General features: G+C 35.3%; 5 protein-coding genes across 8 annotated transcripts in view; all 5 read left to right on the top strand.

Moving 5' to 3' along the window:
- The first annotated feature begins 9,655 nt into the window (after positions 1–9,655).
- LOC142339212 (DNA topoisomerase I, mitochondrial-like) lies at positions 9,656–52,241 on the top strand. 2 transcript variants are annotated; one of them, XM_075389059.1, is made up of 13 exons: positions 9,656–9,919; positions 9,997–10,068; positions 10,289–10,621; positions 10,691–10,813; positions 13,375–13,562; positions 13,884–14,025; positions 21,001–21,144; positions 21,454–21,639; positions 30,661–30,844; positions 31,789–32,011; positions 38,747–38,896; positions 39,226–39,442; positions 50,357–52,241. In XM_075389059.1, the coding sequence occupies exons 1-13, from the start codon at positions 9,689–9,691 to the stop codon at positions 50,396–50,398; spliced, it is 2,235 nt and encodes a 744-aa protein (XP_075245174.1). In that variant the 5' UTR covers positions 9,656–9,688; the 3' UTR covers positions 50,399–52,241. The 2 variants fall into 2 exon arrangements, with proteins under 2 accessions (XP_075245174.1, XP_075245175.1); XM_075389060.1 differs by lacking the exon at positions 50,357–52,241 and adding an exon at positions 45,487–45,819.
- Positions 52,029–59,194, top strand: LOC142339213 (uncharacterized). The gene is made up of 2 exons (XM_075389061.1): positions 52,029–52,139; positions 57,839–59,194. Exon 2 carries the CDS (start codon positions 57,839–57,841, stop codon positions 59,192–59,194), a length of 1,356 nt encoding a protein of 451 aa, XP_075245176.1. The 5' UTR covers positions 52,029–52,139.
- Positions 59,195–59,469: 275 nt separating this feature from the next.
- On the top strand, positions 59,470–78,668 carry LOC142340307 (beta-mannosidase-like). The gene is made up of 5 exons (XM_075390881.1): positions 59,470–60,078; positions 68,506–69,164; positions 69,624–69,784; positions 74,844–75,413; positions 78,364–78,668. Exons 1-5 carry the CDS (start codon positions 59,470–59,472, stop codon positions 78,666–78,668), a joined length of 2,304 nt encoding a protein of 767 aa, XP_075246996.1.
- A 3,457-nt stretch (positions 78,669–82,125) lies between these two features.
- On the top strand, positions 82,126–97,198 carry LOC142339866 (beta-mannosidase-like). The gene is made up of 3 exons (XM_075390185.1): positions 82,126–82,541; positions 84,196–84,366; positions 96,744–97,198. Exons 1-3 carry the CDS (start codon positions 82,296–82,298, stop codon positions 97,071–97,073), a joined length of 747 nt encoding a protein of 248 aa, XP_075246300.1. The 5' UTR covers positions 82,126–82,295; the 3' UTR covers positions 97,074–97,198.
- Positions 97,199–111,490: 14,292 nt separating this feature from the next.
- LOC142339214 (tripeptidyl-peptidase 2-like) overlaps positions 111,491–144,179 on the top strand; it is a 62,900-nt gene continuing 30,211 nt past the window's right edge. For 2 of the 3 annotated variants that reach the window (XM_075389062.1, XM_075389063.1), the window contains exons 1-9: positions 111,491–111,778; positions 120,192–120,366; positions 123,252–123,704; positions 124,123–124,357; positions 131,074–131,176; positions 131,637–133,004; positions 133,374–133,767; positions 136,312–136,536; positions 139,318–139,623. In XM_075389062.1, the coding sequence (XP_075245177.1) occupies positions 111,602–111,778; positions 120,192–120,366; positions 123,252–123,704; positions 124,123–124,357; positions 131,074–131,176; positions 131,637–133,004; positions 133,374–133,767; positions 136,312–136,536; positions 139,318–139,623 (3,436 nt within the window). In that variant the 5' untranslated portion in view covers positions 111,491–111,601. Of the gene's footprint in view, positions 111,779–120,191; positions 120,367–123,251; positions 123,705–124,114; positions 124,358–131,073; positions 131,177–131,636; positions 133,005–133,373; positions 133,768–136,311; positions 136,537–139,317; positions 139,624–144,179 lie in introns of those variants that run through there. The other variant, XM_075389064.1, reaches the window with a different exon arrangement.

Genomic DNA, 144,179 nt, shown 5'->3' on the forward strand with positions numbered 1-144,179 from the left:
CTTCAATACAGAAACCATCTGTTGGGTTGAAGACTGAATGATACTTTTCAAGATTAGAACATCAGTCAGGAGGACTGTCGAATCTCGGACTTCCTTGCTAAGATCAAAAATTTTTCATTTTAATGGCAAGATTTTTCCGGCTCTGAATGCTTGAATGCTACCTTTATGCATTTTTCTATCGCCTGCTCCCTTTTTTTTCTTCAAAATATTTTTTTGTCGACTGCATTTCAGAATGGAAAACTTCTGCACTTCCGTCGATTGCATGGATTTTTAGATCTTCCACAAAAATAAAGGTCTTCGAGGAGAAGCACGTTTGGAAAACAAACAAACATGCAAAACAAAAGAGGACCGCGGAGCAATACTTGTGGTAAACCGCATGTGACTTCTAATTCCACAGATCTGATATTATCTACTATCACAAATTATCTCCAGTTAGTCAAATATCAGATTCGAACCTCTAAAAGGCATTAAAATACGCCATTTTGAATTTATTCACTTTCTTCAAGAGGTCCAATGGAGGAAACCGGTTGAATGTTTTGAAGGAATCCGATTAAAATGTCACGACCTCATTGGCACTGTTTTTGTCTAACGCCTCATAAATTGTTTTTTAGAAATCTAAAATTTTTTGTTCTTGCCGAGCATTTACGAACAAATCCGCGCTGACTTGCAACAAGATGTCGGTAAAAATGGTTAAAAAAGGGCCTCTATAATTATTTCGTTTAGACCTTGCTGTCTAAATTCTATAAGACCTTGATCAGAGGTCAGCTGTAAGTAAGCTGCATAGAAATTTCACACATACATACATCTTTGATTATTTTATTTCTTACGACAACGTATTATTTTTCTTTGCACTAATCAGAAGATAATCATTAATCACTACTTATATCTTAACTGGAATCAGCTATTTGGCCTTCTTATCTGGGAAGTCTTTTAGTTTTCTTCATCTGTTGAAGCCAATCATATATTTTCCAAACTAACAATTGTTTCACTTTCAGGTCTTTTTTCGGTCAAATTTTTTAGTTGTTTTTTCTCACAGTTTTGTTTCACCCGAATGAGTCACTAGTGAATTATAGCCACGCTCATTGTATCCGGCAACAAAATTGAAGGGGCCGATCATATATTTTCCAAATTAACAATTGCTTCACTTTCAGGTTTTTTTTAGATCAAAGTTGTGAGTTGTTTTTTCTCACAGTTTGGTTTTCCCCAAATGAGTCCCTAGTGCATTATAGCCACGCTCAGTGTATCCGGCAACAAAATGGAGGCGGTTTATTTCAGCTTAAATGAATAAAGATAGTGTCATTCAAGAAATTTTAAAACTAAGACTGAACAAATGATCATCTATCGATATTATTAACTTGCAACAGAATGAATTAACAGAACTAAAAAAGGACATAAAAAAGAAGCAAAATAATAGAGAACTCCAAACAGCTCTAAACAACAAAAAATCCCTAATGATCAAGCAATGTCAGACAATAATGTTTTGAGAGGACCAAATAAGAAAATGTTGACAAAAATGATTGATTGCAAAAAAGACAGAGAAACCAAACGAAGCTATGTCAACAACAGAGACTTTTTTCCGAAGATTGTTCCACGATTTATTGATTTACGATTTTTGTCTAATCATCCAGCACGTATAAATTTGTCAAACCGGTTCATATAAGTAGTGAACTGCAGTGCAGTCATACCCTTCAGCAACCATAAGCGATGATAATAACATTATGGACTCTTACACAGCTGGAACAAATCCTGAAAGCCTTGTTTTTCATTTGAGACACTCTGCTATTGAACAAAGTACTGATGGAGAAAAGGCAGCTAAATAAATGGGTGATTTAGTTGGTAAGTGTTTATCTAAATCTAAGCCCCATAAGTTTGCTATATGCCGAATTTATTGAAACGGATTATACGGATACTACTCGATAATTGTGTCTACCACCAATAATTAAACAGCATTGCTGATCAAATTAGAGACAAATTCCAGTGGTCCAATGTGTGCCTTCTACATAATGGTCTTCAGACAAACGATATCAGACAAGTTGTTGTGCATCCAAACATGCATAGAATTCAAAAAATATTTACAACTTTGCCGAAACATATTTGGCTGCAAAAATTGGCTACAATCGTTCGTCAAACAACATTTTGTTAAAACAAGTGCGTCCTAAACAGCCAAATGCAAATTTCTTGGCATTCGAAAAAGGTTGGAATAACTACAATAGTCTCAATGAACTCTGATACATTTGGGTAACTCAAATCTTATTTCCTTAATAGAAACGTTAAATGTAGATAGAATGTTAACAGATAAGTGAGCCCCTGAATAGATAAATGTTAATAATTGTGACGTATTGTTCAAACGTTAACCTTTTGAAATTCTTCCTTGAAGAAATGACATCAAAAATCTCTATTTTTTAAGTCTAGCACTGACAATCCAATCTTGTTTGGTGATCAAAACATTAATATATTTAAATAAACTGGATAACATTTACAAAACAACTTCATTGCAAGCAACGTGCTTCAATACGTGAAAACAGAAAAAATCATCATGGACAATGGAGCATCATGGACAAAAAGCATCAGGCAGATTAATTACTTTTAATCGACCACTGCTGTGAAATAAGGTTAATTGAAAGTTACGTAAAACATCTGACGATTATACAAAACAATTTTGCGAGAATCTCTCAACTTCAAAAGAACAATGGAAATAATTTTAAAAAAATTAACTCGAATAAAGTGAAAGAAAAAATTGCAAAGCTGAAAGAGGCAATAACGTAATATCAGATGGAAAAAGCATTACTAGCTGTTTCAATAATCGTTTTGCTTGTCTTGGATTTTACAAGGGCAATATAATTGCTCCAAATTTGCCTTCTCTTATTTTTGAGGAAAATGAATTCAATTTCTTGCCAAAAACCAGGACAAAAATTTACAAATTTAGTGCCAAACTACCGACAAAAAGTCAGTTGGACCAAGGTATATACCATGCTTGGCTTTGAAAGATTGTAAGTTGTCCTCTGGAACCCGTTTTCAGTTTGCTCTTGAGGAGTGGATAAACGCAAACACATTCCCTGATAATTTTAAGGAAGGTTATGTCACCCCCATCTATAAGAAAACCAAAAAGCATAAACCTGAAATTTATCAATCAATTTTGGTCACTTCAACTTTAGCAGATTTCTTTGAAAGTTTTCTCTTGGAGCAAATGTCGGAAAATTTAGATATGAATAAATTGTTAAAAAAATATTCAATTTGGTTTCCAAAAACAAAAGTCTTGTCTTAATACAATAACTGTTCTGAGAGAGAGAATAAATCATTAAGTTGAAGAGAAAGATATGATGTTAACAATTTTTTGGGGTTCGGCGAAAGCTTTTAACTCATTATCAACTAAAAAAGGACATAAAAAAGAAGCAAAATAATAGAGAACTCCAAACAGCTCTAAACAACAAAAAATCCCTAATGATCAAGCAATATCAGACAATAATGTTTTGAGAGGACCAAATAAGAAAATGTTGACAAAAATGATTGATTGCAAAAAAGACAGAGAAACCAAACGAAGCTATGTCAACAACAGAGACTTTTTTCCGAAGATTGTTCCACGATTTATTGATTTACGATTTTTGTCTAATCATCCAGCACGTATAAATTTGTCAAACCGGTTCATATAAGTAGTGAACTGCAGTGCAGTCATACCCTTCAGCAACCATAAGCGATGATAATAACATTATGGACTCTTACACAGCTGGAACAAATCCTGAAAGCCTTGTTTTTCATTTGAGACACTCTGCTATTGAACAAAGTACTGATGGAGAAAAGGCAGCTAAATAAATGGGTGATTTAGTTGGTAAGTGTTTATCTAAATCTAAGCCCCATAAGGTTGCTATATGCCGAATTTATTGAAACGGATTATACGGATACTACTCGATAATTGTGTCTACCACCAATAATTAAACAGCATTGCTGATCAAATTAGAGACAAATTCCAGTGGTCCAATGTGTGCCTTCTACATAATGGTCTTCAGACAAACGATATCAGACAAGTTGTTGTGCATCCAAACATGCATAGAATTCAAAAAATATTTACAACTTTGCCGAAACATATTTGGCTGCAAAAATTGGCTACAATCGTTCGTCAAACAACATTTTGTTAAAACAAGTGCGTCCTAAACAGCCAAATGCAAATTTCTTGGCATTCGAAAAAGGTTGGAATAACTACAATAGTCTCAATGAACTCTGATACATTTGGGTAACTCAAATCTTATTTCCTTAATAGAAACGTTAAATGTAGATAGAATGTTAACAGATAAGTGAGCCCCTGAAAAGATAAATGTTAATAATTGTGACGTATTGTTCAAACGTTAACCTTTTGAAATTCTTCCTTGAAGAAATGACATCAAAAATCTCTATTTTTTAAGTCTAGCACTGACAATCCAATCTTGTTTGGTGATCAAAACATTAATATATTTAAATAAACTGGATAACATTTACAAAACAACTTCATTGCAAGCAACGTGCTTCAATACGTGAAAACAGAAAAAATCATCATGGACAATGGAGCATCATGGACAAAAAGCATCAGGCAGATTAATTACTTTTAATCGACCACTGCTGTGAAATAAGGTTAATTGAAAGTTACGTAAAACATCTGACGATTATACAAAACAATTTTGCGAGAATCTCTCAACTTCAAAAGAACAATGGAAATAATTTTAAAAAAATTAACTCGAATAAAGTGAAAGAAAAAATTGCAAAGCTGAAAGAGGCAATAACGTAATATCAGATGGAAAAAGCATTACTAGCTGTTTCAATAATCGTTTTGCTTGTCTTGGATTTTACAAGGGCAATATAATTGCTCCAAATTTGCCTTCTCTTATTTTTGAGGAAAATGAATTCAATTTCTTGCCAAAAACCAGGACAAAAATTTACAAATTTAGTGCCAAACTACCGACAAAAAGTCAGTTGGACCAAGGTATATACCATGCTTGGCTTTGAAAGATTGTAAGTTGTCCTCTGGAACCCGTTTTCAGTTTGCTCTTGAGGAGTGGATAAACGCAAACACATTCCCTGATAATTTTAAGGAAGGTTATGTCACCCCCATCTATAAAAAAACCAAAAAGCATAAACCTGAAATTTATCAATCAATTTTGGTCACTTCAACTTTAGCAGATTTCTTTGAAAGTTTTCTCTTGGAGCAAATGTCGGAAAATTTAGATATGAATAAATTGTTAAAAAAATATTCAATTTGGTTTCCAAAAACAAAAGTCTTGTCTTAATACAATAACTGTTCTGAGAGAGAGAATAAATCATTAAGTTGAAGAGAAAGATATGATGTTAACAATTTTTTGGGGTTCGGCGAAAGCTTTTAACTCATTATCTTTGGACATTTTTGTTCAAAAAATTGGTAAATATGGTTTAGAAAGATTCTTATTGATTTCGTTCCTAATTAGCAGGAAAGTTGAAGAGAAAGATATGATGTTAACAATTTTTTGGGGTTCGGCGAAAGCTCTTAACTCATTATCTTTGGACATTTTTGTTCAAAAAATTGGTAAATATGGTTTAGAAAGATTCTTATTGATTTCGTTCCTAATTAGCAGGAAACAGTGTGTTAGAACGGAATAGTTGAATCCGACTGGACAATTATAGATCACGATGTTCCACAAGGTACTGTTCTAGGACGACTAGTATTCATACTTTAAGTAAACGACTTCGTTGAGGAAATAGGGAAAAGTTCGAATGTTTTATATTTTGCAGATGACAGTGCAATTTTATGTCATGAAAAAAGTAAACAGTGTTTGAAAGCAAAGGCTAAAAAACTATTGATGGAAACTGAACAATGTATGAATTGAAACAAGTTAACTCTATTTGAGGGAAAACAGAAGTAATTATTTTCGAAAATGAAAAATCGCCAACTGTCAATTACATTGAATTTTGAAAATCATTTATTCAATCTACTAGATCAATACAGATACTTAGGTGTTATTTTTGACCAAAAGTTGACATGCCAAAAACAAATAAATGATCGGTAAAATGTCTTTAGCTATCAGATCAATCTATTTGGTACGCAATCAAATACCTTTTAAGGCTCAAAATAATCTCTTTGTTTTGCCTACTTCAGTGCAATGTTTTTTCAAAGTTTGCAATCCTACTCAATTGATTGAATAAACAAACAAATCAGATGGGGCGTAAAAGTTTACTTTTTTCGAACCAAACATGACAGTGCTCATAAATTACTTTTGAAATAATAATACTTCCCGCAGAACTTCAAATAGTAAAAACTGCATAAAATAGACTTTTCGATGGAGTTTTCGATATTGTTGTTCAACGAACAAATATACAAAATCGAAAAGAAATTCAGAATAATCGGAATAATTCAGAATGTCTCACAAAAAAAAGTAAATCAAAATGGAGTGAAAATTCAGTTATCAGAAACGTCGTTCGGAAATGGAATAAACTTCCAAGAGCTCTAAGAACGGAAAAATTAAAAAAATTTTTTTTTAAAAAGAATTAAAGGAAGAGATGCAAAAGGACACGAACGAGTTCCAATGGACAAAAAAATCGAAAACTTAAAGTATTTAAAGAAATTTAGAAACTGAACCTTAGTATTTTTTAATATTATTTAGTTATTCAAAGGGAAAACGTAGTATGTTTGATTGATAATATTACAACATGTAACTTTAACCTGGGAGTTATTCGAATTTACATGTTTGAGATTTTGAAAAAAAATCAGGAAGGACACAGGCCTATAGTTTTCTACCCGTTTCCTATCTCCTTTCTTGTAGATTGGCAATACAGGGGCAAACTTTGGCTGATCTGATTTTTCCTCAGTCTCTTAATGTTTTATGTAGAACTTAATGCTTTATGTAGAATGTGAGCAGTTTATGTAGAACTTCATTGGTTTGCCAAGCTGTTTTTTGAAGGAATTTTGGGGAGACCAGTTGGCTCCCTGGTTTTCGTTGCGTCTAATGGAAGTCGAATGGTTGCGTCGAATTTCGTGGCGTCGAATGGTTTTCGTTGCGTCTAAGGAATGACTGTTTCAAGCTACTCAGGACTCTCAAAGAGACTAGCGCTTTTCCGCCTGTGATGAATTACGACGGTGTCAGTTTTTCAACTGACGATAAAAAGGCAAATGCATTCAATCATTTTTTCAGCTCTGTCTATAGTTTTAAAATTCACGAAAATGTTCCAATAGCTTTAGATTCGAGTATTAAATTACAAGATGTTACGTTTGGAATTCTGGAAATTGAAAAAATATTGAGCAAATGTGATGACAGTTCTTCCATGGGCTCAGATCAAGTACCATCTTTCTTGCTTCGTGATGGCTGTCAAGTTTTAGCCCCAGCAGTTATGGCATTATTTCAAGTTATTCAAAAGTCCTCGCATTGGCCTAAGGAATGGAAAACCTCATATATCACACCACTACACAAAAATGGTTCAACAAGTGACGTTAAAAACTATCGTCCGATCAGCTTGCTTCCAAAACTTTCTATTGTTTTTGAAAAAAATGTTGTTCAATTTTTTGTATCCACTAGTTAGGCCGCTAGTCACAAACGCTCAGCACGGTTTTATGAAGAGAAGCAGCACAACTACTCAACTTATTTCATATTTTGATGTTCTTTACAACAATCTTGACAAAAACTTTCCTTGTGCTAGCGTCTATTTTGATATCAAAAAGGCTTTTGATTCCGTTCCGCATTATAATTTACTGAGAAAACTGGCAGCATTTGGGTTTGACGACGCTTTTCTTCATCTTTTTTCGGATTATCTCGAAGATCGACACCAAATTGTCCGTATAGGATCTTGTTTTTCTAGGCCCTCCGTTGTAACATCTGGTGTCCCACAAGGAAGTGTCCTTGGACCACTTCTGTTTATCTTGTACATGAACGATCTTGTTGACCATGTGCAAAACTCCCATGTTTACTTATATGCCGACGACCTAAAGCTGCTATGCGTTGATTGTTTCGAAGGTCTGCAATGTGACATCAATGGTATTTATGAATGGTCACGCAAAAATCAACTTGAATTTCATCCAGAAAAGTGTAAAGCGATGAACTTTAAATGCAGCCAGTCTCCCTTATTTCTAGGAGAAGCGGAAATTCTTTTCACTAGAGAGATTATGGATTTGGGAATGCTAGTTACTGAAGATCTCTGTTGGACAACACATGTTAAGACGAAACTTGCGAAATGTAATAAAATTTTTAATTTTTTGAAAAGAAGCATACCGTTTCAAGTTTCTATTCTCCGCAAGAAAACGTTGTACCAAACGATGATTCTATCTGTGCTACTTTACTGCTCCCAAGCTTGGTGTATTACAACTGGTATTTTGAAAGTGTTAGAAAAGTTTCAGCGCAAAGTGTTGCGCTGGGTTATTAGGTCTGAGGATTACAACGAGACACTTTCAAAACTAAATTTGTATCCAATTTGCTATCAAATTGCGCGAGCTGACCTTATTTTACTATGGAAAACTTGGCATGGAACAATGGAGAGTGACTTAAAGCTGCATGTCAATAGTACGACACTCAGCTCCCGAGGATCAGTCAAAACCTTTTTTGAACAACCGTTGAACAAAAAATTCAAAACTGACAACTGTTTTCTTAGTCGAACTATCCACTCCGCCAATTACTTAATTTCTATCAACGTCATTGACTTTAGGTCATCTTTCAATATTTTTTGTAAGAATTTAGATAATTTTCTCATAGCCAAAACACTTTCTTTTAATTACTTTCGGCCATGTACATATTTTCTTAAATGTCGCTGTGTGGACTGCAGATCTTAATTTGCTACTGTGCTTTGTTAATTTGTACTGTCATGTCTTTCTTTTACTATGTATTCCTGTTGTTGGAATTTAAGTCTTTTACTACTACTACTACTAATGATGATATAATCTCACGAAGTATGCTTTTTGAGACATTGAAGTTCGTTAAGGTCGGGTTTTCATTTTGAAATCTTCGATACACAAACCATCGGCTGGGGTGAAGTCTGAATGAGACGCATTCAGAATGTCTGCTTTATCGCTACCCGATCCAATGGTCCTACTGTCAAAGGTCATTACCTTCGGCAACCATTTCGCCTTGGTCAGGCTCTTCAGGTGTTTGAATATACACGATCCGTGTTTCCAGTGGAAGGTTGGTGAGATATAACCCAAACAAACTGAGAAAGCTAGAGTCCATTTCTTCTACAGAACTTGAAGATGAGCAAATCGACTCGATAAATATATTGACATCACAAGTTTGTGTCGATTAAGGAGTAGTTGCTCAACTTGTGGAAATGCGTTAATACCGATTTTTCTGCACGTGGTCAGCTATTCTGTGACTGGACCCTGTGCAGAAACAAATGGTTACTATTTTAGATCGAAGGGAGTGGACCGAATGCGCCCTTCAGCTGTGTGCTGAGAGAAAGCACAACAACATGAAGACGCATGGTTCTGACAACAGAAGCTTTCGATGCTTGATTCTGACTTCCGTCGGGGAGCTAACACAGATTAACCTTGGGTACAAGTTCGGGGTTGCTTTCCGTCTGTGATCCCCTTTTTAGATGTTGCATTATTACATCGCCCAGTAGTTATTGCAACGCCATGGGGTACGTGATTCACCATCATTTAATCACAGCTAATTTTTATCTGGGATAGCATAACGTACTGAGGGGGTCAAAAACAAAAGAGTCACATTTCAGGATAAAAATGTGCCCTTCTGTGTTCTTCAGATTTTGAATGGTTGAAGTGGAACCAAAAGTTGAGCCCGACTCGCCCCAGGCCAACGGGCAAGAGTTCCATAATGGTCATTCCAACGGGAGCGTGAAAGAAGAAGTCAAAGAAGAACCTGAGACAGAGGAAAGAGAAAAGAAGAAGAAACATAAGGATAAAGACAAAAAGAAAAAGAAAGATAAAAACAAGGAGAAAAAAGACAAACATAGGAGCAAAGACGAAAAGAAGTTGAAAAAGGTAATGCAATACTTAACTGCGCACATTGAAAGTTTCCATTAAAGTTGAAGCATATTCTTCAGATTGATACTTTTTAGCATAAGGACAAGAAGCGGAAAGCATCTGCAGGGGATAGCGATGAAGATGTGAAACCCAAAAAAGTGAAAACAGTTAGTTATGCTTTGTGTATTTCTTGTGTTTTTGATATTTCTCTGATTGGAGTTTTCTTTTTGTGATGACTTCTGCCAATGCGGTAATAGCAGTATTCGAGGATTTCCCCTGTATTCATTAGATCCGCAATTTGCTTTCCGTATAAATTTGAGTGAATCGATCTTTTATGTTGTACGGATGGATAGTAGCTTTTTATGTGAAATGAAAGCTTGATTTGAGGAACCTGGAACGCCTGCCAAAAAGCGTGCCTCCCAAGGAGGTCAACAGACTCCCGTTAAAAGAGTGAAAAAGGAGGAACAGCCAGTTTGGAAGTGGTGGGAAGAGGAACCTCTTCCCGAGGGCCAGCGATGGAGAACTCTCGAGCACAAGGGTGTTGTGTTCGCAGCACCTTATGTACCACTCCCTAAAGATGTTAATTTTTACTACGATGGCAAGCCAGTTAGACTGTCAGAGGCGGCCGAGGAAGTCGCTACATTTTATGCCAAAATGCTTGAGCACGACTACACGAGTAAAGAAGTGTTTAACAGAAACTTTTTTCACGACTGGAGAGGAGTAAGTTTTAGAGTAGTTCTTATGTTTTTGATGTACGTTTTGCTTATGTTTTTAATTATGCATTTTTAGGAGATGAATAAAGAAGAAAAAGAATTAATTACCGATTTGAGACGGTGCAATTTCAAAGAAATTCACGAGTATTATAAAGCCCAGACAGAGATACGGAAAAACAGGTCAAAAGAGGAGAAATTGGTAAGAACATTCTTAGTTTTTTATCAGACTCAATTACTTTTATTAATAGCCGTGAAGCGATTGTGGCTATTATTGGGGACATCGTGGTTTTTTACAATCCAAGAATTGGATTGTATTGGTGCTGTGTCTTTTTACAATTCAAAGAATTTGAATTATATTGGGGGACTGTCTTTTTTACAATTCAAAGAATTTGAATTGTATTGGGGCGCTGTCTTTTTTTAAGATCTGTTCTCACATTTTCATGATTTTTGAAGTCAAATTGGAGTAGTGATTTTGGTCACGCCGAAAGAGGAAGTGGAGTGAAAAGGCGAGTAGTTTTGCGGCGTGAAATTTTCTTACTCTAAGTTTAAATAAGAGGGAGAAAACGGTGTTTGAACAAAAATTCGCTTTCTCGCTAGTGGTCTTTTGTTCACATGCGGCAATTTCACTTTGATTTTTACTGTTTTTTGAGTGGTGAAGCTGTTGGAAAGGCCGTATTTCAAGGTTAAACGATAATTTATAGTTTATAGCCCAAAATGTTGCAATCTTTTGCGTTTTTTCATATTTTTGGACTGTTTTTGGACCAGTCTAAATTCGAGGCTTTGTTAAAGTTCATTAAAATCTTTTATATGAAATAATTAATTTTTTTTCAACATTTTAAGTGCTGTATTTTTTGGTGCTCGAAACAAACACGCAAGTTTATAATAGTTTTTAAAGAATTTTTCATGTTTTTTGAGAGTTTGTCAATTTTTGAGTTTTTCCAGCCCTTTGTGTCAAAGAACCTCTCCAGAGTTTGATATTAGATTACTGCATAGGTTCTAGTGGTAATGGAATGGTTTTCATTTTAGAATCACAAATTTTAGCGATTCTTTGATAAAACTTGCGATTTATAAATCTTTTTAAACTTTTTGTCATTATCGAAGTTTTTTCAGCCCCAGGAAATCTGCTATAGGGTTTGATAATAGGTTACTGAAAATTTTTCGCTGCTACGGAATGGGTTTTAGCATATTAATATCACAAATTTTGGCAATTTTTTTTATATAAAATTTGGAATTTTTGAAAATTTAGGTTTCTCCAACTTCAAGGGCCAAGAAACCTCCTCTAGGGCATAGTTTCTAATGGCAATGAATTGGTTTTCATTTTTTTTCACGATTTTTAGTCGTTTTTTTTTACAAAACTTGCCATTCAAGATTTTTGAAAGTTTTTCCGGCACCATCGGCGCAGGAATCTCCTATAGGGTTTGATAATAACTTACTGCATAGTTGCTAAAGGTAATGGATTGGTTATCAATATTTTGATAACAAAAGTTTTAGCATTTTTTCTGATTAAAAATTTTAATATTTCTGATAGTTAGTATCATTTTCGAATTTTTTTGATCTTTATGAGCCAGTGAAAATATATGTGGTTTGAAATAGAGATGCTGGTTAGTCCCTGGAAACAATAAATGATTTCAAGGATGTTAACATTACGAATTTTTGCAAGATTGTGTTAAAATTTACAGTTTTTGGTTCTTGAAAATCGTTCGTCATTTTCTGAGTTTAATGATCTTTACAAGCAATCAAAACTTTTTACGGTTTCGCAGATGGGTTACATGACAGAAATCCAGAGACAAAATACTGTTTGTGGACGTTTTCTTGCAATATTTAGCAACGTTGTTTAAATTTTATACTTGTCAGTTTTTTTGAAATTTTTGTCGTACTTGTCGAGTTAATTTATCCTTAGTGGATAATAAATCTCTTTCAATTCTTGTGCGTGAAGGAATGAGTATTATGAATTGTAACATATTTGGCCTTCAGAGTAAAAGCTTCATGAGTTCTAGCAATGATTTTTTTGTTTAGTTTGATTATTTTAGTTTCTCAAGTTTTGAGATTGTCTTTTTGGCCTGGATTTTAATTTTTCTACTTGCCAGGTACATTAGTTCTCAGCTTTTCTTTCAGTTCTGTGAATTGTACGTCAAGACTTGTCTTGCTATGTTTTTTTAAATTCGTCTTCTCAATCGATGATTTTTACGACCTGATTTCTTGGAATTGACTTTTTCAATGACTTTAGTGACTTCTACTGCGTTGCAGTTAAAATTTGTGTGTGACGTCATTTGTTTTGCTTTGAGATCAATTGCGTGACTTACTTCACTCAAAAAATGACCTCTGAACTCACTTATGGGACTTTAATTTTTATGAGTGTTTACTAGTTAAAGATCAATAGTGTGCATCTAAGTAGTGCCAGTCGTGTATTCCCTAATTCTTGTGTATTACAGTCTGGAGTTTTTGATTTCGAACATTAATTTTGAAAAAGCTCCATTAGGGCTTTTTTCCATATAGAGCGTATGTCTCAGAAATATCACACTCCGAATCTAAACAAAAAGTCTAGTGGTCTATTAAGAGACTGGTGGTCGATCTGTCAATCTTAGTTCTTAGTTGTTTCAATTCATGGAAGGTCCCAAGCGTCTATCGTGGCTTTTTTCCGGCAATCTGCCGGCTATGTGTTAGTTAAAAAAACATGGTACGAAATGTTTTATTTTGAGTCTGACAACTTGGACCCATTCAATTTTACTCATTGAGTGACGGAAAAGGTTTTGGTTTCAGGAAGAAAAGAAGAAGAACGAGGCGCTTGTTGAAGAATACGGTTACGCGATTGTAGATGGACACAAACAGAGGGTGGGCAACTTCCGAATAGAACCCCCCAGTCTGTTCAGAGGAAGAGGAGAACACCCAAAGATGGGAAAATTAAAACGACGAGTTTTTCCAGAAGACATCGTCATCAATTGTTCTAAGTTCGTTGAACCAGCGTCATGTGTAATTAAGTTGACCGTCAATTTGTAACACTATAAACTCGATTGCAAGAATTAAAGACAGCAGCATATGTACGATGATTGATTGAATGAATGAATGGACGTTTGAATGATCTATACCGTCCCTGCTCCTTATGAAACTCCTAGCTTCTGTCAGCAGGCGTCCATTATCGAGCTACATGTATGTCATTGCCGAAGATGATAGAAATTAGAGGACCTATTCTTGGAACAAGTCCTATTCACAAAACGAGATGGGCCCTAGAAGTCTTTAATCAGTATTGATGACCGTTTTGTTGTTTTCAGAGGTGTACGGATACCATGTCCAGAGGGACATAAGTGGAAAGAAATCAGACATGACAACACAGTCACATGGCTGGCCAATTGGGTAGAAAATGTGCAGAATCAGGGCAAATATGTCATGCTGGGTGCCACATCGAGGCTCAAGGTACGCGTCTTTTCTGTGTTCTTAGAAGTCTGATAATGATTCTGTTCAGAATGCTCTGCTCAGCTATTTAGCCATAGCTGAGTGGAGCTCTTATTGGTGTTCCATTGATTGTTTACCAGGCCTTGGAATTTTGCGACAAATGTTTTGTACACTTATTGAAATGAGATTTTCGATAGCCACTAACTTTTAGCGAGGCTATTATTAGTCTCATCGCGGCTTTGCAATTCAAAGAATTTGAACTGTATTTGGGGTGTCTTTTTCTTATTGTAAGAACTGTTCCTACAGTTTTCGGCTTTGTGCTGTCAATAAGTCTAATTGGAGCAATATATTTTTTGGTTACACCAAGTAATAAATGGAGCAAAAAAGCGAGTAGTTTTAAAACGTGAATTCTTAACACTGGTTTTAAAGTTCAGTGAAAAATGGCGTTTGAACAAAATTTTGGTTTCGAACGAAGGTTTTTGTCCTTGTGAGCCAATTTGACTTGTGTTTTCACTGTTTTTTCCATTGACCGGGTTTTTTTAGAAGATTGTCAAAATGAATTCTTAGGCAAAACAATGTCTAGGTTTTCAGTTTTCTTTGTCAAATAATTTGAATTGTAATTCATAACTTATTGCCCCTTGTTTGCTATTTTTAATTGCCACGAAGCGATAGCGGCTGTTATTGGAGACATCAGGGTTTTTTTTACAATTCAAAGAATGTGAATTGTATTGGGTGCACTGTCTTTTTTTAAAGATCTGTTCACACATTTTTAAATGCTCTCAAACAAAGTTCGTAGCAATTATATTAGTCCTGTCGGTCTTTTTTTAATTCAAAGAATTTGAATTGTATTGGGGCGCTGTGTTTTTTTTAAGGTGTGTTCACACATTTTTCAATGACTTTGATCTTTCAAAACGGGATAAACAGGTTAAGTCCAGCGGGAATTAGGTTTCATTAGAGGCCCAAAGTGAGCTTCAGTAGTCTTTCAAGTGCTTATAGTGGTGCGGCTGCTGGGATGGCCTTAATTAAAGGTTAACATGTCATTTTTAGGAGTTTTTGGGCTCAAAATGGTGCAATTTTTCATTTTTTTGTGATTTTTTTAATTTTTTTTGTTTTAGTCTTACGTTGAAGTTTTTGAAAAATGACGAAGGCCTTTTGCGAGACAAAATAACTTGTTATGACCATTAACTTTTTTGACCATTACTACGTTATGACCATTACTAATTTTTGCAATTTTTTTCAGGTTTTTTGAGTTTTTTAGCCCTAGGTGTCAAAAAACCTCCTCTAAGTTTTGATAAAGGGTTTGATGATAGATTACTGCATAGTTTCTAGTAGTAATGGAATGATTTTCATGTTTTTGCCAGCATGTATTTTAGCAATTTTTGACAAAACTTGCAATTTTTTTGATCTTTTTTGACATTTATTGTCATTATTCAAGTTGTTTGAGTCCCCGGGGCCAAAAAACCTCATCAGGAATTGGATAGTAAGTTATTGAAAAATTTTTAGTTGCCATGGATTAATTTTCAACTTTTGAATATCACAAATTTTAGCAATTTTTTTTTGACAAATTTTGAATTTTTTTCAGGCTTTTGAAAATTTTCCTCAGTTTTTCAGTTTTTCCGGCTTCAGGGACCAGGCAATCTCCTTTGAGGTTTTCTAATAGGGCGCTGCATAGTTTTTAGCAACAATGGAATGGTTTTAACGTTTTTATGTCTTGAATTTTAGCATTTTTTTGATAAAATCTGCAATTTTTTTAAGGCTTCCTAAAGTTTGTCAGTTGTTGATATTCGTCCATTCTCAAGTGCGAAAAAACTTAATCCACGTTCTGATAAGAAGTTATTGCATGGTTTTTAGTTTCAATGGATTTGTTTTCAACAATTTAACTATTCGACTTCTAGAAGTTTTTGATAAATTTGCATTTTCAAGTTTTTTTTAAAAAAGATTTGTATTCTATTTATTTTTTTTTCTTGCCTCAGTAGCCAGGTAACCACATCCGGGGTTTGATAGTATGTTATTAAATAGTCTCTAGGGGACAGTTGAATGGTGTTCAGAATATTAATAGAACGAATTTCTTTTTTGGAGTTTGAATTTTTTTCTAAAAATTATTGCCTATCGATCTATGAGCCAATGAGTTTTTTAAAGCTTGGAATTGGGTTACTGAATAGCCACTGTTATGATTCTGAAATGATTCTGAAATTTATATTTAAATTTTCAGTAACGTTTCCTAATAATTTGCTATTGTTTTCTTTTTCTAAATTTTAGTTCATTTTCGTGTTAATTGATCTTCAAGGGCCAATGAATATTTTTCAGGTCTTGCAGATATAATACTGGACCAAAACAAAAATTGGTTGTGAACATATTTTTGATTCACAGAAACTGTTTTGGAGACTTATACTTATGGTGTAAAGTAAAAAGGTCTTAGGTAAATTTAGTTTTCGGAGGTTCGCTCAATCAATTTTGCCGCTTAATCAATTGTGCCGGTACTAATAATTTTCCGTATCCAAATAGGGGTTACTCTAAGCATTAGTGATTATGCTCTAGGAGGATAATTTTTAAAATGTGCAGTTCAAAGCTGATGGCAGTTTTGTTATCTTTATTTGTTGAGTGCTTAAGCTTAATAGTAACAGAGAATTTTACAAAATTCTCTGGGTTTAAAATTTTCTCCGGTTTAACTTCAATTTCTGTAAGTATATGGTATCGCGTTAAAAATAATTTATAGTTATTGAGGTGTGACATATTTTTGTTCAATCTTGCTGATAAATCTCGCTGTTGTTAAAAATCTCATCCTAGACCACTGTGAAGCATATCGCGTTAGAAATAATTCATAGTTTTTCAGGTGTGACATATTTTTGTTCAATCTCGCTGTTAAATCTCGCTGTTGTTAAAAATCTCATCCTTGGCCGTTGTGAAGCAACCAAAGTCTTTCGACCACAACAAAGTGCATACAGAGCAAACATATGCAGAACTGATAAGCTCATTGTTTTGACTCAGCATATAAGTGAAGCATACCAATGGTCAGAAATGGTGGGACTTGTTTGCCTCGATATAAATAAAGCTTTTGATGCAGTCTGGAGAAAAGGGTTGATTGAGAAACTTAACGAAATTAGTATACGGAAGAAAATCATCATATGGGTAAATTCTTTCCTCTAACAAAGAAACGTATACGTAAAAATCAAGAATGCAAGAAGCGAGAATTTCTAGCCAACAGCTGGTGTCTCCAGGGAGCGTTCTGGCGCCTACGTTGTTCTTAATTTATATCGCAAACATACCAGAAACTTCAGCTGAAATTTCTCAGTTCGCAGATGAGTTCGCATTATATTACAGCTCAAAGTCCAGTCAGGTAATGCAAAGAAAACTCCAAGCATGACTTAACAAACTCATAAATTGGTGTAATAGTCTAAAAATCAAAATAAATCACGCCAAAGCCAAGTTAATGCTATTCAGAAACCCTTCGAAAAGACAAACAAGCTTTATCCTAAATATCAACGGAATACAAATTGAAAAAGCGAAAGCCATCAAATTCTTAGGAATAACAATGATGCCACACCTGAATTGGAATGAACATTGTAAAGTCATAAAAACCAGAGCAAACAAGCGAATCCTCCACTTGTGGCGCATAGGCAACCTCAATATTGAACAGGAAAGTTGGAAAGTTTACTACTGTAGAGGTCCTGGATCTGGCCTTTTTTCTATATGCAAACGCTTGCTTGCTCAAACAATCGCAAATGGTCATCTCTAAAATGCAAAAAGCGCAGCACAGAGCATTGAGAATTTGTTTAAGGAAGATTCGATAGTGTAACGTGCAAAAATTACCCGAAAATCTAACTCACCTAGTATAAGAAAACTTCAGATAAGACTGTCAAAAGACTATATCAAGCGCGCACAAAAGAAGAAAATTGAATCAATTTTACGTCTTATAGAAAAGAAAAGGCAATGTCCAGAAACAACTTCAAAAGCACATTTTACCTTCTGATTGGGTAGGCTACCTGAAAATCAAACCTTCTGCTTTCTTCTGCTTACTGATTTAAGCCACAAAAAATGTATGGCAATTCTCCAGTCAAAACGTGTTTGTATTGGCGCAACACGTCATTATACGAAATGAAAAACGCAGCGGGAGTTTGATCCCCCACGCGGCACAGCTGTCTCGAAGTGAAGACATAACAGATTGCTTCTCAACCCTTCTAGTTTTTGCCTAATTCTCTTCCTGTTTTCTCTTACTTATTCTTTCTCTCTCTACCTTCCAGCGTGCATAAAGTTCTCTTATATACCTATAGTGTGAAATATAAGAGTATTAGATGTAAATTTAGTTTTCGGAGGTTCGCTCAATCAATTTTACCTCTTAATCAATGGTGCCGGTACTACTAATTTTCCGCATCCAAATAGGGGTTACTGTCAAGCATTAGTGAGTATGCTCTAGGAGGATAATTTTTAAAATGTGCAATTCAAAGCTGATGGCAGTTTTGTTATCTTTATTTGTTGAGTGCTTAAGCTTAATAGTAACGGAGAATTTTAAAGTCTCTGGGTTTGGAAATTTTCTCAAGATTACCTTCAATTTCTGTAAGCTTATGGTGTCGCGTTAACGATAATTTATAGTTATTGAGGTGTGAAATTTTTTGATCAATCTGGTTGATAATTCTCGCTGTTGTTAAAAATCTCATCCTAGGCCACTGTGAAGCAACCAAAGTCTTTGGACCACAACAAAGTGCATACAGAGCAAACAGATGCACAACTGATAGTCTCATTGTATTGGCTCAACATATAAGTGAAGCATATCAATGGTCAGAATTAGTGGGAATTGTTTGCGTCGATATAGAAAAAGCTTTTGTTGCAGTCTGAAGATTAGGGTTGATGGAGAAACGTAACGAAATTAGTATACGGTAGAAAATCATCAAATGGGTAAATTCCTCTAACAAAGAAACGTTTACGTAAAAATCGAGAATACAAGAAGCGAGAAATTCTAACCAACAGCTGGTGTCTCCAGGGAGCGTTCTGGCGCCTACGTTGTTCTTAATTTATATCGCGAACATACCAGAAACTTCAGCTGAAATTTCTCAGTTCGCAGATGAGTTCGCATTATATTACAGGTCAAAGTCCAGTCAGTTAATGCAAAGCAAACTCCAAGCATGACTTAACAAACTCATAAATTGGTGTAATAGGCTGAAAATCAAAATAAATCACGCCAACGCCATGTTAATGCTATTCAGAAACCCTTCGAAAAGACAAACAAGCCTTAGCCTAAATATCAACGGAAAACAAATTGAAGAAGCGAAAGCCATCAAATTCTTAGGAATAACAATGATGCCACACCTCAATTAGAATGAACATTGCAAAGACGTAACAACCAGTGCAAGCAAGTGAATTTTCCAGCTGTGGCGCCTAATTAACCGCAATGTTGAACAAGAAAGTTTACTACTGCTGTAGAAGTCCTGGATCTGGCCTTTATTTCTATATGCAAACGCCTGCTTGCGCAAACAATCGCAAACGGTCATCTCTAAAATGCAAAAAGCACAGAATTTGTTTTAGGAAACCTCAATGGTATACCGTGCAAAACTTGCACGAAAAATCTAACTCACCTAGCATAAGAAAACTTCAGATGCGACTGGCAAAGGACTGTATCAAGCGTGCACAAAAGAACAAAATTGAATCAAATTTACGTCCTATAGAAAAGAAAAAGGCAATGTCCATAGAACAATTGCAAAAGCACATTGGACCTTCTGATTGGGTAGGCTACCTGAAAATCAAACCTTCTACTTTGTTCTTCTTACTGATTTAAGCCACAAAAAATGAACGAAAATTGTATTGTGATGGCAATTCTCCAGTCAAAACGTGTGTATTTTGGCGTAACACGTCAGTATACGAAATGAAAGACACAGCTGGAGTTCGACCCCTCCACGCGGAACAGCTATCTCGGAGTAAAGAGACATAGCAGATCTCTGCTCAACCCTTCTTTTAGTTTTGTTACCTTACTTTTTTTCTCTTACTGATTCTTTCTTTCTCTCCCCTCCCGGACAAAACAGTTTTATTTACCTTCCTGCCAAACAATGACCACTAACAACTGCAAACGCGGCTAGCCAGAGGTACACAATGAGAAGGAATCGCAATCAAGAAAAGCCAGTAAAAACCCTCCACGGTGTTTAAAGTGGCTCCGTAGCGCGTTAACAGTGCACAGTTTAGAGCCAATGACCCAAATTGAAATTCAAACTCTTGAAACTGCTATTGCATTAAACCATTGTTGATGATTGTACATGAATTTCTTCCTTTGGTCATTCCCGCTGATAAATGTTTTTTTTTGCACATAATCGATAGTGATTTCCAGATCAAATGCAACAATTCGACTTAAGTTTCACTGTTTTCCGACTTTTATAGTTTTAGTTTTTTATGTTTCTCAAAGTCTAGGTTTTTGTCCAGAAGTATTTCCTGTTATCCATGGGAAATCTTTGTGAATGACAATTGGCAATTTACTCAAATCGCCATCTCAGGCGAAAACAATCAACAATTTGAGTTATTCTAAAGCTGCGTTTTTGATAAAATGGAAACGATTAGAAATCTTCACATATTTTGTGGTAAAACTACCTGACCAAGTATATTTCTTGAAGTTGTAACTGTAGGTGTTCTATTTTCCTTGTCTTGATGGTATAGTCGGCATGAGCAGAATAAACCCGAGCTTTTTTTGACGATTTCTAATCTACAGTACAAATAAACAAAGGTTATGTTCAAATAAGATGGAGAAGGCCGGAAAAAGGGGACCTAGTCGTGTCAGCGAAGCTCGAGATAACGAGCAATAATTAACAACGAAAATAGTAGTGTTGATAAGAATTCTGTTATTGGCTAGAAGACATTCAATTATAGACATCAATCATCTTACCAGCTTCAATTTCTTGAATTTAAAGTCGCCGGGATTCAGCGTTTAAAACTTTTAATTAAAGATTCTTGCTATAGGAGACAATGGGAAAATGTATCAGTTTTAAAACGTGAATCGGCCGTGTACATGTTTTTTAGGGAGAGAAAGATTGGTTGAAGTACGAGAAGGCGCGACATTTGCACACGTACATTGATCAGATCAGAGAGGACTATGTGGCCCAGTTCAAGGCGAAGGAGATGGTTGTAAGGCAAAGAGCTGTGGCTCTATATTTCATCGACAAAGTGAGTCAGTATTTCCAATCATCCAATTAAAAGAAAGGCGAGTCTGAGCAGCGTTGCCTTTCTCGGGTGTGCTTCAGCAATGGATTTCCTTAACCGATGTGAGCAAGCTATTAAGTGCTCTAAAGTGTTGTAATGGCTCGTATAGCGTAACAGGGGGGATGTGGGGCCGGCAAAGTGCCAAAATATCAGTGGATTGTTTTATTCTTGGAAGTTCATTTGTAATCTTTTTGCGTATTGTGTGGCTGAATCAAACATGGCAAATTTTCGCAGAGGTGTTCATAAAGTGGGGAATTATCTGTTGTATTTCAGTTGGCTTTGAGGGCGGGTAACGAGAAAGACTCAGACGAACAGGCAGACACAGTTGGCTGTTGTTCTCTACGAGTTGAACACGTGAAATTGCACGACCAGATTGAGGACAAAGAGAATGTGGTTGAGTTTGACTTCCTCGGAAAGGACTCCATTCGATATCACAACTTTGTACCTGTTGACAAGCGGGTGAGTGAAATTGAAAAGTGTTTAGCCAGAAACCTTGTTTTGGTGTCTTGCAAGACTGTTAGCAATTCTATATGCTCTTTCAGTGACTTGAATTTCTACTTTTGTTCATGATTCAGATCATGATGGATAAGAATTCTCAGCAGCTGATCACAAAAGTTCACACAGTTCGGCGTCTGTTCACTCCATGAAATCAAATCGAATGTGTGATGAACGTAGTTTTATTATTATAGCTGCGAAGCTGTAAGCTGAGCGTAGCTATATTGCGGTGCTCGTGGTTTTTTTACAATTCAAATAATTTGAATTGTATTGGGGCGCTGTCTTTAAGATGTGTTCACACATTTTCATAATTTTTGAAGTCAAATTGGAGTGGTGTTTTTCGTCACGCCGAAACAGGAAGGGGAGCGAAAAAGCGAGTGGTTTTGCGGCGTGAATTTTTTTCGCTCTAATTTTAAAGTAGACTGCGAAAACGGTGTCTGAACAAGAATTCGCTTTCTCGCTAGTGGTTTTTTTTAATCTGCAAACGTGTAAATTAAACTAACCACTTGGTTAATGTTACATGTTAGAAATTTATTAATCAAACATTATTTTTTTCTAATTTATAACAAACTAAGGTTCGGTTTTCTTAAAATAATTTAATAAAAAATATGTTTAAATCCTGCAACCCTTCTGTCTATTGGAACTCTTTCGTGTCGTTTAAGCATTTCCGCTGTAACTTTTTGTTTAAATTTGGTCTTCGACGTTTCTTTTCTAATTGTAATTGGAAGTGTGTTCCATTTTCGAATAAAGTTACGAACAATTGAACCATTACTCCATTTTGACTTACATTTTTGTTCTAAGAAGAGGTTATGGGTTCGTTTGTTTACAATAATAGGCACGTTTTCTAAAAATCTGAAATGTTTATTAGAGCGATTTCTTGTTTGTTGGAGAATATTGAAAAACCTATTTAAAGACACCCGTGTTATTTGGAGCTCTGCTGGAAGAATTTTAGTCTCCAGAAGTAGATCTCTGGCAGTATCGTATTTGGTTTTCATAAAGCAAACTTTTATTCCCCAGTTTATCTGTTTTTTAATTCTGTCAATAGAGTAAGATGGTAAATTTTGAAAAAAAAATTGCGCTAAAATCTAAATGAGACAAAACTAGTGATTTAAAAAGATTTATTCTTGTTTTTAGCGGTACCTGATAACGAACCAAATATAAGGATCTGATTGCTGAAGCCATTTTACTGATAACCTTATTTAGTTGATTTTGGTATGTCAGTTCCCTATCAATTATTACACCTAAATATCTACATTTTTCAGATGCTTCCAATCGGTGTCCCTTGAAATCGACAGTTTCAATGATCGGCAATTTTTCATTCCTGAACACCATTAATTCCGTTTTTTTCTCATTCAAAGTTAACCTGTTTTGTTTCATATATTGATCTGTCTTGTTTAATGTATCTTCAGCTATTAGCTGCAAATTTACTTCATTCTTTGCATGACATAGAATTGCTGTATCATCGGCAAACTGTAATACATCACAATTCGTTGATACAGCTTCACTGAAATCGTTGACATAAAGTATAAAAATTAGAGGCCCTAAGACAGTCCCCTGAGGAACACCGTGATTTATGACAACCCAATCTGATTTTGCTATCCCATTTTTTACACACTGCTTTCTATCACAAAGGAAAGAGTTTAATAAGATTCTTGCATTTTCTCCAATTCCATACCTTTTTATTTTGTTCATAAAAACATCTATAGATATTGAGTTGAAAGCCTTTGCTAAGTTTAAAAAGAGTGTGACAACAATTTCGTTTTCGTCAACGCATTGGTTAATCTTTTCAGTTAATGAAATGATTGTATCGAGACAGGACTTTTGCTTTTGAGAGCCGAATTGATTCTTTTTAATCAGACCATTAAGAGTTAGGTGGTGAGTTAGTTGTTCAAGTAGTAATCGCTCAAAAATTTTTGCTAGAGTTGGTGTGACTGATATGGGTCGATAGTTTTCTGGTTCTAGTCGGTCTCCCTTCTTATAGACAGGTGTAACATGCGCTGTTTTCAAAATATTAGGAAACGTGTTTTTGTTTATACATTCATTGACAACAAATTGTAAAAGAGTTCCAATAGACAGTTTACTATCTTTTAGCGCCCATGCTGGTATATAGCCCGGTCCGGGAGATTTATGCTTAGGTAGATTATCAATAACATTATACAATTCTTTTCTGGTGACTGGTCGGAAGCTAAATTCCGGTCCATCAAATGTTAGGGAAGAACAATTTGGAGCAACGTCTTTGCCTTTGTATAATCCTAGTCTCGCAAAACAATTATTAAGAACATTGGCAATCTCTCTGTCATCCTCAACAAAATGACTATCTTCCCTTAATTTGTCAATTTTTTCTATTTGGCTGTTGGAATTGATCCTGTTTTTGATGAATTTCCATTGTTCTCTTGAAGTTGGTAGCTGCTGGAAAAAACTCTTTGTGTAATCATCTGCAGCTTTTTTTAGTTTTCTATTCACTGAATTGCGTAAAGATTTGTAAATGTTATAAATCTCTGATTTTGGGTTTTTCTTCCACGCATTAAAGAGACGGTGTTTTTCATTTATGAGACCACGTAATTCTTTTGTCAACCATTGCTTTTGTTGTTTTTTGGTACTACTTTCTACCAACTTCAAGGGTGCATGACAACTCAGTATATTTTCAAAAATTTCGATAAATTTTAAAAACATTTCGTTCGGCTCATTTATCTGGTACATAGGCGACCAATCTTGCAGCGCAATGTCACGATTGAAATTTGATCTTGAATATTTCTGGGTATTACGTATCAAAAACTGCCTTTTCTTATCACTGTGATCTATTTTTAATGATGACTGATATACTATTGTGAAATGATCAACTCCAAGAGTCGACTCTAGAACACTGGCTTCAAAAATTTGGTTCTTCGAGATAAAGCAGTGATCAATTAACGAATATTTTTCACCATTTGTCCATGTTGCCTCTGTTTCATTAACGTAACATAGCCCATTGTTTGCTGTGAAAATATCAAGTGACTGTCTACCTTTTGTGCCTAACAAGTTTATATTGTAATCTCCTAATAAAATTAGATTATCTGTATACGAATACACATTTGAGATTTCCACAGTCATTTCATCCAGAAAAAAGTTAGAAAGATTTACATTGGGGCAGTATGCTACATTAATGAGTAGTTTTTGTGTTAAAGGCTTACCAATTTCAATCCACATTGACTCAAAAAAACTTCTATTGATTGTGTTCAAATCATTTCTCATTTTTACTTCAAACTGTTTGGGAACCCAAATACCTACCCCTCCACCTCTCTGTACATTAGTTAATGATGATCTTGGTTGGTGAATGAAGTGATGACTATTGCACAGATAAAACTCGGGAATGTCAGTTTTTTCGTTTATCCATGTTTCGGTAACAACTAGGAATGAGGTTTCATTAAGATTTTTCAAAAAACGAGACAATTGCTCATGTTTATTATTGAGGCTTCTACAATTCATATACCAAAACTTGGGGAACTCCGATTTTCTCGCACACTCACCATTGTATTTTTCAATTGTTGTTATTCTATCCAAATTTGATGGACCTGGGTTTCTTTCAATGTCACCACATTTTTGTAGAATAACTTTTCCGATTTTTACCTACGGGTGTAAAAATGATCTAAAATTTTGAAAACAATAGTACATTTAGGTGTATTTAAATCTCATTTTGCTGTTAAGACAACGTAAAGGGATACGATAGTACTTTTTAGCGTCAAACTGATTTTGGGGTAATGTCGAAGTGTTTTAATTGGTTTCCGCCTAATTTCGTCATAAGGTTAGTTAAATATTTTTGCCTTATGGTGACTAAATTTAGCAGGACTTGTCCTGCTATGTTTTTTTGTTTCGTCGTCTGACGATCTTTTTTCGTTTTAAATTTGTTCACACAGCAAAGCTGAAAAAGTCAAGTTTTCTGAATGACTTCTTCCTCTCACTAACGGCATTTGCGCGCGTGACGTCATTTCTCACTCGCTTTAGCGAAAGTTTTTAGGTTATTTGCGTGATTAGATTTTGATCATACGTGACTTACCTCACTCAATAAAATGACTTTTGAACTTTAAAACTTAAGTTTAATTTGAATTTGTTTAAGGCCAAAGGAACTCATATGTGCAGTAAAGGTCCCTATAAGAGGCTTCTGTGGAATGAATTTAAACAAGCTTTGTTAAGTTATCGCTGAATGTTTTCTAGCCTAGTTTTTTGAGCCGCGTCGATTTTTTTTCAATTTAGATCTGTTTCTATATCTGTTTCTATCTCTATTATACGGCACGCGGGTCTATCCTTTCGCAGCTATTCCGGCAATCTGCCGGCTATGTTTTATTTAATGTACTTCAAAATTCAATGGGATTGTTAATGAAATATAATACCTTAATTGATATCTTTGCACCCCCCTTGATTTCAATAAGTGTAGCATAGCAATTTTTGACTAAGCGTGTCGGTTCTCACAAAATTGATGTTTTATGACAAATTTAAATTTCAACCGCGACAATTATTGCAGCAGTTACTTACACCATGTCGATCTGTTTTACGACTGATAGTTAGTATTGAGTGTTTGCTAGAATTTAATTGCCTTTTTAGTGCCCATAGAACATCTCTAATCAACGCCCCCTCTAAATTAAAATGCCCCCGCCTGTTGGGAACAATTCATCCGACGTTAGTTGGTTTTTGTTTAAGATTAAAAAACTGTGTTCTCGACTTTTTTAAAACTTTTTAAGAGGACACTAGACAATTGTCAAATTGTACAGATGGAACTTTAGAAGCCATTTGATGCTACAAAATAGTAAAATTGTACCAAACAATTGTCATATCATGACAATGAGTTGATAAAGTACATATGGAATATACTATTTTTTTAAAGTTTTTTGCGCCCTGTAGCTCTAACTAGTTTAGAAATTCATCACTCATCTGTATATTGCCAAAACCAGCTTTTCCGATTTTTACCTACGGGTGTAAAAATGATCTAAAATTTTGAAAACAATAGTACATTTACGTGTATTTAAATCTCATTTTGCTGTTAAGACAACGTAAAGGGATACGATAGTACTTTTTAGCTTCAAACTGATTTTGGGGTAATGTCGAAGTGTTTTAATTGGTTTCCGCCTAATTTCGTCATAAGGTTACTTAAAAATTTTTGCCTTATGGTGACTAAATTTAGGTCTAGTAATCCAGTTCTTGTCAATATTATGAGCCTTAAAAAATCAAATGAAAAGTGCGTCGAAACTGTTTCATCGTTACAGCCACCGTCAGCCTCTAAATGGCTATTATTTAGACGCTCTCCTTTTTTGCAATTCAAAGAATTTGAATTGCAATGTGGCGCTGTCTTTTTTTAAGATCGGTTAACCTATTTTCATGATTTTCGTGAAATTGCAGAAATGATTTTGGTCACGCGGAAACAAAGTGGAACGAAAAAGCGAGTCGTTCGTGATTTTCTGGCGCTATTTTTCACTCAAATTTCAAAGTAGAGTGAGATAAAGGTGTTTGAACAAAAATTCACCTTCTGGGTTGTTATTTGCTCGCATGCGGCAATTTCACTTTATTTTTTGTTTTAGTTTTTTTAATCTATTTTTTGCAAGTTGTTCTTCCAATGCATTTGAGGTCTAATTTCTTCTTTAGTCAATAAAAGTTTTGAATTGTGTGAGCACTTGTCTTGTTATGTTTTTTTGTTTCGCTTTAGCTTTTGGTCGCGTTTTTATTTTACATAAGGCACGTTTTCTTGTTTGACTTCTGACTTACTTCACTCACTGTTTCTACTGAATTGATTTTAAATTCTTCCACGCATGGAACAGACAAACCAACAAAAGGCAGGTCATTAAGTCATAGTGCATTAGGTTATCAAAGTCCGTTAGATAGATTGATAGCTGACATTACTATTAAATGTATATTGGGGTTAATAGCTTTAACTGTTTCAACTGTATGGATTTAATTTTTTTACGCAATGTAGTGAATACGGTCAATGTCAATTGTTGCAAAATCAAAAGAAACGGGATAAACCGATAAAGCGTGGTCATAAGTCATAGTTCATTAGAGTGATTAGAGCGGTTGCTAGCTGACAGTAATAGCAATTTTCATTAGAGGGATTGCTAGCTGACAGTAGGATTAAGCTGAATAAATTTCAGTTCAGAAGCTGAAAAATCTAACTAAAACTGAACACCGAATTTGAACACTTTTTCAATTTTAGCAAAAAAATTCTGTCAATTTCGTTCGCTTCTTTCTGTTTCAATCCCCATGTGCGTCAACGAGGGCTTTTCCCCGGTTGTCTTTGGTTTCTTTGACGATGAGACCTTCATTGGAGTATTTTTTTTTTAAAAGTAAGTTTGATTTTTTTCGAAACAAGTGAATTGGATTATGATCAAAATATTAAAGATACTGGTCAGAAAAAAATTATCTATAAATCATACTAACGTTCATTAAGATTAAAAGTATAAACTCAAATAAAAAAAATTAATTAAATAATTAAATTTGTTTTTCTCTTCCCATTAATAACTAGCTTTTGAATGCTCATTGGCTGCAATTTATTTAAAGTGATGCGCTTATGTTCAGAAGCAAAGCAATCATTAAATTTTATTTTATACTCTTTCACTCTCTGCTGACCGAATAAATTTGGGCAATTTGTTTCGTTTATGCGCACATTGACGGATAACTGAATTTTTACCATATCTTATTATCCATATCATAAGTTTTGACTGATTTTAAGCTGTTTTGTTCATATAATAACAAAACAGCTTAACTTCAGTTTTGTTTGTTTTTCGATTCATATAAAAACGAAATTTTATTAATGACTCTTTGGCTATCTGCAGTTCGGCTAGTCTTATTCAATTGTGCATTGAATATCATTATGTAAAATAATGACACGTGTATCGGGATTGGGGGAGAGATTGCAAATAATATTCAACCATTCGGCTAGAATGGCACAAATAGAAAAGATCAACGCTTCTTATCAATTAAATATTCATATACCGACAGTTTGCCCGGAGTTGAGTTGTTCTCTTAAAAACGGATCGGCTATTTCTTGTTTTTGAGAAAAGTACTTCAGGTCAATTTTATTCGCATTTAAGGTCATTTTGTTTTTCTGCAAATAGTTTGTTGTTTCAATGAGATTATTCCAGTGGAAGTTATTGTTTCAAATCGCACTAAATATGTCTGTTTCATCTGCATTTTTACTTAATTCTATTGTCGTGACTTATTGAGAAAAATCTTTATCTGAGGGGTGCAAATAATATGCGCCCACTAAGCTGAGGGAGCACAAACGGAAAAAATCCTAGTTTTGAAAAGCCCTATTAGGGTTTTCTCCTTATAGAGATTATGTGTCTCATAAAAATGACAGTCCAAAGCTAACCCAAAAAGTCTAGTGGTCTACTAAAGGACTGGTGGTCGATCTGTCTATCTAATCTCTTTCGTTGTTTCAATTCATGGAAGGCCCCAAGCGTCTATGGCGGCTATTTTCCGGCAATCTGCAGGCTATTTTTGAAAATTGGGAAAAGATGCGTCTATTTCTGAGGAAAATTATATTCCTCGGTACGTTTTTTAAACTCCAAAATCGAAATTCACACTTCTGTCAATTTGCACGATTTCATCAAGAAAACAGTCATTTCTTCATGTCCCTTGAATCCATTAAATGGATAGCCGTGTAAAGTTCCTTTTTAGATGTTGCCCTGAACGTGAATTGTATTTTGCTGAGTCAATCGTGTCAAAAATTTATAACATATGGATATTTGTAAATTCTAGCGTTGCAAACTTTCGATTCACGCTTTCGTTCTTCATTTTTGAGTGATCTCTATTGTTGTCATTAAAGCTTTGGTAATATAAAATCGATTGCAGCAAAGCAAAAAGAAGGGCCCGATAGCCGAGCGGGCAGTGCTTCTGGTGAGGTATCGGGAGGTCCATGTTTCGAAACCTGTCGTAGTTAACTTTTCTTGCACCCATAAAGAAAAATTTATAAAGGCTACAGCCCCTATGTAGACTGGCCTCGTCTGTCGTTCGAGAGCAATTCTTCCGACATCAATCGGTTTATGTTTAATGACTTCAAATCAAGAAAAAGTTTTGGGTCAGCAAGGGACGAAGAAACCATAGTTGTTGCGTCTCCAGAAAATATCAATTGTCTACTTTTCCCCCAAAACATTCTAAGGGAAGTTGTATTGAAAGCTGGGCAAGATAAAGAAAAATAGCTACAGTATTCCTATGCGCAAAAATAAGATTTTTAAAAATAACTCTAGACCAGCATCTGTAGCAGACTCTCGTTTTGAAATTCAGACTTAATTGTTATTTTTTTTTTTTAATATTTTCTGTCATTTGTTACCTGTTAAGACGCTCTGATAATCTGGCAATTGTCGGAGCAACGTTAGTTGCACGACAGTTAGTGCTTTCAAATCTGTCCACTTTTTGAAACTTGGGGAAAATGAGCCAATTTCAATTTCTTATTCAAATAATTTTTTCCTCGGTCGTTCTTTAAACGCCAAAATCTGAATTCACACTTGTGTCGATTTGCACGATTTCATCAAGAAAGCAGTTATTTCTCCAAGTCCCTTTGATCAAGCAAATCGATAGCCGCGAAAAGTTGTTTTTCAGTTGTCGCCGAACGTGAAATGTATACGGTGAATCAATCGTGTCAAAAAAATTACTTGAAACATATGGATCTTTAGATGCACATGTTTTTTCAAACCTTCTGTTGCTAAAAAAATGTGAATTAATCAGGAAAAAAATTTTTTTTTGTACTATAATTTGCGTTCAGCCAAGTTTCGTTCACGCTAACTAATGATTTTTAGGTGAACAATATAAAAATCTCGATAACTGATAAGAGTGGTAGAATGGGAATGGCAAGAAAATAAGGAAAACAAAAATGTACTAATCAACTTCAAATTAAAGCGCTTTATTGCCCGTCGAATTTAAATTAGTGCGCTTTTTATTAGATCAACGTATTTGACCCCGGAGTTCGGCATTCAAAATCTTTAACTTCGCTCTTTAATTGACTGGAGATTGATTTTGCAGGTGTACAAAAACCTCAAGTTATTCTTGGAGAATAAAGACCCAGGAGATGACCTGTTTGACAGACTGAACACTGCTTCCCTTAACAAGTATCTTCAAGATCTAATGGAGGGCCTCACGGCCAAAGTGTTCAGGACTTACAACGCATCCAAGACACTGCAGGAGCAGCTTGACAAAATGACCAGCGGTTCGTTACTTTTCACTCATAACCAAAAATTTCCAGCTTCTGTTAGTAGTCATAAAAGCTGTCTATAAGCTCAAATGGGGGGGGGGGGGTAAACGCTTCTGACCGTACAAGCGTGTATTGTAACCTAATAAGTGCATTGCGGTAATTTAACTCAATAAATAAAGCTTTCGTAATATAGACAGCGAGAATTATTCATTAAAACTCAAATTTCACGACTATAAAAGCAAAGGTTAAGCACTTAATGTCATTCAATATGAATCAACTCACATGGTATTATTTGAAAATTTAATTTAGTAATAATTCATCATTTGGCTAATTAGTATGTTTTCTACTGTCATTTTTAGATATTTTGGATGGTAAACGTCATTCTGATTCCTTTCCATGTTAGGTGTAACCCTTCTATACAGTTTTGATACTAAATGTTACTAAATCTTTATGTATCAGACTCAGTTGATTTTATGAGCTTTGAGCGATAAGACTACGATTTTGTTTGAATGTCTGCTATTGAAAGTTTATGGCGTTATTGGCCGTTATTTTGCTGTTTGCGCCTGTTAAGATGTGAAAATTTTAATTGAATGATTTAGTCGGTGGTTTTTTGATGTTCGATATGGTGGACTGCTCACTATAAAAGCAGTTTTTCTTTTATTTCGCTCCTGTAATCTGGTACAAAAATGTTCTCAAAAGCAGCTCATTCAAATCATGGTACGTTATACACTAAATATGCACGAGGTATAAGAGGACTATAAATAAAATAAATCAAAATCTTATGATTAGGCTGGTCGACTTTTCATGTTACCAGATTAGAGGATTTTAAGTTACTAGATCGGCGGATTACAGGTTATTAGATCGAGGGAATCATTGGATTGTTACTTCATGCTACTAGCTGTGAGATTTTGGATCTCTCTACTAGATTTGTGGTTCTCTATATTATTGGTCTACTTTAGGTGAGCATTCCATAGCGGAGCATGTGTTGACATATAATCGTGCTAACAGAGAAGTGGCCATTCTGTGTAACCATCAGCGATCAGTCCCCAAATCACACGAGAAGAGTATGGAGAATCTGAGCAACAAGATCAAGGACAAACAGCAGACCTACATAGACGCCAGGAAAGAGTATAAACAGGCCAAGGACAACTTCAAACGATCTAAAACTAAAAAGGACAAAGAGTAAGGACAAAACGTGATTCTATTGGTGTCGGGGCAAATACCGTGGCAGTCATAGTAACACATTTGCAAACCAGTTTCTTATAGCCGCCGTCATCTCAGCAGGATATTGGGGTCCTATTTTTATTTGGTCTCGAAGAGAAGCAATTTTTGTAAACGTGTTTTTATGAAAAATTTTCGCTTGACCGCTTTTTTTTTACTTTTCGGATGACCTTTACGCACTTGAAATTTATGCGTTTTGCGTGATCTAAAGTTCTCTCGCATTCACAATTTCAAGCAGCTGAACTCAATTGGCGGCAACTAAAACTAAAAGTCATGGCGCCGAAATGATAAAGGCACCAAAACTGGTGCCATTTTTTCACTTTGAATCTTAAAAGTGGTATATATCAACCTCTAATGAGGTTATTTGAAGCCCCCTAGTGAATTTCTTAATAACATTCAGCCCCCCCCCCCGCCCCCGACTGAAGCAGGCTGCAATTGATCAGAGCTCCCACAAGTCGTTCGAGAGCAATTCTTCCGACATTAGTTAGTTGTTTAATAGCCGCCCTCATCTTCTCAGCCGGCTATTATAGCGCTCCTTTTTTTTACTTCGTCGAATAAAAAAATGTTTCGCTTTACCTCATTTTGCCGCTTTTTCAACATTTTGCGTGATATCTTTTTGACTTCTCTAGGCTAGTTTCTCTCTTCTCTCATTCTGCTAAAAGTGATTTTGAACATCAGTTGCTGAGCAAAGGAACTCAAAATGAACAGAGTTAGTATAAAAAATCAAAGTCAGAAGTAGAAACGGGATAAACCCATAAAGCCCAATTTTAGATGCCCGCTATTTGAACGTCGTTCGTATAAGTCTTAGTTACCATCTCTAATGCTTATTGGTATTGATAGTAGCCCTTGTAGCCTCTCCATAAGAAACAGAAGTACGTTATTTTTAACTACGAAATGCCATCAAAATAAATCGGACTTAAAAAATTTTTTTGTACAAAAATCTTTTTTTTTTCAATATCATCTATTCTTTCAATCCCAATCATGCTTATTGGAATCAACGGCGGCTGTTTTCCGGCAATCTGCCGGGTATGTTTATGATTCGAAGAGTCATGGGGACGTATTTTTTATTATGACTCGAAGAGGTTAGATACGACTCGATACGAAGTGTCTTTTATAAGGAATAATTCTTTTGAGTGAAACTGATACAGGAAGTGAAACGCGTGAAAATCTTCAGTTGATAAATTGTGAAAAACGGAGCGAAAAGATAGTACTTTTTTTGTTCATGACGCTAATTTTCAGAGAGCGAGAAACAGATGTGAAAAAAATTTCTAACCGCAATTTTTTTTAGTCACTTGCAAATCTGCCGCTTTTTGATTTTTGAAGGCAGTCTTTTTAGTCTAAACAATTATTTTCCGCTTTAAGAGTTTGATTAGGCTATAATAATATTATTAGGGTTGTTCTAACTGTGATTTGATGTTTTTGGTATGATAAGTGAGTTTTAAGCAATCAGGAAGTTTTACTGTTATTTTTAATAGACGTCACTTTAAATTTCAAAATTTTGTTCTGCTTCACCGTATTCACAGCTGGTTATTTATTTGTTTTGTTCTTATTTTTCTTATTTGTTCTTATTAATAGCCGCCGTCAGGCTCTCAAACGGCTATTGTTTAGGCGCTCGCCTTTTTTTTTAATTCGCGTTCCCTTTGGATCACATTTTTCGTTTTACATAAATCACGATTTTCACGCTTGACTTCTGACGTACCTCACTCAACTGTTTTAACTGAATGGGTTTTATATTCTTTCACACATTCAATTACGCAATGTAGTGAATACGCAATGTAGTGTGTAACCATCAGCGATCAGTCCCCAAATCACACGAGAAGAGTATGGAGAATCTGAGCAACAAGATCAAGGACAAACAGCAGACCTACATAGACGCCAGGAAAGAGTATAAACAGGGCAAGGACAACTTCAAACGATCTAAAACTAAAAAGGACAAAGAGTAAGGACAAAACGTGATTCTATTGGTGTCGGGGCCAAATACCGTGGCAGTCATAGTAACACATTTGCAAACCAGTTTCTTATAGCCGCCGTCATCTCAGCAGGATATTGGGGTCCTATTTTTATTTGGTCTCGAAGAGAAGCAATTTTTGTAAACGTGGTTTTATGAAAAATTTTCGCTTGACCGCTTTTTTTTACTTTTCGGATGACCTTTACGCACTTGAAATTTATGCGTTTTGCGTGATCTAAAGTTCTCTCGCATTCACAATTTCAAGCAGCTGAACTCAATTGGCGGCAACTAAAACTCAAAGTCATGGCGCCGAAATGATAAAGGCACCAAAACTGGTGCCATTTTTTCACTTTGAATCTTAAAAGTGGTATATATCAACCTCTAATGAGGTTATTTGAAGCCCCCTAGTGAATTTCTTAATAACATTCAGCCCCCCCCCCGCCCCCGACTGAAGCAGGCTGCAATTGATCAGAGCTCCCACAAGTCGTTCGAGAGCAATTCTTCCGACATTAGTTAGTTGTTTAATAGCCGCCCTCATCTTCTCAGCCGGCTATTATAGCGCTCCTTTTTTTTACTTCGTCGAATAAAAAAATGTTTCGCTTTACCTCATTTTGCCGCTTTTTCAACATTTTGCGTGATATCTTTTTGACTTCTCTAGGCTAGTTTCTCTCTTCTCTCATTCTGCTAAAAGTGATTTTGAACATCAGTTGCTGAGCAAAGGAATTCAAATTGAACAGAGTTAGTATAAAAAAATCAAAATCAGAAGTAGAAACGGGATAAACCCATAAAGCCCAATTTTAGATGGCCGCTATTTGAACGTCGTTCGTATAAGTCTTAGTTACCATCTCTAATGCTTATTGGTATTGATAGTAGCCCTTGTAGCCTCTCCCTAAGAAACAGAAGTACGTTATGTTCAACTACGAAATGCCATCAAAATAAATCGGACTTAAAAAATTTTTTTGTACAAAAATCTTTTTTTTTCAATATCTTCTATTCTTTCAATCCCAATCATGCTTATTGGAATCAACGGCGGCTATTTTCCGGCAATCTGCCGGGTATGTTTATGATTCGAAGAGTCATGGGGACGTATTTTTTATTATGACTCGAAGAGGTTAGATACGACTCGATACGAAGTGTCTTTTATAAGGAATAATTCTTTTGAGTGAAACGGATACAGGAAGTGAAACGCGTGAAAATCTTCAGTTGATAAATTGTGAAAAACGGAGCGAAAAGATAGTACTTTTTTTGTTCATGACGCTAATTTTCAGAGAGCGAGAAACAGATGTGAAAAAAATTTCTAACCGCAATTTTTTTTAGTCACTTGCAAATCTGCCGCTTTTTGATTTTTGAAGGCAGTCTTTTTAGTCTAAACAATTATTTTCCGCTTTAAGAGTTTGATTAGGCTATAATAATATTATTAGGGTTGTTCTAACTGTGATTTGATGTTTTTGGTATGATAAGTGAGTTTTAAGCAATCAGGAAGTTTTACTGTTATTTTTAATAGACGTCACTTTAAATTTCAAAATTTTGTTCTGCTTCACCGTATTCACAGCTGGTTATTTATTTGTTTTGTTCTTATTTTTCTTATTTGTTCTTATTAATAGCCGCCGTCAGGCTCTCAAACGGCTATTGTTTAGGCGCTCGCCTTTTTTTTTAATTCGCGTTCCCTTTGGATCACATTTTTCGTTTTACATAAATCACGATTTTCACGCTTGACTTCTGACGTACCTCACTCAACTGTTTTAACTGAATGGGTTTTAAATTCTTTCACACATTCAATTACGCAATGTAGTGAATACGGTCAAAATCAAAGGAGCAAAATCGAAAGAAACGGAATAAACCGATAAAGCCTGTTCATTAAGTCATAGTGCGTTAGGTTATCAAAGTTCATTAGAGCGATTGTTAGCTGATATTAGTATTAAGCTTAATACCTTTCAGTTTAGAAGTTGAAGTGATTATAGGTTTGGACTATAACTGCAAGCAAACTGAATTAGAACAATTTTTAAAAATAAGGAAATTTTGGAAAACTTAGTAAAGTTTTGTCAGTATTAATTTCTTCTTTTTCTGTTTCAATCCCGATGTGCTTCTAGCGCGTCAACGGCGGCTTTTTTCCGACAATCTGCCGGCTATGTTTAATAGCCGCAATGCGATAGCTGGGGCTCTTATGGGCCTTATCTTGTTTTTTTTTAATTCGTCAAGATTTTTTACGACCATATGACGTCAGAATTTGCTTTTTTGTTCACTTTTTCATGCAATTTTAACTGAACTGCGTGCGTGACATCATTTTCTCTGCTTTGTGAAGTATTCTGTTCATTTGAGTGGTTAAAATTTTGGCTATACGTGACTTACCTCAATCTCAAAAATGACTTCCTTTCTTAGAAATTGATTGTTCTGTACCTTGTTCATTGAGATAATGTCAAGTGAGTGTAAGTCAATCAAATTAACTGCTATTTGAGAGCAGCTCATTGAAGCTGATGTTAGGAATCATAGGAATAAGTTTGACAGATTATTAATTAAAATCTTACATCGCAACATTTAGTGAAAAAGTATTTTGATCTTTCTTTTACTATACAAAGACTGTAGATCTACGAAGCTATTTTATTTTAATTTTGCTTTATCAGCTTTGTTTTTATTCTTTTTCTAAGGTAATTTTTAGGTAAAGTCTTTTTGACTTCTCTAAAGCTAGTTTCACTCTTTCGTTCTGCTAAGTGATTTCGAAAAATGAATTCAAAAATGAAAAGGGATGAAACCATCAAATGAAATTTTCAATTTTAGATGCCCCTACATTTTTTCTTAGTTCAAGTCTAAGTTACCGTAACTGATGCTTATTGGTATTGATAATAGCCCATGTATGCTCTCATTTAGAACGGAAAAGGTCCAACTACAAAATGACATCAATTTGTTTTGCTTTTTAAATGTTTTTGCACAAAAACCGTTTTTCATTTTGTTCTTTGGATCTAAATTGGGGTTATGGGAGCCAGTAGTGGCTATTTTCGGGCATTGTGCTAGTATTTAAGCAACACTTGAAGTTTATACGTTTTGCGTGATCTAAAGTTCTCTCGCATGCACAATTTTACCTGTCATAGTTTTAGTGTTATGAAGCAGCGTTTAAGACAAAAAAATTAAGAGAAAAATTAGAAAAATTAGAAATTAGAAACGACTTATCGAGTCGTTTCCAGAATTCTTCCGGCTAGGTTTATGGAGCTTTTCCAGCTGTGTTTTCAAAAAATTTGTTTTTGTGAAGACATTCGAAGAGCAGAGGAAAGAGGGTGTGATTATTTCGTACATGCCTTTTAAAACAGCGGGAAATGTATAAGTAATTGTTTTTCGCTAAGCTGTTGAAAGCTATTTCTTATTTTAATGTGTTTGTCTGAAAGATTATTGTAGAATCAAGTGTTTTTTTTCAGACGCTTTTTCATGCGTTTTGGTGACCAATCGGAGTTTCACACGAAGGTTATTCAATTATTTTCCAGATTTTCAGGTTATTTTGCAACTTTGGCCCATTGTATTTTTCATTGGCTTTAATGGTAACGGAATTAAAGGCTCCTGCTTGTACACTTTTCTCTTCTGAATTGACTAATGTTCGTTTGTCACAAAGCAGGTTTTATCCCTAATTTTTTTCAAAAATAGCTTTTCAATTTAGTTATTTTCTCCGGTTTTCTCTGCTGAGAAATTTTGTGGTTATTATGCGTGGACTTGAACTGGTTGTGTTTAGTAGCCGCGAAGCGATAGCGGGTGTTATTGGGGACTTCGTTGATTTTTGCGACCTTTGACTTGTTTAGTTTCAGTGACTTCTACTGCTTTGCAGTTAAAGTTTGTGTGCATGACGTCATTTGTTCTGCGTTGCCTGATATTTGAGCTTTCTAGTCAGTCTTAGCTACCAGGTCTAATGATTATAGCTGATTATACTATTCCCTGTATTCGCCCAATAAGAAACAAGTTTGCCAAACTAGGAAATCCCATTGAAATAGCGAGCTCTTTTGTCGCTTGATGATGAACATTTTTTTCTTGCTGCACTCACATCAGGGATCACGATATGCAATCTGTCGGGTATTTTGAATATTGTCAATTCTGCACCTTATAATGAAGGTTATTTGAGCCCAATGGGTGCTGTAGCATGAACAATGAGCGAGCACATATTTTACCCAAAGCCAAAGCACCCAATGGGGTAGTTGAACGTAGAGATCCGAACGAGTAGAGATCCGAAGTTTGTAGCAATTATGTTAGACCTGTAGGTCTTTCTTTTTATGCGATCTTTCGTGCTACCGAATTTTTGTCTGATGGTATATTCGTCTGGCCATTTGACTTTTTCCTTAGAGCTTTTCTAGTCTCTAAGTGTACAAATCACCGAAGCTGCTGGGAAGACATAGAATCATCGTGTGAGGGACAGTTTTCGCTGTTTACATCCCCTGACTCACCTAATTTATTCCACCCCTAACCTAACATGCTCGACTCTTCCCCCTCTCCTATTGCACATTCTTTTTTCTGCTTTTCCTCTCTCCCAGTTAAACTTAAGCTATCGCTTTAGGCCGCACCAAGCTAGAGATGAAGTCAGATATCGTGTGAAAGCAATTCGCCCGACATTAGTTGGTTATGTTAATTGTATATAAAGAACGTATTGGCTAGCCCTGCCTCTTATCAAACCATCATCGTAAACCCCTTTTTAAGTCTTTTTATGAAGTTTTTACTACAAAAATTTTGAAAGAGTGAACTGATAAACTTCAATTGCTGAGTGTGAATGGTTTTAGAATCATGGACAAGAAGAAAATAGCTCTGACCAGAATTGAAGAGCAAATCTCAAAGTTGCAGATTCAGATGACAGATAAAGACGAGAACAAAGAGATTGCACTCGGCACCTCCAAGCTCAACTATCTTGACCCTAGAATCACTGTCGCTTGGTAACATACAATATATCTTTGCTCTTATTATCTCCCAAACTCAGTAAATTGAACTGTAGCTTGCTCGCAAACGTAAAAGCACTCGAGAGATGATGTGATAAACTCAAAAAGGTATCACTTCAGGAAAGTATATTTCAATGATAGAATTATGCCCTGATAGGGAGTGGATACGTTGATAGCATTTTCGTTGGCGCCTTGTTACGATTAAACATATATTTCAGTCGGAACCAGAGTTGGGTTTAAATTTCATAAATTCACTGAGTAGATTGAACAAAAGGAATTTCCTTGCTATTTCCTATGTCCAAAAGGAACTGTCCCTGCTATTTTAGGTGCAAGAAGAACAGTGTCCCAATAGACAAATGTTTCAACAAGACCCAAAGGGAGAAGTTTGCCTGGGCGATTGCAATGGCTGGTGAGGACTACTCCTTCACAGACATCTCTGGCATTCAGAGTCTGTCTCAGGTGAACAAGAGGAGTGACGAAGCAGACAAGGCTGATAAACAGAGCAGCAAACAGGGCTCCAGCAGTAATCATAACACCTCACAGGTTGGAGTCCAAATTAATTAGGTGCTTCCAAAGAAAATTTACAGCTGTTTTGAGTGATGGTGATTTTTTATGCGTTTTTTTTTCCGGAAAGCTTTTAACTCCTCAGAGTCCTTTTTTTTTCAACTCACCGATTGCTGAAATTGAATTTAAATGCTTCCATTTGCTGTTTTAGTCATCTTTGTAAAGGGTTTCAGATTTTTATGCTCACATGGATTTTGTTCTGCCGAAAATGCTCGAAATTTATTTTGATTTAAAGTAATGGTGGCGTTGAAAATTATTGACGAACTGTGGAACGGTTAGATGGATTGTCAGAAAGACTTAATAAGACGAGTTATTCACCGCGCACGTTTTCACGATATCGCAAATTCAATCAATATTGTAAACGATTGTTCTACAAATTGAATACTGACAGTTTGATTTAAATTTTTTAAAGCCGCAGCCTCAGCTTCTCAGCCGGCTATTATAGCGCTCCTATTTTTTTTACAATTCAAAGAATTTGAATTGCATTGAGGCGCTGTCTTCTTTTAAGATCTGTTCACACATTTTCATGATTTTTGAAGTCAAATTGGAGTAGTAATTTTGGTCACGCCGAAACGAAGTGGAGCGAAAAAGCGAGTGGTTTTGCGGCGTTAGTTTTTTTCACTCTAATCTTAAAGTAAAGTGAGAAAACGTTTTTGTTTACATGCGGCAATTTCACTTTGATTTTTAATAGCCGCACAGCGATAGCTGGGGCTATTATTGGCCTTCTCTTGGTTTTTTTTATTTCGTCGTCATGATTTTTGTTACGACCATATGACGTCACAGTCACTTTTTGTTCATTCGTTCATGCAATTTCAACTGAATTGCATGTGTGACGTCATTTTTCGCTCTTAGTGGAGCAAGTTTTATTGTTCATGCGCGTGATTAAATTTTTGGTCACACTTGACTTACCTCACTCTCAAAAATGACTTCCTCACTTTAAAATTGACTTTTTTTTACTTTAATTCAAAGAGATAAGGTCAAATGGGCGTGTGTCACTCTAAGTGAAGGTTATTTGAGATCAGCTAATAGAGGCAGCAATAACTTATACAGATTTTTAATCAAAATGTAACAGATCAGCCTTCAATGAAAAGACGAATTTTTTTGGTCTGTCTTTTAACTGTTTTTTTAGGCTGCCGATATACGAATCTATTGCGGCTATTTTCTGGCAATCTGTCAGCTATGTTTATTGTTTTTTAATAGCCGCCCTCATCTTCTCAGCCGGCTATTATTGCGCTCCTATTTTTTTTACTTCGTCGAACTTTTTTTCGCTTTACCATTTTGCTGCTTTTTCGACATTGTGCGTGAAATCTTTTTGACTTCTGTAGGCTAGTTTCTCTCTTCTCTCATTCTGCAAAAAGTGAATTTGAACATCAGTTGCTCAGCAAAGCAATTCAAAATGAACAGAGTCAGTATAAAAAATTGAAGTCAGAAATAGAAACGGGATAAACCCATAAAGCCCAATTTTAGATGCCCGCTATTTGAACGTCGTTCCTGTCAGTCTTAGTTACCATCTCTTATGCTTATTGGTGTTGATAGTAGCCCCTGTAGCCTCTCTCTAAGAAACAGAAGTATGTTCAACTACGAAATGCCATCAAAATAAATCGGACTTAAAAATTTTTTTTGTACAAAAATCTTTTTTTTTTTCAATATCTTCTATTCGTTCAATCCCAATCATGCTTATTGGAATCAACGGCGGCTATTTTCCGGCAATCTGCCGGGTATGTTTTGATTTTTTGGATTGGATTTGTTTCCAATCCACTCCTAGTTCATTCTAAGCCTAGTTTTTTTAACCAAATTTTCTTTTCTGGCTAATGATTTTTTCACATGTGGCATTTTAACTTTGATTTTCTTTTTAATTGCTCTCAAACGAGTGCAATTTTTAGTGCATATCGCCCGACGTTAGTCGAATACGTTTTTTTTATTTGAACTGATTTTTTTGGAAATGGTTTTTTCAATTTACTCAGTCCGTTCTAGGCCTAAAATTTTATTTAAGCATTGAAATTTCTTTGAATTTTGCGTCAGTTCTTGTCCTGCTGTTTTTGTACCTTGTCGTACAAAAATTTTTGTTGCTTTACCTTAGTTGACAGCTTGTTCAACATTTTGCGTGGAATCTTTTTGACCTCTCTTGGCTAGTTTCACTCTTCTCTCCTTCTTCTAAATTGTTTTCGGACAGCAATGGCTCAGCAAAGCAATTAAAAAATGAACAAGAGTCAGTATCAAAACGAAATCAGAAATGGAAACAAGATAAACCCATAGAGCCCAGTTTTAGATGCCCGTTTCCCGAACTTGGTTCTTAAGTCTTAGTTACCGTCTCTAATGCTTTTTGGTATTGATACTAGCTCCTGTATTGTCTGATTTTGAAACAGGAGTATGTTTGAAGTTGCGAGTACTGCTATTGCGTAGAGAAACTATTTCTTATTCTTTTAAGATTTTGAATTGTATTGCTGCGCTGTCTTTTGAAGATCTGTTCATTTTGTTTTATGACGTAAAGTTTTTTCAAGCTGCTTTTAAATTGATGTGCGAATTTTTAAACTAATTTTCTGTTTTTTACAGCGATTTTTCGCTTTCATTTGCGTCAATTTGACTCATTGTTTTTTACTGTATTATCCTGATTGTTTCAACTAATAGTTTCATACATGTGTTGTAATAATGTAAAGTTCTATTTTTTGAGTTCATTAAAAGTCAATTAATGGTTTATGTGACTTGAGTTTTCCGAGTTTTTTATGTTCTTTTTGTTGTCTTGTTTATTAGTCTCATTTTTGAATGGTTTAATTGACTCATCAATGAAGCGTAATTAAAGTTTCTTGATGGTTGTCTTCGTATCAAACGTTTTTGTAACGTGACCCTACTTCCTTTCAAAGAGACAGCAGTTTGTTCCGATCCACCTGTGGGTGGAGGAACTATATGCTCAAATGGGTTTTTGTTGACAATTTTGGCCGATCGATATATTCCTCGTAGAGAGTTGAGACTGGTATGATTAGAAAGCTTTCCAGGGTAGCATATGCAATTAAAAGTTTTTTTATTTTAGATTTTATAGGGAGTTATCGTGATTTAAACTTTTGAGAAAAATAGTAAATTCCGTTGTTTTTATTAACATTTTCCGTAATTTTTGACCAGTTTTTCGTCAATTTTGCTAAAACTTGTTGATAGTTTTAAAACAATGTTATTGGTTTTACGGTTAAGGAAAGAGAAGGCTTGCCAATTTGTTTTATCCGAGTTCTTTTGTTAATAATTCTGCTAAACTTTTCGAATTTGAATTATTTATAATAAAAAAGACTCCAAATAAGCTTTTCTTTCCTACTTCGTTTAAATTTGCTAGAAGTAGAGACCAAACATCTGCTGCCACAATCTTTGAAAACCCAAAAAATATGATATAATCACATTCGCTTTCTATAGGAGCTCTGTGGATTTAAAATTTTGTTGGTTTTTCGAAAAATAAACCTAATTATACAGAAGGCATGTAGTTTCGTAATCTTTTAATATTTCTTTCTGCTTTGGATTCATTTGCCGTTCTGTTTGCAGAGTCATGACTACGTTTTTTGGATTAAAAACTCAATTGGTTTTTAAAGAGCTGCGGGCGAGCCTAAGCAATGACTTCAATTGTTATCTAATACCTCCTATGACTTTGAAAATATTTGTTTTGAGAGAATGTTGGTGAAATATTGAAGTTTGTCAAATTTTAATCTTTTTACTGTCAAAATGTAGCTAAGTCTCAATTTATACAGGGCAAAATTTGTTCCAAGGGAAAGAAAAAGTACTCTTTATAGGGGTTTTATATTAAAGTAAAGTTTTTTTCTTTCTTACTACGAAATTTTATAAAAGTTTTGATTTTTTGCATATTTTCCGGTATTCTGGGTTATTTGTTCTCCTTTCGACTTAACACATTATAGATGGTGCCAACTGGCATTGAAGGAATGCGTAAAACAACCTGTGAATATCCTATAGTTTTAACGGCTGCGCATCCGTTGTCTCATAAAATTTATTAGGATTCTTAGTTTTTGCCTCTAAATGTTCTTTTTGTTGTCGTTCGGCATCTTTATGACAATCAAAGGCTTTGACTGCTCCTACAAATGTTTAACTGAATTTCTTTCCTGATTTGAGTTTATTGCTTACGGTTTTAAAGACTTTCAATTAATTCTGTTAAAACGTTTTTGTTTTTCCCCTTTTTTTGTTCTTCGTCGTCAACAAGTAATTGAGTCTAATCATTGACAGAGCTTATCAATTTTCTATTGCTCTAAACATTTTTTTCGCTGTTGGCTAATTTTTCGACACATGTCTATGGAACTTAGAAATGTGTTTTCATAAGAATGTCTTGTTCTCGATACTGGTCAATATTTGTGGTTCCACAAAGACCCTATACCTAGAAGACGCAATTAAAATCAAAAAGGACCAAAGCAAATCATTTAATCGCTTTCGTCAGTTAAAAGTTGTTAATGGTTTTTAATGTACTATAGATATAATGAAGCCTTCAACACTAAGGCTTCGTTAAATTGTTTATAATTATGTTCTGTCCATATTTGCTGTTTTTTGTCGTCCTATGATTTGGTCTTAATAATAACAGGCACAACTGGATTCCTGAGCAGTTGCAATTTGATCAGTTTTTGTTTTTTGTTTGAGTCGAAAGCTTTTTGTTTGTTTGACCTTTTGAAATTATTTCTTTCAGTGGATGTTTGAGCTTTGTCACTTTTGTTTTATTTCTTTCAATTTTATAGCATGGTCTGTGTAACGAGAGTTCGCATCCTCTTTCCAGAAAGGCAATATCCAATCTTTATAACGGTTTGATTTGAAACTAATGGTTTCTTGGCTTTGGTACTAGGCATTTTCAAAGTGTTTTTTTTGGTGTTTGCTCATTCTTTTTTTTGTTTCCTTTCCACGATATCACACTTATGTGGTGGCCCAATTGGAGTTGAAAAGTGCAAATTTAACGGTGTGTAGTTTTATCCATGAATAGCTTGTGCTTTCAAAGGTTGCTGCACAGCGTTCTTGTTAAATTCAATTGTTTTTTGTTTCGTTTTTGCTGTTTTTTATGCAGTCGGCCGGCATATTAGGGATAACGACAAGTCTCCATAATTGCTTCCTATGACGTATAATTTAGCCTTCCTAATGAGCCGAGTTGATACAAAGTGGTTTCAATCAATTTGAAATTGGCTGTTATCAAAAAGAAAAACGTATTTTTGAACTTGTCCTTTTTGCTCTTCTTTGTCGGCCTGGCACCGAGTCGCATTTTTGAGAGTTCTTTATCTTGTCCAATGAACATCTAATGAAGTACAGGTTGAATTGTTTAGATTGGGTTTTATCGGAGTCTTTCTTATGGTTTTTTTAAATTTAGTCATCGAGTTTTGGTCGTAATTAATGTTTGCTATTATTTGTTTTTGTGTGTTTCTTGTCCAATACTCTCATTGATGACAAGTCTCATTGGCTCTGTAATCCCACTTAATTGTTTGCTGAAAGATAGATGATTTTTTGATCTTTTTCTCTTCCTCATTTGGTAGACTATTAGAAAACGTGGATGGGTTGGGTCGGAACATCGTGTGCGAAAGCACATTACCAAGCCTCCTTGTTTTATTCTAAAGTTTTACTTGATTCCGCTGGTTTTTTGTTGTGTTGAATTTTAGCCTCGTTAATGACTGGTTTTGGTTATATAATGAGGCGTTATGGAAGATAATAATTTCAATTGAAATCTATTTGTTCAAAAACAGTCAGCGATTTTTTATGTCTTAACCAGTGTTGAAGTTTTCTGTTGTCGTGTTGATTTGTCCCATTTTTGACAGCTATCATTGTCTCCCTGCGCAACTAATGCAACCAACGCTCGTTGTGCTCCCCTCATGGCCCCATTGAAGACAAATCGTCATCTCTTTCAAACTTGGTTGCAACATTTTGATTACGCTTTAAACCAGCTTGCTGATTTTTGCTGACTCGAAAGATAATCGAATCCCACCAGCCATTTGAGAGGAATTCTTTTGAGGTTAGTCGGTTATATTTTTTTATTCGCATTATTTACTAGATATGGTTCTTTACTTCAGGACGAAAACGAAGTTTATGAAGAATAGGAAGAGGACGAATGAGCTTTTTGTTGCAGCCAAACAGACGCCACTAGTCAACAGATTGCAAAACCCTCGTCATTGATAAACGCAAAGCTGATTTTTCTGAGAGGTTTTTGAGCAGTCGTTGCTGTTGTGGATTCTTTTAGATGAATAACCATCATCACCACACACCTGTGCTCCATCAATAATCGTGCCCCTCCCCTGCACCTCCCTCTGTGAAGCAATATGGCCGATTTTTGCCATACTTCACTAATTCGTCCTATTTTTGTTCTCGTTACTCCCTTGTGCTAAAACGTCAGATTTTTGATGCTGTTATTTTCTCATACTCTTGACTTTTGTTTCGGGTCGTTAATTTTTTTCACTCTAATCTTAAAGTAAAGTGATAAAATGTTTTTGTTTACATGCGGCAATTTCAGTTTGATTTTTATTGTTTTTTAATAGCCGCCCTCATCTTCTCAGCCGGCTATTATTGCGCTCCTATTTTACTTCGTCGAATTTTTTTTCGCTTTACCATTTTGCCGCTTTTTCGACATTTTGCGTGAAATCTTTTTGACTTCTGTAGGCTCGTTTCTCTCTTCTCTCATTCTGCAAAAAGTGAACTTGAACATCAGTTGCTCAGCAAAGCAATTCAAAATGGACAGAGTCAGTATAAAAAAATTGAAGTCAGAAGTAGAAACGGGATAAACCCATAAAGCCAAATTTTAGATGCCCGCTATTTGAACGTCGTTCCTATAAGTCTTTGTTACCATCTCTTATGCTTATTGGTGTTGATAGTATTCCCTGTAGCCTCTCTCTCCAGGAAACAGAAGTATGTTAAACTACGAAATGCCATCAAAATAAATCGGACTTAAAAAGTTTTTTTGTACAAAAGTCTTTTTTTTCAATATCTTCTATTCGTTCAATCCCAATCATGCTTATTGGAATCAACGGCAGCTATTTTCCGGCAATCTGCCGGGTATGTTTCAATTTTTTGGATTGGATTTTTTTTCCAATCCACCACTAGTTCATTCTAGGCCTAGTTTTTTAAACCAAGTTATCTTTTCTCGCTAGTGATTTTTTCACATGTGGCATTTTAACTTTGATTTTCTGTGTAATTGCTCTCAAACGAGTGCAATTTTTAGTGCATTTCGCCCGACGTTAGTCGAATACGTTTTTTTTTTATTTGAACTGATTTTTTTGGAAATGGTTTTTTCAATTTACTCAGTCCGTTCTAGGCCTAATATTTTATTTAAGCATTGAAATTTCTTTGAATTTTGCGTCAGTTCTTGTCCTGCTGTTTTTGTACCTTGTCGTACAAAAATTTTTGTTGCTTTACCTTAGTTGACAGCTTGTTCAACATTTTGCGTGGAATCTTTTTGACCTCTCTTGGCTAGTTTCACTCTTCTCTCCTTCTGCTAAATTGTTTTCGGACAGCAATGGCACAGCAAAGCAATTAAAAAATGAACAAGAGTCAGTATCAGAACGAAATCAGAAATGGAAACAAGATAAACCCATAGAGCCCAGTTTTAGATGCCCGTTTCCCGAACTTGGTTCTTAAGTCTTAGTTACCGTCTCTAATGCTTTTTGGTATTGATACTAGCTCCTGTATTGTCTGATTTTGAAACAGGAGTATGTTTGAAGTTGCGAGTACTGCTATTGCGTAGAGAAACTATTTCTTATTCTTTTAAGATTTTGAATTGTATTGCTGCGCTGTCTTTTTAAGATCTGTTCACTTTGTTTTATGACGTTTTATTTTTAATCAAAAAAGACTCCAAATAAGCTTTTCTTTCCTACTTCGTTTAAATTTGCTAGAAGTAGAGACCAAACATCTGCTGCCACAATCTTTGAAAACCCAAAAAATATGATATAATCACATTCGCTTTCTATAGGAGCTCTCTGGATTTAAAATTTTGTTGGTTTTTCGAAAAATAAACCTAATTATACAGAAGGCATGATTTTTTTTGTGGTTTATTCAAATATTTAATTTGCTAAGTACTCTATTTTGCAAACATATGGAAATTGTTTTTGTTGGAAGCTGAGAAAAATCGAAAGATCAGGGCTAGGTTTCAATTCTTACAATCATCATGGGTTCTTACAATCAATAATTTTTCGGATTATTGTAGGACGCGGTCTTTTTCAAAGTCTTTCGCAGTTCTGTTTTTTGTGATTACTGACAAGAATTAGTTCAAATCACGGCCCAATCCTTGACAGATCCTATTGACAACAAAATAAGGCCGTATGAAAATATAGTGTCTTCAGAGAAAAGCTCATTGTTTTTATGGCTTCGGCAATGTAGTTTCGTAAACTTTTAATATTTCTTTCTGCTTTGGATTCATTTGCCGTTCTGTTTGCAGACTCATGACTAAGTTTTTTGGATTAAAAACTCAATTGGGTTTTTAAAGAGCTGCGGGCGAGCCTAAGCAATGACTTCAATTGTTATCTAATACCTCCTATGACTTTGAATATATTTGTTTTAAGAGAATGTTGGTGAAATATTGAAGTTTGTCAAATTTTAATCTTTTTACTGTCAAAATGTAGCTAAGTCTCAATTTATACAGGGCAAAATTTGTTCCAAGGGAAAGAAAAAGTACTCTTTATAGGGGTTTTATATTAAAGTAAAGTTTTTTTCTTTCTTACTACGAAATTTTATAAAAGCTTTGAATTTTTGCATATTTTCCTGTATTCTGGGTTGTTATTTGTTCTCCTTTCAACTTATCACCTTATAGATGGTGCCAAGTGGCATTGAAGGAATGCGTAAAACAACCTGTGAATATCCTATAGTTTGAACGGCTGCGCATCCGTGCTCTCATAAAATTTATTAGGATTCTTCGTTTTTGCCTCTAAATGTTCTTTTTGTTGTCGTTCGGCATCTTTATGACAATCAAAGGCTTTGACTGCTTCTACAAATGTTTAACTGAATTTCTTTCCTGATTTGAGTTTATTGCTTACGGTTTTAAAGACTTTCAATTAATTCTGTTAAAACGTTTTTGTTTTTCCCCCTTTTTTTGTTCTTCGTCGTCAACAAGTAATTGAGTCTAATTATTGACAGAGCTCATCAATTTTCTATTGCTCTAAACATTTTTTTCGCTGTAGGCTAATTTTTCGACACATGTCTATGGAACTTAGAAATGTGTTTTCATAAGAATGTCTTGTTCTCGATACTGGTCAATATTTGTGGTTCCACAAAGACCCTATACCTAGAAGACGCAATTAAAATCAAAAAGGACCAAAGCAAATCATTTAATCGCTTTCGTCAGTTAAAAGTTGTTAATGGTTTTTAATGTACTATAGATATAATGGCTTCAACACTAAGGCTTCGTTAAATTGTTTATAATTATGTTCTGTCCATATTTGCTGTTTTTTGTCGTCCTATGATTTGGCCTTAATAATAACAGGCACAACTGGATTCCTGAGCAGTTGCAATTTGATCAGTTTTTGTTTTTTGTTTGAGTCGAAAGCTTTTTGTTTGTTTGACCTTTTGAAATTATTTCTTTCAGTGGATGTTTGAGCTTTGTCACTTTTATTTTATTTCTTTCAATTTTGTAGCATGGTCTGTGTAACGAGAGTTCGCATCCTCTTTCCAGAAAGGCAATATCCAATCTTTATAACAGTTTGATTTGAAACTAATGGTTTCTTGGCTTTGGTACTAGGCATTTTCAAAGTGTTTTTTTTTTGGTGTTTGCTCATTCTTTTTTTTGTTTCCTTTCCACGATATCACACTTATGTGGTGGCCCAATTGGAGTTGAAAAGTGCAAATTTAACGGTGTGTAGTTTTATCCATGAATAGCTTGTGCTTTCAAAGGTTGCTGCACAGCGTTCTTGTTAAATTCAATTGTTTTTTGTTTCGTTTTTGCTGTTTTTTATGCAGTCGGCCGACATATTAGGGATAACGACAAGTCTCCATAATTGCTTCCTATGACGTATAATTTAGCCTTCCTAATGAGCCGAGTTGATTTAAAGTGGTTTCAATGAATTTGAAATTGGCTGTTATCAAAACGAGAAACGTATTTTTGAACGTTGTCCTTTTTGCTGTTCTTTGTCGGCCTGTCACCGAGTCGCATTTTTGAGAGTTCTTATATCTTGTCCAATGAACATCTAATGAAGTACAGGTTGAATTGTTTAGATTGGGTTTTATAGGAGTCTTTCTTATGGTTTTTTTTAATTTAGTCATCGAGTTTTGGTCGTAATTAATGTTTGCTATTATTTGTTTTTGTGTGTTTCTTGTCCAATACTCTCATTGATGACAAGTCTCATTGGCTCTGTAATCCAGCTTTTTTTCGCTTAATTGTTTGCTGAAAGATAGATGATTTTTTGATCTTTTTCTCTTCCTCATTTGGTAGACTATTAGAAAACGTGGATGGGTTGGGTCGGAACATCGTGTGCGAAAGCACATTACCAAGCCTCCTTGTTTTATTCTAAAGTTTTAATTGATTCCGCTGGTTTTTTGTTGTGTTGAAACGTAGCCTCGTTAATGACTGGTTTTGGTTATATAATGAGGCGTTATGGAAGATAATAATTTCAATTGAAATCTATTTGTTCAAAAACAGTCAGAGATTTTTTTGTCTTAACCAGTGTTGAAGTTTTCTGTTGTCGTGTTGATTTGTCCCATTTTTGACAGCTATCATTCTCTCCCTGCGCAACTAATGCAACCAACGCTCGTTGTGCTCCCCTCATGGCCCCAGTGAAGACAATTCGTCATCTCTTTCAAACTTGGTTGCAACATTTTGATTACGCTTTAAACCAGCTCACTGATTTTTGCTGACTCGAAAGATAATCGAGTCCCACCAGCCATTTGAGAGCAATTCTTTCGCGGTTAGTCGGTTATATTTTTTTATTCGCATTGTTTACTAGATATGGTTCTTTACTTCAGGACGAAAACGAAGATTATGAAGAAGAGGAAGAGGACGAATGAGCTTTTTGTTGCAGCCAAACAGACGCCACTAGTCAACAGATTGCAAAACCCTCGTCATTGATAAACGCTAAGCTGATTTTTCTGAGAGGTTTTTGAGCAGTCGTTGCTGTTGTGGATTCTTTTAGATGAATAACCATCATCACCACACACCTGTGCTCCATCAATAATCGTGCCCCTCCCCTGCACCTCCCTCTTTGAAGCAATATGGCCGATTTTTGCCATACTTCACTAATTCGTCCTATTTTTGTTCTCGTTACTCCCTTGTGCTAAAACCTCAGATCTTTGATGCTGTTATTTTCTCATACTCTTGACTTTTGTTTTGGGTTAATGAACTTAATGTTTATGATGCAAAGTTATACCTTAAAGGTGCTTTTTTCTCTTCTGAAGTGTGACTAGTACACTCCTTTGAGTGATGTTTCATACCTTTGCTTGACTTGACTGATGAACTGCTGGTGTTAAATGCGTTTTTATCACTCCGATCTTTTTGTCCGTTACGTGCTAATTAGTTAAGTGTATATTAGACTTCTGCTTTACAGCTCTTCGGTTTGACACGAACCCAATAGGCTATTATAAGTTACGAACGACCTTATGGACAAGCGCTGAAAACAAGTCTAATACTTAAGTGGACATACAATCATGCCTTTTCTATCTGCTGATAATGCAACTCGTGGTAAATGACTTGGCACGCCATTACCAATATTACTAATTAGTTATATATTACTTAATTTAATTGGTATGGTTTAACCGTACAAAGTATGCCAATTTCAGCAGATAGAAAATACGTGTGCGAATGTCCATTAACGTCTCTTGCATTACCAGTCGTGCATAATCTCTGCTTGATGTTTTCGGTGACGAATATGACGGCATTACGGTGTTAAATGCTTGCGAACTTTTCCAATCAAAATTCCGATTCTAAATACTGTTCATGTACCGAAACGTTCAATCTTGCTGAGGCCTTGCAAAGTAATGATCTTTCTTGTAAAGATTTTGCAAATCAAAGTAGAGCTGATTTAAAGCGACTTGTGAACAAGTTTGTCTGATATATGCTGTAAAGGTGTGCTTTCAGATTGCTGAAGGGTCCGATAGCCAAAAGAAATTAGAATTTATTCGTAATTTCGCGACGGTGAATGATTCAGAGCGTTAAGCCGAGCTATTAAAAGCTGTACTGGCTTTTAACAAAGTTTATTATTCTGTCAACCTTTTTATATAGTTTCGGCTTCATTATGCACACATCCATAAATTACTTCGGCTATCTGACGTTTCAACAATATGACAGGCCGCCGATGGAGTTAATTGAGCGGTTGCCATCTTGCATTTAAACGTCTATTTTATTATCAATGTCTTTTTAAACAATATCCTGCCGGCTCAATCTCAGTGATGCTATTATGATTTACTATCACTCTATACTGTACTCTTGAAGCATTTTTTGTCCAAAACGGATTTAATTTATTGAACGCTTTGCGATCTGGCGTTCGAAAAAAAGAACAATTGAGCAGCAATTTGGTTATTATTATTGATTCAAACTTATTTAATATTCTGCGTCTGTTTGATTCAACTATCTCAAAATTGAACACGAGATTTTAGTCTCACACAAACTAACTGTTGGTGCAATTATGATACCAATGTTAAAGAAAGTGAATAGCAATCTGTAATTTGAGTATGTACGATGCGAAACTACTGCGAAGACTAAATTCTCATTTGGTGAAAAACAGGCCATACCATCATCTCTTCTGATTACAAAGTAAGTGTTGTTGTCTTTTGGATAATTTTGAGAACGAATATAGTGTATCTTATGGTCTTATCCTATTATCAGAGGAAATAAATTCAATTAGTGCTTTTGTAACTTTTTTCCAAGGCTCCTAGTTCTTAGTTGCTCCTAAAGAAGTCGTCATTAATTTCTGCGAAAATTTTGTGGCAGCTATTGGGGTTGTATGGGTTGCTTTTTAATTGCTCTCAAACGAAATTTCGGCATTGTCAAGAAGTGGTTAACTATAAGCCACTCTGTTAATTTTTATTCATTGAAAGCTACCGACCCTTTAACGCATTTTAGAAATATAAGATAAGCTCTTCCATTTCAAAGAACTTGCATAATAAATCTCTACCAAAGGAGGGATTTTGCAGAAACTATATCCCCCACCATCATTTCCCTCCTCAATTGCGTACCTGGGTTGAGTGAGCAGAATGCTCAATGCTTCTTTTTCAGAGTTGTTTTCTGATTATTCCCTAGTTCGTGTTTGTTTGTCATCGACGTTTCTAAATTTTTCTATTTTTTCTCCGATCTTTGTTTTTTAAATCATGGCCAGTTATTCTAGAACTTTCTTACTTATTTCTTTCTCTCTCCTTAGGTTCATTTGCCGTTTTACATCTTGCTCACCGGAAACCTCGAAGCATAAATGTGATTTCTGCTGCTTGATCTTAAATGCTCTCATTTTGGATCTAATCCGTTGACTTAACTCGCTGCAGATTTCTATCAAAAAGGTGCCAAAAGCGCGCCACAATTGGTTTAAATCGTACACGATAAATCTTATTAATAGTTTTTAATAGGCTACTTTTACAGCTTACTACCCTTTGTGAATGCGAGCTAAAATAGACGAGTGCCGCTGCCAGTCGTTCGGGAGCCTTTCATTCTTGTGAAGTAACCTTTTTTAATTTAAGCGATTTTTTATTAATTGACACTTTTCCATATATGTCGTGGCCCAAATAATAAGCCTAACTGCTTGCCGTTTTTAACTATTTTTTTGAAAATTATAATCAGAAATATTGAAGAAATTTAATATTTGCCTGGAATTTGTTGATGTATCTTTCCGATCTGAGAAGTTTCATTTTTCAACATGTTTGCTGGATATTAGTCAATCTTGACCTAAGGCAAAGTTTTCCTGATCAAGTTACCCAGTAATTAATGGACAGTGCTTTTTGCTTTCTTTAATGGTCTTTGCTTAAAACTGTCGAAAATCCTGTTTTTAATGTCAAAAATGTTACGTGCTGTTTTTAGAGTTGTTGGTTCGCCTTGTGAAACAGTTATGGAAAAAATTCTGGGAATTTTTCAAAAATTTTCCTGTGCGAACCTGCTATCCTTTTCGTTTTAAGGTTCGCAGCTGTTTTTTTTCTTTGCAGACCTTATCTTTTAGCTTTCATTATTAATCTGTTACGCGTTTTCTTGTCCCATTTCCGTCATTCTTTCAAATATTGAAATTTTCGGTGTTTCTTTTTATAGATCAAAGAAATCTTCTGGGCTTTTGACTTTTGTATCTTTTAGTACGGCCCAAATGAACTTCCCACCAAGTTATTCTTGCAGGCAAGAAGATGATAAATATTTTTGGAAGATAAAGAAAGAATTGCGAGAGGAAAATGGAAACTCGTGCACGGGGTTGGCAATCAAAGACTGGAATCTTCTGCCGCTTACTGCCGTTGGTAGTAAACAAAAATGAGAAAACCTTTTTTTTTCAAAAATTAAGAGGTGTTTCGTTTGAATTCAAATTCAAATCCCTGGATTTGGAAGGCCACTTGTACATTTGGCGGGAATTCTGACAAATTCTGTTGCTGATTTGTTTGACCCTTAACTTATGTTCTCTCTAATTTCAGTCAGAGGATTATGTGATGCTGCCTCAACTTAAAATTACATGAGATTTGTTAACATTGACATTTTGTGTGCACTCTGCCGTGTTATTTAAATGATAACTGATTGCTCTAACGCGGAAATCGGTGTTCTTTTTGTTATTAAATCCGTATAAATCTATTGAGTTAGGATTTTGGACGAAACTATGAATTTCAATCTATTTTATCAAACTTCATCTATACAGGCTGTTTCACAATAGTATACCAGTTCAATAAGAGAAATACAGTTATCAATAGGACATCTCACTTATTGATGTCTGACATATCTTAAAAACCTTAAATTGTATCGATTCTCACCAGCAGGAACTGCAGGTTGCAATGCAGCCCTTGTTGTCAAATCAATGTTGGCTTAATTTTTTCAACAGGCAATATGCAAAGTTTCGTACTTCGCAAAAAGCCAAGTACACCCAAAGAATTTTAAAAAGTGAAACATACATCAAATAAAAACATTTTAAGTTTAAATCAATTTTCTAGTAACGAGTAATCATGGCTGTATCTTTTAATATCTGTAAGACGGTTTAAATTTTTTACTCAAGTTTATGAAGACCTCTGAAATAAATTTCCGACAGTTTGCAAAATTCCTCGTTGTAACTTTCTTCAAAGTTGTCTATGATTATCTTTGATTTTACGCACAGGAGCATTGCCCTGAAGATGCAATTTTGCGTCGTACTTCTTCTAAGTTTCCAAGTAAACAACAACGCTTAGCTTGTTTGGTCATCTGCAGTTTCCGTCATTCTGTTTGTATTTTACACCCGAAACATAAGTGAGCGCTTGTGCGTTGTCGATGTTTTGTTTTTTTTGTCAAAAAATTTTGTTCCACCTTTTCGAAGAACTCGTACAATTCCGTCACTGTAGATGCCTCAAACCTGGTACTTTTTAGTAACGTTTGTATGCACGCTGTGCAATGGATCTTAATTCTAAGCTGAGTTGATTTTGTCTGTGAAAATTCGAACATTTCCAATTGTAGCAACTTGACAAACAGTAAAAGAACAGTAAGAAGCATCTTAGTCAACTTTTCTGTGTATGCGGACGAGAATGAAATCTCCGTTAAAATAATTTCAAAATTTCATGCCTCAGCGCAAATTGTGCTGTGCTTAGTTTTTTGGTACCATACACTCATTGAGAAAAGTAAACGCACAAAATGCAATTTTACATGATAAACTATCTGTTTTTGAAGCCCATTTGTCATATTAACTTTTGTAACTTTTTTTCCAAGACTCCTAGTTCTTAGTTGCTCCTAAAGAAGTCGTTGTTAATTTCTGCGAAAATTTTGTAGCAGCTATTGGAGTTGTATGGGTTGCTTTTTAATTGCTCTCAAATGAAATTTCGGCATTGTCAAGAAGTGGTCAAGTATAAGCAACTCTGTTAATTTTTATTCATTGAAAGCTACCGACCCTTTAACGCATTTCAGAAATATAAGATAAGCTCTTCCATTTCAAAGAACTTGCATAATAAATCTCTACCAAATGAAAGGATTTTGCAGAAACTAGATCATCCCCTCCGTCATTTCCCTCCTCAATTGCGTACCTCGGTTGAGAGCAGAATGCTCAATGCTTCTTTTTCAGAGTTGTTTTTCGGATTATTCCCTAGTTCGTGTTTGTCATCGACGTTTCTAAATTTTTCTATTTTTTCTCCGATCTTTGTTTTTTAAATCATGGCCAGTTATTCTAGAACTTTCTTACTTATTTCTTTCTCTCTCCTGAGGTTCATTTACCGTTTTACATCTTGCTCACCGGAAACCTCGAAGCATAAATGTGATTTCTGCTGCTTGATCTTAAATGCTCTCATTTTGGATCTAATCCGTTGACTTAACTCGCTGCAGATTTCTATCAAAAAAGGTGCCAAAAGCGCGCCACAATTGGTTTAAATCGTACACGATAAATCTTATAAATAGTTTTTAATAGGCTACTTTTACAGCTTACTACCCTTTGTGAATGCGAGCTAAAATAGACGAGTGCCGCTGCCAGTCGTCCGGGAGCCTTTCATTTTTGTGAAGTAACCTTTTTTAATTTAAGCGATTTTTTATAAATTGACACTTTTACCATATATGTCGTGGCCCAAATAATAAGCCTAACTGCTTACCGTTTTTAACTATTTTTTTGAAAATTATAATCAGAAATATTGAAGAAATTTAATATTTGCCTGGAATTTGTTGATGTATCTTTCCGATCTGAGAAGTTTCATTTTTCAACATGTTTGCTGGATATTAGTCAATCTTGACCTAAGGCAAAGTTTTCCTGATCAAGTTACCCAGTAATTAATGGACAGTGCCCCAATTTTGTCGATCGGGCATTTTATCCTGAAAATTGTTTGCGTTTATTAGTTTTTTATATTTTGTTTTTTGCTTTCTTCAATGGTCTTTGCTTAAAACTGTCGAAAATCCTGTTTTTAATGTCAAAAATGTTACGTGCTGTTTTTAGAGTTGTTGGTTCGCCTTGTGAAACAGTTATGAAAAAAATTCTGGGAATTTTTCAAAAATTTTCCTGTACGAACCTGCTATCATTTTCGTTTTAAGGTTCGCAGCTGTTTTTTTTTCTTTGCAGACCTTATCTTTTAGCTTTCATTATTAATCTGTACGACGCAAAAGATGCAATTTTGCGTCGTACTTCTTCTAAGTTTCCAAGTAAACAACAACGCTTAGCTTGTTTGGTCATCTGCAGTTTCCGTCATTCTGTTTGTATTTTACACCCGAAACATAAGTGAGCGCTTGTGCGTTGTCGATGTTTTGTTTTTTTTGTCAGAAAATTTTGTTCCACCTTTTCGAAGAACTCGTACAATTCCGTCACTGTAGATGCCTCAAACCTGGTACTTTTTAGTAACGTTTGTATGCACGCTGTGCATTGGATCTTAATTCTAAGCTGAGTTGATTTTGTCTGTGAAAATTCGAACATTTCCAATCGTAGCAACTTGACGAACAGTAAAAGAACAGTAAGAAGCATCTTAGTCAACTTTTCTGTGTATGCGGACGAGAATGAAATCTCCGTTAAAATTTCAAAATTTCATGCCTCAGCGCAAATTGTGCTGTGCTTAGTTTTTTGGTACCATACACTCATTGAGAAAAGTAAACGCACAAAATGCAATTTTACATGATAAACTACCTGTTTTTGAAGCCCATTTGTCATATTAGTGGCTTCTTTTGATTTTTATATCGATCGACGCATTTTCATCAGAAGCGTAGTAAATCTTAATTAAAAAAACTGACTGGCCCACTTACAGAAAAATCCAGATAGAAGTTGGCCAGTTTTCAGAGCGAAGCAGTGATTTGAGTTCCCCGTGAAATTTGTTCAACGTGATCATTAAGTTGTTGATTTTACAATGGAAATATTTGCTTGAATTGAGGGCAGGATCACGTTGAACAGATTTCACGTGGAATTCAACTCACTGCTTCTAACAGAAAACTGGCCAACTTCTATCTGGATTTTTCCTGTAAGTGCGCCAGTCAGTTTTTCTGAATTGAGATTACTATGCTTCTGATGCAAATGCGTCGATTGATATAAAAATCAAAAGAAGCCACTTATATTATGTTGACTAAAATTGGCTTAGAATACAGGTACTTTGCCATGTGAAAGTGCATTTTGTGCGTTTACTTTTGTGAACGAGTGTAGTGTATCATTCAGTTGTCGATGTCAAATTATTCAATCGTTCAAAGTTGAATTACCTTCAATTACAGTTAGTATTTTGTATGATATCACAACTGTGTTTAATTTTGGTTGACGGTCGTGAATGAATGCGATATAGAGATAAACTTCTGGTGCTCTGGGTCAAATTAAATGCGGTATGTAAATTTATTTGAATGCAAGTTAAACGAATTTGAATTTGTTCAAGATGAGCGATGTGATCCTCAATGATACTATGAGACTGAAAGAACGCGATGGGTGTTTTGGTCACGTGGAGAGGTGGACATTCATCAACAAGGGTCAGAACCTTGCCGCATTTTTTTGCCCAACGCATAAGATTGTATTCAAATTCATAATCAGAAAGAAATCAAGCACAACTTACCTTCAAAGACGAAGAGCGTTTTGTGAACAAGTGGTGCTCAATTTATTCCCGTCTCTAGCCAATTTTGATCCTGATAACTTTATGATACAACGAACAGAAAGTCTGCGAAACTTGCCAACTGTCATCCAAGTGCTTGAAGCTAAAAGCAGCGCCAAAATAACAAATACTCGCGAATATGCTGTTAATGTTGACATCAGTTATCAAGTGTGTCAAAAGCTTCGAGCGATTGGCAAGTTGAACACGGATAACAATTTCTCAGATGTTGGTATTTTTTCGATAGAAGTCAAACCAAAATGTGGAGTTCTGAACACCGAGGCTGGATTCCCAGAGCTGTTGTCAATATCTCGACATAAACTGCTCCAGTTCGATCGAAAAGGGGAGAATTGTCATCCAGACTCAGTGTATGATCCTTTGCACCTATTTTCGTCCAATACGGACGAACAGTTAGGTTGTGTTGAAAAGTTGCTGAGCTATGAATCGCCTTACCTCAAATTATATCACAACGGATCGCGGGTCACTCTATCGGAGTTAGCGGCTAACATGCAATCTGATCAATGTTCAATCGGTGTGAACGAATTGCCAAGCTTATTTGTCCAATCTCTAAACGGTTGCGGTATTATGAAGGCGCTTAAATGCTGGCAAAGTATAGGTGCTATTTCAGTTTGCAAGGCCAAACAAATTCTAGAGGAAAATTCCGCCATTTGTGCCGAAATAGAGAAAGCACAGCTTAATTATGATAATTATAATCAACTTATTTCGTGTTTAAAAGGTATAGATATTAATAGCCAAACTGAGTTTGTGCAGTATCTTAATACTATGGATCCATTGGAGTACGTTCGTTTGTACCTTCTAGGAGCATCGGCTGCCGACGTTTCCTTATTTTTAAGTTTTGTTGACGCCCGTTTTGTTTCGGATCCCTACATTGAGGAACATTTGTTAAAAGCCAATAAAATTGGCCAAGTTACTTTACAAAGCGGAGCCAGGTATTTCTTCTCGTGCAATTTGATTGACGTTGACTGTAAAGGGGTGAAAACTGTTCTGAAGCAGTTCTATGACCTGCAAAGCGCTGTTAAAGTTTGGAGGCGTTCAGACCAGAGTTCATCAAGCGAGGATAATGAAGAAGCTTCTCGGAGCAGAGATGAAAGCATCAAAGATTTTACAGTCGACTCAATTGCTGAGTAGCTAATATAGCTGCACATCATCTTATCAATACTATCATTTCAGTAGTTTCAGAACTTGTGTTCATTTGTACTATTCGTTTCTAGAATTTCTGTAAAGTTCATATGTTTGATTTTGAACCATTATTTCTCTGAATCAGAATTCTTTACCATTTATTACTAACCTTACCGTTCGTGCTATTGTTCGATTTATGCGATTCTTTTTCCCGTCATCTATTTTTCTACTCAATCAGCTTTATTTTCTCACGGTTTAGATTATTTTTTGATTCAAAACAGATCATGTTATCAATTTTTATATCGACGGTATTAGTTTGTCTTCAACATAGTCTCGCTGCCGTGACGTATTATGAATTGGAGAAAAATTGGACATTAGTTGGGTATGATAATGTTAATCTATGTTTTTCTAATGTGACATTACCTACTTACGTGCATCAAGTACTCTTGTCTCAGGATATTATCAGTGACCCCTATTACGGTTACAACGATTGGAATTACAGGTGGATTCCCGAATTGAATTGGACTTTCTCTCTGACCTTCGATATCCCGGAAAACCCGGAACTGGGTCTTGGCACCGATTCGCTCTTTTATCTAATCTTTGACGGACTGGATACTGTGAGTATCATTACTCTAAATGGAAAAGCGCTGGGATCCACTGATAACATGTTCAGATCGTGGAAATTTCCTGTTTCGTTACAGTCTACTGGAAATTTATTGGAAATTTTGATCTTATCTCCAGTTGAGTATGCTTGGAAGCAGGCCATAGAGTACCCGTACACTGTGCCTCCAGTGTGCCCGGTTGAAAGTTACCGAGGGTTCTGCCAGTTTAATTTCATCAGGAAAGATGCGTCATCTTTCAGCTGGGATTGGGGACCAGGCTTAGCACCTCAGGTTAGTTTTAAATTTATAGTTCTAGCTCGAATGGGATCTAGTAAATGCCCCAATTAAATCAACCCCAATGTTAATATTGAACATCGGTCGTGAAATTTTGTTCGGTTGTAATAGTTTCACGGGCTTTTCCGACATATCCATGGCCAAACGCGCAGCTGTTAGAATTCAGCTGGGGGTTTATTTCGTCCGGGTATTTCTCGTCGGATTTTTGTTTCGTCTAAAATATTAGTTTTATTTCTCAGAAAGCGGCTCGAAGGAACACCCGCGTCCACCTTAAAAAAGACATACATGGCAGTGATCTTATTGTATACAAGGCGGCTCGTTAATGTGCGTTCGCACATGATGTTCCGACCCGAGCTCATCTACATTTTTGACTAAAATGTCAACCAAATCAAGAGATAACAAAAATAGATGTTTGAGTTTAAAACAATCGTTACACATTCTATCTACTAATTGAATTACTAATGCCATGCTTCATTACAGCACCAACGTGACCTGACATTGAAGAGACTAGAAAAAAAATAGCACCAACAAAATTTTGGCGGCAAAAAATGAATATCTAAATTTAAAAGCACCTGGTAACAACGTCAAAATGCAGTCAGATAAAACCTTAACTACACAAGTTTACCTTTTACTAACTATACAGCAGATGAAAAGTTTTCTTAACGAGACTAGGTAACAAGCCGACAAAAAGAACGAACAGTGAGGCGAAACTTAAAAATTAATCAACATTTTTTGCACCAAGAAAATTCAAAAATCTTAAAAAACATTGGTTTTTAATAAAAAAATCCTTGATAAATTACTAAAAAGTCATTACAAAACCAAAAGCACCCGTCTGTGGTCAGACTATGCCATAGAAACAAACTAAAGAGAAACTCAAAAAATTACAAACGATTTGCGAAAACACAAACCTTTGCTACCATTAAAATCAATACCTATCATCTGAATATGTATTTTTAATTCAGTTGTTATTTCTGCTATTTCAGTTGAAGGATTTATACTGAAAGATTAAATAAGTTTACTTGGGCCACATTTAAAAACCATTGGGATCTGTTATTACGCGATTGTTCTGAAGGAAGAGAAAAAGAAACGCAAAAAATGGCCATTCAATAAACGTTCAGAAAAACGAAACAACAGTGGCACATAATATCAATATATATGTTATTTCTTGAAATACACGAAATTCGATGGGACATCTGATTGATGAATAGAAGTTAAATTTGACGAAAGGAACCTGTTCGCTATATACTGAATGTTTCGAGCAACATCATTCATTCAGTCCTCAATTACAAGCCTATGAGATCTGTGAGCAATTTACGGCTACCTAAAGAACAAAAACAGCGAATTCAGGAAAAAAAATTGAGCGACAAAAGGGTCGAAGGCATTAAAAAAATGAACTTTTCACTAAACACTCTTCAATTTTAAATTAATTTTTCAGGAGCAATGGGAAAACCTTTTTTATCAATATAATTTCAAAAAATCAACAAATATAAACAAATACATTAGACGCACGAAAATTGCGGGAAAACACGTATTATCAACGCCATTAAATTCATTAGCCTTCAACGGAAGCCAGTATATACAATAAATGATGCCTCGAGGGGACAATAAGTTTTTTTGCCAATCGTATTTCATCAATAAGACCTTACAACAAGTTAATGACTATGAAAACAACAACAGAGAGAGGCAAAAACCACAAATTCAGTAGAAAAGTGCCTGAAGAAAATGTCGAAGCAACTCAAATCATAAGCTCTTCCCTGAAAACTTTATTTATGATCCGTTGAACTTCTTCCCTAAACCAATAGGGACTCTCAGCAGTAAGATGATGTGATAAGATTTCAAAAGGATCGAAAAACAAAATAAAGTACCCAAAAAAAATATGAATTCTCGTGGCATTGATGTTTTAAAACTAATAGGTAGAAGATAAAACCGCTAACCAGATTAATTTTGGCTATAGTAGAACGGAAATGGATTCTGTTAGAACCAACAATGACCAAGAGTATTCACGAAAAAAAATTAGGAATGGTTGAATTTCAAAAAAGTTTCGAAAAATTATTTTTAAACCCTTAACAGCCAGTAAACTCAATCTTTCATCGGAGCTCAATGACGATGCTCAGATATAACCCATAGGGAGGAAAATGATGTCTGTCATGCATAGATAGTTAAAAAGACATCACAATAAGTCTTATGACAGAAAACAATAACAAAAACAGCAAAAACTAAAATTCAGTAGAAAAATGCGAGAAGAAAGTGTCGAAGACAATTAAACCATTAGCTATTCTCTGAAAACTTTCTCTGTGATCCACTGAACGTCCTCTCTAAGCCAATTGGATTACAATAATCTTTGGATAATGTGATAAAGAGTTCAAAAGTGACCAATAATTCAAAAAATCCAAAAAAAAAATTTAAAAAAATTGAAATCTTTGTCATTGAAGTCATATAACCAATAGCTAGAAGATAAAACAGCTAAACAGAATATTTTTAGTCGCAGTAAAAAGCAAGTGGGTCCAGTCAATACTGAAACTCACTAACAGTTCAAGAAAAATTTAGGAATTGTTATTGTTCAAATAAAATTTTCGAAAAATGATTTTTATTTTAACAGACATTAAATTCAATAGCTTTCAACGGAAGTCAATAAAAACGCTCAAAGATGCTCCGGTGGCAGTACATTTATGTTTGTCATGCATAGGTATTCATTATGAGATCACAGTAAGTATAATGACTATTAAAACAACAAAAAAAACAGGAGAAAACAAAAAAATCAGTAGAAAAGTGCAAGAAGAACGTGTCGAAGCCATTTAAACCATAAATTTTTGTTTAAAATTTTTATTGGTCATCCACAGAACATCGTTTTTAAGCTAATGGGAACTGTCAATATTTGGATAATGTGATAAGATTTCAAAAGTAACCAATAATACGTAAAAATCCAAAAAAAATTTTAAAAAATTGAAATTTTTTGTCATTGAAGTCATATAACCAATAGATAGAAGATAAAACCGCTAACCAGTTTAATTTTGGTTGCAGTAGGAAGGAAGAGGGTGCTCTCACCCCTGGACTGACTTACAATTCACTATAATAAGATTATGATTCTTTAATATTCAAAAAAAAATTCGAAAAATTATTTTTTAAGTCTTAACAGCCATTAGCCGCCCCCTCAATGAAATAGACATGTTCACTTAATGCTCATTATGGAACATATTGCACTGTTAGTCAATGAATCCCTACCATAGGACTCCAAAAAAAATAGTAAAACTTCAAAAAGAAATTCAAAATTTCATTCAAAATTACGAAAACTCAGAATCGAAGCCAAAAAAAAACATGAGCAATTCCTTGAAAACGACGTTTTTTGTTCATTGCGCTTCATTCGACTATAAAGGAGTTTTGTCATTAATAGAACGTCGATATAAAATGTGACTTGTCTCTAGGTGACTTAAAAAAGCAAAAAAGAGAAAAGTTTTATTAAAAAAAGGGCTCTCAATTAGAGTTCGATTTTTTTTTGATAGTGAACTTCCCTATGAGACCAGAACTAGTCTTTCTATCGCCTTGCATTCAACTTTTACGAACTCAAAATTTATTCTTTTTATAGAAATTTGAATTAATGTTTTCGTAAAAAAGATCTTAGTTTGAAGAAAATTGTACTAAAAGTGAACAATCATGCTAAAGATCCCATTGTTCACACAAAACTTCAATCCTCGATAACTCCTCGAAAAAAACGAAATTCAAAAAAATCTTTTTACTTTTGAATTCTACGCTGGACCAGCTTTTTAATGATACCACTCACATTTCTCTACGACGAATATATCGATCGGCCAAAATTCACTGAACAAAAAAAAAAAAACCCATTTGAGTATATAGTTCCTTCCCCCACAAGTGGGGTCGGAACAATAAATGTAATGGATGCAACCACCTCGAATGCAAAAATGCGCCTATTTGTTGATAGAAGCTTTAAAAGACGATATCATCATTATGAGGAATCAGTCACGATTAGTGTGATTTGTTTGTTACGTCTTCACTGAAAAACGTAATATTTGAAATTTCATCGGCAAAATCTGAGTTGTATTTAATTGCTCTCAAACGAAGTTTGTAGCAATTATATTAGTCCTGTCGGTCTTTTTTTAATGCAATTTTTCGCTTGACCAATTTTTCGTCTGACGCTTTTGACTTTTCGTCCTCAAAAACGGGATAAACAGGTAGCGCCCAGCGGGCATTATGTGCTCTTAGAGCCTTTCAGGTCTGTTTCAGCTCAAACTGTCTTGGAGACTTATACTTATACTTATGGTGTGAGGGGCGGTTCTTAGAGGTTGACAACCCCCCCCCCCCCCTTTGTTGACCCCCCACCCCCACTATTGGCTCCACCCCTCCCCCCCCCCCACCGCGCTTTTGCCCCCCCACCCAGTGCTGCTCCCATCAGCCCCCGGTGCACCCCCCCCCGTGGCTAGCTACTGACCAAGCCAACCGCAACCGCTCGCCGGTCGTTTGAGAGCAATTCGCCCGACGTTAGTCGGTTATGTTTTCAATTTTTTTTATCTCTTATGAAAGAAGAAATCTTTCAGTCTCTCAGTTTTGATTCATATATTTTAAAATAAGTTTGCTGTTTCATTTCAAAGCCGTGCAGGCTAGAATTTGCTCTGATTTTTAAAATGGCTTTTGGTGTGACGATAAGTGGTTTTAAGAATCAGACGATAGTGATTAGTTTTGTGAGACATAGTAAAGTTTACAAGAAAATTAGCTGAGGCCGTTAGTAACATTTAAGTCGTCGGTAATATTCAAGGCACGGTCAAATTTAGATTAATTGCCATAATTAATTGCTCGCACATGAAGTTTGTAGCAATTATATTAGTCCTGTGGTCTTTTTCGCCTGACCCTTTTGACTTTTTATCCTGAAAGACAGAATAAACAAGTAAAGCCTGGAGGGCATTAAGTGGCTGAGCAGCTGTCTTACAGTCTGACGCTTTAATAGTCTCTTTAAGTGTGCGTTTCACCTAAACCGTTTTGAAGAGACCCCTACAGTCACCCCCAACACTCCCCATGTCCTCCCTCCTCCAACTGGCGATTTAGACCACCTCTCATTCATCCCTTCTAACCCCACCCCCCCTCTTGGCCCCTCCCCATTCCTTTCCCACACTCCGCCCACTTTTCACGCTTGTTTTCTGCGTGGCCTATATTGCGCTAATTCAGGGAAATTGACTCGGGGAAAATTAACTCAGGGAAATTTTTGCACTTTTGTTCTAGAACATTCATTCGATTTCACTTTTTGACTTTCACGCTGGACGTCATTTTGGCGTGATGAAATTGATCTTATATAGAAATTAAGTCTGTCTTGTTAAAGCAAAAGTGATTGTAAGATACGATATTATAAGAACCTGGTAGCTGAGGGGCTAATGTTTTGTGTAACACGGTGGAGGTTGGGATGCGATCCCCTCCTTGGTCGGAATTTTTCCACCCATAAAGAATCACTTAGTTATACAGCCCGCTTTGAATTAATTTGCCCTGCATGTCATTCGAGAGCAAGTTGTCCGACCTTGTCTGTTCATCTTCTGGGATTGGTTATATAGGCGTGTTTTTAATTATTAATTGCTCTTGAACGAAGTTCATAGGAATTATTGTAAACGTGTTGGTCTTTTTTATGCAAATTTTTCGCTTGACCATTTTGTTCTAGAACACATTGACTTCTCTAATGACTTTTTCTAGCTTTAGTTCTTCATTTTTGAGTGATCTTTATTGTTCTCACTAAAGCTTTTTGCTAATATAAAGCAAAGCAAATATAAGGCCTGATAGCCTAATGGACAGTGCATTTGGTTGTGGAGCGAGAGGTCAGTGGTTCGAATCCCGGTGGGGTCAAATATTTTTTCACCCGCCTGTCGTTCGAGAGCAATTCTTCCGACATTCGTCGGTTTATGCTAATCCTTTTTCCTAATCCAAAAGTAACAAGTTTCTGAAAATTAAATTGAAAGGGAAATTTTATCCTCTTCGTTTTTTAACCGCCTGAATAGTAACGACCTTTTCGCTGATTTCTGCGCGTTAGAGGACAGACTTCTAACGCCTTAACATCAATGAAATAAGCTGCGTTCTATTGCAGCATTTGATCACTCGTTAATTTTGTTCTTTTTAGTTTATTCTATATGCAAATGGATCGCTGTAACTGATTATTTTCTCGAGAAAAATGGATTGAAAAATATATTATTTGTGGGAAAGATGCAATATTTTTGTCATCATAAAAAACATGACTTTGATGAACTGCCGAAGATATATTGGTTTTTTGTTGTTTTGTTTTAGTTTTTTTGTTTGTGTGCTTTGTTTCAAATTTGGTCTGATAACTATGTGAGATACTGTAAGGTCCAAAAACATATTTACAGTTATTGGATCTCTTTTAATAGACTGCGCCAGGACAATTTGTAAAGTGCCTTTTGTGAACAGTCCAGAAAAATTGATTCTGGTAATTACAGAAAGTCATGTAAAAACCTTTGAAAAAGTTTTTTTCCCAAATGTTTTTTCGAAAAATTTAATTTTTCTTGTGATGTGTTTTCATGTTGCAAATTTGGTCAGATAACTATGCGAAATTCTTGTAAGGTCCAAAAATATTTTTACAGTTATTGGATCCATTTTAAAAGAATGCGCCAGCAGAAATTGAAAATTTTTTTAGTGATTTGTCTAGATTAAATAATTTTGGTAATCACAGAGTCATGTAAAAACGTTTGGAAAAGTTTTTCTGTTAAATTTTTTCCGAAAAATGTATATTTTGCGATGTGTTGTTGCTCATTAGAAAGGTAACAGTTTTTCCATGTTTGTTAGCTGTGGTACTCCAAGTTTTTGTCTCATCTATCTAAAGAGACTTAATAAAATTTTTATCTTTATTAAAAGTTCTTTGATTTAAAATTTTTTTGAACTGCTTTAGTATAGTATTTTGAACTTTAGTATAGTATAGTATAGTATAGTATAGTATAGTATAGTATAGTATAGTATAGTATAGTATAGTATAGTATAGTATAGTATATAGTATAGTATAGTATAGTATAGTATAGTATAGTATAGTATAGTATAGTATAGTATAGTATAGTATAGTATAGTATAGTATAGTATAGTATAGTATAGTATAGTATAGTATAGTATAGTATAGTATAGTATAGTATAGTATAGTATTGTATAGTATAGTATAGTATAGTATAGTATAGTATAATATAGTATAGTATAGTATGGTTTAGTATAGTATAGTATAATATAGTATAGTATAGTATAATATAGTATAGTATAGTATAGTATAGTATAGTATAGTATAGTATAGTATAGTATAGTATAGTATAGTATAGTATAGTATAGTATAGTATAGTATAGTATAGTATAGTATAGTATAGTATAGTATAGTATAGTATAGTATAGTATAGTATAGTATAGTATAGTATAGTATAGTATAGTATAGTATAGTATAGTATAGTATGGTATAGTATAGTATGGTATAGTGTAGTGTAGTGTATAGTATAGTGTAGTGTAGTATAGTATAGTATAGTATAGATAGTAGAGTATAGTATTGTATTGTATTGTGTTGTATAGCATAGTATAGTATAGTATAGTATAGTATAGTATAGTATAGTATAGTATAGTATAGTATAGTATAGTATATAGTATAGTATAGTATAGTATAGTATAGTATAGTTTAGTATAGTATAGTATAGTATAGTATAATATAGTACAGTAAAGTACAGTATACCATTAGTATGGTATGGTTTAGTATAGATAGTGGAGTATATTTCTGTATTGTATTGTTTTGTATAGTACAGTATAGGATAGGATAGTATAGTGTAACATAACACTGTATTGTATAGTATAGTATTGCATATATATAGTTATTTATATACATATATTATAATTGAAACCAATCTGGCAGACAAATTATTGCATCCCTGTGTTACCGAAAAAGTTACGCTCAAATCACGACAAAAATTTTGTTTTTATCTATAGTTGTTTATTTTATCACATGCGGCAATTTTCCTCCGTTTTAATGGTTTCTCGAGTATTTTTTTGGTTTCCTTCTAAATGGATTTGAACGTAAGTTATTTCGTGATTGTATATTATTTACAGGTCGTGTTTTGAGTTGGGTCAGTGGAATTGTTCGTCAGTTGTCTTGCAATATCTTATTATTCATCTTTGATTTTTATTTTAGCCATTTGATCTTGTGCCCAGAAGTCAAAAAGCGTTTTCTTTTGTGTCATCTGGCTCTCTTCACCTGGCGTTTCAGCATTATATTGTGAGGCTGTGTTTTAGTCTTGAACAGTTTAAGACAACACTCATTTTTGCGCTTTTAATCCTTAGGAACAAACCGTTTTTGTTAGATTAACGTTGATATAGTACTCAAAAGTTATCTTTTCATGAAAACGCAAGAGCATGACAGGACTTATTGTTGAGCTTAATTTTTTTCACTTCTCGTTTCAGGGATTTTGGAAACCAGTTTATCTCGTGTCAGTTACACCCGAAGACCTTCCTATCAAAACACTTTCACCAAACGTGTACAAGTCTGCAAACGAATGGGTTGTCAACGTAACGGCTTTACCATTCAATGACTCATTTCCACAACCATTTGTTCAATCCTGCTCTTCTGGGAGCTTCCAAATGGCGATTGAGATACCCGAATTGTCCTTCTTCTCGCCTACTGAGAACCCGACCTGGGGACCAAGTTCCGCTGAACTTTATGCTGCATTTTCACTGCCTCAATCAACCGCTGTCAAACTTTGGTGGCCTAACGGTTTTGGAGAGCCCAATTTGTACAATTTGACAATCGAAGTTACTTGTCCCAGTTACAACTCGTTAATCCTAACTACAAGAATTGGGTTCCGAGAAGTTAAACTCGTTCAAAGCCCAATTTACGCTGAAAATGGGACACAAGCTGGCAATTCGTTCTATTTTGAATTGAACCAAATTCCTATTTTTGCAAAAGGAACCAACTGGATTCCTGCGGATGCGTTCCAAACTCGGATCTCGAATGAACATTTGGAGTATTTGTTGAATTCCGTACAAGTGGCAAACATGAACATATTGCGTGTTTGGGGAGGTGGTGTTTACGAAACGGATGATTTTTACGACATCGCTGATGAGTAAGTTTTCGATTTAAGAATACGAAGTATTTGTTTTTTCAAAACAAAAAGACGAGATAAACAGTAACATCAGAGCAAGATTTATGACAGTTTTTAAAAACGTTAAGCCACAATCAAACGTACGGAGAGTTCTTGCTATTTTTACCTGATACATAGTCTTTCGGTTACAAATAATAATTTTTTAAGTGCAATTGAATTTGTAAAGAAGGAAGTCACAGCTGCCCAAAAGTAAACTGTTTACATATAATTGGTAAATCAGAGAAGAAAATTTGGAAATGCCTTTCATTAAAAATTTACATAAAAAGTATGTTTGTTGCCGGTTTTTTTGATTGGGGCAAAAATAGTTCCCATAGCTCAATTTTTATGACAGGTGAAGTTTGTTTGGATCAAAATTTTATGACAATTTTTGTGTTGAAAAGTGAACATTTTGCCCAAATGATTGTATGCTGTGATGCTTAGGAGGGGTATAATGGTTTGGCAGGACATCATGTTTGCGTGTTCTCTCTATCCGTCAGATGATAAGTTCTTCTCCAATGTGAAAGAAGAAGTTATTCACCAGATATACAAACTGCAGTCTCATCCGAGTATCATTATTTGGGCCGGAAATAATGAAAACGAAGGTCAGTATGCTAATTGAATTGTTTAAAGAATATAGGATGACCATTCGAAAATTTTTTAACTGTTTCTTGTGCTCTCGTTCTTTGTTTTGCTTTAAATTTTTGTTTTAATTGCAGAACAGTTAAATTTTAATTTTTTGTTGTATTTGCGGAAGAGTTGAATTAAAATTTTTGTCTTAATTCCGGAACAGCTGATCATAAATGGCTATGTTGCGGTCGCCCTGGTTATTTACGGACCAAGTTAAGTTTACGAACCGAATTGTAGTTATGGCGATCTGCTGTTCTTGCGATTCAAAAAGTATTTGTAGCGTTTGCTTTAAAACTCGAATAGTCTTCATGGTGAACTATTTATATATGATTTGAAGAATTTTGCAGTAGTTTCTAATTAGTTGTTATATGAACACGGGGAAGCGGTATAAAATTCCGCGTAAAGAGGAAAAATTAAACTGGTTTCATTTTAATCTATTTTGATTCTCTGAATTCTTAATTACTGTTGTTGTTGGTGTTGTAGCTGTCGCACAGAGCTGCAATTCGCAGGTAATTTTGGCGGGATATAGGCGCTTATTGCCGTTCTTAACTGATACTCTGGTTACATTTGTATCATAATAATAATAGGTATATTAGAAGTAGTGTGTGACTGCCTATCCACAACTTGCTTGTGGTTTGCGCCCTTTCTGCATCTACGCCGTGGTGAATGACATGCGGTCCCCGGGTTGGGGACCAGGAGGGGCAACGTAAAAATCAGTGGAAAGGGGCAAGGAAGGGGGGTTATTCTGTGCAGTGTGGTCGTGTAAGACTGATGGAATTACGTCCAGCCATTTGGCTACCTCTACTGCTCTTTCCCACTGGTCAATTTAATTCAGCTCCGTGGTGTTCTTACTGCAGTTGAAAATGTGCTCTTACTGCTAAATCACATTTGGGACATCGGTTATCAACATTGTCACAGATCCTACTCAAGTAACAGTTAAGCAGGGGACAGTATCCTGTTCTCAATTGTGCTAGTTGGATACGTGCAATTCGTTGCAACGTTTTTTCTTCTGCTATCTTTGGGGGAGGTGTACCTAGTTGCTTGCTGCCTTTGTTCAGCTGAGTATGGACAGTGTTTTGGTGAATAATTTGAGCGCATTTTTGTATTCTTTGCGATTTAATTGCTCTTTATTCTGTGTGTTGCTTCACGCGGTCCTTATGAGTATCATTTAGTGTCGTCTCATGGGACGAAGACTGGTTAAAGATGTTGTCTCATGATCAGCACGGTTGCTCTCATAACTGCCAGCTAGGAATTGCTCTGCTAAAATTTCAGTGTTAGCTTTGACAGGCAGCATTTCACCCTCATTGCGTAAGTCATTGATGTCAGACATGTTCACAGAGACAGTAATTGTGCGAAGGGCAATGTTTTGTTGCGTTTGCAGATGGTTGCAGTTTATATTGCTGATTGTGGAAACCCAAATGGGAGCACCGTAATTCAGGACGCTCCGACCGATAGCTTTGTAAGTCACTGAGAGTGTCTCTTTTGTGCAGCTCCAGTCGCTACCACCAATATTTTTTAGTATGTTATGGCGCGTTTGTAATTTCTTTGGTGATTTTTTTATGTTCCCCAAAATTGAGCATTCTATCAAAGGTAACAATAAGTACCTTGACTTCGGACTTTACTGGTATTGGTGAATTGTTGATAGTGAGGGGTGGGTCAAACTTGGCCTCATTGCTCCAGGTTTTGAACACAATTACACTTAGTTTTTTAGCAGATAACTTAAGTTTTCTTGATTTTAGCCAGTGTTGTCAAATATTTAGATATGGAGTTATGTCGCGTAATTTTTCAACCTGTGGCTGAGATGTAGCTCAGCGTAAGAGGTGATGTTTATACTTTTCGTAGATAGAGGCAGCTTGCTCATGTAGTTGTTAAAGAGCATCGGTGATAATAGACCATCTTGGGGGACACCCTGTTTGACGTTTCTCCACTTTTTTGTTTTTATTATGTTCTACTTAAGAAAATTTGCCCTGTAAGTATGAAGCAGCCCATCTTTTAGTGCTGTTCGGTAGTGTTCTATAAAGTCACTCACCCAGTCTCTGGGTTTTCCCGGCTTGTGTAGTGGTATAATCCGGCCAACTTTCGAGAGGTCTGGAATTTTTGCACTGTTTACGGAAAGGTTTATGGTGTCATTGAGATATCTAATTCTTAATTACTCATGTCTATTGCGTGGTTTTTCATTTAGCAATTCTACTTGACTAAAAGTTCTCAAAATGACTTAACATCTCGTATGTAGTAAGTAAGATTAATATTAAAGCAATATGATTTATGTTTTTAATTAGCCGCACGGCGATAGCTGGGGCTATTATTGGCCCTCTTGGTTTTTACAATTCTAAGAATTCGAATTATATTAGGCCGCTGTCTTTTTACGACTCGAAGAGGAGTATTGGCGATGAGTTTTTTGAATCGGTATTTTTTTGGAGTGTATTTAAAACAGGATGCAAAAGTCAAAACCGCACTTGAAATCAATGTCTAAAACAAACGACTGAACGAATTGAAGAGAGTGATATTCATATCGGGTTTTTGAGAGAGCGACAAAAGTAGGTGTGAAGAAATGTTCGCTAAGCGAGCCAAATATTTTGATCACTTGCGGCTTTTACAAGGCAGTTTTTTAGTTTGTACTTTTTTTTGGGTTAAGCGTTTTTCTAAACCATATTAACAAGTTGGAATGGAATCTTGAGCTATTTTTGTGATTTTGCCGTTTCAAACGCTTTTTTAGCGGTTTTGTCCTCTTTTCATGTTTTCAATGTCTGGTGTTAACGTTGTAATTAGCTTCTACGTTGGTTTTTGTGGCCTTTTGAATCAGGTTTAAGTTTGTTTTAAGAAATTTAAATAGTCTAATTTCAAAGATTTTTAATTTTTGATTTTAAAGTTTTTTGCCTTATGCTTCCGTTTTTTCTGCCTTTCACAAAATTTTTCATGTTTGACTGTTTAATTAGAGTTGTTGACAGGGTTATGGTCATTCAGTAGAAACCAATTAAGGTTTGATAGCACTTTTTTCCTTAAATAAATTAATCAGTTCTGCGGTTTTGTAATTTTTTTGCTCCTGTTTTTTTGTGTTTTACAGTGCATTTGGGTGTCCCTTAGGTGCTTTTGTACATCAGCATGAATTGTGTTAAGGTTTGCTGAGAACAGTTATTTAGATTTTTTATATTCGAGAGAATATTGTGGTTTTTCAAATTATATCATTGGTTGTATTTATCCCACCGTATGATAATTAGTTGTTGAACTGAATTTAAATATAGCTGACAATCAATCATATAAAAAGCTTCTATAGTCGCAACTTATAGAAGTTTTCAGAGAAATTTTTTTTAGTTTGCTTTTTCCCTGACAGTTTGATTGCTCCGGTTGTTGTTTCAAATGGGCCACTATAATGAATGTAAAAGTTTATCAGTACGTTGTTGACAAGTTAATAGCCGCTCAGCAATAGCTGGGGCTATTATTGGCCTTCTCTTGGTTTTTTTTATTTCGTCAAGATTTTTCTTACGACCATATGACGTCATAGCCACTTTTTGTTCATTTGTTCATGCAATTTTTCAACTGAATTGCATGCGTGACGTCATTTTTTGCTCTTAGTGGTGCGAGTTTTTTTGCTCATTCGCGTGATTAAATTTTTGGTCACACTTGACTTACCTCACTCCCAAAAATGACTTCCTCACTTTGAAATTGACTTTTATTTACTTCAATTCAAAGAGATAAGGTCAAATGGGCGTGTGGCACTTTAAATAAAGGTTATTTGAGATCAGCTAATAGAGGCAGCAATAACTTATACAGATTTTCAATCAAAATATAACAGATCAGCCTTCAATGAAAGGACGAATTTTTTCTGTCTTTTTTTACTGTTTTTTTTTGTGAGACTGCAGATCTACGAATCTATTGCGGCTATTTTCTGGCAATCTGACAGCTATGTTTTGTTTTTTTTCCATCGTTTCGATTCCGGAGTCTGCAGGCTATGTTTTTCTAAGACCTTCAGACTTCATGATTTTTCGGTGTTTTTTTCGGAGTCAACTCGGTGATGATTGTGGTCACGCCGAAACAGGAAAAGGAGCGAAAAAGCTATTGGGTTTGGCGTAATATTTTTGCTCTAATTATAATAAAGTAGAGTGAGAACATGGTGATTTGAGAACAAAAATTCGCTTTCTCAAAAATTCGCTTTGAAATCTGGGTCAAGGCTTGTCCTGTTTTTTTTTTGTCAAGATTTTCGTTACGACCATATGAGGTCACAACTACTTCAAATCTGCTTTTTGTTCAATCGTGCTTTCAACTGAACTGCGCGCGTGAAGTCATTTTTCACTCTAAGTCGATTGAGTTTTTTGTTCATTTGCGTGATTAAGTCTGGTCTCAATTGACTTACCTCAGTCTCAAAAATGATTTCCTGACTCTGAAATGGACTTTTCTTAATTTAGAGAGGTAATGTCAAGTGATTGTGTGTCACTCTAATTGAAGCTTATTTAAGAGCAGCTAATAGAAGCAGCACTAAGTTCTGCGGATGCATAATCAAAATATAACATCTAAGCATTGAATGAAAAAACTTTTTACTATCTCCTTTACTATATTTTTGAGATTGCATATCTACGAAGCTATTGCGGCTATCTTCTAGCAATCTGCCAGCTATTTTTTTCTTTTGCGAGTGTTATTTTGAAGTTATTGTTTGGTTAAATGGCTGCCTAACCGCTCTCGACGGAGTTGGTAGAAATTATTTGGGTTCTGTTGGTCATTTTAGGTTAGGTGACTTTCCGCTTGATTGGTTTTTCCTCTGACGCTTTTTACTATTCGTCCTCAAGAACTCGATGAACCTGCAAAGCCCGAGGGTATTAATTGGCTGTCCAGTGCTCTTAGAGCTCTAATAGTCTTTAAGTTTAAATTTCACCAAAGTTCCTGATGAGGTATGATTTCATAATACTAGCTACTACCAAATCTTGTCTCTCTCCAGTCGTTTGAGATGTAGATAGAATGACAGACTTATATACAGAAGTCCTTGACAATATATAAACTGGAAAAAACTTTTGTTGCGCTTTTCATACGTTATGCTTTTAGCTGCGCTGGCTCAAAATTGGTGGTCAGTACCCGACTCTGCGATTCCTCAATACAAATCGGATTACGTTAAGTTGTACGTTGACACCATACAAACAGCTGTTGAAAGTATCGATAATTACCGGCCATTTATAACGTCAAGTCCTTCGAACGGAATAGAGTCTATAACCGAGAACTATGTGAGTTCTGATCCATACTCTGATTTCTACGGTGACACTCACTTCTATGATTACGTCACGGACTGTTTTGAACTCAGTCATTACCCTGTTACTCGTTTTGCATCCGAGTATGGGTTCCAGTCATGGCCTTATATGTCCACGATAGAGCCCGTGACTTCTATGGACCAACGTGAACTGAACGGAACATGGTTTAATGAACGTAATCATCATCCGGATGGTAATGAGCAAATTTTGGATAATTTGAAGCGCCATTTTGGATACGAATTGCCTGATTTGTCATTTGATGGCAGCTATGGCGAAGCGTTTGACTGGTTCGCTTATTTGAGTCAGTTGGAGAATGCGCTTTGTCTACGAGTACAGACTGAGCACTACCTGAGACATCAAAGCGTCATTGGTGAGTGCGTTAATACTATACCTTGTCTCCTTGTCTAGTGATCAACGAGAAATGTGTCCCTACCGTTTCGCTAACTTTTGATTTTAGTCGCTTGTGTGAACAATACATTGTTTTGCAGTGATTATGGTTTGTCTCCTCGCGAGAGGTGAGAGTATTAGATGGCACTGTTATGTTGTAGAGACGGGGGGGGGGGGGGCAATTACAATTAGCATATGACATTATAAAGGTGTATGAAAATTAGTTACAGATGATCGTATTCTAAAGGCTGGGGGGAGTTTGGATATAAGGCTCTAATGATATATTCACAGCTTACTATTTTTAACACCACGAAATTTGAGGTTGCTCAGGGACGTTTTGAAATGTGTGCAGAACAGTAGACGAAGTTGCAATAAATTTAGGATAAGTGACATAGCAGTTTCAACCAGTTCATCGCACATTTCATATTGGCTCAAAAATATTTGAGTGCTTTTATTCCGACCTTATGTAATGAGGGAAGGAACTCCATGCTTTCCGGCATTTGTTGTTCCAACATTTCTATCAGAATAGGGCAACATATATGCGAGGCTGGCTTTTTTATTCTTCAGTCAAATCGTGACAAATTGCGTTGAAATTTGAGAAAAAGTAAACGGATAAATTTTTGATGTAAAACTGATTAGGTTAAAAGGATTTTGATTTGCGGTTCTTTACTGTTTCAAGCCTAAAATTGACTATTTCAACTATTAGAGCAAAAATTTCCAAAACAAATTGATATTTATTTTCAATATTCTTTAATTTCATCAGGACTATCCATTTCAGTATCTTCCAAACCGCTGAGACGTAATAAACTGGTTTCGTGGAATCAAGATCAAATCAATCAACTTCATTATTGAAAAGTGAAGATGAAAATCTTTTTATTTGTATTGCGTATGTTGTCAGAGCAGATCGTTCGAAATAACCTGCTCCATTATAATGCAATACTGAGGAATTTGAAAGCTAGGGAGTTTATTGATCGCCAGGTTGGAAAACTTAATAAAAATGTTCATTTTTTCCTGAAAATTAAACGAAAATTATTTTGTTTCTCTGTATTCTGAAATTGCACTTCGAATTGATCTTTTCCGGACTGTGGGATTTTCTGTAAATTGAAAAAAATAAATAGTTTGTTGATTGTGAAAGTCCTCATTATAAGAAATGAAGACGTTTTTGAAAGGTTAAAAGTTGTGTGAAGATCAATTGCCATAAAGAAGATTTAAAAATAGTTTTTGTCGGGGTTTTTGTGTTTCTGATTGTGTGCGCGCGCATTTGTGGGTGTGTGTGTGTGTGTGTGTGTATGTGCGTGTGAGTGTGTGTAATGTGTGAGCTATGTGTATATAAAAGATTGAGAAATAGAAAATTATTTGGAGAGTTCGCCGTTTCTTTAAATGTTGCACACAAAATTGCATTTCAAAGTTTCATTTCAGAAAATTGCGTTTCAAAGTTTAGTGCCAAAATTAAAAATTACCGATACGGTTGCCTTTTCCAGTCCATGCCTATTGATTTTGAAAAAAAACAAAGAAGATCTAATTGAACGTGACTTTGAGTGAAAATCAGTTGACAAAAAGGCGCTGTTTAAAGGTTTTTTTTGTTGTTGTTGGGGTTTGTATTTCTTTGATTTGCTTTGTGTTTAATATGTGTCTGTTTTAGTATGGTCTGTCTCTGTCTGTATTTTTCACAATTGTACTGCACTTATTTTTCTAGGATTCGCTAAGGAGTTTTCGTTTTTGACTGCCGAAAAATGCATATAAATTGCTTTCGGATACTCGCAAGGGTTTCTCAGACAGAAATTTGTGGTTGTTTTTGCAACCTTCAGAGTTATGTTGGAACATACTATGGTTCGCACAGACTTGCATGAGCCATCTTATTTTAATATTTGTTTTGTTAAATTTGACCCCTAAATTTTGCACAATGACGAGCGATACCATTTGATGAAAGCCTTACATAGTAGAATATTTTTTATTTGTTCTTTTTTTTGAGATGGCATTTGTTTTTAAAAGATTTGAGGTGGGCCCTAAAAGTTAAGAAAAATTTGGGTGAAATGTGCTTAAAAGAACCCCAAGGACGATTTTCTTTAAGAAGGTATTTATTAAAACAGCTCGAAAAGTAGTTTTTTCTAGATAAGGTTGTATTGAGAGCTCTATTTTCAGTAATAGGTTGAATGACAAAAATTAGAGTCACAGGCAAAATTGCGCTTCAGTAGGTGTCCTTAAACAATGAGCGAATTCAACCCCAGGCGGAGATTTCAGTTACTTTTGAAATTTCATTGTTTTCGGAACAAAAATTTCAGATTCTGCAGTTAAACATAAGCCGTGAAATTGATTATTTTTCTAGCCTATTTAAGTTGAAACCTTTCAGTGTTGATTGGCCTAATAAAGATATGGTGCGGCTGCTCAATACAGAATTATTGGCAACATGCTGACATTGGCGTTTTGACATCAATCGGATTTCGTTTTTGTGGAAACTATTCTGATGAATATTGGTTTCAATTTTCTCTAATTTTTCGGAATTACTTAAAGCTACATTAGTCAAGGAAAAGAAGCAGGTCCAAACTTACCCCAATTTTAAAGCAAAAGCCTTGTTTTTCCAGTCTTATCAAAGCTCTTAGCTTGAGATTTTATCATGAATTTATCATTTTCGAAAATCTTTCCTTAATTAAGATAATTATTCGGTGGTGCATTGTTGTGGGAACGATCTTTGAGTTTTCTTCTGGCATCTTGGTAATTATTGATAAATTTTGTTGAACTTTTGGCAAAACCGAACGAAAGCTACGTTCTTTGCAGGAACTCAGTTAATTGTATTTCGTATTTTCTCTTATCGTATCACTCCGTCGAAGAACAGTGATACAGGTAAAAAGTTAGTACATATGAAACTGTATTTGACATGGCAATATTTATATAATTTTGCGAATTGATTGATTGTGATACTGGTGTCATTTCAGACGCAGCAGGGCGTGGAAACACAATGGGAGCTATGTACTGGCAGCTCAATGACATCTGGCAAGCACCCACTTGGGCCTCGATTGACTACTATGGAAAGTGGAAGATGACTCACAACTTTATTCAGCAAATTTTCGAAAGTATTCATGTGTTTGGACAATTTGATACGAAGAAAGATGCAATTACTGTTTTTGTTTCATCGAGTCATTTGGAACTGATCAGGGACTCTCGGGTTCAAATCATGGTTATCAGTTTAGCGAAAAACACTGTGGTAAGACTTTTTTGCGCGGGCATTTTTCAAAATTAATCAGTTCTTTTTTAATAGCCACACAGCGATAGCTGGGGCTTTCATTGATCTTCTCTTTGTTTTTTTGCAATTCAAAAAATTTGAATTGTAATGGTGCTGTTCACGCTTTTTTTCGGCTTTTTCACGTAAATGAGAAGTCAAATTAAAGTGGTGATTTTGGTCACACTGAAATAGTAAAGGGGGCAAAAAATCGAGTAGGTTTGAGGCGTGACTTTTTCAAAATACCTTTAAAGTGGAGTGAGAAATTGGTATTTGGCGGTTTTTGAGATTTGGCGGTTTTTTAAAGGCGGTTTTGAGATGCCTTTTTGAGTGAGAAATTGGTAATTGGCGGTTTTTGAGATTTGGCGGTTTTTTGAAGGCGGTTTTTGAAATTCGGCGGTTTTTGAGATGAATTTTCTTTTCAGGTGCCTCAATTTGACTTGTTTGCAGAGTTTCCTCTCCTTCAGTGTTTTTGAGACGGTACATATGTGTTCTAATTGTGCCTATTTGCCCCCGCTGGATTTCATTAAGGGGCAGCTAAAACTTTTTATGACTTTGCCTCTATTTGTTGTCATAAAATATTAGTGACATTTAGATTTTGCCCCGTTTTTTAAGTTATCTGTTGTGTTATTACTTAGTATCATCAATGACAGGTCTGTTTGGTCGGTATTGAGGTATAAAAGAACCTAATTATAAAAGCCATAAAATAATACAGTTCTTTGAATTGTATTTCAGGAGTTGTCCTGCTATGTCTTTACAATTCGAAGAATTTGAATTGTATTGGGGTGCTGTCTTTTTTTAAGATCTGTTAACATTTTCATGATTTTTGAAGTCAAATTGGAGTGGTGATGTTGGCCGAAACAGGAAGTGGAGCGAAAAAGCGAGTGATTTTGCGGCGAAAATTTTTTTCGCTCTAATTTTAAAGTAGAGTGAGAAAACGGTGTTTGAACATAAGTTCGCTTTCTCGCTAGTGCTTTTTTGTTCAATTAACTCATAGTCCGTTATAGGTTTAGTTTCGTGTTTAGTCAAGGAAAGTTCTTTGAATTGTACGTCAGGACTTTTTTTTCGTCGTCCGGATTTTTGTTACGACCATATGACGTCACAATCACTTCAAATCTGCTTTTTGTCCATTCGATCTTGCAATTTCAACTGAATTGCGTGCGTGACGTCATTTTTCACTCTTATTGGAGCGAGTGTTTTTGTTCATTTGCTTGATTAGAATTTTGCTCATGCGTGACTTAACCTGGTTCTCAAAAAAGACTTTCCGACTCAGAAACTGACTTTTCTTTATTTTAATTCAAAGAGATTTTTGATGTAAAACTGATTAGGTTAAAAGGATTTTGATTTGCGGTTCTTTACTGTTTCAAGCCTAAAATTGACTATTTCAACTATTAGAGCAAAAATTTCCAAAACAAATTGATATTTTTTTTCAATATTCTTTAATTTCATCAGGACTATCCATTTCAGTATCTTCCAAACCGCTGAGACGTAATAAACTGGTTTCGTGGAATCAAGATCAAATCAATCAACTTCATTATTGAAAAGTGAAGATGAAAATCTTTTTGTTTGTATTGCGTATGTTGTCAGAGCAGATCGTTCGAAATAACCTGCTCCATTATAATGCAATACTGAGGAATTTGAAAGCTAGGGAGTTTATTGATCGCCAGGTTGGAAAACTTAATAAAAATGTTCATTTTTTCCTGAAAATTAAACGAAAATTATTTTGTTTCTCTGTATTCTGAAATTGCACTTCGAATTGATCTTTTTCGGACTGTGGGATTTTCTGTAAATTGAAAAAAATAAATAGTTTGTTGATTGTGAAAGTCCTCATTATAAGAAATGAAGACGTTTTTGAAAGGTTAAAAGTTGTGTGAAGATCAATTGCCATAAAGAAGATTTAAAAATAGTTTTTGTCGGGGTTTTTGTGTTTCTGATTGTGTGCGCGCGCATTTGTGGGTGTGTGTGTGTGTGTGTGTGTATGTGCGTGTGAGTGTGTGTAATGTGTGAGCTATGTGTATATAAAAGATTGAGAAATAGAAAATTATTTGGAGAGTTCGCCGTTTCTTTAAATGTTGCACACAAAATTGCATTTCAAAGTTTCATTTCAGAAAATTGCGTTTCAAAGTTTAGTGCCAAAATTAAAAATTACCGATACGGTTGCCTTTTCCAGTCCATGCCTATTGATTTTGAAAAAAAAAACAAAGAAGATCTAATTGAACGTGACTTTGAGTGAAAATCAGTTGACAAAAAGGCGCTGTTTAAAGGTTTTTTTTTGTTGTTGTTGGGGTTTGTATTTCTTTGATTTGCTTTGTGTTTAATATGTGTCTGTTTTGGTATGGTCTGTCTCTGTCTGTATTTTTCACAATTGTACTGCACTTATCTTTCTAGGATTCGCTAAGGAGTTTTCGTTTTTGACTGCCGAAAAATGCATATAAATTGCTTTCGGATACTCGCAAGGGTTTCTCAGACAGAAATTTGTGGTTGTTTTTGCAACCTTCAGAGTTATGTTGGAACATACTATGGTTCGCACAGACTTGCATGAGCCATCTTATTTTAATATTTGTTTTGTTAAATTTGACCCCTAAATTTTGCACAATGACGAGCGATACCATTTGATGAAAGCCTTACATAGTAGAATATTTTTTATTTGTTCTTTTTTTTGAGATGGCATTTGTTTTTAAAAGATTTGAGGTGGGCCCTAAAAGTTAAGAAAAATTTGGGTGAAATGTGCTTAAAAGAACCCCAAGGACGATTTTCTTTAAGAAGGTATTTATTAAAACAGCTCGAAAAGTAGTTTTTTCTAGATAAGGTTGTATTGAGAGCTCTATTTTCAGTAATAGGTTGAATGACAAAAATTAGAGTCACAGGCAAAATTGCGCTTCAGTAGGTGTCCTTAAACAATGAGCGAATTCAACCCCAGGCGGAGATTTCAGTTACTTTTGAAATTTCATTGTTTTCGGAACAAAAATTTCAGATTCTGCAGTTAAACATAAGCCGTGAAATTGATTATTTTTCTAGCCTATTTAAGTTGAAACCTTTCAGTGTTGATTGGCCTAATAAAGATATGGTGCGGCTGCTCAATACAGAATTATTGGCAACATGCTGACATTGGCGTTTTGACATCAATCGGATTTCGTTTTTGTGGAAACTATTCTGATGAATATTGGTTTCAATTTTCTCTAATTTTTCGGAATTACTTAAAGCTACATTAGTCAAGGAAAAGAAGCAGGTCCAAACTTACCCCAATTTTAAAGCAAAAGCCTTGTTTTTCCAGTCTTATCAAAGCTCTTAGCTTGAGATTTTATCATGAATTTATCATTTTCGAAAATCTTTCCTTAATTAAGATAATTATTCGGTGGTGCATTGTTGTGGGAACGATCTTTGAGTTTTCTTCTGGCATCTTGGTAATTATTGATAAATTTTGTTGAACTTTTGGCAAAACCGAACGAAAGCTACGTTCTTTGCAGGAACTCAGTTAATTGTATTTCGTATTTTCTCTTATCGTATCACTCCGTCGAAGAACAGTGATACAGGTAAAAAGTTAGTACATATGAAACTGTATTTGACATGGCAATATTTATATAATTTTGCGAATTGATTGATTGTGATACTGGTGTCATTTCAGACGCAGCAGGGCGTGGAAACACAATGGGAGCTATGTACTGGCAGCTCAATGACATCTGGCAAGCACCCACTTGGGCCTCGATTGACTACTATGGAAAGTGGAAGATGACTCACAACTTTATTCAGCAAATTTTCGAAAGTATTCATGTGTTTGGACAATTTGATACGAAGAAAGATGCAATTACTGTTTTTGTTTCATCGAGTCATTTGGAACTGATCAGGGACTCTCGGGTTCAAATCATGGTTATCAGTTTAGCGAAAAACACTGTGGTAAGACTTTTTTGCGCGGGCATTTTTCAAAATTAATCAGTTCTTTTTTAATAGCCACACAGCGATAGCTGGGGCTTTCATTGATCTTCTCTTTGTTTTTTTGCAATTCAAAAAATTTGAATTGTAATGGTGCTGTTCACGCTTTTTTTCGGCTTTTTCACGTAAATGAGAAGTCAAATTAAAGTGGTGATTTTGGTCACACTGAAATAGTAAAGGGGGCAAAAAATCGAGTAGGTTTGAGGCGTGACTTTTTCAAAATACCTTTAAAGTGGAGTGAGAAATTGGTATTTGGCGGTTTTTGAGATTTGGCGGTTTTTTAAAGGCGGTTTTGAGATGCCTTTTTGAGTGAGAAATTGGTAATTGGCGGTTTTTGAGATTTGGCGGTTTTTTGAAGGCGGTTTTTGAAATTCGGCGGTTTTTGAGATGAATTTTCTTTTCAGGTGCCTCAATTTGACTTGTTTGCAGAGTTTCCTCTCCTTCAGTGTTTTTGAGACGGTACATATGTGTTCTAATTGTGCCTATTTGCCCCCGCTGGATTTCATTAAGGGGCAGCTAAAACTTTTTATGACTTTGCCTCTATTTGTTGTCATAAAATATTAGTGACATTTAGATTTTGCCCCGTTTTTTAAGTTATCTGTTGTGTTATTACTTAGTATCATCAATGACAGGTCTGTTTGGTCGGTATTGAGGTATAAAAGAACCTAATTATAAAAGCCATAAAATAATACAGTTCTTTGAATTGTATTTCAGGAGTTGTCCTGCTATGTCTTTACAATTCGAAGAATTTGAATTGTATTGGGGTGCTGTCTTTTTTTAAGATCTGTTAACATTTTCATGATTTTTGAAGTCAAATTGGAGTGGTGATGTTGGCCGAAACAGGAAGTGGAGCGAAAAAGCGAGTGATTTTGCGGCGAAAATTTTTTTCGCTCTAATTTTAAAGTAGAGTGAGAAAACGGTGTTTGAACATAAGTTCGCTTTCTCGCTAGTGCTTTTTTGTTCAATTAACTCATAGTCCGTTATAGGTTTAGTTTCGTGTTTAGTCAAGGAAAGTTCTTTGAATTGTACGTCAGGACTTTTTTTCGTCGTCCGGATTTTTGTTACGACCATATGACGTCACAATCACTTCAAATCTGCTTTTTGTCCATTCGATCATGCAATTTCAACTGAATTGCGTGCGTGACGTCATTTTTCACTCTTATTGGAGCGAGTGTTTTTGTTCATTTGCTTGATTAGAATTTTGCTCATGCGTGACTTAACCTGGTTCTCAAAAAAGACTTTCCGACTCAGAAACTGACTTTTCTTTATTTTAATTCAAAGAGATATGGTCAAGTGAGTGCGTGCCATTCTAAATTAAGGTTATTTGAGAGCAGCAATATCTGATACGGATTCGTAATCAAAATATAACATCTCTGAACCTCTGAATTTAACAAAAAGTAATTTTTCTTTGGTCTGTTTCTGTTACTATCTTATTGAGGTTGCAGCTCTACGAAGCTATTGCGGCTATTTTCTGGCAATCGGCCAGCTATGTTATACAATTTTGTGGCAATCTAGCGGTTACAGCCAGCTTGTTATAGATATCGAGTTCTATAACAGGAGAGTTCTATTTTCAGGGCGTATCAGCCAGCTTCCGTTGAAGTACTTCTTTGATTTTCAGGTGAAAACGCTGGAATTCGATCAAGACATCGCTTCAAACGGAGTAACTTCAATCGGTCAGTTGTCTGTCGCTGATCTTATCTCCAATTCATCATGTAACTCTACAGATGCAGACTTCTGTTTTGCCAATGTTGAGTTAATTGTAAACTCACAAACAATATCTACAAATCAGGTCGGTGAGAGTTGGGAAATCCTAACTTGTTATTAATTGCTCTCATACGAAGTTTGCAGCAATTATATAAATCCTCTGGGTCTGCTTTTTATAGCTGCGAAGCTGTAAGCTGAGCGTAGCTATTGCGGTGTTTCTCTACGATTCGAAGAGGAGTGTTGGTGAAGCGTATTCTGATCGGTAATTTTGTTGCACTGTATTTCAAACAGGAAGTGAAATGCGTGAGAACAAATTGTTTAGGTCAAACTGCTGAAAAAACTGACTAGCAGAGAGAAGAGAGAGAGAGAGAGAGAGAGAGAGAGAGAGAGAGAGAGAGAGCGAGAGCGAGAGCGAGAGCGAGAGCGAGAGCGAGAGAGAGAGAGAGAGAGAGAGAGAGAGAGAGAGAGAGAGAGAGCGCGAGAGAGAGCGCGAGAGAGAGAGAGAGAGCGCGAGAGAGAGCGCGAGAGAGAGAGAGAGAGCGAGAGCGAGAGCGAGAGCGAGAGCGAGAGCGAGAGAGAGAGAGAGAGAGAGAGAGAGAGAGAGAGAGAGAGAGAGAGAGAGAGAGAGAGAGAGAGAGAGAGAGAGAGTAGATTTCTGATCATGTCACTTTTTTGAGAGAGCGCGCGCGAGAAGAGCAGGTTTTGAAAATAGTAGTCGATCGCGTGCGGCTTCAAAGCAGTTGTTTAGTTTTAGTGAAAAAAGAGCACTGAAATTCCATCTGGTTTCAATCATATAGGATCAAATATCAGAGGCAGTGTAGAGGTTATTTACAAAACAGAAAAACTTTTTTATTCAAATTTTTATTCAAATATACTTCTTTAAAGACAATTGAAAAAAGTATTGTTCTAAAATTTCCTTAACTTTATCGCATTTATGATCATTTTTGAGATATTGAGAATATTTTCCGTTCATTAAAAATTTTTTATATATTATTCTACCTCGCTTGAGTACGCAGTTTTCTAAATAGCTAGATAGAGTTTGTTAGATAAATTTTGCTGACTGTTCGTGTTTTGTTAATTTTCGTGTATGATATTCTAACATTTGATGTTCTGGAGGTTTTTCGAGACTGTTTTCGAAAATTTAAAAAGTAATTTTTGATCTAAGAAATTCTTGATTTGTAAAATTTTGTTTTTTAGCATGAGTAAGCTAGAGAACTATCATATTATTTTCTATGGAAACAAGCTTTCACGCCTCAGCGTAATTGTTTTCCGAGTGACGTTATTAGATTGTTTTTGATTCCATTGAAGATCACCTAGAGTAATGAAAGTTGCTATTGACAGGTGCATTCGGAGCCGGAACTTTGTAGTTATCTGATATTACCTCTCGTAGGGAATATATGGTTTTTATATCACATGCCATTTTACCTAGTATATTTTTCTTTTCTTCTTGGTATATTAACTCTGAATCTATGTATACCCCCCATGTATTTGATTAATTTAAAATTACTAATGCAACAGTTTCCTATTTTAAGTTTTACATTAGGTGCTTCGAGGGCTTTAGATTTTTACAAAAAAATAATGAACTGTTTTGGTGCTTGAAGTGTTTGACTATGCATTTCAAGAACTAATTAAATTCAAGGTTTTTTTAGTTCATTTTTGGCATCTAGCAAAACATGACTGAACGTAAGGATCAGTGTGTCATCTGCATATTGTACTAGTTTGTTGACCATTATTTGATTTTTTTGATCTTAGGTCGTTGATGTAGAGTGAATCGTAGTGGCCCCAATGTCGTTCCTTGGGGCGCACCTTAATGAAGTTGAATCCAATCTAATTCAGTGCCGTTAGCCTTTGTTTTCTGAAGGCGTTTAGACAAGTAGTCAACTATCAACATTTGAGCACTTGTGCTGATTCCTGATTCCTCAAGTTTCGATGTCAAAGTGTGATTGATTACGTCAAATCCTTTAGACAGATCTAGTAGTGGTGTTATTAAGTATTTTTTTCTTCAATGCGATATTTGAAATTTTCAGTGCTGAAAACCAGGGTATCCATTGTGGACACTTTTGATCGAAAAGCAAATTGTGTTAGAAGAACATTATTTTTTTCATTAAAAATTCAATTATTTGATCTATAGGGAATGTTTCAAATAGTTTGGAAAGTGAACTTGTCTTTGATATAGGCCTGTAGATCTCAGGGTGGGTTTGACCACCTTTTTCAAAAAGTGTTATAATGGCTGTTTAATTCAACTAGAAATTGTTTCCTCTCAAAAAGGCATCAAACAAATAGGTGATGTGTGCAATAAAACATCTTTGACATTTTTGATAGCCCAAGTGGGTATATGTGGGTCCATGCGGTTTTGAGGTTTTCAGTGTTTTAAGATCATGGCAAACTAAGAGGATCGATGTGACCAATCGGAAACTGAAAGTTTTTCCATTATATATTTGATCTGATTTTTCATAAGGCCCGATTTTTCTGAAGTAGTCACCTAACTTAGATTTAATAAGTTTACTTTTTATATGTTGTCAAACAGAATTTCAACAATTGAGTTTTTGGCTGAAAATGTTAGAGACGGATGTGTTTCGAGTGTCTTAAATGACATGCTTTTTTTTCTTTTGTCAATTCACTCTTTGGTATATTAATGATCACAGGGATTTTAGCTGCTGCTGACGCGGGATGAATGATGGCCAGCAGCACCAGAACGCGCAGCTACAGGAGTTTTTGTCTCAATAGGATTCAGTAAAGTTTTTGAAAAAACGCTTTTGGTCTTCTATTTGCTGAACATCTAAGTCACCAACATCGCAAAATGATACCCAATTTGTCAGCACGGGCTTTATCCGCCGTAATTAGTAGTTTCTGTTGTTTCTATGGCCGAAATCATGGTTGTTTGGTTTTGCTGTCTATTTATTGTCACAACTATTCAATTTAAAATGGTTGCCATACAGTTGTTTGAGATGGAATTCCCTATATTTGTGCTGCAGATTGATAGTTTTTGCGGCTGATAACACTGGCTGGTTTTGGTTCTTTTTGCAAAAATTAGTATAGTATCGTCTTGTTTACTAGTAATGAGTCCATTCGAAAACTGTAGAACTTCCACTTGTAATTTTTTTTTGAGAAATGGTACTCCTGTCTAAAAAATGGAGATGCACATTCCCATGATAATGCGAGTCGTAGTTTTCAACGTTTTCGGTCATTTGTTTCAGTTTCAAGATCTTAATTTTGTGGCTATATTCTCGATAGTGATCATTAATAAATTTTGGGAACTCTGGATTCAATGCAACATTTTTAATAGCATTTTGGCTTAGGTTTGTCATTGGAATCACTCACATATAATAAATTAGGAAGGGTGAACTTTTCAAGGCCTACGTTGTCAAGCTTTTTGAAGGGTTCAAAGATTTCTGCAGGTTTTCTTTCGTTTTAGGAAACTTTTTGTGCCATCCTGCAGAACTCAGAACAGAATGCATTTTTCGTTCACTGTATTTTGCGACAATAGCAATTTTTGCTTTTGTTGAACCGCGGTACGGGTGAATAGCAATATCACTAGGACTCTTCCGGAAAATCAATTAAGTTTTACTTCTTGACCGATTCAGGCTCAACCTGTTTTGTTTCTACGTTGAATCTCCACGGATTTCGCTTGATAAGTTTTTATAAACCAGGGTAACTTAATTGTCAATAAGTTTTTCTTTTAATTTTGTAAGTAATTTCCCATGCTTCGGCTTTTGTAAGGGACATTTATGCTTCTTGTGATGGCACGATATTTTTTGATTGATTGTTTTTTCTAGGACAAAGGGTAGCATAAATAAGGCAAAAGCTTTCTATTTAGTGTAAAATCATGTAAATTTGCATTATTTTGAACTTAAAATTTTACCTCAGCTGTGTATAAAGTTGTTATACGCTGTATTAGCTGTAACATTTTCAGGCAAATGCATATCTCAATTATATAAACTAATAAAAATGAGTATGGAGTTACTTTTGATTGTCCTAAGCAAATATTACACTTTAAGAAGTTTAATTTTTTATATGTCAAACAGAATTTCACCAATTCAGTTTTTAGGCTGAAAATGTTGTTAGAGACGGCTGTGTTTCGAGTGTCTTTAATGACACGCCTTTTTTTCTTTTGTCATTTCACTCTTCGGTATATTAATGATCACAGGGATTTTAGCTGCTGCTGACGGGGATGAATGATGGCCAGCAGCAGCAGAACTCGCAGCTACAGGAGTTTTTGTCTCAATAGGATTCAGTAAAGTTTTTTGTAAAAAAAAACGCTTTTGGTCTTCTTTTTGCTGAACATCTAAGTCACCAACATCACAAGATGATACCCAATTTGTCAGTACGGGCTTTATCCGCCGTAATTAGTAGTTTCTGTTGTTTCTTTGTCCGAAATCATGGTTGTGTGGTTCTGCTGTCTGTTTATTGTCACAACTATTCAAATTAAAATGGTTGCCATACAGTTTTTTGAGATGGAATTCCTTATACTTGTGCTGCAGACTGAGTTTTTGCGGCTGATAACCCTCGCTGGTTTCGGTTCTTTTTGCAAAAATTAGTATAGTATCGTCTTGTTTACTGGTAATGAGTCCATTCGAAAACTGTAGAACTTCCACTTGAAATTTTTTTTGAGAAATGGTACTCCTGTCTAAAAAATGGAGATGCACATTTCCATGATAATGCGAGTCGTAGTTTTCAACGTTTTCGGTCATTTGTTTCAGTTTCAAGTTCTTAATTTTGTGGCTATATTCTCGATAGTGATCATGAATCAATTTTGGGAACTCTGGATTCAATGCAACATTTTTAGTAGCAGTTTGGCTTAGGTTTGTCATTGGAATGACTCACATATAATAAATTAGGAAGGGTGAACTTTTCAAGGCCTATGTTGCCAAGCTTTTTGAAGGGTTCAAAGGTTTCTGCAGGTTTTCTTTCGTTTTAAGAAACTTTTTTGCCGTCCTGCACAACTCAGAACAGAATGCATTTTTCGTTCACTGTATTTTGCGGCAATAGCAATTTTTGCTTTTGTTGTTGAACCGCGGTACGGGTGAATAGCAATATCACTAGGACTCTTCCGGAAAATCAATTAAGTTGTACTCTCTGACCGATTCAGGCTCAACCTGTTTTGTTTCTACGTTGAATCTCCACGGAATTCGCTTGATAACTTTTTATAAACCAGAGTAACTTAATTGTCAATAAGTTTTTCTTTAAATTTTTGTAAGTAATTTCCCATGCTTCGGCTTTTGTAAGGGACATTTATGCTTCTTGTGATGGCACGATATATTTTGAATGATTGTTTTTTCTAGGACAAAGGGTAGCATAAGGCAAAACTTTTCTATTTAGTCTAAAATTATGTAAATTTGCATTATTTTGAACTTTCGATTAAAATTTTACGTCAGCTGTGTTTAAAGTTGTTATACGCTGTTTTAGCTGGAACATTTTCAGTCAAATGCATATCTCAATTATATAAACTAATAAAAATGAGTATGGAGTTACTTTTGATTGTCCTAAGCAAATATTACACTTTAATAAGTTTACTTTTTATATGTCCAACAGATTTTCACCAATTGAGTTTTTAGGCTGAAAATGTTAGAGACGGCTGTGTTTCGAGTGTCTTTAATGACACGCCTTTTTCTCTTTTGTCATTTCACTCTTCGGTATATTAATGATCACAGGGATTTTAGCTGCTGCTGACGGGGATGAATGATAGCCAGCAGCAGCAGAACTCGCAGCTACAGGTGTTTTTGTCTCAATAAGATTCAGTAAAGTTTTTAAAAAAGAACGCTTTTGGTCTTCTACTTGCTGAACATCTAATTTACCAAGAACACAAAATGATACCCAATTTGTCAGTACGGGCTGTATCCGCCGTAATTAGTAGTTTGTTGTTTCTTTGGCCGAAATCATGGTTGTTTGGTTCTGCTGTCTGTTTATTGTCACAACTATTCAAATGGTTGCCATACAGTTGTTTGAGATGGAATTCCTTATACTTGTGCTGTAGACTGATAGTTTTTGCGGCTGATAACTCTGGCTGATTTTGGTTCTTTTTGCAAAAATTAGTATAGTATCGTCTTGTTTACTAGTAATGAGTCCATTCGAAAACTGTAGAACTTCCACTTGTAATTTTTTTTTGAGAAATGGTACTCCTGTCTAAAAAATGGAGATGCACATTCCCATGATAATGCGAGTCGTAGTTTTCAACGTTTTCGGTCATTTGTTTCAGTTTCAAGATCTTAATCTTGTGGCTACATTCGCGATAGTGATCATGAATCAATTTTGGGAACTCTGGATTCAATGCAACTTTTTTCAGCATTTTGGCTTAGTTTTGTCATTGGAATGACTCACATATAATAAATTAGGAAGGGTTGAACTTTTCAAGGCCTATGTTGTTAAATTTTTTGAAGGGTTCAAAGACTTCTGCAGGTTTTTTTTCGTTTTAAGAAACTTTTTGTGCAGTCCTGCAGAACTCCGAACAGAATGCATTTTTCGTTCACTGTATTTTGTGACAATAGCAATTTTTACCTTTGTTGTTGAACCGCGGTACGGGTGAATATCAATATCACTAGGACTCTTCCGGAAAACCAATTAAATTTTTTTTCTCTGACCGATTCAGGCTCAACCTGTTTTGTTTCTACGTTGAATCTCCACGGAATTTGCTTGATAACTTTTTATAAACCAGGGTAACTTAATTGTCAATAAGTTTTTCTTTTATTTTTATAATTAATTTCCCATGCTTCGGCTTTTGTAAGGGACATTTATGCTTCTTGTGATGGCACGATATATTTTGAATGATTGTTTTTTCTAGGACAAAGGGTAGCATAAATATGGCAAAAGCTTTCTATGTAGTGTAAAATCATGTAAATTTGCATTATTTTGAACGTTCGATTATAATTTTGCGTCAGCTGTGTATGAAGCTGTTATACGCTGTATTAACGGGAAATTTTTCAGTCAAATGCATATCTCAATTATTTGAACTAATAAAAGTGAGAATGGAGTTACTTTTGATCGTCCTAAGCAAATTTTACACCTTTTTAAGCTTACTTTTTATATGTTGTCAAACAGAATTTCATCAATTGAGTTTTTAGGCTGAAAATGTTGTTAGAGACGGCTGTGTTTCGAGTGTCTTAAATGACACGCCTGTTTTTTCTTTTGTCATTTCACTCTTCGGTATATTAATGATCACAGGGGTTTAAGCTGCTGCTGACGCGGGATGGATGATGGCCAGCAGCAGCAGAACTCGCAGCTACAGGAGTTTTTGTCTCAATAAGATTCAGTAAAGTTTTTAAAAAAGAACGCTTTTGGTCTTCTACTTGATGAACATCTAATTTACCAAGAACACAAAATGATACCCAATTTGTCAGTACGGGCTTTATCCGCCGTAATTAGTAGTTTCTGCCGTTTCTTTGGCCGAAATCATGGTTGTTTGGTTTTGCTGTCTATTTATTGTCACAACTATTCAATTTAAAATGGTTGCCATACAGTTGTTTGAGATGGAATTCCCTATATTTGTGCTGCAGATTGATAGTTTTTGCGGCTGATAACACTGGCTGGTTTTGGTTCTTTTTGCAAAAATTAGTATAGTATCGTCTTGTTTACTAGTAATGAGTCCATTCGAAAACTGTAGAACTTCCACTTGTAATTTTTTTTTGAGAAATGGTACTCCTGTCTAAAAAATGGAGATGCACATTCCCATGATAATGCGAGTCGTAGTTTTCAACGTTTTCGGTCATTTGTTTCAGTTTCAAGATCTTTATATTGTGGCTATATTCTCGATAGTGATCATGAATCAATTTTGGGAACTCTGGATTCAATGCAACATTTTTAGTAGCATTTTGGCTTAGGTTTGTCACTGGAATGACTCACATATAATAAATTAGGAAAGGTTGAACTTTTCAAGGCCTATGTTGTTAAATTTTTTGAAGGGTTCAAAGACTTCTGTAGGTTTTCTTTCGTTTTAAGAAACTTTTTGTGCCGTCCTGCAGAACTCAGAACAGAATGCATTTTTCGTTCACTGTATTTTGCGACAATAGCAATTTTTGCCTTTGTTGTTGAACCGCTGTACGGGTGAATAGCAATATCACTAGGACTCTTCCGGAAAATCAGTTAAATTGTACTCTCTGACCGATTCAGGCTCAACCTGTTTTGTTTCTACGTTGAATCTCCACGGAATTCGCTTGAGAACTTTTTATAAACCAGGGTAACTTAATTGACAATAAGTTTTTCTTTTAATTTTTTGTAAGTTGTAATTTCCCATGCTTCGGTTTTTGTAAAGGATATTTATGCTTCTTGTGATGGCACGATATATTTTGAATGATTGTTTTTTCTAGGACAAAGGGTAGCATAAAAAATCCAAAAGCTTTCTATTTAGTGTAAAATTATGTAAATTTGCATTATTTTTAACGTTCGATTAAAATTTTACGGCAGCTGTGTATAAAGCTGTTATACGATTTATTAGCTGGAACCTTTTCAGTCAAATGCATATCTCAATTATCTAAACTAATAAAAGTGGGTATGGAGTTACTTTTGATCATACTAAGCAAATATTACACTTTATTAACTTTACTTTTTATATGTTGTCAAACAGAATTTCACGAATTGAGTTTTTAGGCTGAAAATGTTGTTAGAGACGGCTGTGTTTTGAGTGTCTTTAATGACACGCTTTTTTTGTCAATTCACTCTTCGGTATTTTAATGATCACAGGGATTTTAGCTGCTGCTGACGCGGGAAGAATGATGGCCAGCAGCAGCAGAACGCGCAGCTACAGGTGTTTTTGTCTCAATAGGATTCAGTTAAGTTTTTAAAAAAGAAAGGTTTTGGTCTTCTATTTGCTGAACTTCTAAGTCACCAAGAACACAAAATGATACCCAATTTGTCAGTACGGGCTTTATCCGCCGTAGTTAGTAGCTTCTCTTGTTTCTTTGGCTGAAATCATGGTTGTTTGGTTCTGCTGTCTGTTTATTGTCACAACTATTCAAATTAAATTGGTTGCCATACAGTTGTTTGATGGAATTCCTTATACTTGTGCTGCAGACTGATAGTTTTTGCGGCTGATAACTCTGGCTGGCTTTGGTTCTTTTTGCAAAAATGAGTATAGTATCGTCTTGTTTACTAGTAATGAGTCCATTCGAAAACTGTAGAACTTCCACTTGTAATTTTTTTTGAGAAATGGTACTCCTGTCTAAAAAATGGAGATACACATTCCCATGATAATGCGAATCGTAGTTTTCAACATTTTCGGTCTTTTGTTTCAGTTTCAAGATCTCAATTTTGTGGCTATATTCTCGATAGTGATCATGAATCAATTTTGGGAACTCTGGATTCAATGCAACATTTTTAGCATTTTGGCTTAGTTTTGTCATTGGAATTACTCACATATAATAAATTAGGAAGGGTTGAACTTTTCAAGGCCTATGTTGTTAAATTTTTTGAAGGGTTCAAAGACTTCTGCAGGTATTCTTTCGTTTTAAGAAACTTTTTGTGCAGTCCTGCAGAACTCCGAACAGAATGCATTTTTCGTTCACTGTATTTTGTGACAATAGCAATTTTTACCTTTGTTGTTGAACAGCGGTACGGGTGAATATCAATATCACTAGGACTCTTCCGGAAAATCAATTAATTTTTTTTCTCTGACCGATTCAGGCTCAACCTGTTTTGTTTCTACGTTGAATCTCCACGGAATTTGCTTGATAACTTTTTATAAACCAGGGTAACTTAAGTGTCAATAAGTTTTTCTTTTAATTTTTTATAATTAATTTCCCATGATTCGGCTTTTGTAAGGGACATTTATGCTTCTTGTGATGGCACGATATATTTTGAATGATTGTTTTTTCTAGGACAAAGGGTAGCATAAATATGGCAAAAGCTTTCTATTTAGTGTAAAATCATGTAATTTTGCATTATTTTGAACTTTCGATTAAAATTTTACGTCAGCTGTGTTTAAAGTTGTTATACGCTGTATTAACTGGAAATTTTTCAGTCAAATGCATATCTCAATTATTTAAACTAATAAAAGTGAGTATGGAGTTACTTTTGATCACTTTAAGATTCTATTTTCAGCTTACCATTTGAACTTGTCAACAGAGCAAAATCGAAAGAAACGGGATAAACCAATAAAGCCCGGTCATTAAGTCTTAGTGCGTTAGGTCGTCAAAGTTCTTTAAAGCGATTGCTAGCTGGCATTATTAATATTATGAGTAATAGCCTTCAGTTTGGATGCTGATTTAAGTGTAATTTTAGAATATAACCGAATATGCAGAATTTACACACCAAATAAGAACAATTTTTCAAACTCAAGAAAAACATTACCATTTGCTATCGCATAAATTTTTCTGTTTCAATCCGAATGTGCGTGAAACGGGTCAATGGCGGCTATTTTCCGGCAATTAGCCGGCTATGTTTCAATTTTTGTTCCTTAATTGATGTTTATTTGCTCTTGAACGAAGTTCATAGCAATTATTGTAAACGTGTGTCTTTTTTATGCAAAATTTTTGCTCGACAATTTTGACTTTTCGAATGACTTCTACGCCCTTGACTTTTTGCGTTTCGCGTGATCTAAAATTCTCTCTCAATCACAATTTCGAACAGCTGAATTCAATTGGCGGCTATTTAATACAAAGTCAAATGAACAGTAAGCCGAAACGTGTGCCATTTTTACTTTAAATCTTAATAGTGGTACATGCTAACCTCTAGTGTGGTTATTTGAAGCCCACTACTGAACTCCCCCCCCCCCACCCCGACTGATGTAGGCTGCAATTGAATACAGCTCCCACTAGTCGTTCGAGAGCAATTCTTCCGACGTTTAGTTGGTTATGTTTGATATTTCTCTGCCGAGTGTTGGGTAGTTGAATGATCTAGTAGAAAATGTAAATAGAAATTTTCTCAGAGTCGTGTACGATAAATGCACCGTGTGTAGTTTTTATGAGCGAGTTTAGAGAGTTTGTCCTGGATCGCTTCCCTCGTCATCTGCATATCTATACGAACTGATTGTTATTGATATATGAACTGATTTTGTTTTGTTTTTTTTTCAAAAGGCTTGGTGCAAGGTCTCTAGCCATTTTTTTGTAGCAAATTAAAGTAATTTTTATCAGATACTGTATCAGTTTTTATCTGTTACTTCTCTTTTGTATTTTTCCTTCTATTGTTTCACAATGCCAAGTTATAATATAGGAGGTGCATTAGTTCTGCGAGGATGGTCGATGACTATTTCGAGTCGTTTCTGGAATTCTTCCGGCTACTCATCTGACGCTCTTTGTTCGTTTTACATGTGTGCACACATCAAAGCTGAGGAATTCATTTTCTGAATTTCCACTCACTAACGACATTTGCGAGCGTGACGGCAATTCTCTCTCTCTTTCTCTCTCTCTCTCTCTCTCTCTCTCTCTCTCTCTCTCTCTCTCTCTGGGTTGTTTCTGTATGTGTGTGTGTGTGTGTGTGTGTGTGCCTCTATTAAAAGTTTCTAGGTCATTTGCTTGATTATATTTTAGTCATACGTTACTTATCTCAATCATTAAAATCTTTTACTTTAAAACTTAAGTTTAATTTGAATTAGTTGAAGGTCAAAGGAACTCATTTGTGTAGTAAAAGTCCATAATAGGAAGGCTTCTGCGTAGTGAATTTTAACAAGCCATATTTTTGAATTACCGCATGTTTTTACATAGTTTTTTGAGCGGTGTCGATTGACTTTGGAGACTTCTATCTGCATCTGTTTCTATACGGCACCCAAGTCAAGGCAGCTATTTGGAAATCTTCCGGCTATGTTTTTCCACTTTTTGCACTACCGGTTTTTCATCTGTTCGTTTTTGCGTGTGACCGTTGAGTTTTGTCTTTAGAAATGAGTAAACAGATGAAGACCGAGGATTTGAAGCATTGACTTGTTGAAAGGCCTTACTAGTCCTTTAAGAATGCAATTTACCAAACCATGCGCCCTCTGACAGCGAAAAAAGTCTCCCTAAGCTCAATTCGCGCAAAGCCAGCCCCTCGCTAGTCGTTTAAGAGCATTTCATGAGTTTTTAGCTGGTTTTTGTTTCTACATAAGCGTTCACTTCCCTTAAATGAACAAAATGACTACTTAACTTTAACTGTAATGGCATCAACCGAGGATAAAGATAATCAACACGATTGTTGAATTTGTTTTTTATGAATAAAAAAATTTAAGTCTAAGCTTGGTTAAATTTTATCAAAACGATATAAATTTACAAACACCTTTTTCTGATATTTTAAATCGAAACAAAGGTTGATTGCTGTATCATGAATGAAAATAATTTAAAACCTCTGTTATATTCTTCGAGTGGAGTAAGTTGAGTGCTACTCGGCTGCAGTGAAATCAAAACTTCTAAATTTCCTTTTTCTGTTTCGAAAAGTTTGACTTCTGACTGTGATCATACTGATATAATATAGTCAAGAACCCCCTCGCATCAAGCTTAATTGGCATAACAACTACATCCGATTATGCAAAACTACGTTTCTTCTATATACAACTGAATGCTACAGGTCTATTGGCAGAGTTTTGACAATTCAGATGTCTTTCCTTGTGCCAATGTTGAATTTGTCTCGTACGAAGTGCACAATGGAACGTCAGGTACCAATATTACAATACAATTGAAGGCCGCAAAATGGGCCCTTTTCTTTTGGATCGACCACTCGCCAGACTTTAAAGGTCATTGGACTGTAAATGGGGATCACCTGATGACAACTGATGATACCAATCTCAACAATTTCAGGGAATTTGTGTTCTATCATTATGCTGATGATAATGGTGTGGAAAAGTTTGTATCATCTTTGAAATTCTTCTACTTGAATAAATATCCAAATTGTTCATAAATGTGATGAAATTGTCAAATGTGCTATTTTGTATTGAATCACTGTGTCTAATCAGAATATTTCTTACTTTATTGTTTTAGCAATCAAGTTTAAATTTATCCTATATTAATTTACCCTATTGGAAAGTTTTCTTTTGCAGCGAGGTAGATGGGAGAGATATTGTATAAATTGCAGAGCAGGGTTACAGATGAATGTGGTTATCAGTTGAAACAGTGTGGTGATTATTTAAAACAAACTGGATGAATACAAAAAAGGTTTTTGTGGGATGCATTTGTAAACTCTGGCCGCGATGATTGGAAGCTTGTTTTCTAAGATTATCCTGAAAGAATAGGAAGAAAAACAATATTTTGGTTTTCAGTAGAGAAAATTTGCAACAGATTCTGTCGTTCTGTTAGTTGAAACTGTTTCTGGCAATACAATTTTTAATTGCTCTCAAACGAAGTTTGTAGCAATTATTTTAATCCTGTGGTCTTTTTATGCTTTTTCGCCTGACCCATTTGACTTTTCGTCCTCAGCCACGATAAACAGGTAGCGCCCAGAGGGTATTAAGTTCTCTTAGAGCCTTTCAGCTTACTAGTCTCCAAGTATGCGATTAACAGAAACTGTATTGGAGACGTGTACTCTTGGTGTGAAGTGCGGTTCTTAGAGTTTGACACCCCCTTTCACTCCTCTCCCACATTAGCCTCTCCCTCATCTTAACGCTATCTGGAATGAAATTTTATTTTCTTGATTGAATTTTATGGGATGTATGATGAATCGATAACGAATGGTTTTTTCTTGCAAACCGCGAACAGAGAGTAAACAATGTTCATCTCACATCTAAATATTTTTTCCAAAAGCACAGAGTCAACAGTGATACAGCTAGAAGCTAGTACTATTCTGAACTGCAGTTCTTTGAAGTTGCCTTTATTAATTACCCTAAAAAAATTGTTGAAGTTCTACAGTTGTTGTGTGCGTTTGGTTTATGCAAGACCTTCGCTTGACCTTTATTCCTGTAATGTTTGATCACTCGCTTGAGTTATTTGACTTGTGGAAAAAACTGGTGAAGCCTAATGGCATGAAGTCTAGTGCGGTAAGTGTAAGGTTCAGGAAAACTGCCTAGGAACGATTGCGGCACCATTCCTAGTCAGCCTGCTAGAGGCAGACCTTCATCCCCCGATACTTTTTGCACCCCTCCACCACCCACTTCCACCCGCGAGCTACAAACAAAGGCAACCCCTCGACTGTCTTTAAGGAGCAATTCGTCTGACGGTAGTCGGTCATGTTAAAACCACGGAAATCTGGTACATGTCTGTATAAAAAGCTGATTAGAAACTTGTTTTTTATTATAGCTGCGAAGGTGTAAGCTGAGCGGAGCTATGTTTCCGTGTCCTTGGTTTTTTACAATTCAAAGAATTTGAATTATATTCGGGCGCTGTCCAGCAATCCACGCTTCTTTAGGCTACATGAACCATACATTATCGTTATCGTCAATCATTGATGGCAATCGCTATAAATCATAAATCGTTATTAATAGCCGCTGTCAGCCCTTCAACGGCTTTTATTTAGGCGCTCTACTTTACAATTCAAAGATTTTGAATTGTATTGGGGTGCTGTCTTTTTTTAAGATCTGCTAACACATTTTCATGATTTTTGAAGTCAAATTGGAGTAGTGATTTTGGTCACGCCGAAACAGGAAATGGAGCGAAAAAGCGAGTGGTTTTGGTGCGTGAAATTTTTTCCGCTCAAAATTTAAAGTAGAGTGAGAAAACCGTGTTTGAACAAAAATTCGCTTTCTCGTTAGTGGTTTTTGTTCGCATGCGGCAATTTCACTTTGATTTTTACTGTTTTTTCGAGTTTTTGGATCGGATTTTTTTCTAAATGGTTTTCCCAATCCATTCATAGACCGTCCTAGGTCTAGTGTTCTTTTTGGTTACAGATGAATGTGGTTATCAGTTGAAACAGTGTGGTGATTATTTAAAACAAACTGGATGAATACAAAAAAGGTTTTTGTGGGATGCATTTGTAAACTCTGGCCGCGATGATTGGAAGCTTGTTTTCTAAGATTATCCTGAAAGAATAGGAAGAAAAACAATATTTTGGTTTTCAGTAGAGAAAATTTGCAACAGATTCTGTCGTTCTGTTAGTTGAAACTGTTTCTGGCAATACAATTTTTAATTGCTCTCAAACGAAGTTTGTAGCAATTATTTTAATCCTGTGGTCTTTTTATGCTTTTTCGCCTGACCCATTTGACTTTTCGTCCTCAGCCACGATAAACAGGTAGCGCCCAGAGGGTATTAAGTTCTCTTAGAGCCTTTCAGCTTACTAGTCTCCAAGTATGCGATTAACAGAAACTGTATTGGAGACGTGTACTCTTGGTGTGAAGTGCGGTTCTTAGAGTTTGACACCCCCTTTCACTCCTCTCCCACATTAGCCTCTCCCTCACCTTAACGCTATCTCGAATGAAATTTTATTTTCTTGATTGAATCTTATGGGATGTATGATGAATCGATAACGAATGGTTTTTTCTTGCAAACCGCGAACAGAGAGTAAACAATGTTCATCTCACATCTAAATATTTTTTCCAAAAGCACAGAGTCAACAGTGATACAGCTAGAAGCTAGTACTATTCTGAACTGCAGTTCTTTGAAGTTGCCTTTATTAATTACCCTAAAAAAATTGTTGAAGTTCTACAGTTGTTGTGTGCGTTTGGTTTATGCAAGACCTTCGCTTGACCTTTATTCCTGAAAGGTTTGATCACTCGCTTGAGTTATTTGACTTGTGGAAAAAACTGGTGAAGCCTAATGGCATGAAGTCTAGTGCGGTAAGTGTAAGGTTCAGGAAAACTGCCTAGGAACGATTGCGGCACCATTCCTAGTCAGCCTGCTAGAGGCAGACCTTCATCCCCCCGATACTTTTTGCACCCCTCCACTACCCACTTCCACCCGCGAGCTACAAACAAAGGCAACCCCTCGACTGTCTTTAAGGAGCAATTCGTCTGACGGTAGTCGGTCATGTTAAAACCACGGAAATCTGGTACATGACTGGTTAAAAGCTGATTAGAAACTTGTTTTTTATTATAGCTGCGAAGGTGTAAGCTGAGCGGAGCTATGTTTCCGTGTTCTTGGTTTTTTACAATTCAAAGAATTTGAATTGTATTCAGGCGCTGTCCAGCAATCCACGCTTCTTTAGGCTACATGAACCATACATTATCGTTATCATCAATCATTGATGGCAATCGCTATAAATCATAAATCGTTAATAATAGCCGCTGTCAGCCCTTCAACGGCTTTTTTTAGGGGCTCTACTTTACATTTCAAAGATTTTGAATTGTATTGGGGTGCTGTCTTTTTTTAAGATCTGCTAACACATTTTCATGATTTTTGAAGTCAAATTGGAGTAGTGATTTTGGTCACGCCGAAACAGGAAATGGAGCGAAAAAGCGAGTGGTTTTGGTGCGTGAAATTTTTTCCGCTCAAAATTTAAAGTAGAGTGAGAAAACCGTGTTTGAACAAAAATTCGCTTTCTCGTTAGTGGTTTTTTGTTCGCATGCGGCAATTTCACTTTGATTTTTACTGTTTTTTCGAGTCTTTGGATCGGATTTTTTTTGTAAATGGTTTTCCCAATCCATTCATAGACCGTCCTAGGTCTAGTGTTCTTTTTAGTCAATAAAAATTTTTTGAATTGTACGTCAGGATTTGTCCTGCTATGTTTTTGTTAAAAATCTGTTCACTTACCTCACTCAGTAAGATGACTTTGCACTTTAAAATTTAAGTTTAATTTGAATTAAATTAAGGTCAAAGAAACTCAATATGTATTAGGGGTCCCTGATGAAAGGGTTTCTGCGCAATTAATTTTAACAAGCTTTATTAATTTATCGCTGATTGGTTTTTTACATAGCTTTTTGAGCGGCGTCGATACCTTTTTCAACTAATATCTGTATCTGTTTCTATCTCTTATATGGCACGCACGCAAGTGTTTTGTTTTGCAGCTATTACGGCAATCTGCCGGCTATGTTATTCAATGCTAAGTAATTCTATGCTATGCTTGTTTTTAATGCTGAATGAAATCATGAAAAACATTGCTTTTCGTTTCGTCCTCAAAAATTTTTCTTTCCTAGCTTTTACGGCTATTACACTTGTTTTTGCGTTTATCGGAAATTCATCGAAACAAACCGATCTATTTATTTTAAGAGTTGTTGATTTCAATTAGTTTGTTTAAATTGACAAATTCGTTGGAATAAAGATGATTTTTTTAAAGAAAAGTAGTATAGGGTAACTATTATCATTTTAGTAATAAGCTATTAAATATTTCACCGATAAAATTGTTATGAGCATGACAACTCAGGAGAATTTCATTCAACTAAACCATCAAAATTGTCGAACTAAGCGGTTCAAAACTAGAGAAAATATCAAAAAGTTTTATCAATTTGTCAGTGTGCCCCAAAATGGATTAAGCTTCCTCGGATAATAGGAAATGATGAATCTTGCGAGAAGAAATAGAATATTTTGATGTTGTGATGGGGCAGCTTTGTGCTGGGTAGTTCCAAAAGCACAGAGTCAACAGTGATACAGTTTGAAGCTAGTACTATTCTGAACTGCAGTTCTTTGAAGTTGCCTTTATTAATTACCCTAAAAAAATTGTTGAAGTTCTACAGTTGTTGTGTGCGTTTGGTTTATGCAAGACCTTCGCTTGACCTTTATTCCTGTAATGTTTGATCACTCGCTTGAGTTATTTGACTTGTGGAAAAAACTGGTGAAGCCTAATGGCATGAAGTCTAGTGCGGTAAGTGTAAGGTTCAGGAAAACTGCCTAGGAACGATTGCGGCACCATTCCTAGTCAGCCTGCTAGAGGCAGACCTTCATCCCCCCGATACTTTTTGCACCCCTCCACCACCCACTTCCACCCGCGAGCTACAAACAAAGGCAACCCCTCGACTGTCTTTAAGGAGCAATTCGTCTGACGGTAGTCGGTCATGTTAAAACCACGGAAATCTGGTACATGACTGGTTAAAAAGCTGATTAGAAACTTGTTTTTTATTATAGCTGCGAAGGTGTAAGCTGAGCGGAGCTATGTTTCCGTGTCCTTGGTTTTTTACAATTCAAAGAATTTGAATTGTATTCGGGCGCTGTCTTTTAAGATCTGTTAACAACTTTTCATGATTTTTGAAGTCAAATTGGAGTAGTGATTTTCGTCACGCCGAAACAGGAAATGGAGCGAAAAAGCGAGTGGTTTTGGTGCGTGAATTTTTTTCCGCTCAAAATTTAAAGTAGAATGAGAAAACCGTGTTTGAACAAAAATTCGCTTTCTCGTTAGTGGTTTTTTGTTCGCATGCGGCAATTTCACTTTGATTTTTACTGTTTTTTTGAGTTTTTGGATCGGACTTCTTTCTAAGTGGTTTTCCCAATTCATTCATAGACCGTCCTAGGTCTAGTTTTCTTTTTAGTCAATGAAAATTTTTGAGTTGTATGTCAGGATTTGTCCTGCTATGTTTTTGTTAAAGATCTGTTCACTTACCTCACTCAGTAAAATGACTTTGCACTTTAAAACTTAAGTTTAATTTGAATTAATTTAAGGTCAATGAAACTCAATGTGTATTAGGGGTCCCTGATGAAAGGGTTCCTGCGCAATTAATTTTAACAAGCTGTATTAATTTATCGCTGAATGGTTTTTTACATAGCTTTTTGAGCGGCGTCGATACCTTTTTCAACTAATATCTGTATCTGTTTCTATCTCTTATATGGCACGCACGCAAGTGTTTTGTTTTGCAGCTATTACGGCAATCTGCCGGCTATGTTATTCAATGCTAAGTAATTCTATGCTATGCTTGTTTTTAATGCTGAATGAAATCATGAAAAACATTGCTTTTCATTTCGTCCTCAAAAAATTTTACGGCTATTACACTTGTTTTTGCGTTTATCGGAAATTCATCAAAACAAACTGATCTATTTATTTTAAGAATTGTCGTTTTCAATTAGTTTGTTTAAAGTGACAAATTCGTTGGAATAAAGATGATTTTTTAAAGAAAAGTAGTATAGGGTAACTATTATCATTTTAGTAATAAGCTATTAAATATTTCACCGATAAAATTGTTATGAGCATGACAACTCAGGAGAATTTCATTCAAATAAACCATCAAAATTGTCGAACTAAGCAGTTCAAAACTAGAGAAAATATCAAAAAGTTTTATCAATTTGTCGTCAGTGTGCCCCAAAATGGATTAAGCTTCCTTGGATAATAGGAAATGATGAATCTTGCGAGAAAAAATTGAATATTTTGATGTTGTGATGGGGCAGCTTTGTGCTGGGCAGTTCAACAACAACTCACTCCAATCCTTCTCCACCCTCCACTTTTCCACCTCCGACCCCGCACACTTCACCCTTTGAGAGCCCTACCCGGCGCACTTATCCCACTTCCCTCAACCCTGCTCCAACAAACACCCACTCTTGAATTAGCCCCCAATGCTCCCCCTTTTTCTACCCCCTCTCTCTTTCTCTCAGCTAGCCCACCTAAGCCAAGAGCTCTCCAGTCATATGAGACCAATTTGCTGGTTATCGACAATTAAAATTTAAATAGTATTTGTGAAAAAACATTGAAATCTTTAAAGCTAGTTTGTTTATTAGAAAGATCTTTGAAATTGCTGGTACATGCACGATAAATTTTAAGTTCATGAAATCATGTTGCATGTTGATGAGGTCCGGAAGATATTTTGGCAGGTACTTCTTCGGAACTTTAAAATTAAAAACTAAAGGTGGCTTACATTTGCCAGGTTAACTAAGTAAAGAATGTTTTTAACTAAGTAAAGAATGGTTTTTCAAGTAAAGTATGTGCGCTCAAAAAGCACTTCATTGCGGTGGGCTTGGTCTGATGTTCTTCAGGAATAACGAATTTGAGTTCTGTCATCGACAAATTAAATTAGTGTTCAAGATAGCATGCAAAAATAAAATCAGCTTCAATTCAATTGGCGCAATTTCTTGACAATTTACCCTCTCATTTTTCGTGGGAGCGAAAAGTGGAGTGGAACACTTTAAAGAAGATTTTGAAAACGATTAAATCTCTGAATCGTTTTCAAAATGAATTCTAAAAACTGTTAAACGATTTTGATCTTTGGCATCCAAAATGATGCGTATTAAAAAGTGGGAAATTGAAATCTTATTATATGCTGATTAGCTTTGGGTAGAGATGTGATTGAGGAAAAAAGCGCATGCTTATTATAAGTGATTTTTTAACTTAATTTTTGAATGCGGATTACATCAATATCTCTGCATTGATGGCCACGAAAGGTAAATTAACCGCTTAGAATTGCTCTTTTTGCTGAGTTTGATACTAATTTTGTGATTTTAAGTAGATTTTAAGACAACGTTATAAATATTGAAGACTTCAATGATAGTAATGGTGAAACGTGTTCTTTGTTTATCCGCTTTGGTCCTCATTTAATTGCTCCAAACAAAGTTTGTAGCAATGAAATTAGCCCTGTGGTGTTCTTATGCGATTTTTCGCTTTACCAATTTTTTGTCTGACCCATTTGATTTTTCGTTAGGAAGCACTGCAAGGGCATTAAGTGGCCGAGCAGCTCTCTTAGAGCCTTACTCCTCACTAGTCTCTAAGTATGTAATTCACTGAAGCTGTTTTTAGGAGGCAATTTCAAGGTGGTAAAGGGCGGTTCTTAGTCTTAGAAAGATTGACCCCCTCAGCTCTCAAATTACGCCAGCGATTTCGAGCAAACACAAAATATTTGATAGGATTTGGAGTCGTAACCAGTTTTCGTTCCTCTATCCATTACGCCGGTTGGGTGGGTGTATAACATGACGCAAGAGTTTTTCAAAATGGGGACAAATGTTGGGGACACTACTTTATATTGTGAAGTCAATTTTCAAATGCGTCTCTAAGTGCTTTAAGTAGTGTTCGCCGAGTTTCCACTGTATTGAAGTCTATAAAAATTTGCCTAATCGAGCTTTCGTCTAACAGCGCAACACGATGTTGAAAACTTTTTTGCTCAAAACAGTTCAGCAAAAAGATGAAGTGAAGGTGGTTGTATGAAAAATGCTGATTGAATTGATTCTTCAAGATTTCAATATGATTTGAAAACTTGTGGTTTGCTTTAATGAAAGGCAATGGGCAATAGTGTTGTTCAGTTTTGGGACAGTCGGCAGTATCAGGAACTCTGGGCAGTATAAAGACAGTCGGAAATTAACTCTGGGATAAGGGCAGTCGGCAATTAACTCTGGACAGTTGAAAGGCAGAATTAAACTAATCATGCTCAGGTAAAGATCAGAATACTGAGTCCAAAGGTTGTAAAAATCGCAGACTACAAATTTAAATATTTGGCATGAACAGAAATATCGGCAGTCAAATTAACAGCCTGATGTTTTTAGGATTCATTAATGAAATGAACTTACACTCATTTCCGGATATCAAATGTTAGTATCTTCTATCTATATATCTATATCTATATATTAATTCTAACTCGAATGCTATGTCAGCATGTTTAAGCTCCTAATCTTCACATGTTTTAGCGTCCCTTAAACATGCAGCCCAGTGTTTTGCATGCATTTTGAGCGCTGCGAGGTGGATTCGAACCGGGGTGGATTCGAACCGGGGGTCTGTTGAGTTCGATCAGGTTATAAAAACGTTCGCAAACCACTAGGCTAAATCCCTTGCTGTTCAGCATCTATTAATTCAACGTCGACAGAGAACCACTGAACACCATGCGCCACATCGTTTTGCATGCATGCTTGCTATTGCCAGAATAGTCTTTGACCGAAAGGCTACCTATGCCGTAAAGGTCAGTGACTGATTAGCCGTGGATGCAAAAATAGGTCATTGACCGAAAAGCTGCCAATGTCCGAAAAGCTGCCTGTGCCAAAAAGGTCAACGACCGAAAAACTGCGGATGCAAAAATAGGTCAGTGACTTAAAAGCTACCTATGCCGTAAAGGTCAATGAATGATTAGCCGTGGATGCAAAAATAGGTCATTGACCAAAAAGCTGTCCTAGTCCGGAAACCTGCCTGTGCCAAAATAGGTCAATGACTGAAAACCTGCTTATAAAAAGTTATTCCATCGCCGAAAAATTTGTCACACGAAAACGGTCCTTGAATGAAATGAAGTCCGAAATGAAATCGAAGATGAAAAATTTTCCATTTAAATGATGGAAAATGATGATGAAATTTTAAATTACCTCGATAGAATTGCAACATGGTCAAAATTCTGTGTAGCGTTTTTAAATTCTCAACAAAGATTGCGATTTCTTTTCTCTTTCTTTTGTCTTGTTCTGTATCTTTTCTCTTTCGTTTTTCTTTTCTGTATTTCTTTTCTTTTTCGCCCTTTTTTCTCCCCCTCTCTTTCGTTTTCCTTTCTTTCTTTTCTGTCTTTTCTCTCTTTTGTCTTTCTTTTCTATCTTTTTTTTCTCTGTTTGTCTCTCTTTGTTTTCTGTTCTTTTTATCTGTCTTTCTTTTTCTGATTCTTTTTTCTTTGTTCCTCTTCCGCTTGTCTTTAGTTTCTCGTATCTTTTTTTCCTTTCTGCTCTTCTCTTTTGCTTTTCAGTCGTTCGTTTCTCTGTTGCTTTTTTTCTGTCTTTCTTTTCTCTCTTGCTTTTCTCTTTTTTTTGTTTTTCCTTTCTGTCTTTTTCTCTCTTGTTTTTTTTTCCTTTTTCTATTCGATTTTTTGTTGTATTCGTCTGTCTGTCTATTATCTTCTTTCTTTTTTCTCTTTCGATTATTTCTGACTTTTCATTCTCTTTTCTGTGTTTCCTCTCTGTCTTTTGTGTCTTTCTTTTCGCTTTCTTTTGTTTTTTTCTCTTCCGTTTTTCTTTTCTAGCTTTCTTTTCGGTTTTGCGTTTCTGTCTCTTTTCTCCCTTCTGTTTCTTTTTCTCTTTCTTTTCGCTTTTTTCTGTTTTCTTCTGTCTGTCCTCCTCTTTCTTTTGTATCTTCCGTTTATCTCTTTCTTTTGTTTTTCTCTCTCTTCTGTATTTCCTGTTTGTCTTCTCTGTTTTTTCATTTGTCTTTTTTCTCTTTCGTTTCTCTGTCTTCTCTCTTTTTCAGTCTTCTTTCTCTTTCTTTTGTCTGTTTCTTTTCTGTTTTTCTTTTTGTCATTCTTTTTCTCTTTGTTCCTCTTCCGCTTCTCTTTAGTTGCTCGCATCTTTTTTCCCTTCTGTTTTTCTTTTTTGCTTTTATCTTTCTTTTCTTTTGTGCTTTTTTCTGTTGCTTTTTTCTGTCTTTCTTCTCTTGCTTTTCTCTTTCGTCTTTCTTTTTCTTTCTGTACTTCTTCTTTCGCTCTTTCTTTTCTCCCCCACTCATTGGCTTTGCTTTCTTTCTTTTCTGTTTTCCTTTTCTGTCTTTTCTCTCTCTCTCTCTCTCTGATTCTTTTTTCTCGTTGTTCCTCTTCCGCTTCTCTTTAGTTTCTCGTATCTTTTTTTCCTTTGTTTTTCATCTCTGTTGCTTTCCTGCTTTTTTCTTTCTTTCCTTTCTCTTTCTTTTCTCTCCTACTTTTCTTACTTGGTCTTTTTCTCCCTTCTGTTTCTTTCTGATCTTTCTATTTGTTTTCGTCTGTCTGTCTACTCTCTTCTTTGATTATTTCTTGTTTTTCTCTCTTGATTTTCTTTCTCTTCTGTTTTTCCTGTCTATCTTTTGTCTTTCTTTTCCCTTTCTTTTGTTTTTTCTCTTCCGTCTTTCTTCTCTCGCTTTCTTTTCTGACTTTCGTTTCTGTCTTTCTTTTCTCCCTTCTGTTTCTTTCTTTTATCTTTCTTCGCGCTTTTTTTCTTTTTTCTTCTTTCTGTCTGTTCTCTTGTTTCTTTTCTCTTTCGTTCATCTCTTGCTTTTCTCTCTTGCATTTCTCACACTTTTTTGTATTTCCTGTCTGTCTTTTCTGTCTTTGGTTTGTCTTTCTTTTTTCTTCCTCCTCTTTTTCTGTTCTTCTTTTCTGCCTTTCTTTTCTCTTGCGTTTTTTGTTTTCTCTCTTTTCTTTCTTTTTCTTTTCCGTCGTTTCATTTGTCTTTTCTTTCTTTCGTTTCTCTGTCTTTTCTCTCTTGTTCAGTCTTTTTTCTCTCTTTCTTTTGTCTGTTTCTTTTCTCATTCTTTTTTCTCTTTTTCCTCTTCCGCTTCTCTTTAGTTTCTTTGTATCTTTTTTAATTTCGGTTTTTTTCTCTTTTGCTTTTCTTCTTCTTTGCTGTTGTTCCTTTCTGTTTTTTTTCTGTCTTTCTTTTCGGTCTTGCTTTTCTCTTTCTCTTCTGTCTTTTTCTCCCTTCTGTTTCTTTCTTTTGCTTTCTATTCATTTTTTCTCTTTTCGTCCGTCTGTCGATTCTCTTCTTTCTTTCCTTTATTTCGATTATCTCTTGCTTTTTTCTTTCTGTTCTGTGTTTCTTCTGCCTTTTCTTTCTTTTCTCTTTCTTCCTCTATCTTTTTCTTTTGTCTCTTTTCTCTGTATCGTTTATTTTTCTCTTTTTTTTCCGTCTTTTCTTTGTGCCTTTTTCGCTTGCTTTTCTCTTTCTTCTTTCTCTATTCTCTTCTTTTCTGATTTGTTTTTCTCGCTTTCTTTACTCTCTTTTCCTTTATTTTCCGTGTCACTACCTCTATATTTTCTGTCTTTTTGTCTTCTTTTTTCTTTGCTTTCTTTTCTCTTCCGCTTTCGACTTCTCTTTTATCTTCTTTTATCTTTTTTTTTTCTTTGCTCTTTCTTTACTGTCTTTCTTTTCTCTTTTTTTTCTCTTTTGGTTTTCTCTCTCTTGTCTTCGTTTCTGTATTTCTTTGCTCTTCCCTCTTTATTTTGTGTTCTTTTGGATTTTGCTTTTCTGCCTTTCTTCTTTTGCTGCCTTTGTTCTCTTTTGTTTGTTTACTTTCTCATTTTTTCACCTTCTGTTCTGTTTTTCTGTTCTTTTTTTTGCCTTTCTCTTCCATTCTTCTCCATCGTTCCTCTTTTTGGTTTTTTCTTTAGTTTTTTGTTATTTTCTCTTTCCTTTGTTTTTTCTTTACTTCTTGCTTTTCTCCTTGTCAGCCCTTCTTCTTCGTTTTCTCTCTTTCTTTTCTGTCTTGCTTTTCCACTTTCTTTTCTGTCCTTTGTTTCCGTCCGTCTTTTCTTTTTCTTTTTTGTTCTTTTTTCTATTGTTTCCTTCTTTTCTCTATCTCCTTTTCTGCCTTTCCTTTTCTTTTCTTTCCCTTCTCTCCTGCTTTTCTTTTCTTAACTGATTTTCTCTTTCATTTCTCCGTGTTGTATTTTCTTTTTCATTTGTCTGCCTTTTATTTTCTGTCTTAGTTCTTTCCTTTTCTCTCTTGTTTTTTCTCCTTCCTTTCTCTTTCCTCTTTTCTTTCCTTCTTTTTATCTTTTGCTTTTCTCTTTCTTTTCTGTCTTTCTTCTCTCACTTGCTTTTCTCTTACTTTGCTTTTCTCTTTGTGTCTTTTGTTTCTGTCTTCTCTTTTTTCCCTTTCTCTTTTCTGCTCTTTTCTCTTCCTTGCTTTTCTCTCTCGTTTCTTTTCCCTTTTTTCTTTTATTTTTTCTGGCTTACTCTTTTTTGTTATTTTCTCTTTCCTTTGTTTTTTCTTAACCTCTTGCTTTTCTCCTTGTCAGTCCTTCTTCTTCGTTTTCTCTCTTTCTTTTCTGTCTTGCTTTTCGACTTTCTTTTCTGTCCTTTGTTTCCGTCCTTCTTTTCTTTTTCTTTTTTTGTTCTTTTTTCTATTGTTTCCTTCTTTTCTTTATCTCCTTTTCTGCCTTTCTTTTTCTTTTCTTTCTTTCCTTTCTCTCCTGCTTTTCTTTTCTTAACTGATTTTCTCTTTCATTCCTCCGTGTTGTATTTTCTTTTTCATTTGTCTGCCTTTTCTTTTCTGTCTTATTTCTTTCCTTTTCTCTTGTTTTTTCTCCTTCCTTTTGCTTTCTTTTCTCTTTTCTTTCCTTCTTTTTATCTCTTGCTTTTCTCTTTCTTTTCTGTCTTTCTTCTCTCGCTTGCTTTTCTCTTACTTTGCTTTTCTCTTTGTGTCGTTTGTTTCTGTCTTCTCTTTTTTCCCTCTCTCTTTTCTGCTCTTTTCTCTTCCTTACTTTTCTCTCGTTTCTTTTCTGTTTTTTCTATTATTTTTTCTGGCTTTCTCTTTTTTGTTTCTTTTTCTCATGTTTTCATTCTTTTCTCTTTCTCTTTCATTCTTTTTTTGCCTTTCCTTCGCATTCTTCTCTCTTTCGATCCTCTTTTTCGTTTTTTATTTAGATTTTTTGTTTTCTCTTTTCTTTCTGTTTTTCCTTTCTCTTGCGTTTCTTTCTTTTCTGCCTTTCTTTTATGCCTCGGTTTTCTGTCTTGCTTTTCTCTTTTCTCTCTGTCGTTTTCGTCTCTCTTGTCTCTCTCTTTCTTTCTTCTTTGTGTCCCATTCTTCTTTTCTGCTTTTCTTTTTTCTGTTCTTTCTTTTCTCTCTTTCTTTTCTCTTCTTTTTCTTCTGCCTTCCTTTTTTCTATCTTCTTTCTTTCGTTTCTTTCTCTTTTTTCTGTATCGTTTCTTTTCTTTTTTTCCTGTCTCTTTTCTCTCCTTTTTTCTCTTTTCTCTCTTTCTTCTCTTCTTTGCTTTTCTCTTCTTTGCTTCTCGCTGTGTCTTTTCTCTCTTTTGTTTTTCTATTTCCCCCTTTTTTGTTCATTTTCTGCATTTCTTTGTCTGTCTTCTCTCCTTTTCTCTTGCTTTTTCTCTATTTTCTCTTTTGTTTTTTCTCTTTTTTCCTTTTCTTTCATTTCTGTCTTTCGTTTCTCGATTTCTTTTCTCTTTTTCTTTACTCTTTCTGTTCTCTTTTTCTTTTCTGTCTTGGTTTTTTTCGTTTGTTTTTCTCTTTTACCACTTTCATTATTTCTTTTTTGTTTTTCATCTGTCTGTCTTTTCTCTTCTGTTCTGTTTTTTTTCTATTTTCTCTCCTTTTCTCTCTTTTGTTTATCTCTTTCCTGTTCTTTTTTTCTGCGTTCATTTTCTTTCTTTCCTGTCTTTTGTCTTTCGTTTCTTTCTTCTCCCTTTTCTCTTTTGTATGTTTAAGCTCCGTTTCATCGCATGTTATAAACGCTCCTTATACATGCAGCCTAACGTAGAACATGAGTTACACTATGCCAACATGTAGAATATCGTTATCTGTACATGTCTTAGCGCTCCTTAAATATGCAAATGGTAAAGTAGAAAACGTGGTTGAACAAAAAATTGTTGGCACGTAGTGTAATATACTCAAACTAAACACATCGGTGACGAAACGTAATACCTATTGCTTTTGAACGAGGGGCATAGGTTCCAGCCCCAGGTGGTGCAAAAAACCGATTTTTTAACCTTCTATTCTTTTAGATGATTTTCTGGTGATGCTTTTGCGGGCCTGCTACTAATTTTTATATTGAAGCGAATTTTGAGGTCATATGTGGTTCAACGAGAATATCTGTGCATATTTGCTAAAGCATGTGTATGTTGAAAACGTGGCTACAAAAAATTTTGTTTAATAGATAACTAATCTGTGCATCAATATTTCAGGTATGACTTGATTTTAAAGCATTTTAAACTTCATTGAAAATTCATCCTCCACTAAACGCTCAACGGGGAAGTACTTTGGAAACCATGAGTGTGACAGGAAGTGATTTAGCGTCCCAATTTAGCTTCCCAGCTGTTGACCTGGTTCCCAAGACGGAGACTGAGGCGGCCGCCTTTCTCAGAGCTCACCCAGACTTTGATGGGAGGGGAGTTGTGATAGCTGTCATTGACACTGGTGTTGATCCATTAGCAAAAGGATTACAGGTAAGAATCATATGTAGTTTTATGTGGTATATTATAAATGCGACTGCATTTATAACCTTCGGGCTATAGCTTACAAGTTCATCACAAAGCTTTTAAAATAGCTGGGGCTATTATTGGCATTCTCTTGGTTTTTTACAATCCAAGAGATTTGGATTGTATTGGTGTGCGATCTTTTTTTAAGATCTGTTCATGCTTTTTTCAGCTTTGCACGTCAGTGAGAATTCAAATTAGAGTGATTGTAGCCACACTGAAGTGCTAAAGTAAGGCGTGATTTTTCAGCTACCTTTAAAGTGGAGTCTGATATTGGTGTTTGAACAAATTTTCGGTTTTTTTCACGTGTGTCAATTTGAATTGTTTTCAGAGTTTATTTTCCTTGAGTGCTTTTAGTATGATGCGTATGTGTTCTAATTGCGCCTAGTTGAAATTGCTAGAATTCATCAAGGGGCAGCTGAAATTTTTGACCTGAACATTTTTTGTTTGCCCTCTTTCAAAAATAATTTCTGTTGTCCTATCAATTATATCATCAATGACAAGTCTCATTGGTTGATAACGAGGAGCGAAAGAACTTAGTTAATGGTCCGAGTTGATAGCTTATTAGTTTTCATGACTTTGACACTACTTTTTCTCATAAATTATGAGTTAACTTTGTTTTACTTCGTTTTACTATTAGTTTTGTTGTCTAATCGTTTATTCACATTTATAACAGGCCTCAAAGGAGTTGCTCATAGGAGTTATATTAGTCGATTTAATTGTTTCTGTTCAAAGCTGATGCCTTCTATGACTTTGTCATCAATTGTTTTCAAGAAGTATTATAGATTATTGTTGTTGGTTTTTGTTGTTAACTTTATTTTGTTACATTTTTGTCTCATTATTGACGGTTTTAATTGGTTTCTAAAAAGCTTTTCTTTTCGTTTAAAATCTTTTCAATTCCGCTATTGCTTTCTCTGACATACGCTGACCGTTTATAAAAAACTGTTGAATTTTTGAGTTTTGCAAGTATTTAGTGAACTGATTGCTTCCTTATGACTTAACCTCATTAATGACAGGTTTCATTGGTTGACAATGCGAAATAAGGGAATCTAATTAGCTTCATGAGTTCTTAGAAGTCGTTTTTTAATTTTTACCATGTCTTTAAAAATTAGATCTGATTTTTTAGTCGTGCTTGTTTTTTTTGTTCTTGTGGTAAAATTGCTTAATCTCAATGATTTCTAACTAATTGTTCTCATTGGACATCTAACACGGCTTGGTTTTTGTCAGGTCAAAACTAAATCAATTCTTTGGGTTGTATTTCGGGAGTTGACCTGCTATGTTTTTTAAATTCGTCGTCAAGATTTTTGTTAGGACCATATGATGTCACAACCACTTCAAATCTGCTTTTGTTTTTTCGCTCATGCAATTTCAACTGAATTGCGTGCGTGACGTTGTTTTTCGCTGTTAGTGGAGCAATATTTTTTGTTCATTTACCTGATTAAATTTTTGGTCACACTTGACTTGCCCACTCACAAAAATGACTTCCTCAATTTGAAATTGACTTTTCTCTTCTTTAATTCAAAGATAAGTTCAAGTAAGTGTGTTTCACTCTAATTAAATGGTGTTTGAGGGCAGCTGGTAGAAGCAGCATCAAGTTAAACGTATTCCTAATCAAAGTATAACATGTCAGCTTTTTATGAATTTTTTTTCGTCTTTTACTATCTTTTTGAGATTGTATATCTACGAAGCTATTGCGGCTTTTTTGTGGAAATATGCCTGTTCTGTTGTTAAACCAAGTTGCTCTGTTTGGTGCAGGTAAGAAATACTATTTCCACCACATCATTTTTCGTAGGTGTGAGCTGGGATATTGGTTTTCTTCTGGTTTTTTAAACGGAAGTTCTCTTTGTCCAGACTGTGTTTTGATCTGCTAGCAAACAAAAATTTGCCGTTTGAACTAATTTTTGAGCGACTGAAGTTTTTTGTTCCCGCTTTTAAGAGAGTGGCATATAAAGATAACCGTTTTGGGCCTTTTTCTGTCCCTTCGGCTCAATTTGTTTTACTAAGCTGGATCATTAAATAATCATTTGATGTTTATTATAAATTTTTTGATAGCTTAATCGAGTGCGAAATAACTCATATTTCATATTTTTTTCAAATTTTTGGCCTTTTCAATAAATTCGTTGTTTTTTAATAGCCGCCGTCAGCCTCTCAACGGCCATTATTTAGGCGCTCTCCTTTTTTAGTTCGCGTTCCCTTTGGATCACATTTTTCGTTTTACATAAGTCACGATTTTCACGTTTGACTTCTGACTTATGAATACGGTCAAAGTCAAAAGAGCAAAATTAAAAGATAAAAAAACAGGAGAAACATGTAAAGCCCGCTCATTAAGTCATAGTGCATTAGCTTATCAAAGTTATTAAAGCGATTGCTAGCTGAAATTAAGATTATGCTTAATAGCTTTCAGTTTAGAAGCTGAATTAAGTGTAATTTTTGAATCTAACCAAATATGCGGAAATTGCACACCAAATAAAAAAATTTTGAGACTTAGGGAAAGTCAATATCTATCTCTAATTATTTTTTCATTTCAATCCCAATGTGTGTCGAATGAGTGTAGCTTAGAGATTATATTGTACGACTCGTCTAGTCATTTCTGATATTCGAATGGCTATGTTTATAGCTGAATAAAATTTGTTCATGACTTGAACTTTGACGTCCTCTTTTTCAACATTGACTTCTATTTCCCAACTTCGGTTTACATAAGTCACGATTTTCACGTTTGACTTCTGATTTACTTCACTCACTGTTTCAACTGAATGGATTTTAAAATTTTTCACGCATTCAATTGCGCAATTTGTGGTTATTACTGTCAAAGGCAAAATATCAGTATCAAAAGAGACTGGATAAACCGATAAAGCCCGGTCATAAAGTCATTGAGATTTAGGTTATCAAAGTTCATTAGGTTTTACTATCTGACATTGGTATTAAGCTTATTAGTTATCAGTTTAGAAGCTGACTTAGGTATAGTTTTTGAATCCAACTAAAACTGCACGCCAAATTTGATTGAACACTTTTTTACACTAAAAAATTGAAAAAATTGTGGTCTGTTTATCTCTTCTTTTTCTGCTTCAATCCCGATGTGCATCTAAGTACTTCAACGGCGGCTGTTTTGCGGCAATGTGCCGGCTTTGTTTAGAAATTGTTTGAAATAATCAAGTTTGAAGTCATTTAAAGTTTGACGCGATAACATTGCCTGATCTAGAACCCCACCCAGTCCAGTCTCTGCTCCCTATTCAAACCACTCACCCTCTCCCACCTACATGACTTTTGTTCTAGATATTTGACTTGTTTTTGAATTTCTGACTGTAATATAGCTTAGGTTCTAGTATTGTTATTAGGAACTGCTGATAATATGATATGTCCAGAGATCAGTTTGAGAAGTTTTTCCGATAAATCCATTTTCTCTTCTCTATCCAAGCTGAAGACACCCGCGCCACCTACCTACCTACCCCCTACACCATACCCCCAATCTATCCACTACCCCAGCTACTGAATTAGAACACTTTCTGTAACTTAGGAATTTTTTTGTCAATTTCAATCTCTTTTTTTTGTTTCGATCCCAATGTGGTCAATCGAGTTAACGGCAATCTGCGGGCTATGTTTGGGTTTTGAGCGAGCATTTTTTTAATGAGTATATATGGCAACATACCTGTGTAACTGTGACAATTCATGCCTTACTTTCCTCTGTTTTCGGTTTGAGGTGTTGTTTTTAAAATTGTACACTTAATAATTTGATATCGGCGCTTTGTCTAAAAATTTTTTTGTTTTTTTTTTGTTTTTATTGCAAAATGTCAAAAATTTATTTTGGTTTCATAGAATAAGTCCTTTCTCGTTCTATCGGGCATTTCACTTTATTATTGATGGTTCATATTGTAGTTCATATTGTAATTCATAGTTCATAATGCCGCTCTGAGGATTGTTTGGAATTACTAATATAATATTTTTGACATTGGTGTCACTGAATTGGCTGTTATTTACTTTCTGTGAAATTTTATGGCGTTAGGTTTTGATCATAAACAATTTTAAAGTTTGGTATTTTCACTGTCTGGAGTTTCCTGACAGTGAAAATACTATTTTGCATTAGTTTGAATACTTTTAACCAAGTTAGAAGAGAGCAGTACTCGTTTTTTTTTTGAGAAGCTGACGTCAAAACTTCAGTTTTCTTTTGTTATATTTCAGTCAGTTTCCAAGAATGCTATGTTTTGTGCTTTCTCATTGTGTCTGTTTGTTGTAGAGTTCTGAAATCTTGTGAAGTGTTATTTCTCAAGTATTATTAGCTCCTTCTGCTTTTTGAGCTTAAAATAAGCTTTCGGTTCATTAAAAAAATTGTGACTTTTTTCAACGTTACCAGATGTATTTCTAATAAAACAAAGTTCCGCGGATTCAATATTTTTAGGTGAGTTTTCTGTTTCAAAAGTTTGCCTGTGTGATTTTCGTCAGTGTGTTCTTGGATGATGTCTCAATGAAATCGTAAGTGTTTTCTGTTCGCTAGCTGTTTGCTTCAATAACTTCAATATTGATTTTTTTCGCTTTATGAGAAGGGTCTAAATTTTTACCAAATCTATTAATTTATTCTGGTAATCGATAATTGCTATCAGACAAAAGATTGATGTTTCGGCTGCAAGTACGGTTTTTTGGGAGGTCCGTCATGTGAAGCTTCCGGAATTCTTCCGGCTATGTTGTTTGTTTGGTCGTCCGACGCTCTTTTTTTGCTTATTCTGTTCACACAGCAAAGCGGAAAATTCAAATTTTCTGGATGACTTCTTCCTCTCACTAACGTCAGATAGCAACTGCCTTTATAACTGACACGGTCAATATAATATCACTTAAAGCTCTCCTCATATTGAAAAAAAAATCATGTTGGAGATCAGTTCTCTCTTGCTGTTATGACAATGTGATCTCTTGCTGAAACTGTGAACTCTTGGTTTTTTGTTCCGACCACCCTTGAGGGGGGGGGGGGGGGACTATATACTCAACTGTTTTTTTTTGTTCAGACAACTTTGGCCGATCGATATGTTCATCGTATAGAGTTATGAGTAGTGTTATTAAAAAGCCCATCCAGTGTAGGATGTGGAATTGAAATTATTTTTTTGAATTTCGTTTTCTAGCTCGGTTTGTCGAGATTTAAATTTTTGTAAATGATATTGATTTGCGTTATTTTTATGCACATTTTCGGAAGTTTTATCCAAAATTTGGCAAATTTAGTTAAAATATGTTAAAATTGTTAAAAAATATTGTGGTTGATTTGATTTTTAAAAATAAAAAAGTATTGTTGACTGTTTTGATTTATTTTTTTGGCTTTAATTTTGGGTAAATATTCAGCCTGTTTCATCAAAAATTGCACGAAATAAGCTTCTTTGGTCCGCCTTGATATTTGCCGGAAGTACACACCCAAAAACTTTTAATTCAATTTTTGTAAACTCCAAAGGGGCTAGTCATTTCTTCACTTCCATTAGTGCTCAGGAATTAACGTTTGGCCGTTTTTTGCTAACTTATCTCGATGTTTATCAAAAACGCAGCCTTTGCTTTTGATTTTTTTACTAACACTTTATCGATATCTATAACATTCGAAATAATTAATTCTTAGTGGACAAACAGCAAAAGCAAGTCTAGTGTCGGTCATTTTTTGGACTGTTACAATCCAAAAATAATACGGATTGTAATCAGTCGGTCTTTTTTTTTTAAAAAAATCGATTTTTTTTGTTAGTGAAAGAACATAGCAATTCAAATCAAAGCTCACTGGGAATTGGTCCAATTGGCTTCCTAAACAGTTCCAAATTAATGAATCTAGTTATTTACTCGAAAGCTTGTGGTCGTTCTGACATTCAAAGTTATTTGTTTTTTAAATAAACAAGGCTTTTTGATCTTTACCACTATTTTTCTCTTAATTTGGTCAACTTGTAGCTTATCAGAAAAAAAGAAAGCGTCTTCTTTCTGCTGGTTTCAAATTTAGTTTTATTGCGGTTTTACGCGTTAACTTATGAGTTTCTGGCGCTGATACTACCAGATTTCACAAAATTTTTTGACTTTGCCCTTTTTTCACGTCTTTATCTCGTTTTTTTTTACATTGTGAAATTATCGACGGTTGTCATAAAACATTACCGGTGTTCAAGATGAGGCACAATTGAACAAATCAAAATCTGTAAAGGTACAGATTATGGTTTTAACGGCTTGGATACCACTTTCTCGAAGAATTAATTGAGTTTTTTTCTACTTTTGTTTTAACTGCCGTTTTTACTTAGTCTTTTGGTCAAATGAAATTTTATGGAGAACGACAGGTCTCAATGGCTTTTTATGAGATTTACATGAGCCTATATTCTGATTTGAAAAGATAGCTGATGGCTTGCATGACTGAAAATTATTGTTTAAAAAAAACTTAGCATTTTTTCCTTTTGTTTGTATTTGTTACCTGGTCTCGTTAATTACAGGTCACATATGATATTATTGGAGTCGGGAGAGGGCGCAAGTATACAAAATTAAAATTTTTTAAATGTATTCGTTTTGACAGTACTGGCTTAGACATTGGTTTTGCGCAAAAAAAAATTGATGAATTTTTCATTCATGTCTGTATTTGACGTTCATTTTGTAAACTTAAGACATATTCTGAATAATTACAGATCTCAATGGCTTCCTTCGGACGGATAATTGAACCGACCTAATTATTTCTTGTTGTAGCTGAAGGCTTTCATGACTTTGAAAATAGTTTTTCTAAAAACAGAAGTATTTCTTAATTTTACCAGTTTTTTGTTTTTGTCAACTTTTCACCCAGTCTCATAAATGGCTGGTAGAGAAAATGGCTTTACGGCTTCGACTGCCTTCTCTCACAAGTTTCCTTTGATTCTTTGTTTGATGTTTTTTTGTTCTTTTTGTAACCACAGGAAAAATTGAATAAATATAGGTCCTAATGCCGTACTATATAGGCATCGGTGATAATGAAACGTTTGGATGTATTCAGTTGATAACTAAAGGTTTTCCTTACTTTGAAATTAATTGTTTTAAAAATGTAAGCGAGATTTTTTTAAACTTTGCTGCTTTTCTTTTTTGTCTAATTGTAACCGATCCTCATGGACTGGTCCCATAACTTTTCTAGTGAAGTGCAAGTTGTAAGTTATTTTGCTCAGATTTAGTTTTATCTGATCCTATCTTAACTTTATCATCAATTTTTTTGAAAAAATGGACGTAAATTTTTGGATGTAATTATTGTTTGTTGTTGTTGTTTGATTTTGTTCGTGTTGCCTCGCTTTCTTAATAATGGCAGATCTCATCAAATGTGGCATTTTTTACTCTACTGAAGTATTTGCGGTGGAGGCGATATTTTTGTTCATACACCAATTTAAAAAAGACTTGAATTTTTGGGGGTTTGCTCTGTTCGATCCTTGGGTGATCTGTGTTCATACACATTTTTTGAAAAATGCTTGAATTTTTGGGGTTTTCTATCTGTTCCTCATTTGGTAGACATTTATGCCAAAAATGTGGATGAGCGTGGTGGGAACTTTATGTGAGTACGCACATTACCCAGCCTCCTTGTTGCATTATATATACGTAAAAGTAACATATTTGACAAAGTATGACTTCAAAGTTTTGGATATTTTTGATTTCGGACGGAAAAATTAAAGGTGTTTTTCGTGTTTCTGCTAAAATTTTATTTTTTGTTACGTGTAGTAAAACCTCTTTCATTATGATATGATAGGACTGTTAGGATTCCATAACACCATATATGACTTTGTAATATTAATAAGAATTATCTATATATATGGGATGGGAACAACCCAAGAATTGCATTTGGCTCTCTAAATAATTTGGAGCATAAATCTTATTTTACCTCCTTTCCGGCTTCGTACCCAACACTTAGGCACAAGCCAGAGCATTAGGAACCCCCGAGGTAGGAAAAAATACTCCAATTTACACATAGCGACTTTAGATAAATAATTAAGTCTTTTTTAGCTTTGTTGTTCTTTATGGACTTTCTCATTAGATGATCCACTGTTTCAGTAAAAATCACAACTTCTCTTTAATTTTCATCTGTGTTGCTTCAAATTTCTTCCCTTGAAGGGGAATCAGTCCACACTGTAGCCGAAATATAAATTTCGACTTTCTTTATATTCGACTGTTTTGCTTCGTCTTTTCAAACATCAATAAATAGTTATCTCGAACAGTAACTTGAATGACATCATAAACAGGATGACCAATCTGACAACCCGGGGTCGGAACTTTATGTGCAAACGCACAATACCGAGCATCCTTGTTTTTTTTGTAATGACGCTGATTGGTGATCAGTTTAAATTTTTTGGGCGGTTATACAGTTTAATGCTTTTCTCAAGGGTTTAAATGGATGGTCTGCCGCGGCAATTTCATTCAGTGAGCATAGCGAAAATTGTTATTCCAGACTACACCAGATGGCAGGCGCAAAATTCTAGACTGTATTGACACAACGGGCAGTGGAGATGTGGATACATCGACCAAAGTCACCCCGGATTCTGAGGGGTTCATTACTGGTCTGACAGGGCGAAAATTGAAAATACCCCCCAGTTGGAATAATCCAACTAACGAATTCAATATAGGTAAAGTTTGGGAACTATCTTTTTTAATAGCCGCGAAGCGATAGCGAGACCATTTTTGATCTCATCGTAGCTTTTTTAATACCCTCATTAACAAAAAACTTAATCGAAACGAACTACAAGAAATTTCAGAAAGAATTTCAGAAATGAATGCAAGAGCAGTCTCTGTCAAAAAACTACCCATTCAAAAAGTACCTACTATAAACACTCATGAGAATTATTTGAAGTCAATTCAGAAAATAATTCATAAAATCTACTTTGACAAAAAGAATACTAGAAAAAATTAATGAACTTTTTTTATAATACGGGGGCACATAATTCCAAAGAAAAAAATCATATCAATAAGGGTATTAAAATGCTCGCAAAACTATAGGCAAGTCACAATAGGCTAAGAAATTTGTCTAAGAATATAGATAAACTAAAAACTGCAAAAAGAAAAAATAGTTAAAAAGAGATTTTTTGTCATAATTCTCAATAAAAAAATCTATACCCACAGAACTGTAATCACCTGGCACCTAAAAACTGCTGAAGTAAAAAGCGAATTTTCAAATCCACCATGGCAGTAAAAACAAAATAATAGACGGAAAATTGGTAAAGCTCGAATAAAGATAAGCAAAACAGCTGAAAAACCTCCAAAATAGCGCAAAATTTATTTTTGTTACCAGAAACCTTTAAATCACTATAAAACAGGCCTAAAATTAATGGGAATCAAACCAATATCGGAATCCAACCATAAAACGGAAAAATGCTTTAGAAGCTGCCCGTTAACAAAAAATGTCGCTCTATTTCTACTTGATCATGATGCTCTTAAGTCCACAATGCAAATACGTAGTGATGGTAGGCATGATCAAGGTAGGCAGATTTCACGTGGAACTCAACTCTTTGCTGCCTACAGAAAACTGGTAAACGTCTATCTGGACTTTCTCCGTGAGTACTCTTGTCATTTTTTCAATACCTAAGTTTTTCAAAATTTATCGATTTTTGAGCGTATCATAATAGGGGTATCTAAATGGCGGTAAAATTGCTCTTCGAAAGATTTTGCAATTTGAACGTATACTTTCGTTTACGTCGTGTACGTCGTCTGTATTGATGGTTTTTGCGACCATTTCTGATTTTTCAATGGCTTTCGCTTCTTGGCGACTAAAATTGTGTGACGCCACTTCTCACTCTGTTTTCGTCAGTTTTTGGGTCATTTGCGTGATTATTTTTACATGTGAATTGACTCACTTAAACAGGAACTTCTACTGCCTCGAAAAAGTTAAGATAATAGCTGTACTTAAATGCCAATGGAGTGCACCTACAGTGAGCTCTTTTGCTTAGGTCACTATTATTTAATTGAATTAAGAAGTTTGTGGTGTATTTTGTCGCATGATAAAAAGCCAACATTGCCTTCGTTTGGACTGTCTTGTACTGTAATCTACTCGATGATTGTGGTTATCATCAATCAATGTCGGCAATCGCTATCAATCATAAATCGTTTTTAATAGTCGCCGTCAGCTTCTCAACAGCTATTATTTAGGCGCTCTACTTTACAATTCAAAGAATTTGAATTGTATTGGGGTGCTGTCTTTTTTAAGATCTGTTCACACATTTTCATGATTTTTGGAGTCAAATTGGAGTTGCGATTTTGGTCACGCCGAAACAGGAAGTGAAGCGAAAAAGCGAGTGGTTTTAAAGTAGAGTGAGAAAGCGATGTATGATCAAAAATTCGCTTTCTCGCTAGTGGTTTTTTGTTTACATGCGGCTATTTCACTTCAATTTTTTACTGTTTTTCGCAATTTTTTGGATAGGATTTTTTTCTAAATGGTTTTTCCAATCCATTCATAGTTCATTCTAGACCTAGTTTTTTGTTTGAACCGAATTTCTCTTTCTCGCTAATGGTTTTTGTTCACATGCTGCATTTTGACATTGATATTCTGTTTTTTTTTTAAATTTTATCTGATATTTTCGAAACGGTCTTCCCAATTCACTCATAGTCCGTTCTAGTTCTAGTTTTTTTAATCAATGAAAATTCGGATCTATTCTGTTCTGCCCCCCCCCCCCCCCAGCTTAGTGAGCATAAATTTTTTATGACCCCCAGGCGGACGTGCTATTTCTTACATAGTAACGTGCTATATAACAACATAAAATTTGTAACTGGGGGTCATGAAAAGCACTGGGGGGGGGGGCGAAACAGAATAGATCCGAAAGTTCTTTCAATTGTACGTCAGGACTTGTCCTGCTATGTTTTTTTAATTCGCTTTACCTTTTGATAACGTTTTTCGTTTTACATAAGCCACGATTTTCACGTTTGACTTCTGACTTACTTCACTCACTGTTTCTACTGAATTGATTTTAAATTCTTTCATGCATTGAACTGACAAACCAACAAAAGGCCGTTCGTTAGGTCATAGTGCATTAGGTTATCAAAGTCCGTTAGAGACATTGATAGCTGACATTACTATTAAGTATGTATAAAGGTTAATAGCTTTGTTTAGAAGCTGAATTAAGTATAGTTTTAGATTCCAATGGATTTGCACGCCAAATTAGAACACTTATTCACACTGAAAAAGAACGGAAAAAAATTCGATCAATTCATCTCTACTTTTTTTTCTTTTTATGTTTCAATCCTGATGTGTATCAAGCGTGTCAACGGCGGCTATTCTCCGGCAATCTGCTGGCCATTTTCTATAATTGATACATAGATGGTCATCAATTGTCATCAAACGAGCGTTTTTGGGTCCTTACAGGCTTACGACAATAAAACATTAGTGCAAGGGGATATTTCTTAGATTTAGACTCCTTGGTCGCATATTCGCGACCAAGTTTTACTCAAATAGATCAGGGAGTCTCGATTTTATTTTTGTACATTTAATGAAATGGATATTTGATTACTTCTTTGCTTTTAGGTGCCAAGAACATATTTGACCTCTACTACAATAATACTAAACGACGAGTGATTGAAAAGCGAAAGAAGATATTCTGGGACGGACCAAATGACTTCACCTTAGCATCAATCAGGAGGCGTCTCCTAGAACTGGAAAACCTGGAAAAACTAGGAAAATCTACAAGTCAAGATGTCAAGGATTCAAGTAGCTCTGCGGGTGATGACAGTCGAACATCAGAGACCAATTCCAAAGCCGAGAGTAAAAAGAATGAACAAGACTTGAAAATGGAGAAAGAAGATTTGACATCCCAGCTGAAGTTACTCGACGGTTTGGAGAAAAAAATTCCAGATCAGGGTTCAGTTGTTGATGTTATTACATGGAATGACGGCACTGGAGAACAAATTGACGATAACGATGATATTCTGGAGTCGAAGAGATCCGGATGGCGTGTTTGTGTGGATACCAGCTTTTCAGGTAAATTGTTTAGATGCTTATATGTTCCTTATAGTCACTTGTAACAGAAATAAAGTAATGAAGAAATTAAAGTTTATCAAAATCTTGATATTATCAATTTTGACGTGGATTGTTTAAAATCGTGTAGGGAACTGTTTCGCTATCTCCCACAGTAGAGGGTGGTAATAATTTCTTGCTAATTGCTCTCGAACGAAGTTTGAAGAATTTATTGTAAATGTGTGGCGTTTTAATGCAAAATTTTTGCTTGACCGTTTTCCAGAACTTTCTCTCGATTTCACTTAGTGATTTTTCTCACGCCGACTTATTGATTTTTTCACGCATGACATTAATCTTTTTTGAGTGATTTGGATAGCGCGCATTCCAATGATACAGAGGGCATGTAACGTAGAGGTTAACGTTTAATTGTTTAGTATTCCAGGTGATCTTGAGACGTGCAAAGTTCTCAGACCATACAAGGAAGAAGCAGATGTGGGCAGAATATCGCAAGAGTGTCTCTGTAACTTCACTGTAAATGTGTATGGGTTCAAGGGAGAGACAACTGTTATTAATGCCACTAGCAGTCCACACGGGACACATGTGGCTGGAATTGCAGCTGCGTACAGATCGGATAACCTTGACCTCAACGGAGTTGCACCCGGGGCACAAATTGTGAGGTATTTGATATTTGAATATTGATTATGGCATAATGGGGCATAAAAATATATTTCAATGATTTCATTTACTTGCTCTACGCTAAAAATTGAGCAAAGAAAGAAAGAAAACTTCTGTTTTTTTTTGTAAAAATTAAACTCAAATGGATTAAAATTGGTCCTAAACTAGCAATCAGATACAATCAGATAAAGATCCTTTGTAAGTTTTGCAGTCGCGTGAAAATCTGTTAATTGTGAATCTTTTTCTACTGCTGGCTATGTTGGATTTCATAGATGTCTGTAAATTCCTTTTATTGTACCGACTCACAAAGTGGAGGAGGCATTAAATTCTCAATTGTGTTTTTTCAGTCAATTTTGGCTGACCGATATATTTATCGAAGAAATCTGTGAGTAGGTTTTTGGAGTTTTTTCGGATTTTTTTAAGTTTTGAGCTGTTATCAGGGTTTAAAGTTTTCTGCACTTTGACACCTGTCACGCTGACTCTGTTCACTTTTGCCATATTTTAGGTGTTTTTCACCAACTTTTTCCAAACTTGGCTTTACAATTAATACCTATTTTTCTCATTCTTGAGTGGTTGCCTTTTTGTCTTCTACATGCCTATAGTTGTCATATGTGTTTAATTTTGACATATTTTTTTGCCAAATTTGAGATGAGTTGTCGCTAAACAAACAGATTTTGGAATTTTTTAAATGAGATCTGTGCTTTGAAATGATCCTAAGATTATTTTGATTCTCCATTTTTTGCTAGCACTAATTGGTTACATGATTTAACCGCGCTTTATCAATTTTAAGTAATTTGGGGCATTTTTCAATTTTGTATATCCTAATCTTTGATCTTAATCCTAATCCTATATAAATGGTTTTGAATAGGTGATTTTTATAAGCTTCATTTCAGAGTAACATTTTGTAGCTTCCCTTAAATGATGTTGTCCTCTTCCATTTGTCAACTTAACATTAACAATATTGTTCAATTGGGAACCAAAACAAAAATGCGGAAAGCAATTTCTGTTAACCTTTCCTTGAATATTATTCAAGAGATGCAACTGCAAACCAATCAAGACTGCAGAGTGAACGCGTTTCATCTATTTTCAAATTCTGTTCAATTTGCAATCAGTGACTACCTTCCCAATAGATGACACGCTAATTAACGATTAATGTGGAGTGAGAACAGTGTTCAACCACATTTCCTGTTTTGAGAGAAAATTTTTACAAGTTTACTTGTTTTCTTCCCCCCCCCCCTGGACTTTTTCAAAAATCTTAATTGTGTTCTAATTTTACCTAGTTCCTTTTATCAAGGTTTAAAGTTCTGTGGTCTTTGACACTTGCCGCTCTAACTTTGTTCACTTTTGTCATTTTTTAGGTATTTTTGGTCAATTTTTTTCCAGACTTAGCTTTACAATTAATACCTATTTTTCTCAATTTTGATTGGTTGCTTTAATGTCTTTTACATCCCTAAAGTTGTCATATTGTTTTAATTTTGACGTATATTTGCCGCATTTGAGATGAATTGTCGCTAAAGAAACATATTTTGGAAATTTTTTTCTTATCAAGAACTGCTTTAAAATGATCCTAAGATTATTTTGATTCTCCATTTTTTGCTAGAACTGATTGGCTGCATGATCTAACCGTGCGTCGTCCGATCAATGATTGGTGCCCCTGGTTCTCTAATAAGACGTAATTTATGCTTCCTAAGGGTTCAAATTTTTATCTAACGCTTTCAACAACGTGACTGTAACTAATTTCTGAAGTTTCGTTTGTTTTGTACATTTTAAATGCTCTCGAACGAAGTTCGTAGCAATTATTGTAAAGGTGTTGGTCTTTTTCATGCAAGTTTTTTGCTCGACTGTTTTTGCGCTTTTCTTCTAGAACATTCTTTTACTTCTCAAGTAACTTTTTCACCTTTTCGTTCTTTTTTGAGTGGTCTCTATTGCTCTCACTCCGAAATAAAGTTTTTGCTAAAATAAAATCGACCGCAGCATAGCAACAAAATGGGACTGATAGCCGAGTGGGCAGTACCTCTGCAGAGGGATGGGAAGGTCCAATGTTCAAATCACGGTGTGGTCAACTATTTTTGCAACCAGTAAATTTTACTGTCGCAAAACAAAAAATAATGTTCGTAACCATTTGGAAAAGATATCAGAGCAAAAGTATTTTTTTAGATCTCGCTGTTTTTTTTCCGTCTCACTGTTTTCTGCTGGTTGAAAATTAAGGTAAGAACCGCTGCTGCTCTTCGTGGAATGGATTTTTTTGGAAAATAGAAGACCTCAGGCAGTTAAGGGCTCCCAAACTAGCAAAAAATAAACTTGGAAATGTAAAATTAAAAGCAGAAATTTGATTTTTTTTCTAATATCTTGAGTTGTTTTTGCCAACATTACTTCTTATTTCATTAGAACAAACCTTTCAGTATTTTCAAGCCACGGAGACATAACAAAACCGTTTTCATGGAATGAAAATTCAATCAACCAAAATAACTTTTGACAACTAAGGTTGGAAATCTTTTCATATCTTTTTTATGCGCACTACTTATCTTGTCAGCAGATCGTTTGAACTAACCTCCTCCAGTATTATGCAAAACAGAAAAGCTGAGAGTTTATGGATGGGCTGGCTGAAAATCTTAATACAAATGTTTAATAGCCGCAGTCAGCCTCTCAACGACTATTATTTAGGCGCTCTCCTTTTTTTCAGTTCGCTTTACCTTTTGATCACGTTTTTCGTTTTACAGAATTCACGATTTTCACGTTTGACTTCTGACTTATGAATACGGTCAAAGTCAAAAGAGCAAAATTAAAAGATCAAAAGAAACAGGAGAAGCATGTAAAGCCCGCTCATTAAGTCATAGATCATTAGCTTATCAAAATTCATTAAAGAGATTGCTAGCTGACTTTAGTATTATGCTTAATAGCTTTCAGTTTAGAAGCTGAATTAAGTGTAATTTTTTAATCTAACCAAATATGCGGAATTTGCATACAAAAAAATATAGGGAAATTCAGTTTCTATCTCCAAGTATTTTTTCATTTCAATCCCAATGTGTGTCGAGTGGGTCAACGGCGACTGTTTTCCGGCAAATTTCCGGCTGTATTCGTATTTCTGAAAATTAGAAAATTTTTCCAGTTCTCTATTTTGAAATCGCTCTTCGAATCTATCTTCTCCAGTTTTTCGACCTTTCTGTAAAATTCTTGTTCAATTCAAAATCTTGTTCATTAACAGCCGTCGTCAGCCTCTCAGCGGCTATTATTTAGGCGCTCTCCTTTTTTTAAATTCGCTTTACCTTTTGATCACGTTTTTCGTTTTAGATAAGTCTCGATTTTCAGGTCTGACTTGTGACTTACCTTACTCACTGTTTAAACTGATTGGATTTTAAGTGCTTTCCCGCGTTGAATTGCTCAATGCAGAGAATACGGTCAATGTCAAAAGAGAAAAGTCAAAAGAAACGGGATAAACCGATGAAGCCCGGTCATTAAGTCACAGTGCATCAGGTTATCAAAGTTCATTAGAGCTAATATTAGCTAATATTAGCATTAAGCTTAAGATCTTTAGGTTTAAAAGCTGAATTAAGTATAGATATAGGATCTAGCTGAAATTGCCCACCGAATTGGAATATATTTTGGAATTTGTAAAAAATTCTGTCAATTCTATCTTTTCTTCTTTTTCTGTTTCAATCCATGTAAGTCAAGGACGTCAACGGTGGCTATTTTCCGGCATTCTGCCAGCTATGTTTGTGGAAGTCTTCATATACAAAATATAAAGAGTGTTTATGAAGGACGTAATTTTTTTTCAGTTCACAAAAGTTATTAAAATTCTCTATTTATGAGTGAAAAGTACTCCGAAGAGTGAAAAGGCCGAAACTTAAGATGAACTGGCAAACAATGTTCCTCAATGCCAACTGATAAGAGCATTTAAAGACAGCCTTAAACATTGCTTTACATTAGATCCAAGTAGAAGCCGAACTGTCAGAAATCTTAATTCTAGAAAAAATTGTTTAATATTTGCCACAAATTGCTGTTAAATGTTTTCAAATCCAAAATTATGTTTTCTAAGTCTAGCTTGTTACGCATTTGGGAGATTTTAAATTAAGATTAAGTCCATTATGCTGCTGAAACACCAAAATTTACAAAATTTTTTGAAAAATTTCAATTCAAACTTAGTCAATTTTACAACTACCGATACAATTGCCTCCAGAAGTTCAGACCTAGTTTTCCAGAGAGAACAAAGAAAACTTGCATGGCCGGTGGAAAACCATTTTGTGTGTATCTGTGTAAGATAGTGACAGAGAGAAGAATGACTTCAATTTCAGACACAAATAAAGGCATAGTGCAAAAACCATCAGAAATAAAAAAAAATTATTATGTTACAAATTGCTGCTTTATATATGTCTACGACCAAAATTAAATTTTATGTTTATCAAATCTCACATCTGCCAGATTTAAAAATGGGTTGTTTCATATGCTCATGAAACATCAAAATTGACACAATTTTTGCGGAAAAATTTTAAATTTTATATCAAAGTTTTGTGCCAATTTTACAAGTACCGTTTAAGTTGGAAAAGGTCCGTACTTAGTTTTTTAGAAAAAGCAAAGAAGCGAAGTATGAGAGAGTTAAATCACTTAAATAGTAGACGCAAATAGATGCATAGCTCAAAATCTGTCAGAATTAATAAAAAATTAGGAAAATTATTTTTGTTACAAATTGCGGCTTTACAGGTCTAAAACCGAAATTCCAATTTCAAATCTCACCTCTGCGAGATTTAAAGGTTAATTATTTCATTATGCTCATGAAACATCAGGAATGAAAAAATTTTTTGAAAAACTTTTGAAAAATTTATCATTAGTGCCAAAGTTACAAGTATCGGTAAAAAAAACAAAGATGATCAGTTGCCAAAAAGAAATTGCTTAAGTTTTTTGTTGGGGTTTCTCTTTGTATGTGTGTGTGTGTGTGTGTGTTGTGTTGTGTGTGTGAGGTTTGTCTGTGTCTGTGTTATTCAATTTGTACTAAATTTATCCAGAATGTGCTGGAGAGTTTTCGTTTTTGTCTGCCGAAAAAAGGCGAAATTTTTTTTGTTCAAACTGTGCAAGTAATTTTTTTCAATGCTTAAAAATTGCTTTCGAATACTCCCAGCGGTTTCTCTGACAGAAATCAATAGTTTTTGTGCAACCTTGAGAGGTATGTTGGAACATACCGTGCTACACACACTCGCACGAGCCATCTCGTCCCATTTGTTCCTAAGGTTTTGAACCTGGCGTTCATTCTGTTTTGATACATTTAAGTTGCAATTTCTGCCAGCATTTGGTCTTAGTTATGTCGAGTGGTCCTTTAGTTTTGCTTGTCTTTTATTTAAAAAAAAAATGTTTTTCTGTAATGAGTTAGACGCATTTTTTTGCAAATGAGTGAAGTTCGATATTTCCAAGATGCTATTTTATCCTGCGTCAACTTTGTCTCCCCTAGATTTTCTCTAAAGCTGGCGCAAAGTGTCTGATGTCATGTAGAATAAAAACTATAACGGATTGCTACTCACTTCTTCATCTTTGTTTACGCTTTGCTGAAAATCAACGGCTATTCTGATGTGTATGATGGTCTTCTTGTTGGTTCGTTCAATTGTTGGGTTGCAATTCAGGACTTGTGTTGCTATATTTTAGTTTTGTTCTTTCGATTGACGTAAACGCTTCATTGCACATGCGACGGTGTCCCGCTTTTTCACCCCTAATTATTTAACCCCCTATCATTTAACCCCGATTTATTCACCCCTGTATCATTTAACCCCTCTATCTTTTAACCCCACTATCGTTTCACCCCGATTTTAATCCCTATAAAATAAGGATTATTAAATTAGCAATATAATCATTTGGCCATGCCTCGCGGGCCATGGCCATGACTCATGTCACCATAACTCATCGAGTTGTAAAAAAAGTCTATGAACCTGTAGAATCCAATTGCATTCGATCGAAGGGAATATGAGCGCTATGAATGCCGACTGTGTGGATGAAGCGATTATTTGAAATAAAAAGTGAGATAAACTTGACTGGTAATACTGTCTGTTTTTATCTGTGCTCGTCAACATTTATTTTCCATATCAATAGCTAACTAAAGTTCTAATCCCATAGTTTTGTATTTTTAGTTCATTTTACGATATGATGAGCCAGGGATGTGGATAAATGGGGAAGGAACATAAAATGCAAACAGATTACCGAGCCTCCTTGTTAGATCTTAGTATGGCTCTTGAGCTTTTAAAAGCACACCTGGTGAATGGATTGGCGAAACGGGCAATTCTAAAGAAGAGACAATTAGATATGTTTTGTGTTCATTTGATTGCATTTGTTCGATTGCCTTTGAGGTTGAAAGAACTAATTGACAACTGTTTTTCGAATTGTTCGAACTGTCTGTGATTTTGACGTGATTTTACTCCTGTCTCTTTTACTTCTGATACTGAAACTTCTTGCCCCAATTAATGTTAACAAGTGGAAATGTTTTTAAGATTTCGAAACAATGTGCAAAACGAACTGATAATCTTGTTTAACTGCTCTTGGGAGAGAATTTTTAAAATGATTTTAGTCTTGTTTTATGCGCCATTTCCCATCTTACCAGTTTTTTGTCTCTCTGAGTAGTCTTCGTTTGTTTTTGACTTTTGCAAGAATTAAATCTCCCATTCAGATTTTAAGCATCAATAGTTGGTGGTTGTAATTGGCGGTCGATGGTATTACGCGGTTGACAAATATTGTGTTTCAGTATCAAGATTGGAGATTCACGATTAAATGCCATGGAAACGGGAAGTGCTATGATTCGTGCGATGGAATATTGTAACAAGAACAAAATCGACATTGCCAACTATAGCTATGCTTGACAACAGTTTGACTTTAATGATTTTAACATTTTTTCAATCAGTATCTCTGCAAAATTGCGCGCTGTAAAGCATGTTTTTGTACGTTTTTGCGCAAGATAAACAACGCAGCAATAAAATGGAAAGAGTATTTAGGGCGGCTAGCAATTTTTTTGATGAGTTTTTTTAAAGCATAAACTCGTTTTTATTCCCTCAATTTATCGGTGGAGAAACGCGCGTTAGTTATTTCAGCCATTCTGATTTTGAAAAGTTTACGGGAAGGGAGAGGAATTACAGAGAATACTTAAATACTTCAAAGCGCTATTGTTTGTGCGAAGATAAAGGTGGAGCTTGATGAGAGAAAATGAGGATGCAATAAAGCAGAAGCCGTGCTCTTTTCTTATAACCTGATATATTTACCGCTAAGCGTTAGGCTTTTGTAATTTGTGGTTTTCAAGCATAGCGTACTCACAGCTTTGGGGAGCCAGCGGCTATTCAGAAACCGCCTGGTCGAATTATGGAAGCGATCGAGCGATCGATTCACCAGTTCAACCTCTGTTTCTTCACCAGTCACGGCAACAGAGGTCCGGGCTTATGTACCGGCGGAGCTCCTGCTAATTTCATTAACGGTGGATTCAGCATAACAGCTTACCTATCGCCAGCGATGCGGAAAGCGCAGTATGCCTTGGACAACCCCAGCTGTCCCTCGCAACATTATTACTGGTCATCACGGGGTCCTTGTATGAACGGGGGGTTGGGAGTTTCCGTGTGCGCTCCAGGTGCTGCAATTACTAGTGTGCCACAAGAGCTTCTTAAAGGTGAAGAATTGATGAATGGAACCAGTATGGCTTCACCAAATGCTGCTGGAACTATGGCACTGGTTCTATCGGGTCTGAAGCAATTAGGGTTGAACTACACACCCTATTCAATTGAACGAAGTATGAAGAACACAGCTTTGAAGATGCCAAATCATTGCTTCTTCTCATCTGGTGCCGGAGTTGTTCAGAGCTTGAAAAGTTTTAATCATTTGAAAGAATTCACGCCTAAAATTGACAGTTTAGCACAAATTTACTTCAAGGGTACAACCAAAAAAGGACAAATGGCTGGAATATTTCTGCACAAAAAATCTGATTTTGACAAGTCTTCATCAAGACATTATGTAAGTCTTGAAACTAAGTTTGCTCCTAAAGTTAAACCTGAACTCAAAGTTGACTTTTCAATCGCGTTAGCGTTGCAGGCGTCCGAACCCTGGCTATCAGTGCCCTCTTGTCTTTATATGACAAACAGCTCTCGAGGATTTTTCGTAACTGTTGAAACGTCACAACTAAAACCGGGCGCGCATTACGCCGAAATTTGCGTCTATGATGAGAAAAATTTTGACTACGGCCCATTGTTCAGATTTCCCGTAACTGTTATCAAAGCTTTAAACGAAACTTCGTTTGAAACTGAATTTTCCTTCGACTCAATCCAATTATCGCCTGGTGCCTTAACTCGAAGGTTCTTTCGCCCTCCTGAGGGGTCAAGTTTTGTGACGATTAAACTGACGTCGTTATCTTCAGAGAATTCGACTATGTTATCACTGGATTGTGTACAAATTAAAGAAGCGACAATGCATTCGGACTTGTCTCATCACAAACAGGTCTTACTAGAGAGTGAGGCGACAAGTACAGTGAGTTACAAATGCGAACCGTCCTTAGTTATGGAAGTGTGCCTGGCGGGGGTGAACACGTGGTCAGCAAACAGTTTTGTCAGAATGGACGTGTCCTTTCATGGAGTCACACCGAGTTGTGAGAGCTTTGCGATGCATCATTTTGCCTTGCCTCTTAGAATTGATCTGAAGGTTTGTAGAAGGCTCTCAGAGTTTGTCGCTATAATAATGAATCTCAATTTTTTCGTTCACTTAGGAGGTGTGGAAAAGTTTGTTTCGGTGAAAATCAGTGCGAGAACGGTGCTAATGGTTGATTACTAAATTAGAAAGTTTGATGTTGAAAATACAAGAAAATATTATGTTATCCCACAATTTAGCTGCTTATAAAAATTGATAAATTGCTCAAGGATCCGAGAAGTTTGCCTGTTTGGGTGAAATGAATGTTAATTTTAGATGAACAAATTTCAATTTATCTAACGACGAGTTCCGTCATGTTATTATTGATGATTTCACATTTTTGCTTTCAAGTTGCTTTCAACTGGCCCGATTTGATTGTTTCAGAATTCACTTGCCCGTTGTAATGTTGATCCCAGTGGTGTCGTGAATCACCTTGTGACGCCCCTCCGACCAAGCGACTTCAAAATAGTGCCATTAGATTCTCCGAGAGATTGCAACTCGCTGGAATCAGATCTGGAAAGCGGGGAGCTGAGCATGGTCGCATCTTGCGATAGTTCTGCTGCAAAGATAACAGAAGTTATGTATGGCTTGGAGTTGACATATAATTATTCACATAATGTGAAGGAGAAAGAAGTGTTTCCCGAGTGTCTTCTCTTCAGTTCAATGCTTTACGAAAGTCCGTTTGACAGTCAGTTTTGGGTCATGTACGACAGCAACAAACAAGTAATGGGTTATGGGGACTTCGCAGCTGATAAATATGCGTGCTCGTTGAACAAAGGTTTGAACAAAATTTAGGTTCTGTCTGAGAGACTGTTTTTTCACGGAGGGTTTATTTTGTAACCCTCTTTCCAGATGCCCGGTGTACTTGTCTTAGCTTTTAAGGTGATGTAAAGTTACTTTCAATTGCATCTCCTAAGATTTTCAAATTAACTTTTTGCTAAAAAAGGTATGAAACCCTTTTATCTGCTCATGATTTTTTTAATTGCCTTTGAACGAAGTTCATAGCAATTATTGTAAACATGCTGGTATTTTTTATTGCAAATTTTTTGCTTGACCGTTTTTGCGCTTTTCTTCTAGAACATTCTTTAACTTCTCGTGACTTTTTCACGCTTTCGTTCTTCATTTTTGAGTGATCTCTATTGCTCTCACTCCGAAGTAAAGCTTGTTGCTAATATAAAATCGGTTGCAGCATAGAAACAATAAGGGTCTGATAGACGAGTGGGCAGTGCTTCTGGTTTGGGTGTGGCCAACTGTTTTTCCAACCGTCTTTCGTTCGAGAACAATTTGTCCGCCATTAGTCGGTTTTTGTTTTGCATTGTAGATCTATTGTTTCATTTGATCTGTGGTTTTTTGTGGCTCCGCTCCAAAATTTTTTATGCCTTTATTTAAGTGTTTGCACAGAGTCATTAATTGCTCTCGTAGAGAAGTAATTATTGTAAACGTGTGTGTCTTTTTTATGCAAATTTTTTGCGTGAATATTTTGCGGTTTTCGTCTAGAACGTTCTTTGACTTCTCAAGTGATTTTTTCACGCTTCCATTCTTCATTTTTGAGTGATCTCTATTGCTCTCACTCCGAAGTGAAGCTTGTTGCTAATTTAAAGTTGGTTGAAGCATAGAAACAATAAGGGCCTGATAGACGAGTGGGCTGTGCTTCTGGTTTGGGTGTGGTCAACTGTTTTTCCACCCGCCAGTCGTTCGAGAACAATTCGTCCGACATTAGTCGGTTTATGTTTTGCATTGTAGATCTATTGTTTCATTTGATCTCTGCGTTTTTTTGTGGCTCCAAAATTTTTCATGTCTTTTTTAAGTATTTACAGAGAGTTATTAATTGCTCTCGTAGAGAAGCAATTATTGTAAACGTGTGTGTCTTTTTTATGCAAAATTTTCGCTTGACCGTTTTGGCTTTTCGAGTGACTTTTACGCCCTTGACTTTTTGCGTTTCGCGTGATCTTTAATTCTCTCTCAATCACAATTTCAAGCGGCTGAACTCAATTAACGGCAATTTAATACTAAAGTCAAATGAAAAATGCGCCGAAACTGGTGCCATTTTCACTTTAAATCTTAATTGTTGTATATGTTTACATCTAATGTGGTTATTTGAAGCCCACTATTGATTATTGAACTTCTTAGTCCAATTTAGGCTCCGCTCCTGACTGAAACAGGCTGCTATTGATTAGAGCTCCCTATAGTCGTTCAAAAGCAGTTCTTCCGACGTTTAGTCGGTTATGTTATATTTAAATGCTCGCGAACGAGGTTTTGAAGCATTTTTTGTAAACGTCTTTTTTCATGCACAAATGATGCTTGACCGTTTTGTTCTAGAACATTCTTTCAGTTTCAATTCTCTTTTAATTTTTGTTTACACTTGACTCTTGATTCTTACTTGAGCTAAATTGCTTGACTCAGAAATTATGTCTGTTGCTAAAACAGAATCGATTTAAGATAAGGGATCATGAGGGCCTGATAGCTGAGAGGTTAATAGTTCTGTTTAGTACGCCGGATTGTAACCTCTCCATTGTTAATTGCTCTCGAATGGGGAATTGATGTGAACATGGGTGTCTTTTTATGCAATTTTTTTTGCTTGACGGTTTTGGGCTTTTTTAAAATAATATTTGACTTCTCAAGTGACTTTTTCACGCACTTCTTAATTTTTGACAAGTTTCAATTGCTCTCACTCTGAAATAAAAATTGTTGTTCAAACAAAACCGATTGTTAGAGAGTGGATGTCAAGGCCCTGATATCCCAATGGTTAATACCTCGGTTGAGGACGCAGGAGTTCGGGGTGCGAATCCTACCGTCGGCTGATGTTTTCGCACCCATAGAGAAAAATTTATCGAGGCTACAGCCCATGAATTAAATTGCGCCGCCTGTCTTTCGAGAGCAGTTTTTCCGAGGTTAGTCGGTTTATGTTCCCAAAGATGTTCTCAATGATACATCCCCTTTTACTTTAATTTGTAAGTTTTCTAGGCGGCAGAGATATCTTTTTGAACTGATTTCTGTGTCCTTCAATCTGTATTTTACGGCACGCAATTCTATTTCGCATCTATTCCGGCAATCTGCCGGCTTTTATTTTGACATAGAAAGTTGATACCGTGATCTACGACTACTCTCTGTTATGGGCGGAAATCTTTACTCATACTTATCTTGAAAAGAAAGCAATACTAATACTTCATTATTATGCTACCATGATTTTTCTACCATATCCTGTCAAAATATCTTACGAAAAAATTGTTTATATATAGCTTTTTTCTGAAAAGGAATGTAGCAATTAATCTAAAACTTGCATTTTTGCAAATATTTATTCGCAGTGTTTTTCATTCTACAGGTGACTACACAATTAAATTGTGGATTCGTCATCCCAAGTACGACCTTCTCGAAAAACTGCAGTGTCTTCAATTCATTATTTCTCGAAAGGTGCCTAACATCAGTCTTTCGTTTTACTCCTCCATCAATGTACCTTTTAAACTGACGTCATTGGGTAGACACGAGTCAACATATGCCGGTGTATCAAGAATAACTGATGATAAGTTGCCAAAACAGTACATCTCAGGTGAGAATTAGAATTAGTTTATCTTATTATTTACACTCTAATGAAGATAGAAGCTTGTATTGTAAACCTCTGTGTCTTTTTTACCACTCGAAGAGGAGTACAGGTGTTTTTAGCCGAGCCGAACCATCTCTTTTAATGATCTGAACTTTGACTACCCTCTCTTCGAACATTGACTTCTGCTTTCAAACGTTTAGAGTACGTAATGTTTAGTTGCTCTCGAACGAAGTCTGAAGCAAGCATTGTAAACGCGTGTCCAAATCATTCGAATTGCATTGCTGCTCTGACTGTTTTACAATTTTAATGATTTGGATTGTATTGGGGTGCTGATTTTTGAAAGATCTGTTCACACATTTCACTTATTTGTGATATCAATGACAAGACAAAGTATAACAGTGATTTTAGTGGCTTCGGAGTAAAAAAAGAGTGGAAAAATAATAATCAACGACTACAGAGAGCGAGCAGTTGAAACCTTGATGAAATTTTTTCAAACAAAAAACAATAGGTCAATGGCAGTAAAAGATTTCGACTTTTATGCTATCTGTCTTCATAAATTGTCAGTTAACTTTTTAGATTTGACCGTATTTGTCGATCTTTTTATTGTCGTTTCACTTAGTCTTGTTAATCTTCGGTCTGATGGGATTTCTATTGAGGCACAGAAAAACCTACTTAATGTATGCTTGTGATCTTGATGACTTTACCATCATACAATTTCATTAAATATCAGTGATTTTCGGTTCTGCACATTATTTGTTGCATCGGTTGACTTTTTGCCTAGTCTCAATAAGGACTTGTCCTATTACGCTTTTATTAAAAAAAAATAGGTAAACTATTTAATATTTTAAGTTAATGCGAAGTGGTTTTTAACATTTAAACCCGGGTTGAAGTTTCTTTGATTTCATACAAGGATCATATATGACTTCATACTGTCCGTACTTGATTTCTTAGTACGATCCTTGCATGAAACCAAAGAAATCATATATGATCCTTGTATGATTACCAAGAAATCATATATGATCCTAGTACGAATACCAAGAATCATACATCTATTCTTTGAAAATCTTTAAGCATCTTTGTTTTTTGTTTTTATTCGGTAGGGCATCACCTATATGGTACCCCGGCATCACATTGTGATCCGCCAAAAGACCCTAACGTACAATATCAATTCCAAGTTGGGCACAAAATAAAAGAGTAACTCCAAACAGATAACAAAATTTTTAACATACTCTGAAGCCAGTTTATACATATAAATGCTCATTTATAAAAAAAATTGCATATCACGTCAAATTTGTTTTCGGAATACGTTTAAACCACAAAGTTATTCTTTTAGCGCACACAAAGAATCAAATGTGGATTGCAAATGCGATATAATAATTTAATAAGTCCACTGACTACATTATACGGGAATTGGTGGCACCAATCAATGTATTATGTGTCATATATGACCTTGTATGATATCCAAGAAATTTTTTCAACTTTAATGGAAAATCAAAATTATACAGTTTTTAGTCTTTGAATTTTTTTGTATGATCCCTGTATGGTTTCTAGGAAATCATATATGGTCCTTGTATGACTACCTTGAATTCATACAAATCATATATGACCTAGTATGATTACTAAGAATCATACATGACCTAGTACGAAATCAAAGAAATTTGTATGATCGTTGACCCGGGAATGTGTTAGTCAATTTGTAATACATTTTGACTGTTGCAGACATTTTTTAAAAATGTTTTTATGATGGTTCTTGTTCTTCTTAATGTCAGGTGATACTTGTTTTCTTCTCTTTTGTAAAAAAATAATTGACTTTCGGCTCTGATGTTTTCGTGTCATATGCTTTAATGGCCGTCAAAGACTTGTTTTGTAAAATAAAGTTGTTATGTTATTAGATTTTTATTTCTTTAGATTGTCTTTCATGACCTATCCTCGTGTTTTTCTAATTCTTCGTCTTCTGTTTTTTTTGTTAGGACTGTTTGAAATCTTTTGCCTACTTATACCGCTCAGCAACTGATTTTATGTGCGTAACATAATTTGCTATTCTCTTGGTCTGAGTTTTTAGGTCAGTCGTTTGATGGCTGGCGTGCTGGTCAGGTCGAAATTGTTTATTCGTTGTTTTCAATTTTGTATGGTTAGGAAAGCACTCGCACTTGCAGTCTGGCTTTTAAACAATTTCTAAAGTTTTATTTGAAAGTTATAATTGTCCTTTACTGTATTCTACCTGTTGTTTTTTTGCGAAATTTTTGATCGATCGACTTTTTAGTGAGAACGTTCCCAAAATTATTTTGCTCGCTTGAGGGACCTAGGCTGACTTTCTATTATCAAAAATGGTTGAGCCCGTGGAAATTTAGAGTCTGAAAAGCTCTCTTAGTCTCTTAGAGGTTCAGCTGGCTCCATTTGTATGGTTCAGTGAAGAAGCCTTTGTGCTAAAGCTAGCCGCAAACAAAGCCAACCTCTCGCCTGTTGTTCAAGAGCAATTCGTCCTACTATAGTCGGTTATGGTATGTAAAAATACCAAAAAAACTATATATGTCAATACAAATATGTATAACAACTAGCAATCATATCGAAGTGAACTCTTACAATTTTCCTTGAATGTTTCCTTGCCACTCCCACATCACATGCACCCCCAGGCGCACTTGCCATTTTATAGCACAATAGTTAACGGTGTATTGGCACGTATCCCGTAACTGGGGTGTGGTGGCATAACGTACCCTGGGTGGTGGGGGTCCGTCCCATTTGAAATGACAGGCTTAGTTATATGCTTGCGGTATCTTTTTCTTACAGGTAGTTACTTGACTGGCAAGATCTCCCTCCTTGCTGATGAGCCAGGAAAATCTTGCTGTTGGTATCCATTCACGTATCATTTGGGACCTCCATTCATACCTAAAAAGGAAGCCACAGCTCCTTCCTCAAAAGAGCAACCTGCCAAAGAGAAAACATTTGCCGAGTTCATGAAAGAAGCTAAGATGTCATATCTACAGAAGAAATCAGCTGACCTGAACGAGGATGATGTTGTGAAAATGTATGAAGAGTTAACACACGAGTTCAGCGATGATTTGAATATCCAGATTGCTCTAGCGACATATCTTGGTAAGCAATTGTTTCCCTTTTTGTGAACAAAATTTTAGTTTTCGTAGGCTTGGTGAACAAAGTATTGCTTCTTATTTCTCTGAATATGGTTTATATGGCATGATAAGAGGTGGGACTTTAATAAGCGATGGGAGTTCTATATACGCTTATGGGTGTCTAAAAAGTCCAATTACAGATTGTCAAATTGTGGTGGAGAGAAAAGGAAGCACTTCGTTTTTCTTCTGAAATTATTAACGTATGAACCGTTTTGAAGCGGTTTACTTTTTCCCAAACGATGCTTGATGCAATAAAAAGTCCTGTTCATACTTTTTCATGTATCTTTTGAATAAAAATCTCACTGCTTTGCTATTTGATTTCTCACTCATGGTACGTTGAGATCAGAAAACAGTATAAATTAGGGCCATAACGTACCGGCCATTGAATTTGTTTTATACTTCTTTAGAATTCGAGTTAGAAAATAAATAGGGTTGCCTCAGCTTGCTGGAACCATCCAAAATTATGAGGGCTAGGAGTTTGATGCTATCAAGAATTTTTTGTAACCTATAATTTGGCCGATCGATATCTTGGGGAGAGCTTTCATTGAAGAATCCTCGTAAGATTGAATCAATTATTACAGAGAGTGACTGTTTTTGTGGTTCTTAATTCTTAACTTGTTTTCACAGTCCAGATACAGTTAAGTATAATAATACGCTCCGTAAGCTTTAAATCTGCACGAACATTTAACAGTCAAAAGCGATTCGTCGGTGGCAGCAGTGAATTATCTTTAAGTCAAAAGGTGGCGACGAATCAAATAGAGGTGGCAAATCAAATTTCTTTCATAGACGAGTTAGCATTAAGATAAAGCATTTTCTGATGGAAATTCTGGTACAATAATAGGAGATTTCTATATAAACTACCTTAACAAATCAGACAGGGAAAATATTGAATGAATTTTGGAATCGTATGGTTATAAAGTTGGTGCATCAAATTTACAAACACTACTATTTAAAACAATCGGAAGTCACATTGACTTTAATTGCTCCAAACTTTATGTAAAAATCGTGGATGCAGTTCTAAAATCAGACCCTTTTGCAAGTATGGTGATAATAGATATCAAATCGGGCAAGCCGAAAAAAATTTACTGGTGTGAAAAAACTATCTGTGTCCAAAATTTGTTTTACTAAGCATTCACGCACCGTAAGTTAAAAACTGTATTTGTAATGAACCGAAAAAATTCTGAAAACCTAATGGTTTGAACAAAATTGTAAATTAGAGTGGATCATTAAAACAATAGAAATAAAACAATCTAGTCTCTTTTGTTTGTCCTCAAAGAAAAGGTATTGCGACTCGATAAAACAAAAGCAAGAGAAAAATTTGGAGGTCTGCCTAGAAGTACTTGACATCAGCAAACAGAAATGGGCCTCTAATAGGCACAAAAAGGTATCACGCAGAAATGAAGACTATTTTCTAGCTGTAAACACTTACCAATGTTTTTCTGATCCTTTAAAACTAGCAATTATTTTCTATAATCTCGGTTATTTTGTGGCCTTAGTACAAGTCCTCAGCATTTCAATTTGGTATCAGTTTGAATTGGGATTTGAATCCTAGAAAACCATTGGGTCTTCCAATAGGGATCTTGTGGATCATCAATTACTCATATAACTTTGAGATATAAATGGTTAAGGCAGGATATTTTTCCAGACAAATTTGAAAAACTGATGAAGATCCTGCCTCTGCACAAGAGCAGCGATCCAATGACTTCCTATAATTACAGGCAATTTTCCATGGCTAAAACTAACTCACAGAATTTTGAACCAACTGATCTCCGAATTTGTTCAATTAGCTTTCTGGAACGCATTGCGATTTGGTTTTCGCAAGCAAAATGTCAAAACAAGATGATGCATTTTTGCATCCAGCAGAATCATTGCGTTTGAACATTGACTGCAACATAATAGTCCAATAAGTAAATTAACACGGGTTGGCTTTGAAAACATGGATTTAATTCAATAAAAAGTTTTACTATTCTATCTCAGTGTGTAACTGTCAACAATAGGCCCAAGCACTCATCGATTTACAACGTTGCCTCATTTTAGTTAATACTTTTCAATGCCTTCAAACCCAATTTCTGAATTTCTGCAAAAACAGCTACGATAACACAGCTCTGTCATTGAAATATTAAAAGATGATTGAATAGAAAATGCAACAAGGAGGCTCGTTAATGTGCGTTCGCACGTGATGTTCCGACCCGAGCTCATCTACATTTTTGACTTCATTGTCAACCAAATGAAGAGATAACAAAACTAGAAATTTCAGTTTAAAAAAATTGTTACAAAGCCTAAGTACTAATTGAATTAAATAATGTCATGCCTCATTACAGCGCTCACGAGATCTGCCATTAAAAAGACTACGAGAAAGAAACAACAAAGTAAGCAAAAACAAAAATTTCGCGGCAGAAACCCAATATCTAAATTTAGAAGCACCTAGTAACAACGTCAAAATGCAATCAGAGAAAACCTTAACTGCACAAATTTAGTTTTTCATAACTATACAGCCGATGGATGTTCTCCTTAATGAGACCATTTAACAATTCGACAAAGAGAAGAAAAATGGGTTAAAATCAAAAATCAATAAACATTTTTTTTAACCAAATAATTTCAAAAGTCTTAAAAAATCTCTAGCTTATAACGAAATAATTCTTGTTAAATTTACTAAAAAGTCATTGTAAGGCCAATTAGACCTGTCTTCGGTTAGACTAAGACATTGGAACGGACTAAAGAAGCAGAAAATCTCAAAAAATTACGAACAATTTGCAAAAACACAAATTGTTTATTCCATTAAAATCGATAGCTCTTCTGTATTTTTATTTCAGTTTTAATTTATACTAGTTCAGCTAAAATGATACTGAAAGAATAAATAAATTCATTTGGGCTAAAATCATTTAGCATGAAAATCATTGGGATCTGTTAATACCTTAATGTGCTAAAAGAAGAGAAAAAGAAACACAAATACACCAATAACAAAACTTTTATGAAAACGCATATTGTCCACCAAACAAAACATCAGTTACAACATAATGTCAGTAGACAGGTTAATTTTTGAAATTCGAGAAATTGGATGGGACATCTCAATGACGAGAATAAGTTAGAAGTTAACGAAAAGAACAACAAAAACTGACAAGTTTGAAAAATGTATATTATCATAAACTTTACGAATATTCGCTTTAAACTGACTGCTTCAGGTAACTTCAATCATTTAATCCTCAATTACAGTTTTAAGAGACCTGTCAACATTTTACGGTAATAAAAAAGCAAACAGCAAATTCAAAAAAATTGAGCGAGAAAAGTGAATTAGAGAATGAACTTCTCATTAAAAGCTTTTCTACTTTCAATTAATTTCCAACGGCAATGTGATTGTTTTTATTGTTACAAAATGACTTGAAAAACAAGAAATATAAACAAATATGTTAAAAGCACGAAGTTTTCGAGAGATCCCCCTAAAATCAAAGCCATTAAATTCAATGGCTTTCAACGGAATTTAATAAACACGCTAAGTTCTGCCTCGATGGGAAAGCAATGATATCTTCTTTCATAGGTCGTCAACAACTCAATACAATAAATCGTATGGCAATGAAAAATAAATTAAAACCACGAAATTTTTGAAAACGCGTTGTATCAACGCCATAAGGTGATAAGAAAACTAGATCTGGTCTCATAGGGAAGTTTACTATCAAGAAAATTCGAATTATATTTGAGAGCGTTTGTTTTTTAAAAAGTTTGCATTTTTTTTGTGGTTTCAAGTCTCCTAGAGACTAGTCACTTTCAATATCGAGGTTTCATTTAAAATCATATGAAGCCCATTGAACAAAAAATTCGTTTCCAATGAATCGTTGATGTTTTTTTTGGATTCGTATCTCAAGTTTTCGTAATTTTAAATGAAGTTTTGATGTTTGAGGTTCTACTAATTTTTTGGAGTCCTATGGCATCAACTCGTTGACTAAAAGTGAATAGGTTTCGTAGTGAGCATTAAGTGAGCCTATCTAGTGCTTTGAGTGGACAGCTAATGGCTTTGAAATTTTGTTTTTGAAAATTTTAACTTTAACTAATCATAAACTCATTTTTGAACTGTGGGTCAGTCTCAATAATGAAAGGACCCACCTTCTTCTTACTGCAACTAAAATTAATCTCGTTATCGCTTTAATCTTCTAACTATTGGTTATATGACTTAAATTCCACAAGATTTCAATTTTTTTTAATTTTTGGACATTTCGTATTATTGGTTCGTTTTGAAATATCACGTTATCCTAATATTGATGGCTTTCATTGTTTAAGCGAAGATGTTCAATTGATCATAGATAAAGTTATCAGAGAAAGAACCTTATGTTTAAATGACTTCAACATTTTCTCGCACATTTCTACTGAATTTTTGGTTTTTGCCTCTTTTTATTGATCTTTTCATAGTCACAAGACTTATTGTGATGTCTTATTGGTTACCTATACCTGACAATCATCCTTTTCTTCGCATCGGGGCATATCTGAGCGTATTTTTTGACTTCCGTTTAAAGCTATGGATTTAATGGC

This window comes from Convolutriloba macropyga, chromosome 5, assembly GCF_964194025.1.
Source record: "Convolutriloba macropyga chromosome 5, txConMacr16.3, whole genome shotgun sequence".
Classification (NCBI taxonomy): domain Eukaryota; kingdom Metazoa; phylum Xenacoelomorpha; order Acoela; family Convolutidae; genus Convolutriloba; species Convolutriloba macropyga.

Bases quoted from the DNA above. Each gene is read 5' to 3' on its own strand.
- LOC142339212 (XM_075389059.1), top strand. From the start codon at position 9,689: ATGGTTGAAGTGGAACCAAAAGTTGAGCCCGACTCGCCCCAGGCCAAC. The intron at 9,920-9,996 runs GTAATGCAATAC...GATACTTTTTAG, and splicing joins ACGAAAAGAAGTTGAAAAAG to CATAAGGACAAGAAGCGGAA. The intron at 14,026-21,000 runs GTACGCGTCTTT...CATGTTTTTTAG, and splicing joins GTGCCACATCGAGGCTCAAG to GGAGAGAAAGATTGGTTGAA.
- LOC142339213 (XM_075389061.1), top strand. From the start codon at position 57,839: ATGAGCGATGTGATCCTCAATGATACTATGAGACTGAAAGAACGCGAT.
- LOC142340307 (XM_075390881.1), top strand. From the start codon at position 59,470: ATGTTATCAATTTTTATATCGACGGTATTAGTTTGTCTTCAACATAGT. The intron at 60,079-68,505 runs GTTAGTTTTAAA...TTCTCGTTTCAG, and splicing joins GACCAGGCTTAGCACCTCAG to GGATTTTGGAAACCAGTTTA. The intron at 69,785-74,843 runs GTCAGTATGCTA...TTATGCTTTTAG, and splicing joins CGGAAATAATGAAAACGAAG to CTGCGCTGGCTCAAAATTGG.
- LOC142339866 (XM_075390185.1), top strand. From the start codon at position 82,296: ATGGGAGCTATGTACTGGCAGCTCAATGACATCTGGCAAGCACCCACT. The intron at 82,542-84,195 runs GTAAGACTTTTT...TTTGATTTTCAG, and splicing joins GTTTAGCGAAAAACACTGTG to GTGAAAACGCTGGAATTCGA. The intron at 84,367-96,743 runs GTCGGTGAGAGT...TGAATGCTACAG, and splicing joins AAACAATATCTACAAATCAG to GTCTATTGGCAGAGTTTTGA.